The 144,179-nt window shown below is 38.1% G+C and overlaps 7 protein-coding genes and 1 long non-coding RNA gene across 8 annotated transcripts in view; 2 read left to right on the forward strand and 6 right to left on the reverse strand.

Annotated features, from left to right (window-relative positions):
- Positions 1–3,206: 3,206 nt before the first annotated feature.
- cdk5r2b (cyclin dependent kinase 5, regulatory subunit 2b (p39)) lies at positions 3,207–5,522 on the forward strand. The gene has a single exon (XM_065248919.2). The coding sequence runs from the start codon at positions 3,555–3,557 to the stop codon at positions 4,446–4,448; it is 894 nt and encodes a 297-aa protein (XP_065104991.1). The 5' UTR covers positions 3,207–3,554; the 3' UTR covers positions 4,449–5,522.
- A 5,321-nt stretch (positions 5,523–10,843) lies between these two features.
- Positions 10,844–14,185, reverse strand: fev (FEV transcription factor, ETS family member). The gene is made up of 3 exons (XM_065249052.2): positions 12,958–14,185; positions 12,405–12,476; positions 10,844–12,145 (listed from the first exon to the last, which is right to left on the reverse strand). Exons 1-3 carry the CDS (start codon positions 13,037–13,039, stop codon positions 11,598–11,600), a joined length of 702 nt encoding a protein of 233 aa, XP_065105124.1. The 5' UTR covers positions 13,040–14,185; the 3' UTR covers positions 10,844–11,597.
- Positions 14,186–16,484: 2,299 nt separating this feature from the next.
- cryba2b (crystallin, beta A2b) lies at positions 16,485–20,205 on the reverse strand. Its single transcript, XM_065248920.1, has 5 exons — positions 20,087–20,205; positions 19,700–19,884; positions 18,449–18,590; positions 16,971–17,113; positions 16,485–16,671 (listed from the first exon to the last, which is right to left on the reverse strand). The coding sequence occupies exons 2-5, from the start codon at positions 19,858–19,860 to the stop codon at positions 16,524–16,526; spliced, it is 594 nt and encodes a 197-aa protein (XP_065104992.1). The 5' UTR covers positions 19,861–19,884; positions 20,087–20,205; the 3' UTR covers positions 16,485–16,523.
- Positions 20,206–25,108: 4,903 nt separating this feature from the next.
- On the reverse strand, positions 25,109–32,204 carry umps (uridine monophosphate synthetase). Its single transcript, XM_065292811.2, has 6 exons — positions 31,957–32,204; positions 31,722–31,875; positions 30,388–31,032; positions 30,108–30,283; positions 26,757–26,871; positions 25,109–26,633 (listed from the first exon to the last, which is right to left on the reverse strand). The coding sequence occupies exons 1-6, from the start codon at positions 32,104–32,106 to the stop codon at positions 26,458–26,460; spliced, it is 1,416 nt and encodes a 471-aa protein (XP_065148883.1). The 5' UTR covers positions 32,107–32,204; the 3' UTR covers positions 25,109–26,457.
- Positions 32,205–33,376: 1,172 nt separating this feature from the next.
- Positions 33,377–36,632, forward strand: LOC135782495 (alpha-aspartyl dipeptidase). Its single transcript, XM_065292816.2, has 8 exons — positions 33,377–33,761; positions 33,975–34,063; positions 34,146–34,220; positions 34,703–34,782; positions 34,870–35,043; positions 35,249–35,308; positions 35,392–35,474; positions 35,570–36,632. The coding sequence occupies exons 1-8, from the start codon at positions 33,667–33,669 to the stop codon at positions 35,634–35,636; spliced, it is 723 nt and encodes a 240-aa protein (XP_065148888.2). The 5' UTR covers positions 33,377–33,666; the 3' UTR covers positions 35,637–36,632.
- On the reverse strand, positions 35,922–71,529 carry itgav (integrin, alpha V). Its single transcript, XM_065249054.2, has 30 exons — positions 71,081–71,529; positions 70,090–70,229; positions 64,638–64,729; positions 64,282–64,396; positions 63,888–63,952; positions 62,423–62,468; positions 61,211–61,336; positions 61,015–61,059; positions 60,544–60,587; positions 60,381–60,437; positions 57,819–57,871; positions 57,117–57,322; positions 56,707–56,898; positions 56,510–56,555; positions 55,122–55,229; positions 54,781–54,836; positions 53,681–53,835; positions 50,837–50,974; positions 49,790–49,857; positions 49,540–49,687; positions 49,190–49,282; positions 48,785–48,864; positions 47,655–47,735; positions 47,061–47,166; positions 46,823–46,981; positions 46,245–46,367; positions 45,433–45,546; positions 45,236–45,343; positions 44,882–45,004; positions 35,922–37,774 (listed from the first exon to the last, which is right to left on the reverse strand). Exons 1-30 carry the CDS (start codon positions 71,245–71,247, stop codon positions 37,676–37,678), a joined length of 3,153 nt encoding a protein of 1,050 aa, XP_065105126.1. The 5' UTR covers positions 71,248–71,529; the 3' UTR covers positions 35,922–37,675.
- Positions 71,530–73,986: 2,457 nt separating this feature from the next.
- Positions 73,987–84,257, reverse strand: zc3h15 (zinc finger CCCH-type containing 15). Its single transcript, XM_065292814.2, has 10 exons — positions 84,071–84,257; positions 83,220–83,321; positions 83,008–83,119; positions 82,268–82,420; positions 81,550–81,641; positions 81,208–81,393; positions 80,979–81,125; positions 80,628–80,747; positions 80,342–80,468; positions 73,987–75,044 (listed from the first exon to the last, which is right to left on the reverse strand). The coding sequence occupies exons 1-10, from the start codon at positions 84,143–84,145 to the stop codon at positions 74,863–74,865; spliced, it is 1,296 nt and encodes a 431-aa protein (XP_065148886.2). The 5' UTR covers positions 84,146–84,257; the 3' UTR covers positions 73,987–74,862.
- Positions 84,258–143,346: 59,089 nt separating this feature from the next.
- Positions 143,347–144,179, reverse strand: part of LOC135730993 (uncharacterized) — a 2,209-nt gene continuing 1,376 nt past the window's right edge. The window contains exons 4-5 of the long non-coding RNA XR_010526160.2: positions 144,046–144,168; positions 143,347–143,908 (exon numbers count right to left, since the gene is read on the reverse strand). This is a non-coding gene — a long non-coding RNA (uncharacterized lncRNA). The remainder of the gene's footprint in view (positions 143,909–144,045; positions 144,169–144,179) is intronic.

Consider the following 144,179-nt stretch of genomic DNA (forward strand, 5'->3'; position numbering starts at 1 on the left):
ACACATGTCTGTTACTATCTCATGTTAGTTTTACATCCTTCATAAATCCAAAACGTCTTTAGTTTGTCAGATTTATAAAAGACAAATCAGCTTTTCCGATTCTTTCCGAATAAACCCAACCCCCCTCGAGGCAGAGCTAGTCAGGAGTCAATAACAAAAAGGGTTCCTATCTCTGGATAACTTGATTCACCACATGTTCGTTTTGTTAAATTATGCACCAATTGCCAACATAACATACACAACACAATTATTTGGTGACGTTGATTTCGTGACAGCTCTTGGTTGGTGTGTGCCTGTGCTATTCCTGTTAAAATGCCCATATAAGGACTTCCACGTACTTCCTGCACTGAAAAGAAATAGAGCAAGATTGTTAGGTATGAATGAATCTTTAATGTTCGGAAAAAAAAAATTCTGAAAAATGCGAACCCTGGCGAAGTCTACAAACGTCCTACTGCTTTTTTGACACTTTGCCTATGCTTAGCATGAGGAATCCAAAAGTCTTAAACAGTGGTAATAAGGCAGAATGTATGAAATAGCTGAAAGCACACACACACACACACCCCGCCAGTTTTGGATGACTTAATTAATTTAGAATTCAAATTAAGGTACATCCTCTCTCTCACAGATATGGAGAAGATTTTTCATGCCTTTTGATCTTGATATTATTATTTTATTGTTGAAAATATAGACAACATATTTATTCTTTCATTAGAAACTAGGGCTGGGTATCGATCCAGATGTTCCAGATCGATTCAATTTCGATTCACCAGCTATCAAATCGATTCGATTCCGATTCTCGATTCAATTTTCGATTCCGGTTCTCGGGATGCTTCCATACCTCTTACTTTTTAAGTTTAGGTGGCATCAAAGTTGATGAAGCACCTAAAACCGCCATTTTAAGCACTGAATGAAAGAATGACAGGCTCCTTGGTAACATCGCGCAAGGCAAAAAAGAGGGTGACATCTAGTGAAGAAGACTAGTAATTTGATTAATGTTAATCTTACGTTCATTTTTTGCAGGAAAAAAATTGATTCTGCTCTTTGAGAATCGATTCTGAATCGACCACGTATAAAAAAAACGATTAATCGAAAAATCGATTTTTTTGCCCAGCCCTATTAGAAACCAATATATTTATTTGAAAAAAAAACTAGAAATGCAAGACATGCACTCAATAATAAAGAAAGAACAGCCAATAAGAACCTGTAATAGATGAATAAATAAAATCTATGTCAAAAATGTTTACTTTTTTGTTATAATTTAGTTTACATGAGTTTTCTTATAAATGGGTTTATAAAACACTCTTAGAATTAAAGGTACATGAAGATACAAAAGTTGTCAATATCTTTTTAAAAAGTACACTTTGTACCTAAAATGTGCATATTGGTACCTCACTGGTACCTTAGAGGTACATACTGGTAACTCATACAAAAAAAACTGGTACATATCAGGGCCTTTTTTAAAAGGTACCGTCCAAGTGATGAAAAAAACATTTTTCTGGGAATATACTATTAAACACTTAAATTTTTATACTCTATATATTCAACGTTGCTTTATTTTGCAGATTGCATTTCCTCTAACTGACCACAAGGTGAAGAAAGAGATTGATACTGTAGACATGAGCTTATGAAGTACAATCAATAAAACTCATAAATTTGGACAGCAGTACTATACAGCCTTAACTAAACTGCTCTAGTCATTTGGCTTCATAAAAAAGAGGGGAAAATGTGTGAAAGAGTTCAGCTGTAAATCTAAAGTAGTAAGGTCTTTGGCCTTGACTGTCAGTGAATGCTTCCTCCACAATAGTTGCCTCCCAACCGTTCCCATGCAACGTCACTGATTTACTTCTCTCATTAACTGCTTTAATATTTACAAACTCTGCAATGGCCTTATCTGACTGAGGGAAACTTCTTAGTACTGGGAAGTACTAAAAACCAAAGCACACTCTGCAGATCAATCCAGACATCATCCTTAGATTGCAGAAAAGAAACAGAAAGGACCTCCTCTTCAGACACTGCATTGTTTAACAATAACAAGAGGAAGATATTTATAATCCTCTACCTGGATATTTATGAGAGGTTCTGCTCTGACTGCTGTATTGCAAGCACTGTCAGTTTTATCAGTATGTTGCTGCGTGTGTGTTCTTCCTCTGACTGTTACAGATTCTCTGTGCCCTGTTTCCTAAAATATATTTTATTACTGTTTTATTTGACCCCAGAATGATTTTATAAAATATGTTGTGTAATATTTTGTTTATCATACTTTTTGTACTGGGTGTATGCCTATTATTGCCCATGACTAAACTACATGATAGCGCCCTGATTTTGTCACTCAAAATAGGTTACTCTGAATAGGCCTTCCTGGTTTTCATATTTTTATTTTATTTTATATAGGTACTTTTGGAGATCAGAAGCAAAAAGCTCATTTAAATATTTTCAATAAAGTTTTATTTTATAGCAAAATACATTGGAAATGTCTGATTTTGTCAGTCAAGAAAATCAACAATGTTTAAATTAGATGACTGACTATTTGCAATCTGCTTTAATCCAGATCTAATAATAAAATGGAACAGTTTAATCCTGGAATAAATTTTGGTTTTCTAATAACATGAAGACTGTAAGGATCACTCACTTAATATTTGTTTCTCTCAAAATACAGAGCAATTAATTTGATTTTATAGGAAAGATAAATAAATACCAAAGGCAATATGCTTATTGCCAGCACCTTAAAATGTTTAATCCCCTTTGTAAATTGCATGGGATAAAGAAAAGGCATCTGCTAAATGAATAAATTTAAATAAATATAAATAAATAAATAAATAAATAAATAAATAAATAAATAAATATATATATATATATATATATATATATATATATATATATATATATATATATATATATATATATATATATATATATATATATATATATATATATATATATATATATACTGTAAATATAAGTTATTTTATGTGAATTTATTGTTTTAAGGAATGGGTATTTAGACGCTTGACTCAATTTATAAATTACAAAAACACTATTGATTTATTAGTCTGATTTTAAAGAAAGGATATTTTGTACATATTCATTCATTTCTTGCAGGATTTTTTCATTTGGGCACGGATGAGCTATTTCAGTACCAAATGGGTTGAAAATAGCAAAGTTGTCCTTGGCTTGTGCAGTTTAAAAATTGAACCTTCTGGAAGATAACGTGGGCATACAGACATTTATTTCCATTGGTGCTTTAGTCTGTCAGTCTTATTGTGTAGCTCTGAGGTTGGTTAACTAAAGCAACATGGGATAATCGGCTTTAACAGAGGCTAATGTCATGTTGCTTTGGCTCACCACAAACCCCCTTAGTTCAGGCAAAGCAAAGAAGTGAAGGGCTGCTCGGGAATTTACTCTGAACCTTTTCAATGGAATGTTGGTCCGATTGCGTACATGGGTGTTTATCAAAGCAAATCCTGTGGATCTGATGGATCTGGACTTGTGACCCGATACGATCGAACTCAACTGGGACATTTCTAGACTGAATGAATAACATTTCAGTGTGAGAAATGGGGACTGTGCTTTCTATATCTCCTGTATCAAATAAGGTGACGATTCTGGATGATGGAGGTTTATCGGCGTGCGAAGCCAATGGGAAAATAGAGAAGAGTTTAAGGAAGCCGTCGATGATCGTGTCCACTCTTGCATTTAAACGGTTTGTGACCGCATCCGCTAAAACGATAAGTGGCAAGAAAGTTAATCCGAATCTACCTGTTACCGGTGACATTCAAGCGCTCGAGCGTTTGAACAACGAAAACTTAAAGAGATCGACCAACACCGATCTGAAAACTAAAAATGGACCTAATGGACTTAAAGATCATCTCGATCAGGAACCGTTATCTCCAAAGCCGAGGCAACTGGTGTCGGTTCAAAAACAGCCCAGTAGTCCGTCGCTCATCTCTCCGAGGCGCGTGATCGTCCAGGCCTCCACCGGCGAGCTGCTCCGATGCCTTGGTGAGTTCACGTGCAAACGATGCTTCAGACTGAAGGAACTCCGTCCAAACGAGGTCATTGGCTGGTTCCGAAACGTAGACAGGACTCTGCTGTTGCAGGGCTGGCAAGATCAAGGGTTCATCACACCAGCCACTCTCGTGTTCGTTTATCTGCTGTGTAGAGAAACTCTGACGGATGATATTGACAATCAACGTGAGCTCCAACGGACCTTTCTGACCTGCTTGTATCTCGCATATTCCTACATAGGAAGCGAGATATCTTATCCTATCAAGCCCTTCATGGTAGAGACCGATATTGACGTGTTCTTTGAGCGATCTTTGGATGTCATCAATAAACTGAGTGGCAAAATGTTGCAGATTAATGTCGATGCGCAATTTTTCACAGAGGTTTTTCAAGATTTGAAAAACGAAGGGGATTACAAGACAGATGCATGTGAAGTGGAGCGGTAGAGAGCATGCGCAGTAATCAATGACACTGATTTATTGAATTCGATTGCGATCAATTTATTTTGACTGGAACTTGCACAAAAAAAAAAATGCTACGCTGTTTTTAACTCATATAGTTGTGAAAATATGGACAATTCAAATTGCTGGGTTCAAATTCACTTATGGATTGTTTTATACCATGTATATGGGTCAAATGTGGACATTTTCAGGGTCAATTTAAACCAAGCTTGGGTTAAAAGCCGTGTGCAATGGATGGGGATTTAGTTTTTCAATATTTATGTCACTGTTGTGGTGGTTGTTTAGACAGTACAAATATTACATAACATGGCTTGTGCCTGTGTAGGTGCAGTCAAATGCATCTCGTAAAGATCAGTCGCAAAAGTCAAAAAGAGGGAATGTACAAACACAATTTTATTTTACACTTGTCAGCTTCATCTTTCACTGTTTACTTTCCCTAAAATCAGAAAAAAATAATTTTAGATCAAAAGATATATATTTTTGTTTTGTTTGTAATATGATCATGCGCATTGTAGCGTGACCACATTGTCGGTTACAAATATACCCATGTATTTCTTGTGGTAGCAACCCTTCATTACCTTATAATGGACAAAAATACACTTATAAAACAGATATGAATGGAACTATCCATGGTGCTGATCTGTTTGTGTTGCTTTATTGACAGATGTCGATCTTAAAGGGATAGTCCACCCAAAAAATGATTTCTTTATTTTCTTATATTCTTATATTTTAAGGAATGTTTGTAACCAAAATGTTTGTAAGCCCCATTCACATCCATAGTAGGAAAAGAGAATAATATAGAAGTAAATGGGGCTTACAAACGGTTTGATTCAAACATTTCTCAAAATATCTTCCTTCCCGTTCTTCAGGGAAAAAAAGAAATTTATACAGGTTTGAAACAACATGAGATTAAGTAAATGATGACAGAATTTTCATTTTTTGGGGGGGGGCTATCCCTTTAATGTAAAACTTGATAACGTTGTCTCTTCACTGAGAACTCTTATGTGCCAATTCATGCATTATGTAAGGTTATTTTGAGTCATAAAGGTTTGAAAAATATGAGATGATCATGAGAGTTTATTTTATTTGCCATGGTTTCTTGATGCTCTTCTTAAATGAAATAAATGCCAGTCTGACTGCTTCTGATTATTCATAATGCATGTATCGGTTTATTGATAGCATTGACCATCTTTGGGACATTCTCCATAATGCCTTGCATCTCATACCAGTGTTGCTGTGAAGCAATTCCTAATGAAAGTTTTACAAATGATATTGTGAAATTAAAATGTATATATTCAGATAAACAAATGTAATGCTAATTTAAGAATCAGTCATGTTTACAGTCTGTAATGGCCAATTCACAATTCAATATGTCCTTATTTTTATATGCAGCCGATTCCATTCATTTAAAAGTAGGAATGAGAGTCTCGGGAGATTTGTGAATGAAAACACTTGACATGAATGATCGTAGAGTTCATTGGCTGGAATTTGCTGCAGTTTGTGAGAAAGGTTTCTCTGGGTCAGCTTCATCTCTTCGGTCTGTTGCTATAGCAAGCACAGCATCTCTCTGTTTTTCATTCACTGGAGAACCTCACATGCTTCGTCTTCAAGCAGCTTGTGAATGAATAGACACACACATATATACATTATACATCAATAATGCTATTCTGTGTCTTTGAGTGGTTTTCACAAATGTACTTTGACTATAAGGAACCATTAGCTGACTCTAAAGCCAAATTTAGTCTTCACAACTTAATTTGGTTCCATGGTGTAGTCATCTCATATGTTAAAAAGTCATGTATAGCAATAGGCTACACTGTCAGAGGTTATGGGTACTATTAAGGTATGGGAATGGGTACCGTCCCAGTGACAGCTTGGGTACGTATCTTAATATTTTTTATAGTGTACATAAAAATCAAGCCAAAATGTTGTTACGGTAGCATTTTATTTTACAGTACGTGTAGATACCTTGTACATATATGGTAAAGACAAATGTGTGGTACTTAAGTTTAAGTATTTACTTGGTAATTAAATTATATCATTACTGTACTTACCAGTGATACATACTTGGTATTTATGATGTAACTCTAGATAGCTACTGGATAAGATACATATAGTTAGGTATACTGTAACTAACAAGAAAGACTACTGCACTTACAAATGAATGTTCAATATAAGAATTTAGTACTTACAAGCAAATGTGGGTTAATAACAGGTACTTGTACATATATGATAACTAATAACAAGCACTAATTTACTTACAAACTGTATGGTAAGTGTGTACATACATGCCAGTGTAAGTTAATGACCGGCACATACAGTGTATGTATATGTTGTAACTAATGAGAAACATTACTCTACTTACAAATTGTATATACACGTAAAGTATGGTGGTACATGCAGGCAAGTGTAAGTTAATAAAAAGCACTTATAGTGTACCTATATGATAACTAATAACACACATTACTGATGTGCCATCTTTGTACTCTTTTATTATACCCTTAAAATCCAACCACTGAATATTGTACGCATTAACTACTGTGTACATTCACCAGTACGTCCAGTCCACATGACTGTAAAATATAGTGTTGAATATTACATAGTTAATACACAGGACCTACACCTAAGATATAGCATAGGATACATTTTCCACTGTGAGTTATATTAACTAGTAAGACCATAAAATAAGATGCATTGTTGTGGAGAACTGGTAAGAATTAAGAGTGCAGCAAAACATTTACTTCTTTATTTCTTGAAGATGTTGTCCTCTTTGTTGCATTAGTACTAAGACAACATTATATGACACTAAGTCCACGTTATGAAGTGTAGCAAGCGTATGAAGCTGAAAATAGACTGAAAAAAGTGCTGCGTAATGATACAATTTAATTACCTAATTATCCTTACTCAAAAGTAAGTACCACACATTTGTCTGTAAGTGCAACATATTTACGATATAAGTATAAGGTAATACTGTAAAATAAAGTGTGCTTCATTCAACTGTTGTTTTGGTGATTCATAAAACAGAACGAACATTGTTTGGCAGTAGTGTGTCTAAGTTTGTAGAGAGCTGTCACATAATATTAGTTTCAAATTACTTTCACAACAGTTTACATAACCACAAATCCCCATCTATAAAGTCTACAATATTGGTACTGGCACTAAAATGTGTCCTTTCTGTTGTATGAATTATTTCTATTGGACTTTTGAGTCTGTTGTAAACAATGGATGTTTTGGACATTTTGTTTGTTTCAATCCAGATTACCCAGAAAGATTAGTTCTTTGTGTGCTATTTTAAATTGTTCCTTAATCTGTCAGCAGGCTTTCTTTAGTGACTGTTGTCCTGACCTTTTCACAGTCTGCTTTGGATATATGATAAAAGGCCTTACCTAATGCTTTCCACTTACTGATCACAAGTAAGTGGTAACAGGTAATCTTAGGTTGGTAATCAAAATGTAATTACTCTTGTATTAAAAGGATATAGTGTATTGATTCCCAACCTTTGTACATTGTCTGAAAAAAATGTCATACCTCTTACTGGGGCAAAACTGTTTAAAAAGACCAAATATGTATCATTTAGTTACTAATTGCACTATTTGTGTAACTCTGCGGTGAACTCTTTAGGTACAAAGCATTGTTTTATTTTTAAACACACTGGCCCAGTGACAACTATGGATCATGTATAGTTTATAGTAAATGAACGGATTGACAACATACAGTATACAGGATTTTACTGAGAATAAAAATAAATAACACATATTGTTCCGCTTTCTCTGGTTGAGAAAGACATATGGTTGTTTCATGACTGATTTAAATGGATGACGCATTCAGTACCACCCACTGTCTGGAAGTTAGTCAGTGAATGACACAGAAAGAGTCAAAACAGCTTATTAAGGCAACACTTCTCAAATGTTATGTTTACTAGAAAGCTTGCTTCACAATGATTTCAGCTGCTTTTGGGGGGCATTTAACTCGTAACAGTGCTTAGTTAGACTAAAACTCCCTTTATTGTCATGATTTGTCCCTGACTCACTTTAATAGTAATGATTATTCACAAGTAATATGATATTGCACTGGGTATAATATTTTTAAGTCTCTCAAAATATTCACACAAGGGTGAATTAGTTAGGAAAATATATGAAGAAAATTATATGATATTTTTATTATGTAAGATAAAATTGAGTAAAATGTTTTTCACCTCACAGTGTAATTCAAAAGCTAAGCACAGATAATTTCCAGATTAACTGTTATGTTCCTCACCTACACAGTGACACACTACAGCTCAGGTGAGCTTATTATAGGAATGATTTAGCTCAGGGTATACTTAGAAGGCCTACGGAGGGCAGGGCTTATATATAGATTAGGATCTCTACTTACCTGTCACATCATTTTCAACAGACCTTATTTCCGTGGGATAGTCACAGAATTTTTTGCTCATTTTTCCGTGGCATTCTCACGGATCTCCGCATTTTTCAGTGGCACTGCTACAGACTGTCTTTTTCCATGGCATTCTCACGGATTGGTTACTCAAATGTTTTGTCCTATTTTCTTACCATTTTCGCTTCGGTTTAGGGTTAGATTTACATGGAATGACATCCCCCCCAAACCCAACTCTAACCCCAACGCCAGGCGACAATTGTTTAAAGTTTAAAAAATATAAAAGAAAGAATCATAAAAAATAGTATAAACCAATAGTTAAAGTGACATACTAAGGCAAACACCAAATCTAACCCTAAACTGAAGCAAAATGGTTTAAAAGTAGGAAAAAGCAGAAAAATCAAGTGTCTGATCAGGATTATATTAGTAATTTTAGTGCCGTAATTTTTGGGCTTTCTTTTAGGGTACAAAATCAGTGCTTATATGTCGATAGTGTTTAGCCTTATGGAAAGACATATAAAGTCAAATCTATTTAAATAATGATTAAAAACTTTTAGCATGTTGTCCTTTTAAATTATTGATAAATATGTAACATTTAAGGCATATAAACAAAAACAACAGAGGTAGTTTGTTGTGAAGGCCTATTCAGTCATTTAGTTTTGAAGCTGGCTATCATGTCATTTAAATATCTAGTCTTTATTTACTCTGAGGAGGATCTTAGAAATGACTTTGTTTGCAAAACACCTTGGCTAAATGGAAACACACAGAGTCTTTCTTTCCGAGAAGACTTTCTTTAAGCTGAAGTTTGTTTGCCAAGCCAGATTTGGATCTGAAATACGTCCAGCGTGTCAGTGAAAACAAATCGTGCTTAAAATAGAGGACCCCAATGGAGTTGCTATTGGCATGCAAGTCACACTGCCGGGACTTATCAGTCTACTCACAATCCAAAGCAATGTTGAAGAAATTCCTTACCTATTCAATAAACAACTAGCCAAATTAACAAAGAAACATGGACTTTTGGTTTTATTTGTAATGCATTAGTATCCGTATGTACTATTGTGTGACTATTTAGTCTCTGTTACAGAAAAGCTGTAATTTCTTTCTCAATTTCCCTAGTTTGTTTTTAGTATTTTTGTTTTATTTCACTTTCTTATGATAATAATCTGATGGTATGTTGTAGCTATGGTCGAGTACAGTTAGATTGCGCTCTCTTGTGCCATGACTGCAAAATTGTATACTATAAATTTACATTAACATAAATCATTTTGCTTTATTTACTTTATTTATTTTGTGTTTTTACTAATAAGGACAAACAAAATTCATTAAGGAAAAATGCTGTCCCTCAGTTCAGATGAAAGATTTGTAGTAATCCTTACACTGTCAGAAAAAAGGTACAAAGTTGTTCCTTTTTCTGTCGCTGGGGTGGTATCCTAAAAGGTACCTTTTTGTACCTTTATGAGTATACAACACATTGAAATATTGTACCTTATTATACCCTGAGGACCAATTGTTTACCTTAAGGAACAATTTTGTACCAGGTAAATTTTAGGGGTACAAAACAGTTAACTGTACCTTTAAAGGTACACAATAGGTCCTTGGAACAGTAATTTGTTTTGTAATACAACATTGTATTATGTTTTTATATACCTGTAAAGTTACAAAACCTTTGTACCTTTTTTTCTGAAAGTGTGTATACAAGTCCACAAGCTCGTGCATTGACCCTTTTTACATTTTGCATATTTAAAAATTGCGTACTTATTTGATATATCGTTTTGCTTTAAGTTTATTAAGTGTTCCTTGTAAAGACCGTTGTCTAGTCTCACATGATTAGCTACACGTGCTTGACAAATTTTACTCCAGTCCTTGTGCTACCAAATTTGCTACCAAACACACAAACACACACACACACACACACACACGCACATACACACACACACACAAAGCTAAAAATAATAATAGACGTTATAGCCTACTAATTTACATGAATTTGTTTAATGTATGTTTCAAGCAAAAATACATGTTAGGAATAACCAAGAAGAATCCTCATAAATTAATACACATAAGAGTCCTCATAAATTAACACATAAAAATAAAACACATTCATAGTTATTGTTTGCAATTTATTCGATTTCAATTGTAATTGTTAGCCTTTTGTTTAGACTTAAACCGCCCGTAGTCGTTAAATAAAATACAATTAATTCATTTAAAACGTAGTGCACAGTAGGATATTTAAATAGAGTATTCAAATGCACGTGTTACAATTTGCTTGGTTACAAAAGGGTAGTAATTTAATACATATAATTTTTCAAGCTTTATTTTGGCTTACCTTTTGTTCTTGATCACGAAGGCATAATAATTTTAAGCCTAGATTTAATACATTTTATTAATTAATAATATTATTTTTACACAGCCTGCATCAGTCCAATATTGGAATTTGAGCACGTAGCCTATTCAAGCTAAATTTATTTAAACTGTCGAAAAATCATAATGATCAACACAATAAATTTGTTGAATAGCCTATGCTATTTTTGTTTAATTTCCATTAGATGGCGCTAAATTACATAAGGTGACCGATGTTGATCCATCGACTAAATTTTTTGCTCAAACATTGACAACTCGAAATAACTATTTTTAGACATATGAATTTATTGCAGATACATTTGCTGGGTTATTCCAGTACCGTATAGTGTATGTCAATTAGTGTCAATATGCTATTGAATATTGGTCTCGTGTATGGATGCGCATTTTTAATGCATAAAATCAGTTATAGTGATTATTGATATTATTCAAGTTATTTAAACTATTGATATTGTTAACGCAACTTAAATGCGACGCAGAAACGGCACCGAATGGCCCTGGTGGTTGTAGGTTGTGGCTGTGGTAGAGAGTCGGGTGAGATCCGGGCCAGTAAGAGAACCCTGATGGTCCGACCCCTGGAGCAACCAGATTGAGTTTGGAAATGCCTGAAAACTGAATGGGAGCGAAGTTGCTCTGAAATTTATAAATAGCTTGTTCGGTGGAAGATGGTTGGCAGACTTGTGCCAGGCCGTTAAAGTCAAATTTGTAGGCGTAGCGCTTTCCGTGCACCTTGGTCATGATGTTTTTGTCGTAGTAATAGCGCAGAGCTCGGCTCAGTTTGTCATAGTTCATGTTCGGTTTACTCTTGCGTTCCCCCCATCGTCTGGCGACCTCGTCCGGGTCTATCAGTTTAAACTCTCCATTGGTCCCCTCCCAGGCGATGCATGACATATTTGTGCTGTCTGACAGAAGCTCCAGAAGAAATTGCCACAGTTGTATTTGTCCACTTCCTGAAATGAAACATACAATTTTAGAATTGTTAATGTGTGAAACAAAAACAAAATTAATAATATAAAAATATAGGCTATTAAAAAAATTATATATTTTAAAATTATAAAACAGAATAAAATTATATTAAAAAATAACATTTTCGCATATTATTAATACAATTTCGCAAGGACATTTCTTTGCTAAATAGAGAATGTTCGACATTTTTTGCTTTATAATAATTATCAGTTAAGAAATAAATCAATGCATGGCAAAATGCACCTTTTTGCACGCCGGTGTTGATGGGAGTCCAGGTAGAGCTTTTGCTTTCCTTCAGTAGATTTTCCGTATGGTCTGAAACGTTTAAATAGACTACTTATAATTAGTATCCTGCTACCCAGGCCATTTTGTAAATTTTGACATTAAAAATATCTTAAAAATATTAAAACATGAGTAAAAACTCCATAGATGCACTAATGCATTAAACATATTTCCCCACATTTGTAATTTCAGATAAACAAACTTATTAGAGAAACTAAATTGCGCATATGTAAAAATGTGCTATAAATCTTCCCTTCTCATGAATTGCTAGTATTCTTGTGTTGCTGCTCAAAGTATCTGTCCAGATTTTCTGCCTAACTTCAGCGTTGAGGTCAGGAAACGCGTCCAGGAAAAAGGATATCCGATTTCCGACAAAAGAGGACACGCGTTCCAGATGGAAAAGTCACCCGGCAATAGAGCGCAGCGTGCGCAGCGTGCCGAGCCCTAGCATCCCCTTTTCTCTTTCATTCATTTCAGCACTATTTCTCGTTTTATGCACAAAAAGACTGCGTACCTGAGAGATACATGTTAAACATAAGGCTTCCTCCGCAGTTCTGACGCATTGTGGTGGTGGACGTGAAAGCGTTGGCTTTCATTGGCGCAAAGATTTTTATTAAACTTTATCTCAAAACTGTGATCTGGAATAAATGTGAGACAGATTGAAGTTTCCAGGCAACTGTCGCAAGCCCCATCTCTGAGACAATATTCAGACAGCAATTTCCTTCGGTGCATTGGTTTAATTAAAAGAGCAATTTACCTCTGTCATCCCTCCCCGTCTCCACAATAAAAAGGAACCGATAGAAATTCGCCCTTATCAATCCACCATCAAGGTTTAATAAAGTTTCTGCGTTAAGATCACAGTTTCTATGGAGAATTGAAGTGTTTGACATGGAAACCGGTTCAGATCCTCTTTCTTTTCCGCCTTTTACCCCTTAGCAAACAAAAAGGCATGTTCAATGTTGGAAGAGAATATTTGCCTTTAAACTACGCCTCACTGCATAACGGTAAACAGGAACATTTTATCCAAACTTATGTTGCTTTAATACGCAATAGATGTGAAATGGTACTGTAAACCCTGAGCCCTGCATTATGATCAGGTGGCCTGTTGGACCTCTGTTAAACACCTTTAAAATGAATATTTTTTAAAAATGGAATTTCAGCTAAACTCTCCTAAAATATAAGAATATTTCACCCAAATGATAATTTTAAACTGGACTCGTTGTTTGTTTTAAGTAGGGAGGAAAACATATCATAACAGTGGTCGCATTTGATGGGTTTAGGCCATTTATCACTGGCTTGTCAACATATTAAAGAGAAGAAGCTGCTATTTTTGTCTTATATGAGCTAATGCAAACATTTTATAATGTCTGTCTATTTATTGATTTTTCATAATTGTATATTTATTCATAATGTCTATTTAGTAATTAAATTGACGACAGGGGTCCAAATATTTGTTTTTAAGTCTCAACGCTGCTCCATGAAATAAGTCATTGTTGGAGTAGTCGGTGTAACTGTTTAATTCCCATTACAAACGATAGTAATTTAAAATGAATTATCCTGAAACTTTGGAAATAAGTCTGAAGGTCACTGTTGTTTTACATACCACACCACTGGAAAATGTCCTTTAGGAAACACAACAGTTTAAATTTTTATATTAATTTAAAGCAGCACCAAAATGACTCAATAATTGTAACGTAATTCCCCATCAAAACCTCACATTACTTTAAGCGATTACATCTCATATGATGAACACAGATAGGCTACATTTTTAGAATTTAGAGAGTTTTATTAAAAACATAGAAAACAAAGAGTGTGTTTAAGAGGCCCCTTTAATACACATATTATATATAAGCAATATTTTAACATTATACAAAATTATATCTTTAACACGTACACTGTATAACACATTGCAGCCTTACATTTTTTTTGTATAATAAAACGTATGTTGCCATGATGATTCAATGGTCGAATATTTTTTACAGTGTAGCATAAATCAATTTATAAAATAGTCAGTTTAGAAGTATGTATGTTTCAAAACTGTTCATAACACAAATAGTGCTACAATCCCCCACTGTAGTTAGGCCTAATTACCAATGGGTTAAATTGATGGGTTTAGCCTAAAACTCACGGTCTACCTTTCTGAATACATTGAATCTGTTTATCTATATGATTCTGTTTTATTTATATTAAAATTATGGCATCATGCAGTAGATTTAGGCTGTATGAACTCAAACAGCTGTAACAATTCCATCTCGTCCACGTGTCCCTCTCCGGTGCGCGCAATGTCGTGTTGTCTCGAGCCTCCCAGACTTGCTTTAGCTGCCTGAGTCATAAAAGAAATCGCAGGCAACATAAAACAAGCCTAGAATGCAAGGCAATGTATAAAAGTCCACGCATCACACCCAAACGACGTTTATCTTAGTAGGTAAACAGATCTCATGGAGCACACCTAAAGCACTTGTTAAATAGTAAAAAAAAAAAGTATTAGGGGAAAGCAAAATCCCAAAAAAAGTAAAGGAAATAAACATTGTATTAATCTATTATCTAATGCATGTGAAAAAATGTACAGATGTTTATTGTGGTATAGTTGCAGATAAGTAATGGCCAGTATTAGCTAGATTTGTTTGATTTGCCACTAACTGTATAACCTGTCAGTCATTTGTACTAAATTGGCTACTAATAATTATGTTAAAGCTATGATTTTCTCCCTTTAAAAATTGACTTACCCCGTCCTGATATAGCCTATCATACGGCACCCTGTCTCAGATCCAGCTGCATTCATCACTCGTGCCTTTTAACCACTGCACTGGAACCAGTGTTGCACTTTTAATCTACTGGACTTGAAATGTGTATTTGATAAAGGTGTGTACAGTTGAACATTTATTAGGAGATCCTGGACTGGGTGTGGAAGCGAGTTTTCAAACACAAACTTTGTCGTATTCCAGATCTCATGCTGTAAGTGGGTGTGTGCAGCTAAATACTGCTCGAGTCCTGAGCGGTTATACAACAAACAAATAAGAGGCGGAATCACACCCGGATCCTATTGTCACAAAATAAACTCTCTTCCACTATCACCGTCATCATGTAAAGGATCCATCCATACCATTAGTCTTTCTTTGCTGATTTGAACAACAGCAAATCATATGATGAAACATTAATATGTGCGGGATGTAGCCAGTAAATGAGGTCAGGACCTCGGACAGCTCCAGACAAAGCTTGGTGAGAGCACGTGAGCACCCACTCAAACACGCATAGTGTTTCTTTAATAATATGATGATAATAACATTAGTTATCATCATTAATCTTTCATCTTTTTTAACATTTAAGAGCGTTATCCCTCTTAAAAATACGAAATGTAGAGGCGACAGGAAACTATAGGCAGAAGAGGGAGCAAATGCAGGAAATAACGTTTAATGTAGCGCACGCGCCATGCACTGCGACATATTAACATATTTTTAAAATTATTTACTCATAGTTTATAATGATCAGAGCTTAGTTTTGGTGTACAAGCAAAAACGTTAATTGAAAAAAGTTAAAAAAATATATAAATATAATTATAAGAAATTCAGTTTATGGACAAAAATACAACTGTCCACTCCACATATTAATTTCTTTTATAAGTAAAACTAAAACATATTTGACAAAAATGTTTTTGAAATGCAAGACTTTGACGAAAATCCAAAAAGGAAATCCTTTTAAAAAACTAAAAATTGTACATGGAATTTATTTATAAAAAGAAAATATTCCTTAGTCATATTTTGAACAGTTATTAAACATTTCTGTTATTCCATAGTTTTAATGATTTTTAGATGGCGTTAAACAACCACTTTATTAAACAAATTTGTCAAACCTTTCTGCATTTTGACAAGTAATGAATCCAACTCTAACACATAGAAATGTTTGAATCAGATAGTTCTGCCATTTTTAAGTATTACAACAAAATACCATGTTGCAGAAAAATGATTTGAGCAGAGTAGTCATACTAATAAAAGAAAGCAGTCTAGCGTAGTTTAAATAATGTTTTTATTGCCTATTGTTATGACACGTCATGACATGAAGGGTACATAAAGGAGACTTGTCTTATTGCTGAATTCTGCGCATAGACTGGATCTGATTGGTGTGTGCCTGGGTGCCGTACTCATTGTAGCATCTGTACTCTCCTTGCCGTCTGTCTCTCTCAAAGATGTACTGATATCCACGGTAACCGGGAAACTGATAGCCAACCCAGCTGCCAGAGTAAAAGGGCAAATCTAATTTATTGAACAGCACACAAATAAGACAGCGTGCAGGGGGCTGCTACATTATGCAAGTGATTCATTATTCGTCACAAAGAAATAGAGTAGGCTACCACGAAAGAAAACACCTGGCAAATCACACATGGAAATCAAGTTTAATGTTTCTTATATAGCATTTGATTTATAATAATTAGGTGACAATTGAAAATATATGTGACTGTTTGCATGTGTGTGTGTTTAACTAATATTCAGATGTTGTTGATGATGAATTGTGTGAGGATGATGGACTTACGCTCCAGAGTTGACTTTGACTGAGGGAACTTCTTTGTTACACCAGCCCATGGCTTGGAGTGAAGGATAGTCATCACACATCTCAAATTTACGTCCCATGAAGTCTTCACATTCATAAAGGGTTATCTTACTGTCACTGTGGTTCTGTCAGGAAAATTATGAAATAAATTCTTGGGAATGATAATTTAACATTAAGATTAACAGCGATGAAAAAGTATTTTACAATGGTTTGGACTTCAAGTCTGCTTAAACCAAACAGCTTGTCTCAGCTGTTGGTGTGACCCTTTGGTGTCTCTAAAACATTAACCTCCTAAGACCTGGATGTCCACATGTGAACATCATTTTTTTATGTTTGCACCATAATACTTAATTCTGTGTAACTGGAACCTGTTGTACACAAACATGGACAAATACACTGCTTCATGTTTTTAGAAAAATATTTGGTTATTATATTTATTGATTCTTCCTAACCCCAAAATAGCTGGAAGAAATATGAAAAAAAGACAAACCAAAGCTCGGGTCTTGGGAGGTTAAGGTGCTTCATAGTGCCATAGAAGAAACATTTTTGGCTAACCGGTTCCATAAAAGCCTTTAACATCCAAGGAAACATTCTGTTTTAAAGTATTTTAAATTATAAAAAGGCATGAAAGAAATTGTTCCTCTAAGAACCTTTGACTGATTGGTTCTTTTATGGTTCTTCTATGGTATTGCTTCCCAATCCTGATCCTTGAGTCTCCTTATTTAAAACAACTTCAACTTATCAGCCTCCTTCCAGAATGGTTAACATAACTCCCTAACAAGCTGATGAGTTAAATCAAGTGTGTTAAATAAGGACACATCTAAAACATTCTGGGAGGAGGTACTCAAGGACCAGGATTGGGAAACCCTTTTCTATGACATCGCTGTGAAGAATCTTTTAACCACCTTTATACCACGGGTCTGTTGAATACTGTATTGTGATTGGCTGAGAAATGTTCCGTGGGTACACATTAATTTCTTGTCAAAAGTCTTAAAAATAGGCACCAGAGCAATGTTTGTGGTAACCGTGGTATAAGAGGAATAATTGTCTCCGGCCCTTTTAATTATTTGAAAATAATGCACACCCGCAGTGTAACGGCACGACGCAAAGCACCATGGGTGTGCATTATTTTCTTATAATTCAATGGCCCATTGTCAATTATTTCTTACTTCATTTAAAGAGTGTACCTAAAGCATTTAATGCATTGTACTTTGGATGTGAAAGGCTTTATGGAACAATTAAGCCATAAATGGCACACGTTGTTCAAAGCAGGTTTATGGTTAAGGGTGGGGTTTAGGATTAGGGGTGGGGTCAAGAGTGTAATTGCATACAGATACTTTAAATGTAGGTACAGTGTAACAATGCATATGTACACAATAGTCACACTGTATACACTCCTTCTTATAAATAGTAGACACCTAATATAAAATGCTCTTTGGGTTCCTTTTAAATAAACTTACTGCACATTTAATTGGTCTGAAAGAAAGCATATGTTCCGTTCTGTAACTGCTATTCCCACTCCAGGCCTGGTAACAGGGATAGTCGCCTTTCTCCAGAATAAACTGCTGGCCCTGGAACTCAGGATATTCATACCCCACCCAGCTAAGAGAAAGAGAGAGTTATAGTCAACACAAACCAGGAAGTAACACCATTTTACACGGCAATGATCTCTGCTGATCAGGATACAAAAGCCAAAGCAAACATAATAGTGTGTGTGCTGAATGGAGCTGCTGTTGTTCTTTTATCAGTTGATCTGTCACCACATCAACTACAACACAGCAGGCAGCTGCCAGCCATAGCTTTGCTATCTGTCTGCCTCTCAATCTCTTTTTGCCTACATTCTGTGCGAATATGTCATTTTAACCTCCCGGTCTGGAATTGAAATGAAGATAGAAATTTGTTTGTCATTTTGTCTTAACTTCAAACATGGTATATTGTCACGTAATTGTGTTCTAACATTAGCATATTTGTTTTGATGATAATAATATACTTGTATTCATAAAACAAACAGGCAATGCCTACTAAGTTTGTATGTATATAATAAAGTATAATTGTAGCACAATAGATATTAAAGACCACAATTAGGAATTGAAATGAAATACACATGCTCTTCTTCTGTAAATTTATACATACATCTGTTTATATATATATATAATACATCATATATTATAATATTTTAAAGGGGTCATAGCGTGAAAATCAGACTTTTTCCATGCTATAATTGGGTCTCCAGTGCATCAACCAAGAAAATGTGAAAAAGATCAACCCAGTAACTTTGTTTGGGTAAGCCATTCTTTGCAAGCATGTGAAAAATTAGGTAGTCCAAATTTCACCTGTTTTGTGAGATAGGTATTAAGGTGAATTACAATAATACCGCCCCCCTAATCTGCACCATCCAACCAAGGCACTGCCATTTAGTTCAGAGAGAAAGAGCAAATAATTGACAGCACAACTGAGTTTCAATTACAATAAACCACCATCATTGTGACCAGTGTTTGCATTTCATCAGCTCATTTGCATTTTAAAGGACACACCCAAAATTGACACACTTTTGCTCAGGCCTACAAAGTGGCAATTTTCACATGCTATAATAAATTATCTGTGTTATTTTACATTTTAAAAAAATTCACAATATGACCCCTTTAAATATTATCATCAGTCAACTCTTTTCTTTATATTTTACACATAAGAAATCCAATCATTACACTTACGGTCCATTTTCCACTTTAATGGAGCGAATCTTCTGGAAGTTTCTCTCCAGAATATTCTGACATTCAAACGTGAACTCACAGCTCTTGCCCTGGAAGTACTCCTCCTCGAAAACAGTCATCCTAAACTTCCCCCTTTGCTCCAACTCCTGCTGTGGGTTCATGATTGCTTCCGATCACCACACGTTCTATGAGAAAAGTGAAGAGCTTGTGAATTCATCTAGCCATGCACCAAATTCCAATGTAGAAATAAACAAATCTATTCTTCTGCAAAGTGTTGACAACACATTGAAGTATTTGTTTCTGTCTTTAAATTGATTTTTAGGATCAATGTACAAATTTACTGTATCTACTGGTGTTTCTCCTTAAGAGCAAGTGTGGCATACTTACGCACTGAGGTAAACAAATTCAGTATAATGGTGGCCAAGCTCTTGTCCAGTGTTTTTATAGCACATGGTCCCTCATTCAGCGCAGAATGAACACCAGGCCTGCTCACTCAGCAGCGGCCTACAGAAAAACGCATTAGCCTTCGCTATTGTTGAGCCTGGTGCACCCCATTGTAGAGAGACCCACTGACTCATCAAAACTCCACATTTTGTCCCCATCCTGGACCCTTGGCTGTTTACAACATGCTTTGACATGAGACTTGAACGGATAGAGCAGAATTTTTGGATATTATATTATTCAGTGGTGGTTCCTCTCTGGTGACTGGTTGAGGGTGCTCTTTCTGACCAGAACTGTGTGGTGGTGGCCTACAGAATGACTATAGTGGGATCAGTCGTTTGCAAAACACAGAAAATATTTTGTGATCTTTTATTTGTGTTTTATCTGTATTTTATCTTATCTGCTTTTTTCATTTTGGTCAGTATTTGATAAACTAATGCATTGTAAGCAGGCTGTGATCCAGACCAGAGTTCATATGTATATTATAAAACAAAATGACTTAAATGCTTTACTAGTACTGTACAGAGATACATGAAGCCAGGTATTGAAAGCTATAATTGGTGCTAAATACAGCACAGAAGTTGTATAGACGTATTTATTTAAATTAAAAGTCACATAAGTTGCAATAAGGCATTGGATTTTTTTTCATTGCAGTATATTTATTAATCTGTCTCTATTTGTTTGTCCCTTATTCTGGGTCTCCAACCCGATTTAATTATCTCCCTTAGTTTGTGGGTTTGTGTACATTCCGTTTAGCAAGGGGTGTCCTTTTAACTTATGCCAATAACTGCTGTTATTTACAGAGTTTATATAAAATCATATAGTATACAATGTAAATAGATTTCTTTGCAATGAATAACTTTAAAAATCAAGGACAACATAATAATGAGACAAAATTATAATAATTATATTTATAACACAAGTGTTATTTAATGCAGTACATGATCACTTATATATATATATATATATATATATATATATATTAAATTATTGATGAAAAATTAAATGTTAAAAATCATCATCAGCCTTTCTGATGACATCTAGTGGTGTAATACTTTATTGCAGTTTCCATTTGCTTCCTTTGTGGTCTTTGTCCTTGCAGCATTATTTCCTTTATTCATGTTTGTTACACCTCTACTAAAAACAAATCCCTAATCAATATTATAATAAGATAAGGCAGGGACATGCATGTATTTGTGCATGCACATGTAAATATTCTCACCTGTTGTGTGTTGTTTGCATAAGAACAGGTGCTGTATAGAGCCACAGAACACACAGCTGTTGTCTTGTACTCATTTGACAGGTCTGACTTCATCCAAATTTTCCTATAGGAAATCTAGTTTATTTACATATCACACACCGCAGCTAAAAACCCTGCATCATAACCCTGATGAAACAAGAAATTACTATTGCTTATTACCCAAATTTCATAATGGCAGCAGCAGCAAAGGGTACTTGCATTGCATATTACATATTTAGATAACTAAATGTATATACATGGCTGTTTTTCTGTGTACACAAAATATATTCACAATGTAATATATTTAAGATTTAGTATGGGAGTAATTCTGTAAGTTCTTAAATGTGCTGTATATGAATTTTCAAATGGTCAGATGGCAGTAGCTCATCAGTTAAAGCCCTGGGCTGGTACAAACCTAGATAGGCTATACAGGCAACCGGTGGATAAATTTTTTTAATTGTACCCTTGAGCAAAAACCGTAAATGCAGTTATCACTGTAGGGAATCTCTATGTTATTGAATGGAAAGTCATACTGGTTCCACAATGCATCTAGTCAACCTTCACTTTCGAATAAAGCAGGTGGAGTAAATGTTTTAAGTTCTGAAAATGAAATAAAACGTATACATATTACTTTAAAACTTGCATACTATCATTCTAAAATTCCCTCATTGCATCATTGTTTGTATAACTGTCATAGTTATTTGAAATGCAAATGAAGCATTTGCATATGAGAAAATGTGATGCTTCTGTATTACTTCAAGAGTATAGCCTACTGTATATTGTTGTTAAATATCACACATTTGAAGTTGAAAATGTTTAATAGTTGGTAACCCTATCGCAACAAATTTGTGTTTTTCTAATTGCAATGAATTTACAGTTTACAAACAGGTGTGAAAGTGCCCTGAAACTGGCCAGTGTTATCTGAATACTTATTAAACAGACCTTACTGGTTGACATTTTCTTGAGGGCACCATGGAAACTAATCCTTCTAAGGGCAGATGTGAACAGGTCCAGACAGCTAGTGCAGGTGACATCTGCTCAGATAATGTCCTTTATGTGTATGAACACACAAGCCGAGCTGTTCTGCAGACCACAGTCATAGTACTCAGATAGAGACATTTCCATCTAATCTACTGCCAAAGGCAAGGAAGAAATGTTATTTGCATTTTCAACAGTTACCCTTTTTAACTGCCACATAGCCAGTGTAGCAGGTTGCTGTTTGCCAAGCACTTAATGTATTAATGGAACAATGTTTCTAGACATATTCATTCAAACACAATGTGCCTACAGAGGAATTGTTGTGTAAGATCCTATTTAGATCAAAAATTTATCCACAAACAAAAACACAAATACATATTTTGTTTTGTATGTTGGATTTTATTTTATAGTATGTTTTATGAAAATATACATAGAAAAAAAATGCTGGGTTATTTTCAACCCAGGGCTGGGTCAAAAATAGATGGCAGTTGGGTTACATTAACCCAGAAAATGTTTATATTTGGCCCAAATATGGGTTAAAACAACCCGGGATTTTGGGGTGAAACAATACTTAAATTCGTTCCTTTTTGACCCAACACCGTGTTGAAAATAATCTAGCATTTTTTAGAGTGTATTAATATTTTGTACAATTAAACAATTACATGAACCAACAAATGTAGCTCCATTATCAGAAGAATACAGTTTTTAAATGAAATTGTATACAAAGAAACAAAATAAAAGAATGCACAACGCCAGTTTTAATTCAAATGGTCAGCTTTGACAATAAGTCAAGCTTTTTAGTGAAGCTTTTGATAAATACTTTAATAAAACACTCCACTGAATGCTTTGTATAAATCCTAAAACTCGTCCTAAAAATCTTAAAACATACTATTGCATTTGTAAAAATCAGGCTAATTTATTACAGAGAATAAACAAATTACACGTTTTTATATTTGTTTAAACTTTGTCAAAATGGTTAAGCTTTGTCAACAGTATAATCTTTAAACCCTGCCAGGAATGAAAGTGCAGTCGTACACGTCGATGTGTCCTGTTGCTCCTGTGTGTCGTGTTCTGCTGAAGCATATCTGCATCTGCGTAACGCGAGCCGAACGAACAAAACCGTATCATCTGCAGGTATTGTGCGCGTGGCTCAACGTAAGACAAGTACAGAAAACACACACAAGATCCATCCTTGGTGTTGATTCATCCATTGCACCAGAGTCGCTTTCCTTTAAAAAACGCCAAATTAATAAAAAGAGAACATAATTTCATATAAACAACAATAGCAGCCAGATTCAAATTATTGTACAAGCACATACACTTTTAGCGTAACTTTAATTTACGCAAGATAATTCTGATCAGCATGCTACTGATCATTCGTGCACATTTAAACATGAAAATCTATTTCAATCTATTTCAGTGTAGCCTAACTAATAAATAGATATGAAAACAACGGAAGTTTATGAAGCGTTACTAAAACATGTTACACTAAGCAGATAAATAAAACTTACCTCTTCTCATCACGATGCTCGTTAGAGGCCTTGCTAGACAGATATATGTGAGTCGCGCGCGGATAAATGCATTGATCTGTGCTCTGTCTTCAGCGCGTAAAACTGCTTTGGACACCTGTCACGCGGCGCTTTCCTCTCATCCAATATTGACATAGGGAGTCAAATGGGAGGGCCAGAGTAGATTACTTCTCTGTTATGTCAATCATGTTGCTCTGTGCAAACTGACCTAGCGTTTCACCGAATATTTAAAAAAAAATGAGTTGAGACATCTGGAGCAGAATGAGCGCGTGCACAAGGTCGGGGCAAGTGGACATACACAGTACAGTAGTGACCAAAAGCCATGTCCATCAATGGAAAGATCATGTCTTTGCCTTTGATTTAAACATATTAATGTGAATTAAACATTTTATATGGATGCTGTGTTTAGAGTTTATTAACATCGGCGTGGAGAAGAATTAAGGGTGGGTTGCAAAAAATAACATGCAATACATGCAGAAGGTTTATGAGTCAAGCCCAGGAGAATGACTGCTGCAATCAAAAACAGGAGGATCGACAAAATAATAACCGATACAGTTAAAGACAAAGTATGCTTATTCGTGCGCTTAATGTTTTTCTATATATTTTTTGGGGTTAACCACAAATAAGGAATTGTAGCCTACAAAACATCCTCCAAGAGCAACTTCTCCCAACCATCCAAGAACAGTTTGTGACTAACGAAGGCTTTTCCATCAAAGGGTTCAAACAAATGCTTGATTTTTTAAATGGAAGATTTTAAGACGAAATATGTGTGCCAATATAAATAATAAAAATAACACATTTTAAGCACTTTGTCACAATACCATTAATTTAGGTTTTAATAAAATGTTTAATTGATCACAATCCCTGTAATGACTTAACGTGACAGTGAATGATGACATCATTGACCGTTAAATTTTTATCGTAAGGTAAACAATGCAGCATCAACACTCAACAGATGTGTCTTTACAGACCCTATTTAAGAAACAAAGTCGGGCAATTTCAATGACAAATGAAGGTAAACTGACTTTAATTTAGAATGACCTAAATTGATGTTATGGACAGCTATTAGGAAACTACTTGACCGCAGACAGCTTGTCATTACATTGTAACTTTTTTAATGCAACACTGTTACCTTGCGGAGATGTTGCCCCCCTTAAAACAGCCGTGTGTCTGCCCTCTGCTGGTTCAATAGTATATTTCAACAACAGTGACGCCTTCAACGTGTATTAAGAGGTATTTATTGAACAAAAGAAAAATTGAAATTACTTCAGTGCTTACATCATTTTGTTAAAGTCTATCCCTCATAACATAGTTAATTTGTTTGCCTAGAACGTTAATTAATGTGACAATGACAGTTTAGATTGCTAACTAACACAAATCTAGACTAATTAAAAAACACTAATTAAAAGACTAATTAAACACTGTTAACCAGAGATCCCCAATCCTGCTCCTTGAGGGCCAGTGTCCCAGTAGAGTATAGCTCCAACTCTTATCAAACACACCAGAAGCAGCTAACTAAGGCCCTGTCCCAAATGGCACACTCCGGACTTCTGGACCTCCTCAGAGTCCACACTTAGATGACATCATGTAGTGCAGACCCTAGGGACCCTTGACTTGAGTGCAAGAGGGTGCACCAAAGTTGTATTTTGGCACAGACTCGAGCGTCACGCCGGAAATAGGAAGTTGCCCATATTTGTGAACTCCTCCCTTCCGTCATCTGATTGCTCTTTCGCAAGGACATCTGGGTTGGTAGAGTGCGCAAAGCCTGCTGCAGTGCGGGCTTCGCCAAAGACCGCATCAAGGGTTCGAAGGGGGCGCTGATGAGCAAGCGCAATTTAAGGCCACGAGACCGAATGTTCACATGAAGTGCGCCATTTGGGACGGGGCCTAAGCCAGGTGTCTCCAACCCTGCTCCTGGCGAGTTACCACCCTGCTTCCAACCCTGCTACAACCCACCTGTCTGTAATTATCAAGCAACCATGAACACCTTGATTAGCTTGCTTCAGTTGTGTTTAATTAAGGGTTGGAGCTTAAATCTGCAGGAGAGTAGCACACCAGGAGCAGGGTTGGAGACCCCTGTAACATACTAGTTGGTATGAGTTGGAGCTAAACTCTACAGGACATGTCCCTTTAAGAATACGTTTGGGTAACCCTGCTGTAAACAAACATTAACACTGCTTGAAATTTGTGCAATTGGAATTGAACTTTAAACTGACTGAGAGAAACACTGTGCCTTCACCAAGTGTTATGAATTGTCATGGTCTCCCACTATACATTCTGTAAAAGTAATAAACAAAAATCATATCGTATTTTATATAATGTCTCTATGGTCTAGAGAGGCATTTGAGATTAAAGTACAATATTAGAAATGTTATTAAAAGGACTGATCTTTGATTGAAACGTAACAAACATTTCTGCGTACCAAACATAGGAAAGTATTTAAATTAGTTTTTTTTATTGCTAACATTACCAATATAGAGATGAATATACCCAGTAATGAATTGCAAGGAATGATCAGGGTGTAATTTTAACAGGCAAAGCGTCATTATCCCTTTCCTAAGGTAGTTTGATTAGCTGGCCTGTGAGAGTCTTTTCAAATACGCTTCCCAGCCCGCCTTTCTGTACTCCTCTGCAGCTTTAAGACGATCTGGACTACCAATAATACCTCTTCCCACAATTATAATGTCAGAGCCTTTACAGCAAATCACATCTTCTGGACTTGAATACTGCTGGCCAAGCTCATCCCCTATAGGGCAAAATAAACAATGAGAAAACAGTGTACATACAAACAAATGACTGAATATTTTGTTGGATAGTATAATCATGTTCCTCTAACCAGACTTCATATTTTATATTAATTAAAGATTACCTCCTATGTGCATTTGCACTCCTGGCGTCATATGTACAAAACCAGGCTTTTCACTGATCTTTGATCCACTTATAAACCCGAAGACAAAGTCAGAATGCTCTTCGGCCATCTTCACCTAAAAAGCATTTCAAATACAAGGCTTAATCAAACCATAAATAAGCAAAGTGTTTATACAGGGCTAGAGCTAAAACTTTAAAGGGGTCATATGATGTGCTTTCATGTTTTCCTTTATGTCTTTTTAGTATTAAAAGCCGTTTGTGCATATAGAAGATCCTTCAATTCGGAAAGATTAAAAGTCTCAAACCCAAAGAGATATTCTTTCTAAAAGTGCACAACACCGGCCAAATTTATACGCAAAGAAGGAAGATGTAAATTTTATACTCGCTGTAGTATTGTTGCCGCCACCGGCATAAAGTGGAGACGCTGTGTTTTGGTAAGTGGCATAAACAAAACTTTTGCCTTAAAGAGTCACACAGATCCAAAATCGAAACTGACCTGTATTGCAGTGTGTCATGTAGCTGTCCATCAATGTAAACAATGTGCAAAGTAGTTGAACCAAAAAGTGCACGATTAATTAAGTTATTGGCTTCTAAAGTAGAGAGTCGACTCTGAATCGCTGAAACGAGTCGTCATATGGATTGAATCTCCTGCCTGACATAATAAAAACACTTTGCATAATAATATCGGCCTACAGCCTTGCCCGTAGGAGAAACAAAAACTATGACCTGCCCACAGCTAGTTAGTGTGTAAACATCATATCACTCTGTGTTTTCAGTTTGTGTTGTTTTCACTACCAAAGGATGAAAATATATGAAGAATCTGTGGTTAAAATTACTTTTCACGGAGGGATTTACTAGACGTTTGGCAATGAAAGATGGTTCAGTACCCACTTTATTTGGAACAACATGCGTCTCCCAACCACAACCTGTAAGTATGATTATAGCTACATACTTGCTTAATGAATGTAAAAATTTTTATGTCTGTCATCGTTTTTATAACCTGGACTAATGATGAATGATGTGTATTGATGTTGGTTTTTAAACTCTTAATATACTGTCACAGAGTCACATTAGCAAGCGGCAAACACATGCTCACTTATGGTTTTGCTATGACCCGGTTAGCTTACATCGGGGTGTCCAATACCTCGATCGCAAGGGCAATGCCGGTAGATCACACATAAGTTAACTGCTGCTCCATGTGCGAAATTGGCATTATGGTCTTAAAATACTTGCGTGTTACTAGAGAGAGAGAGAGAGAGCGAGAGCGAGAGAGAGAGCGAGAGCACGAGAGAGCGCGAGAGAGAGAGAGCGAGGCGCTAATTTATATGCTTCAAATACTGTTGTCATTTTTTTGTTTGTTTCACTAAACCGCATCTCCGCTATTTTAAAGAGGCCCTTCCACATAAAACCGTTTTTACTTGTATTTTTTGATATGTGTTAGGTCCATATGTGTTTGTGTTGTGTCGTGAATGTGAAATTAACTTCCACCTCCTCTGTCAGCTGTAGCCACTGAAAAGAAATAAGCGGAAAAATCAGGTCAGTTTGAAAAGCTTATCAGTGTGACGTGGAACTGATCGAGGTCATTACTATTCATGAGCTCTTCAACTTGAGACCGCGCCCACATATTACGTGTAGTTGAGTTAGTTTTCATAACAAGTTACAGCAAGGATGGCTAAGCGTCAACTGTACCGTATTCGGGTCATTGTTTTTGTTGAGAGACATCATTCCTATTAAACGAGGAAATCATAACAGTTGCTACATGTTTGGATGTTCAGAAGAACGCTGGATTTGAAGAGAGACTGCGATTAAAAAGCAATGCTCCTCCATCAATATTGGATCCGGACAGAATGGCGCAGCTTATGTGAGTAAAACACATTAGTACTACGTGTCACTGTGGCGGCCGGTGTTTTCTCTTCCGAGGGACGCGAATTCATGCTGCACACACGTTAAAAGGGTTTACGATAAAAGACACGCGTGTGTGTGTGTGAGTAAACACTTTAGTACTATGTGTCACTGTGGCGGCAGGTGTTTTCTCTTTCGAGGGACGCGAATTCATGCTGCACACGCTTTGAAATGGTTTATGATAAAAGACACGCGTGTTTGTGTGAGTAAACACTTTAGTACTATGTGTCACTATCAGTTGCGGCCGGGATTTCTCTTCAGAGGGACGCGATTCACGCGAATTGATGATGCACACGCATCAAATGTGATAAAAGACACGTGTGTTTGTGTGTTTGTGCATTCGTAACACGCGCATCGAAGGGTTTATGTAAAAGACGTGTGTATGTGTGTGCTGCTACACGCGCATCGAAAGGGTTTACGATAAAAGACACGTGTGTGTGTGTGTGTGTTTGTGTGTGTGTTTTTGTGCGTGGGTTTATGATAAAAGACACGTGTGTGTGTGTCAAAAGGGTTTATGATAAAATATGCGTGTGTAAGAAAGACACTGTGTCTTAAGACACTCACTTAACATTAAACTGATTACACATGAGATTAAATTGAAAGTTAGTTTGAACGAAAAACTGTTATCCAATCATAGCAGTGGGCGTTTACTTCCAAGTCGTCAATGCAGCCCACCCATTAAAACGGATCATTTCTCTAACCAGCTTCAAAATCAGGGTACAAAATGGCCAATTACTTATTGCTTTTGATGTTTTTGGATGTAAAAACCATGCAAACGTCATGAGTAGACCTCAGACAACAGTATAAAACAATAAAACGACAGAGGAAGGGCACCTTTAAGGAATACTCGACATGTGCTCAATGATTTTTTTTTACTTCTCAAAAAGAATAGAGTAATGGTAACAGCCCTAAATTCAATTTAGAGGTATAGTCCTAACAAGCATTTTAAGTGTTATAAAAAATAATTAACTGTGTTTTTAGCAGGTAGATCTTGTTGGCTCTATCATTTTAAAAGTAGATCGCCACACAAAAAAGTCTGAGACTCTGTCAGTTGACCTTTAAGAGCTACTGAAAGGTGCCGTTTAGGAAGACCGAGTCGTTGAACGGCTTCACACGAATCGTTTGGGGATCTCTGAGAAATGGGGTAATTTTAAATGTATATTTTGAGAAAATTACAGTGTTTTTTGACCTTGCATGCATTTTTTAACCTTTTGTCCGGGACTAAAAAAACAGTGATAGGATGCTTAAAATTGGCATCTTACTGGCTCTTTAAACAACATAAGCACATTGCATTACATCAATACATAAAATAATTTTCCTTGTAGCAACGTCATATGACCCCTTTAAGAATAAAAAACTAGTAAAATGGACAATACTTTAGTTCACATTAAAAGGTATTACTGGAGGTGAGATCAATATAACAAAGTAATTATTTAGAAAAGAAGTGTACCACTGCTTGTGTGTAATCCCCTGTTGCTAGACAACCCCGAGAGCTCATCTGAGCAATGAGCAAACAGCCGTGACCCAATGGCTTGCCAACAGCACTAAGACCCTGCAACACACCCGGACCTGGCAATGCATGAGCATTGATGATGTGAGCCCATGATGAGATCCGATAGATGCCGCCTGTAAAACACAAAGAAAAAAACTTTGATTAGATTATTTACATGAAACTTTTAACAGATAAGAATGGGATAGACCCCCAATTATCCAGTGAAACAAACACTCACCCTCATACTGATGCTTAACCGTGTTTCCAATATCTGCAAACTTGCGATCCTCAAAAATAAGAAAGTTGTGCTTCATAGCCAACTCTGTAAGTTTACTGGTGACATCTTCACTAAAATCTTGCAAGATGTCTACGTGAGTCTTCAACACACAAATCAGTGGACCCAACATCAAAGCGATCTCCAACAGCTCTTTAGAACTAGTCACATCTGCAGACACACACAGATTGGTCTTCTTTTCCTCCATGATCTTCAGCAGCTGAGCAGCGAGTGGATGTGTGTCAGGCAACCCAGCACGAGCGCCATAGCTGAGCATCTCATTAGAAATTGAGGATTTGTAGGTGTTATGTTCTTGAGTAAACCTCTTTACATCCTCAGAAGTAGCCAGGTCAATTTTTCCAGCTTTAACTAACACTTCCAAGAGTTTGGAGACAGAAACGACTGAATGTAGAGTAATGCCTTTATCAGCTAGCATTGAACTGCCTCCCTGTTCTCTGTCTATAAACACGACGGCATCTGTGATCTTCAGGCCTTCTTTCTCAAGCACCTCTGCAGTTTCTAGAACACTGCCTCCACTGGTCACTACATCTTCCACTATTAAACATCTCTGTCCAGGAAGGATGATCCCCTCAACAATACGTTTTGTTCCTGGAAAATATCACAAGACAAATAAATGTGTTGCAAATGGCAAAAGTGTGACCCTGTATGTGAAATCCAGGCTAAAGTCACATTGATTTTAATATTTGACATGACCTTATTCAGTCAAGATATCAAGTTATATTTTGTATTTATATTATGTTGCATGCTATTATATAAAAACATTGAATTCTATAATGTAGTACTGTTGTTGGTAGTCGCCTTATTTTTCTGAAGTTTAATTACCTAGAATTTATTTTAAAAAGTATGCATTTCAGAAAATGTAATTAAAACTAGTGGACCCCAGGCACCATCTCGCAACCCCCAGTTTGAGGACCACTGCATTAAAATCAGCATGAAATCAAAATTGTACTCTTTACTTTTTTTTACAAATAGTTCTTGATCTTATTCTGCACGTTGTTTCAAAAACTGACATAATCAGACCACAAACTAATCAATCCACTCAATTCCTGATTGGCAAGTACTGACCTATATTTTCGTTCTCAATGATTATCTTGTCTTCCTCATAAATTCAATGGGTGTTAACATTTCAGATTACAAGTTTGACAAATGAATAGGTTTATCATGGAGTTCATATATTGTAACTTAAGTTTTAAACTTTTTTACGGTCATTGTATACACCAATAAATAATTTGCGAGACACACCACGATATATTAATGTATATATATGGTTGACATACCGTAGTCTTTGGCCTCTTTTCGTCGAATAAGCATGGGATATTCATTGGTAGTGCAGATAATTGTGCTCAGAGGAAGCGCTGTGTAAGGAACACCACACACATTATCAAACTGTACTCCTGCATCCTTAGCACGCTTATGAAGAAACTTTGCCACCTAAACATAAAAAAACAAACAATGCGGTTTACAAAAACAAAAAACAGCCATAAAGCATACACAAACTGAACACGTGCTTACCTGGTCCATCAACGATGGATAAGATATGATTACTCTAAGATCAAAGTATATCGGCGAGAATTGTCCACTTTTAAGTTTAAATTTCCCAAATTTTACAGCATGTTTTTTGTGAAGTTCCACTATTAAACTATCAAGACTCGCGTCACCCATTTTAATAGAACTCACGAACTTTGATTCAGCTCAAACACTGCTACTGCACTCGTAATGCTAAGTCTAAAAGTGAAACTCCTCTTCTTCTTCTTCTTCTTCTTCTTTCTTCTTTCTTCTACGTTCTTGTTGAATGTTTGCAATCTTAGGTAAGTTAGATCATTACCGCCATCTACTGTGGTTAATGGATCAGACGCTTGAATCGCCCCATATAGCTTGAATCCCCAATTCCTTCTTTCCTACTTTGTCTTTGCCCAATTCTTTCTCAGCCAAGACAAGTGGGAATAAATCATCATAATGATAATAGCATATTTATGTTTTAATTGTGTAAGTTAGTATTAGAAATTGTATTAAAACTACATCATCATATGGGTTCAAAAGCTTCTTGTTATTTGTTGAACACATTTCTTCTGCATTTCTCCAATTACTTATTTTTTTCTGCATATTCATTACAATAATTAATTAAATGTTATTGTTTCTTTGTCTCTATCACACAAACCAGTAGGATGGATTTTTTTTTTCGTTTAATTTGCAGGTAGCACCAATGTTAAAGTTAAAGAGTAACTAAACCCTAAACCAACTTTTTTTAGTTAATGATCTGTAAGAATGATGCTTTATTAGTGCTGTTCATTGATTTTAGTACGTTTTTTGACATTTGGATATAAAGTGTTTCAATAATAAAATATATGGTGTAAAAACGTCTGAGTGCTGCCCTCTTCAGGTTGAACGGTGGCTACTGCAGTTGAATTTTCCTATTGGATGTTGGTTCCAAAAAATGACTCGTGACATAAGCAGGTTCAAGCTCACCACGCCCTTGATACGATCTCACCACACACTTAGTTCGTCCCCTCTATCTCCGTTGGGGTCTGCCCACTTTTCTTGCATTTTTCAAATATTGCCAGTGGGCGGAGTCAGACTCTGACAAGGGGTTTAGTTACTCTTTAAAGTGGATTATCGCGGAACCTCTCTCTTCGGTGGAGCGGCCCAAACTGACCGTGTTACCGCGATATCGATTTGAAAGCACAGCGTTTGGAATCTTCGTGAAAAATTCACACTAATAATGTTTAGTGTGAGGCTAAAATGATTTAAGTTGCGCCTTTTATGTAATTCCTTTTATGTGCGCCAAATTAGTTCATATTAATAATTTATAAACAACGGTTATGATTTTTTCAACAACATGAAAATATTAATTTATAAATAATATAAATATATAAAGAGTAGGCAAATACGCTAACATACTTTTATTTTGATAAGATTGCGACACAAGTCACGTGGTTTAAGAGGCCGGAAGCTCATAAACAACACTTTTTAAATCTAGTCTTCTGCTGTCTTATTTCTCTTTAATTAAGGACAAAGTACTATTATAACTTTCTCTATCACTGCTTAAAAAGTTTTTTTTTAATCTATAATGCAATAATCACGGTCTGGCCAAAGTGCGATGTATTGATAGTAACGACCACACTGATTTGTCATCATCTGTTGTCAGCAAACAGAAGTGTTGGTCATGTGCTGCTGATCTCAGCGCTTCACGTCTACATTTTTTAATCAGCCAAAGAAAGCATCATGAAAATAAGACTTCTGCTGGTATCAAATTCCACACTTCATGGAGGAGGATATCTGCAACACTGTCAACAACAAATCCAAGACTTCTTTGGAAAGTAAGTTCTCTATAAATATTTTTAAATGCTGATCTTGCAATCCTGAAATAATGATTTTATATATATTTTAATAAAAACTTTTAATAAAGATATCCTTATACCTTTTGACTGTATAGTGTCAACTGGAGAATTACAACATATCCATTAATTACACCTAAATTGTCTAATTTAACCATGCATAGGCTTAAGTATGACATGCATTTTTAACAACAGGGAAGTAAGGAGGATCCTCTTTGTCCCGTACGCACTCCATGATCGAGATGCCTACACTAAGACTGCCAGAGACAAGTTCAAAACATTAGGTTCGTTGCTTGGTTCATTGTAACTCATTTGAGTGGAGTCACTTTAGGTTTCTCTTCATCCCTCTTCTAAATGTTCTTCCAGGCTACGAGGTGGACAGCGTCCACGAGACATCAGACCCTGTGGAGGCTGTCAGGAAAGCTGAAGGAATATTCATAGGTATAAAGAGATATTCATTTGCTGAGAATAAATCAACAGCATTGAAATGTTTTTTTTTTCCCAATATACAGAGGGTCCAAACATTTGAAAGTTCATCTAAAGCAGTTGTTCTTGTACGCACTTCTTATACTGGGGGCCACGAGATTGTGTCAGGGGCCCCCCAGTTTTATGACATTTTGTAAAATACCTTAATAATCATAAATTCTGTGTAATTAAACCTCAGAAAAAATAATCCTACTAACTAACAGCATTACATAATTAATGCAAAATATGTTTTGTTAAATTTACATTTTAAAAAGTTTTACAATGTCATACATTTCCTTTGGGGGGGCACAAAAGGAAGCACCATACACAACGGGGGGCCACATGCCAAAAACATTTGAGAACCACGGGTCTAAAGTAACATGGTGTTTAAAAAAGATGGACTGTAGGCATAATGTAGGCGACAGCATTTAGCTAATTCTTGTTTTTGTGTCTTTTAGGTGGTGGTAACACATTTCGTCTGCTGAAAGCTCTCTATGACAACAACCTTGTAACTGAGATTAGAAATAGAGTTTTACAGGTTAGTGTACAAGCTTTTCATCAAAATGAAACAAAGCTGCAATATAATTATTAACTGTACCATATATGGATAAACATATTCTTATAGGATGGAATACCGTATATGGGATCCAGTGCCGGTACCAATGTTTCCACCATCAGCATCAGCACTACAAATGACATGCCTATCGTCTATCCACCAACATTTGCTGCTATTGGTTTAGTGCCCTTCAACATCAACCCTCACTATCTGGATACTGACGTCAACAGTAAACATATGGGGGTGAGTAGAGCTAAGCACAACCCAACTTTAGACAAAAATCCATAGATGTTTAATAGGGATTTATCTATTGTTGGTGTGTTTATTGAAGTACATTTTCCAATGAATAAAGGTCAAGTGTCTAGTTGCATTAATGCTCAATAAGCAGATGCTACAAAAAGACATTTACATGCAAATTCCTGAAGGTTTGATTTTTTGCATTTTACAGGAAACGCGTGAGCAGAGAATCATCCAATACCACGAGGAGCCGGATACACCATGTGTGCTGGTATGTCACATTAATGGTATCCAGTTTACTTGTTTTTTACTAATGTGGTTGATGTGTAATAATACAGTATACTGTAATGACAGGGTCTGAGGGAGGGATCTATGCTCTTAGTGGAGGGAAACAAAGCCACATTGCTTGGGAGCACCAAAGCACGACTTTTCCAGAGGTATTTTTGAAACCCTTCCTCATGCAGGCATGAAAAACACAGATATTATTAGAAAAATATTGAAGTAACAGTGTTGTTTTTGATTTCTTTCTTAGAGGGAAGCAAACCACCGAGTATGAACCTGGCAGTGATCTCAGCTTCCTACTCACTGATGCACAATAAGCTTATGCATAATAGACACAAACTGTAATTTTAACAATAAAAAAAATATCATGTGGGTTAAAGCAAACAAGTTTTGCTTTTAGCACAAGCTTGCATTTAGTTATTCATCAACCAGATAAGTGTTAACAGTTTCGCAAATCCTGCAAGGGCCTGGTCATTAATCTAGATAACATAAGTGTGTTATCAGGAACTTTAGACACAGATAAGGTAATGTAGGTAGTACAGTCATGCAGTTTTACAAATAAATCCAATGTATGAGCCATAATGAATAAGAAAAAATACAAATTACACCAGTACATTTGTTTATTGAATTATGGAAGCATTAACAACATATTGCTGAACAAACTCAAGAAAATGTTACTAGGAAAAATAAGTCCAGGCAGTGAATTGTGTTTTTTAAACAAGGGTTGATTCTCTAAAATACATATTTTTGTTACAATGATTAAGTTCTATTGATTTTTACAGACATTTTTACAAACAACCTTTGTAAAAAAAAAAAAAAACTCAAGACATATATCTTATAATATCTGTATTAAAAGCATACTTGATTGAATTACTACTGTTAACAAATTTTCATTTAGACAACATACTTTCGGCAACCCAATATGGGCATTAGTATAATACAGCAAAATGGGAAATCAAGATTAGGTTTGTAATTTGATGGGTGTCATATTGCAGTATATTTTATATGTGCAGTCAAAATAAAAAACAAATTGCTATGAAAAGCCTTTAACTAAGACAATCAATAAACATAAGTCAAATAAAAATCCATTCAAATTTGTAAAATTATGGTTTATACAATGGCAGCATCTTTATAAGAACACGGTAGTGCCTAACCTGTAAAAAATTACTGGTTGCTTGACTGAGATGAATCCTAAATGTAACCATGAACATCAAAAACAAGTCATAAGGGTCAATTTATATGCCATCTGAAAGATGAATAAATAGGCTTTCCATTAATGTATGGTTTGTTAGGATAGGATGATATACAACTATTTGAAAAAAAGAAAAGAAAATCGCCTTTAAAGTTTTCCAAATGAAGTATTTAGCAACACATATTACTAATGATAAATATTTTTTGATATTTACGGTAGGAAATTTACAAAATATCTTCATGGAACATGATCTTTACTTAATATCCAGATGATTTTTGGCATAAATCAATAATTTTGACCAATACAATGTATTGTTGGCTAATGCTACAAATATACCCATGTGACTTTTGACTAGTTTGTGGTCCAGGGTCACAAATGTGTTCTGTTTGTAATGTGTGGTTCAAAATATAAACATGCTACAATTTCACTGTTCTTTTGTGCAAACAGATTTTCTCTTGTTCTTTATAGAAATTTATCCGAATAAAATCCCTGAACTAATATATTTTTACAGTAGACAAACATAAGAATTGTTTTTTTTTCCAAAATAAAAAAAGCCCAAATAGTAAATAAGAGTCAAAATCCCCAAATTCTGAAACAACTGCCAAAAAATAAAAAAAAAGAATACCAAAACTGCTGCCAAGAGTCCAAAATAGTAGAAATTTGGCTACACTTAACAAAACAACACAAAAGTTTCTCCCACAGAAGAACGAAAACCAGAAATTTGTACCAAAGCATACGAACTGTTCCACAACATTAAATCTATTACAGGTTAAGACATAAAAAAAATCACTTTAAATGTATTAATATCTACACCCAATTGAAATCAAACCTCATCAAGTCTCAGTGCAGGTAAACAGAAAAGGCGCACAGTGGAAGAGGAAGGGACGCAGGGCTTTATTCTTTCAAACATCACTGCATGTTATGCTTATGTGTACCATTCAAAACAACAACAACAGGCACCATTAGGGATGTCCACAGATTATAAGTAAGCATGATCACGCTCGGATGCCTGCATTGAAATGCTGACCTGCTAATAAAGAGAAAATATTCTAAGGCATGTATTTCACTCTCACCAGTAGTGCCAATAGCCTGCAATTCTGGCATTCTCCTGCAGGTGTGCTATTATTGTATTGTTGCTGTAATGAACTGCTAAAGATGAAGACTTTAAGCTTCTGTGTTTTTCTCTCCATTCTCCTGAGGCTGGAGCTGTTCTTTTTCTATGTTGTCATCCTGTGGTGGCCGGACACGTTTAAAGAAGCCCAGCTGTGGAAGAAAAATAAGAATATAAGACTAGAAGAGTAGTCACTAATTCAGGGGTGCCCAACCCTGTTCCTGGAGGGCTACCGTCCTGCAGATTTTAGCTCCAACCACAATCAAACACAGCTGAAGCAGCTAATCAAGGTGTTCAGGGTTGTTTGATAATTACAGACAGGTGTGTTGGAGCTGGGTTGGAACTGAAGTCTGCAGGACGGTAGCCCTCCAGGGGCAGGGTTGGGCACCCCTGCACTAATTTATACGGTACATGTATGATTCCAAAAAACTACCCAAGGCTGGTAGAGTTACAGATCTGCAAAAGGACCAGTCAGTGATGAGGTTTTAAGTGCACAATTTAAAGGGGACATATTATGCAAATTCCACAACAACCCTTCACTAAAAAAAATCCACCCCCTTTTCTTTTTTAATTCCCTTTAAACCAAAGCAGTCTCATTAGACATGCTGTTCCCCTTCGAGGGAACTCGAGCTGCGTCGCCGAAGCTACGCTATGGGAACGCCCTCTGCGTGATTGCGTCTGAAGCACGTATGTCAAATCAGTCCAATGGTCAAGTGACACGTCATAGGCGGGTGACGTGGGAACCAGGAAGCTATAAAAAGAGCACCCAGCAAGCCAACTTCAGCTCTTTGTGCCTCAGCAAGCGAGTGTGTGTCATTATCATGTCTAAGTCCAAACAAAGTTTTAAGGAGTGTGCTTCCCCGTGTCCTCGTTTCATTACGAGCGAGGACTCGCATCATCTCTGTGTTATGTGCCTCGGGGCACAACACGCACGATCATCTCTTGAGAGGGGTGGTTGTGCACATTGTGATAGGATGCCGCTCCGTACGTTGCGCTCGCGGCTCGCACTCTTCGAGGAGGGTGGGGAGCCGCGTGTTCCCCACGGTTCTGGCCCCGCTGCTGCCGAGGCAGAGCGGAAGCTGCGATCGTGGGGATCACAACTAGATCTCGCGGACGAGCTTGAGACGGGTCTCCCCCTTTCTCAGCCTTCACCCGCGGGATCTAGTGCCCCGTCTCTGGATTCGGAAGCACGCGCTGCGGTTTCTTCCGCCCAGGGTGGGAGCCCAGATTTGCATTTATCGTCGTCCGAGGAAGTCGATATTATGTCTGTCGACGTGGTGGACGCTGAGGAGCCTTCTCATTCGTCCCCCGCGTTCGATGATTTGATGGAGGTTGTTACTAATGCCGTGGCTCGCTTAAAATTAGACTGGCCGGCGGAGACTCAGAGCGCGCGTCCTCAGAGTATGTTAGATGAGCGCTTTTTAAAACAGAAACCTCAACCTTCGCGGCGCAACATGCCTTTCTTTCCTGATCTCCACAGCGAGCTGTCGAGATCATGGAAAGCTCCGTATTCAGCCCGTGTTCATACCCCTCACGCCACCATGTATTCCAACATTGTGGGGATGGGTGAGCACGGATATTTAACGATGCCCCGGGTGGAGCAGACGCTTGCGAGCTATCTCTCCCCCGCTGCGGCGTCATCATTAAAATCGCCTTCGCTTCCCACGAAACCGGTTAGGTTAACCTCATCTTTAGTGGGTAAAGCTTATAAGTCTGCAGGGCAGGCTGGGGCTTCACTGCATACCTTAGCTGTCTTACAGGCGTACCAAGCAGAACTGCTTAAAGATTTAGATGCCGAGGCGGGGGGTACGTCTGATTTATTTAAAGAGCTTCGTCGAGTCACTGATGTGTCACTCAGGGCGATTAAAGAAACTGCGAAAGCCGTGGGTAGATCGATGGGAGCTCTCGTAGCCACGGAACGCCATTTATGGCTTAATCTGTCTGAGCTTAAATCCTCAGATAGGGCTTTCCTCTTAGACGCGCCCGTTGCGCCCTCCGGTCTTTTCGGCGATGCCGTTAATACTGTCGTCGAGAGATTTACGGAGGCTCGTAAGCAGTCGGCGGCGTTCGAACGCTATCTCCCCCGCCGTGCTCTTGATTCTAGGGCTGCTGGGCGGGAGCAGCCATCGTATAGAGCATCGCAGAAGCGTAGTGTTGCCACTCGTGGTCCCCCTCAAAAGAACTGGGGTTCGGGCGGTCGTACTCAGACATCTTCTAAACAGAAAACAGACCTGAGGGCTGTTATTATGGCGAGGAAGGCGTCGGCTAAAAAGAAGTCCTGAGGGACGTAGTGTCATGTTTCCGAGGGCAGCCCCCAATCGGGGAGAGCCGGCAGTCACCTCACAACACGGTGCCCGTCTCTCCTCGATGCCCTCGGGATGCCAGTGTGTTAACCCCGCCGCGGTGTGTGTTTCGGGGCACAGCGGCTTCATATTCTTGTGTGACTCGTGCGCGGGGCACGCAACACCTCTCTCCGAGGAGGGAGGCATTAATATCACCCAGGTTGAACCCTGCCAGTTTGGTTCAGGGCACCGGGAAAAGTTTAAGCAGTACACAAAAAGCCAGTCTCGAGAGGCTGGTCCCCCTTATAGAAAATTTGGCAGCGTGGAAACTCCTGCCAAACGTGTCTCAGTGGGTTCTGCAAATAATAGAAAAGGGCTACAAAATTCAGTTTTGTAACCAGCCACCCCAATTCAACGGCGTGTTATCTACCATAGTGGGTGCTGGGCAGGCTCTAATAATGGAACAAGAAGTAGAAACTCTCTTGTGCAAGGAAGCCATAGAATGTGTTCCTCCTCACAACAGGGAGTCAGGGTTTTACAGCCGCTATTTCATAGTTCCAAAGAAAGACGGGGGGTTACGTCCGATTTTAGATCTACGTCATCTGAACCGGTCTGTTGCAAAACTAAAGTTCAAGATGTTAACTATAAAGCAGATCGTCACACAAATCAGATCCGAGGACTGGTTTGTGACGATAGATCTAAAAGACGCGTATTTTCACATATCTATCCTCCCGCAACACAGGAGATTCCTGAGGTTCGCCTTCGGGGGCGTGGCTTACCAATATCGGGTTCTCCCTTTCGGTCTATCTCTGTCACCCCGTACATTTACAAAGTGCATGGATGCAGCGCTGGCTCCATTACGACTCCGGGGCATCCGTGTCTTAAACTACATAGACGATTGGCTAATTTTAGCCCAATCAGAGAGTATGGCAGCGCAGCATCGAGATGCTGTGCTGACCCACATGAGAGAACTGGGGTTAAGGCTAAATGCAAAGAAAAGCATGCTCTCTCCAGTACAGAGGACAGCTTTTCTTGGCGTTATATGGGATTCAACGACAATGCAGGCACATCTGTCCCCTGCTCGTGTGGAATCCATTCTTTTGGCTGTAGGCAGAGTGAAGTTAGGCCAGTCACACACTGTAAAACAATTTCAGAGGTTGTTGGGGCTCATGGCAGCAGCGTCCAATGTGATACCCCTTGGGCTGCTTCACATGAGACCGCTACAGTGGTGGCTCAAAACCAAAGGGTTTTCCCCGAGGGGCAACCCGTTCCGTCTGATCAAGGTCACGCGCAGATGTCTTCGTGCCTTAGATCTTTGGAAGAGACCATGGTTTCTCTCCCAAGGACTGATGTTGGGGGCTCAGTTCCGTCGAGTTACGCTGACAACGGATGCTTCCCTCACAGGCTGGGGAGCAACTATGGGGAGCCATCTGGCTCATGGATTATGGGGGGCCAGACAGCTCAGCTGGCACATAAATTGCCTAGAGATGATGGCAGTGTTCTACGCCCTGAGATGTTTCATCCCTCACCTGCGGGGCCATCACGTGTTAGTCCGGACAGACAACACGTCGGTAGTCGCGTACATCAACCACCAGGGGGGTTTGCGTTCACGCCCTTTGTACAAATTGGCGCGGCATATCCTTCTGTGGACACAGGGGAAGTTGCTGTCCCTCAGAGCAGTGTACATTCCCGGGTGTCTGAATCAGGGAGCAGACGTCCTGTCGAGACAGGGGCTGAGGCCCGGGGAGTGGAGGCTCCACCCTCAGGTGGTGGAGTCCATCTGGACGAGATTTTACCAGGCGGAAGTGGATCTGTTTGCGTCCAGAGAGACGACACACTGTCCGCTATGGTTTTCTCTCACACATCCAGCACCGCTGGGTCTGGATGCCATGGTTCAGCCATGGCCGAGGCTACGGCTGTACGCTTTTCCCCCGATCGCTCTGCTCCCGGGAGTTCTGGAAAGGGTTCGTCGCAACAACGTCCGCTTGTTGTTGGTTGCCCCACTCTGGCCGAACCGAATATGGTTCTCGGACCTGGTGTCCCTCCTCGACGGCTCACCTTGGGAAATACCCGTCAGGAGGGATCTCCTCTCTCTGGCGGGCGGCTCGATTCTTCACCCCCGCCCAGAGTTATGGAAACTGTGGGTCTGGCCACTGAGGGGGCCAGACTCATAGAATCTGGTCTCTCAGCTGAGGCTGCTGAGACCATTCTTCACTCCAGAGCTCCCTCCACGAGGAAGCTTTATGCCTTTAAATGGAGAGTCTTTACTTCCTGGTGCAGCAAACACCTGCATGACCCTGTGAACTGCCCAATTGGTACAGTCTTGGAGTTTCTGCAGGAAAAGTTCACCGCAGGGTTATCTCCTTCTACACTGAAGGTGTATGTGGCGGCCATCTCGGCTTACCATGTTCCTTTGGTCGGGCAATCCCTTGGGAGAGACCCGCTGGTGGTTCGCTTCCTTCGTGGCACTCGGAGGCTGAGGCCTGTAGTCCGACCCAGGGTCCCAGCTTGGGACCTGGCCGTTGTGCTGGAAGGTCTGTCCATGGCTCCGTTTGAGCCCATTGAGACCGTTCCAGTCAAGTTTGTGGCACTTAAGACAGTACTTCTGTTGGCAGTCACTTCTCTGAGGAGAGTGGGTGACCTTCAGGCCCTGTCGGTTTCCCCTACGTGCCTTGAATTCGCACCGGGGATGGTTAAGGCTTTCTTGTACCCAAGGCCCAGCTATGTGCCTAAGGTACCGACTAATGTGCCACGACCTGTCGTACTTCAGGCCCTCTGTCCTCCCCCATTTAGGGATAGGAATCAGGAAAAGCTTAACTTGGTGTGTCCAGTGCGAGCACTGGATGCCTATGTTCACAGATCTTCTTTGTGGAGGAGGTCTGAGCAACTGTTTGTGTGCTTTGGCTCGCCCAAGAAAGGCCTGCCGGCGACCAAGCAGACACTCAGTAAGTGGATAGTTGAGACTATCTCTCTGGCTTATGAGACCACTGGACGGCCTTCACCTATCGCCGTCAGGGCTCATTCTACCCGGGGTATGGCAGCCTCTAAGGCCTTGTGGCTAGGGGCTTCAATGCAGGATGTCTGTGATGCGGCAGGCTGGTCCTCTCCGCTCACATTCGTTCGGTTTTACGAGTTAGATGTTGGTGCTACGCCTGGAGCCCAGGTGCTCATGTCTTAAGCTGTGCGCGTTTTTACACACAGACAGGCATTTGGTAGTATGGTGTTTTGGTACATCGTTCCCATAGCGTAGCTTCGGCGACGCAGCTCGAGTTCCCTCGAAGGGGAACGTCTCGGGTTACGAATGTAACCATTGTTCCCCGAGAAGGGAACGAGACGCTGCGTCTCCCTGCCATACTCCCTGCATCCCTGTCTCGCCTTGCTTCGGCACAATTTAGCTGAAGTTGGCTTGCTGGGTGCTCTTTTTATAGCTTCCTGGTTCCCACGTCACCCGCCTATGACGTGTCACTTGACCATTGGACTGATTTGACATACGTGCTTCAGACGCAATCACGCAGAGGGCGTTCCCATAGCGTAGCTTCGGCGACGCAGCGTCTCGTTCCCTTCTCGGGGAACAATGGTTACATTCGTAACCCGAGACGTTTTGTTTCTTTTGTTAATGTGATGTTACACTGATAAAGCCACGCCCACAGCCAATGACTGACTGGTTAGATTTTACCCAAAAGCATTTCTAAAAGTGTTTGTTGTCATGTTGTAGCGCTACTATACTATTGTCTTAGAATGTATTGACAGGAATCAGATTTTTAAACTAAAGCAGTAGCTCATTTGCATTTAAAGGTACAAACATGAAAACAGAGCTTTTTTGTCTCCACCCAAATAGGGGCATTTTGGACATGCTATAATAAATTATCTGTGGGGTATCTTTAGCTGAACCTTCACAGACACATTCTAGGCACACCTACGACTTATATTACATCCTGATAATTTGTGCCCTTTAATGTAATTAAAAAGGCTATTAATAATCATGTTACATGTGTTACGAGAATGTATTTTGGTTGTGTTGTCTCTTGTTTTTGCTCTCTCTCTCTCTTACACTCGCAGATTGAGACTGACGGGTGAGTTGCTGTCCCATCATCAAGTGTAGCTCCACCCCGTGACTTTGATTGGTGACTGCTAATATGTTTCTTTTCAAAAGAGACGGGCTACGGTGAAATGGCAGCTTTCCACGACTACAGGCCGGTCGTGGTGCTCAAAGCTCCGTCAACCACCAGACCGAATATTTAATAGACTATTGTAATGGATTCACACTTGTAAAATATCTCTTTGTAGAGGTGACCTGCCCTGTATTTATTTCCCTTCCTTTGTCCAATCTACAAAGGTTAGTTAGTTTTCCCGTTTTCTTTTCAGAGTTGTTTTGTTTGTTATTTTGGGCGGATGGTTCACTCTTAAGTTGTATTCATTACTTTACTAAACAATGACTGAAATTGCTTGTTCTTATTATATAGTAAATTAAACCATATATCTATTACTTTAGTCTGACGGCTGGGCGAGCTTTAACTCCAATTTATTTGTTGCAACTTTTCCCCTAAAGGTTGAAACAGAATGGGGGCTCGTCCAACGGTTTTTATTAGCACTTTCGTTTTGTTAGTATACCTTGCTGGTGAGTAGCCCATTTTTTTTGTTTGTGTGTTCTCAAAATTGGCAGTTTTATTTTATATGTAGGGAGAGTGTGTACGGTTTGACTATGGATTTAGTATGGAGGTTTATAAACAATGACCTACGTTGAGGACGCTGCAGAAATGCCACAAATCTGATTTAGTTATGATTGCTGAATATTATGACATCGCTATTCCCAAAACTAAACAAGTTCTTAGAGATCTGTTGCAGGAGAATCTTTTGAGTGCTATTACAAGACATCTCTAGTGCTAATAAAAATGAAAGGAAACTTGTTGTGAAAAGGTGCTACTGTACTTTGTCATTCTCTTGTCATAAAAATACTGAGATCATCTATTTGTTTACCTTATACATGACAAAGATGAGCAGAGCCAGGAGCAGAAGTCCAGCGAGTACAGCCAGAGACACCACCCATCCAGGAACAGGCTGAATAAGCTCTGAATTCACCCAAATCACCTTCAGAGAGGCCTGGAGAGTACAGACAAATTGTAATGACAATGATGTTAAACTCAGGGACCAGCTGCTGTCTAAGCAGTATATATATATATAAGATATCTTAATGTTTCACACTGGTGTTATAATAAACCACAATATATCATCATATCACATTCAACATACTGAGCCTTTATTAAAGGGAATTTCAGTTTTTTTAAAAAAAAAACATCTCTTTATGATATTCTATCAGGATTTAATACTTACTGATGTCATGCTGGTTGGAAGCTCAGACTTTAAATTTTTATAAGGCATTTCTACCACGCTGAAGGAGGCGGATGATCGAACAGTGTATGACTTGTTTTGACTTTCAGCCTGAAAGAAAACATTTTGTTTTACTTTAGTAGCAGTTGTAAGGCAAAAGCTGTATTTTACTGGATTTATCAGTCAAATTATGTTTTTACCTTGAGGAATGTGCTGACAGCTAGTCTGGAGTAAATAAATAAAATGGCACTCTGTCCTTTCTCCAGACGCCCAATCCAACACTTTATCTCCTGACACTCTGCAGTCCCACAATCCTGTTCAGGTACACACAACCAATTGAGTTTGCACATTAATGCACACTGGCCTAAAGGACAGTTTACCGATGTTTACACAATGTCTACTAATGTTTTAATAATAGATGTACAACAACATATATCTCAATAAACTGTGACCTTCAATAAGTCTCATAATGCAATTATGAGTTTTTGAGTATTTTAATCATTGATTTTTAATCTTTGACATGACCTTACTCAGTTAAAATGAAAGATATCACGGAAATATTTTCACAGAATGATCTTCACGTCATTTAGGATGATTTTATGTAGAAAACAGTACATTTAAAAAAGAGAGACTTAAAGGAACAGTATGTAGGATTGTGGCCAAAACTGGTATTGCAATCACAAAACTTGTGGCTAAAACTGGTACTGCAATCACACAACTGCTGGCCAATACACAAAATGACAACATAAACATCAGTTGAGGGCTGCAACTCCACTTTTTAAATGACAATATCCTGGCCAGACCACTGTTGTCAGTGATATAAGTATTTGAAATGAAAATGATTTCTTAATGACTAGTGACCTATCAGGGCCATTTATGATTAATTCATATAAATTTCTTGCATACTGTTCCTTTAAGCTGAGTTTTCACAGATTGGGTCACAATTTATTAGAAACACAATTCAATAGAAAGCACAAAAAGTTGCGGTCAATTTTTTAAGGTGTGACTATACCAGAATCTCTAAGTTTTCCTCTCCTTGTTTATCCTCCAGGTCTCTGCGGTGCAGTCTGCGGTTCCTTCCCTCTGCCCTTTCCTCTCTGCCAGAAGTCTCATTTTTGTCAACCAATCTGGGATTCTAGGTAAATGCAAAATCATTTTTTTACATGAGATCCTTACATTTTCACAGGAAACGTATTAGAATAACATTCATGTTTTCATGAATTGTGAACAAGAAAAAGTGAAATGTTTGACCCATGTGTTAACCAACCAAAGGCAAAGCAGAGATGTTTACTGAAGTGTGTTCGATTTTCAAACAGGATGGTTATATTTGTTTCAAGTTGCATGTAACAGGCAAAGTTAAAAGAACCCTTGTTTAAGTGTGCAATGGATGACTAACGCTAGTGTTTGTGGCTGCCCTAAATATTTGTTAATACCAGACATAAACAAGGTCTTAGACAAATGAGATTGTCTGTGGGTGGGGCTACATATTGCAACAAGAAAGAAACCAAGTGATTAATAAATGCCCTGACGTTAGCTGCTTGGTTATGACACAGCTACAATCTTTTAAAACCTTTAAAGCAGGATACATACGGTTACATTCAAAGGGTTGATCTCTCTGTTTGAGCTGCAATTCATGTTCCCATCCACTTCTAATTTGGTGATGTAAAGCAGAGAACCATTGTTGAATCTGTAGGGCAACTGCACATCCAAAATGGCCTTGCTGAAGGTACTGGGTCCTCTGTTTCGCAACTATAACAAATAATATTTTAATACAAATCACAAGTGATGAAGACAATGTAATAAATAATGATCTTTACTGTGCACCTACCTCATAAATGTGCTGAACTAGAGGTCCAATGTCGTCCTCTAGAACAGGGTTTTCTTTCGGTTGCCAGTTAGCTATGGGTAGGAAAACCTGCTCCGGTGCAGACACCCTACAGGGGTACAGAGAATATATATATTACTGTTACAAATTGTATTTCATGAATCCAATGTTTTGACCTCTTTTGTCTTTGTGAAATCAAAACTCTGACTGTATTTACTCTCTTAAATGGACAATATTGGTCCTATAATGCAGAGTTTATCAGTGCATGTCATTGTTTTATCAAAATGTAACTTGTTGCACCTCACAAAGTTTTCTATCTAACATTACAAGGCCCTTATATACAACAAGGCCATCTTAAACCATCTGGCTCAGTTCTGGTATGTTACGCCTTTTTTTACAATCCTATACCTTCCAATTGCCTGCAAAGTCCTGCACTACATTTTTAATTGAATATGCACTCAAATATGACACAATACTAAAGAATTACAGATTGTACACAGCATTTCTTGTTAGTTTTAAAGTTTAGAAAATTGAAAAGTTCATAAATACATGTGATATGAGTTTGAATAATTGAAAGCAAGATATTAATAATCATACCCCCTTAGTTCCACTTTGGCCAGCACAGCGAGCTCTGTCACCACAGACACCAGATTACTGGTTTTATTGAACTGGTTTGAGCTGAAAGCAAAATGCAATGATTAATTTTCACACTGAGCAGAAGGTGGCGATGTTGCACCAAAAACTAGTTAGCATTTCTTCAATTTTGACACACCATTCTCTACACCAGTGGTTATCAAACTGGAGGCTGTGGCCCCCTGGGGGCCCTAAGATGGTGCCAAGGGGCCTCCAGTTTAATTACATTTTATAAAATACATTAATCTATCGTAAATTATATGTATTTAACCTCAGAAAAATAAGGCTACAAACCAACAGCACTACATTGTATAATTAAATATGTTTTGTTTAATTAAAACTTTAAGTTTTGTAATGTTTCATGTCATAAATTTTCTTAGGGGGGCCACAAAAGGATGCACCATACACAAGGGGGGCTGCATGCCGAAAAAGCTTGAGAACCACTGCTCTACACAACCAGATGGATCACGCTTTGGTGTGGTTTCCCGGACAGGGCATTAGGTAAATCCAGGACTAGGCTTAGTTATATTAGGACATTTAAGTAGTTTTTACAAACATACCTTAAAAAAAATAAAAATACTGGTGTGCATCTTGAAACAAAACAATAGCACTGATATAAGTTAAGATGTCAGTGCAAGATGTTTTAAAATAATGGCAGCTCAAAAATGCATTTTAGTCTGAGACTAGGATGAAACCTGTCCAGGAAACCACCCCTTTATATTTTAAAACTCACCATTATTACACATAATTTAGTTGATGATGGACATAGATATGAGGGTGTGAAGAAGAGATGTGGAAAGTAACGCAAACAGAATGTTGTCAAATAGAGACAACCACAACAGTTTACTATAATTACAGTGCTAAAAACAACTGCTAGAAGTCAGCAGGGAACTGTGGGATTAAAAACTAACACTGTCTGAAGTTTTTACTGAATTAAATACAAAAACGACAAAAACAGGAAATGGTTTTATCTGTTAAGAACTTATTAGTGGCTCTAATTTTAAGCCTTCCTTTTGTCCGAAACATGTATTTACTTCAGAGCAATACTGCAGTCTGAATTTTGTAAATGAAAGCAGTGTTAAAGAGCTTAATACCTTTGTATCTGCAAGTCAAACTTGACTTGTGTGTCCTGTTCAGACAGCTGATGCACACTGAAGCGTAATCCTGCTGCGATCTACAGAAAAAAACACCATTTAAAGAAAAATAATTTGTTACTATAATGGACACAGTAACTTTGTCTACAAACATATGTGAACATAATCTATGCTGAAGTCGCACAATCTAATACTGAGATTAGGAGTATCAAAGTTTGATTTCAATTATCAATTTTACTTTAATTTTCAATCTTTGGCATGACCTTACTCTGTCAATATTAAATATATCAAGGTTATATTTTAACAGAATGTTCTTTACATTATGTAGGATGTTTTTATGTAGAAAATATACTCTGACTGGGTCACAAATGTGCAGATATTTAAGAAGGGATATATGATGGTTACCTTGGTGCCTCCTTTCATTGGGTTTCCAAGATCACACACCACCAGTCTGGTCTGATTTTCATTTTTGATGGCACAGGACAGCCTGGATAATGTCTAAGATACATAAATTACATCTCAATTCAATAACAAAATCACTTTAATGCCTATTTAAAACACAAAAAGAATGTTTAAATCGTCAGCATCGGTGGACCTTTCTTGTACAATAGTTTAAATGAAACAAAAACTACATTAATGCATATACAATGAGTTATAATGAGTTTTATAACCTTACATGGTCATCTTACTATTAACATTCCTATAAATAAACCTTTAGATGTCTCACACGGTTACCTGGGCCATGCAGTGCTTACCTCACTGTTCCGTACTACCCCAATTAAATCTGCCTGAGGTGGTAAAGTGATAATAAGGTCAGCTTCATACGCCCCTTCCCCTTCATTTTCTGCTGTCACCTCTAGGGTCAGTGGGTTATCGTCACCTATGTAGATCTGTTTCTGGTTACTGGAGCACAAAGCAGCATCACAAACACACACACGTTAATCCCCTGCTCCACACCGCAGATAATTCGATGAAATCCAGGGCTCAGATGAACCAATGACTCACCTCACAACAGTCAGTTTCAAGTCTGGTTTGCAAATATTGTCTTCACCGCAGTCCAGGAGTATGTGGGCCTAAAAAATTGTAGTGAATTATGGGGTATTAAATTTAGTTTCTATTTTAAACGACACTGATGTTGAACATTTAAAAACAACTAGAGAACTGAGAATGTAAATGAAAATGTACATTTTTGTTTATATCAGGTTTTTACTTTTAAGTGACTGGTTTATCATATTGCAATTCTTAGTTCTCAGTTTTTTTAAACATTCACATTCATATACATTCGATAATTAACAACCTGGTGAATAAAAAAAATGTATTCAATATAGATCATATAATTTACTTATATTTCAATAATTGACATGATTCTTTCAGTCAATATAACAAGACTATAAAAATGTCCTTATATTTTTACATTTTCCATAACCTTGGGATAATTTAAAAACAAAATATTCTCGACACTGATAAAAGCCATATCTCATTAAAGATAAAATGACTTTCAATGCAGTATGGCACTGGTAAACAGTGTGTAAAACCAGATTTCACCGCACTGCAAGAGGTGGTCTATATAAGACTGTGTGATGCAGAGCATTGCAATGTGTGGTAAAGGAGGAGGTTTTTCTGTGAAAAAAAGTTTAGTTTTTCCTTTAGTTCAACTGGTACAGCCTGGCACAAAAATGTATACCTTAAATACGGCTTTGGGTAAAAGCCTCTGCCTAATGCATAAAAGTTATTCTACAGTCCATATTATTAGATGCTTTTCATTTTTTAAATGTATTTGTTCAGCTTTGTGGCGATTACAGGTACATGTAATGTTTCTTTTCTGTTTCATGTGTGTTTTTTCATCTGTATCACATCTTATCATTTTTGCATTATTATGTGTGCTGTAAAAGGAGTATTTTGAGATTGTGTGCTTTGAAATATAATTTATTGCTAGACTTTTTCTTTGGAAAGACAAAAAGCTTTGCATTGCCACATTCTGTTTAGAAATAAAAAGAAATACACCCAGACACATGCACAACTTTAAACAAGTATTTTGGGAAACGGCTGTACCTGTTTGGTGATGTTTGTAGGAGTAGACTGGTCAAGAATAGGCAACAGGCCGGTTTTATCTGCTGCTGTTTTGTAATCCAAGCTGTACTCCATAAAGACGGCAATGGGTGTGATTTTATCCCTGAATTCTGAGTCATCCTGTAAAAGACAGAGAGAGCCAAAAGAGGAGAGAGAAAGAGAGAAACAAGGCCTTTATGTCAAATGAGCTCAGGGCTGGGAAATTTCACAGCAAATCCTTCTTTAGCCCTGTAACACATTGTTCTTTTAGAAAACAAAATAATGCCATGTCTCAGTGCCAAACATCTGGGCTATCTGCCAACACGGCTTAAAACCACAGTGCAAACGTGCGTTTCATGACATAGAAGCATTCACACTTCTTTAACTGGCCAAATACAGCAGAACCATACAAAATTTGAGAATAGCTACTATTTTTTACAAAGCAATAGTGCCATAAACAATCTGTGACAGCCGGACCATAGCTAAAGTTAAGCTTAAAGGAAAACACCACCGTTTTTTAAATTTTACTATGTTCTTACCTCAACTTAGACAAATTAATACATACTTATCTTTTTTCAATGCGTGCACTTAATCTTTGTACAGCGCGTCATAAATGTGTTAGCATTTAGCCTAGCCCCATTCATTTCTTAGGATCCAAACAGGGATGAATTTAGAAGCCACTAAACACTTCCATGTTTTCCCTATTTAAAGACAGTTACATGAGCAGTTACACGAGTAAGTGTGGTGGCACAAAATAAAACGTGGCGATTTTTTAAGCGGATAAAAAATGAAAAATATATTGTATGGCTGAAGAGCACTTAGTATGCAGCACTTTCAATTCAGCACGCAGTAACATCATCACTCCCGAATACTCCCCCTCTCGCTCAAACTTTCGTCAATATTACTGTGCCTGAGGTTAAACTACTCATGTAACAGTCTTTTAGAGCTGCAACTATCAACTATTTTTTCAACCGATTAATCTATCGATTATTTTTTCGATTAATCGAATAGTCTAATGATTTTTTTATACATATAATTCCCCAACAAATAATAAATGTAACATCTGCCATTAACGCTAACATTTTATTTAAGCATTTTCTTAATTAAACAAACACACAAACCAAAATTTTCAACATGAAAAATAAAGTGGCAGTGCCACTTTAAAAGAGGCATTATTCACCTTAAACAATAAAATAGGCATATATTAATATTTTAAACATTAGTTTATGATTAGTACATGCATTAACTCAGCATTAGTTCAGACTGAAGTAAAACTAAGTTCATTGTGATTCATGAACCCTTATATAAGATGTAATGGTTATATTATTACTGTTAATATTATTACTATTAGTAGTACTGCATTCTCATTTAACTTTAACATTTAACTTTTCTTAAGTTCCGGGTAAAAAACAAGTTCAGTTAGTATGATCTTCTAATATTTTATAAACAGCGTTTACGCCGCTGTTACTTTAAATAAACGCATGTCAGGAATACCTTACAAGACGAGCTTCTGTAATATCTGCGCACATATTCGCAAAAAAGACGTTCATTGGGAACTCCAGACTGCCAGCTGGCTTTCAGTGCACGCGGGCACATGCCTATCAGTTCTCAATGTGACAGTAACTTATATTTCATAACTTCTTAATATAAAAACATGTCCTGCTCTTTATTTACTGTTTCAACATACTGCCCAGAAGCGATGCAATGTCACGTCTGTCAGGCGTCTCGCAGCTCGTATTAAACGAAGATGTAAACGCAGCTGTATTGAGCACAATATGTATTGATTCTATTGTTTATAGAGTAAGTATAAAAACTTACTGTAATAGTTCAAATTCTTACGCTGACGTCTCGTCATTTTGAGGTCGGAGAGCTCCAGGTTTTCTTCTTTTAAGATGATCATACACAGGTGTTGCGCTGCTGTGGTATGCCATTTCAGTTTTACACAGTATGTGTTTTATTTGGTCTCTGCTTAAAGTATTCCCACACTTTTGATCGCGTTCTGTCTGTTTGGTATAACACTTGTATCACTCGGTCGGAGCTGAAGCCGCCTTCATTTCAAAATGTAAACAGTGCGACGCATCGACGCATTTCCGGCAAATCGACGTAATTACGTAATCGACGTAATCGACTACGTCGACGCGTCGTTCCAGCCCTACAGTCTTTACAGTCCCTGTTTGGATCCTAAGGAATGAATGGGGCTAGGCTAAATGCTAACACATTCACGACGCGCTGTACAAAGATTAAGTGCACGCACAGAAAAAATATAGGTATGTATTAATTAATCTAAGTTGAGGTAAGAACATAGTAAAATATTGAAAAATGGTGGTGATTTCCTTTAAAGGTACATTATGTAACTCTCAAGGAAATACAATATAATATACATAACTATATTATCAGTGGTGTATAAAGACTTTACATAATGAACTGTATTGTTTTTATTACCTTAGATTGTGCCGTTTTTATCTACATAGACAGCTGGTCCCCTTACATGGAAGTCGCCATCAGTATCCCTAAATGGTCAAACCGTTCTTTTGCGCATTTTGTAATTATGTTGTTTCAGACAATGACATGTTTGTCCTCCTGTGGGGGCTACCGTAGCTTCTCTACGCATTTCGAAAGGGAGGGCTGAGCTGTGGACTGAGCCGTTGGTTGCAATTCACGTCTCACCGCTAGATGCTGCTAAATTCTACACAGTGGACCTTTAACTAGCGGATCCTATCTTTGATCCTATCTCAAAGTCACAGGTTCGATTCACAGGGAATACGTACTGTATCTTGAAGGCACTGAAAATCATGCAAAAAATTGTCTGGCCAATGTATAAATGTAAACATAAATTGATGTTCTCACTATTAAGTATGCCTGAAGCTCCTCGCAGCTCAGTCCCTCGTTGTTGGAGACAGTCATATTTTTTGAATAGTGAGACATCTTGTTGTGTAGGAACAGCACACGTTTGATGGCTCCTTTGTGTTTGAGGCGGTCCAGGGTCAGATCTAACTGAAAGTCTGTAAATGAAAGGTTTTCTCATTTAAAAATATTTAAATTAGAGAAAGCACAAGTAAACACAAAAGCACAATTAGGGCTGTCACAGTTAAGTTATAGTTATGTGACCTAACTGCAGTTATTTCAGATAACCACAATTATTGCTCAACTTCAGAAAAACAAAGGGGGGTGTAGTAACAGCAGTAGCCCTGCATCCACCACTTTTGTTTTGCACTTACTGTTGTGTTCAAATGACATCTCTCTCGTTCGAGTCAAATAAGCTTTGTATTTAATTGTTGATCAATTTAATTAAAGTAATAGCATCATCATATAAAATGGTTTCTTTGGGTGCTGTTATGATCACTTTATAGGTTCTTGTTATTAACAGAGTTGTCACATTTATTTTCATATATTCTACTCTAAATAAATGAATATTTAAAGGTGTTAAGTATTTTATTCTTATATGACGATGACAATTTACAAAGGATTAAATTAAATAATGAATTAAAATGCATAATATGATTAATTTAACAATTGTTACCAATGAATTACAATTACTGTCGCATACTAGCTGTGTACTTTTTAATTTGTAAGTATCTGATCAGATTGAGACACACATCCAGATCCTAAGCTTTACAAAACGGTAGCTATTAGCCTAACTAGACCATAGACTAGAGGAACTTCAAAGCAGTGAAGTATATGATCTGTGGGTCTGGTAGCCATTACACCTCAAACTGTGAGATCTCTCTGAAGACTTAGTTAATGTCGGACGCAGTTTTTTTTTAACGGCTTTGCGTCGTATGTCCGGCTCCAAACACACTGTGGCCAACACGTCGAGCTCTGGTTTCACCTACAGCGATACTCATAACACACACCCCGCAACAGCAGGGCTCCATTTACAGCCTCTTTTGCCACAAATGTAATACATTTCACAATTTGCCTATTTATATGTAAAAGGGAATACTTACTAAGAGTGGATGGAGCTCCCTTGCCACTTGCCTTCAAACAGTATTTCACAGTGAAGCTAAGAGAAAAAAATGTGGTACACTTGTGTAAATGAATAGTACTGTCAATACACAACATTATTGACAACAACCAAATGTATTCTCATTTAAAGAAAACTATTTAAAGTACAGCAGAGCTGGATGATATTTCAAGCACTTACATTTTCAATGGTTTTGCTGATGATCAAAGTTATGCAAAAAATGTTCATAAACTACATTTTAACCATTAATATAACTGGCTAGTAGCTAAAACAGCAATGGTTTGGTTAAAACTGACTGATAAACTATTAACAAGTCTTACTCACCAGGACACTTTGTTGGTTGATCCCGGCAGAGTACAGCTCTTGTCCTCAGGGTTCAGGATCTGTGGACTAATATCCAGTGTGCTGTTCACACTGATGACTGGACGAGCCCTAGAGGCACAAAAAAAGCAGACATCACCCCTCTGTGATTTTAAACAGGATGAGGAACAGATGATAGTAAAATCTCACAGACAGGGTAACAGAATTTAGAGTAATTTCTGAACTTTTAAACCAGATGCTTCTATTTTTCCCTTAAAGGATTAGTCAATTTTCTTAAAAAAAAATCCAGATAAATTACTCACCACCATGTCATTCACGTTGATGTCATTCTTTGTTCAGTCAAGAAGAAATTATGTTTTTTGAGGAAAACATTCCAGGTTTTTTCTCATTTTGATGGACTTTAATGGACCCCAACACTTAACAGGTTTAATGCAGTTTAACATTGCAGTTTCAAAGGACTCTAAACGATCCCAAATGAGGCATAAGGGTCTTATCTAGTGAAATGATTGTCATTTTTGGCAGGAAACATAAAAAATATGTACTTTTAAACTACGACTTTTCTTCTTCCTCCGGCTGTGTGACGAGCCAGCGAGACCTCACGTAATTGCGTAATGACGTTGAAAGGTCACCTGTTACATATATGAAACGCACATTTGTGGACCATTTCAAACAATAAACTGACACAAAGACATTAATTAGTATCATTCGGCATACAACAATGTCAGAACATTCCTCTTTCTCCACACTTGTAAACACTGGGGCGTAGTTTCGCAAACATAATCCGTAACCTCTTGACGTGATGCCGTATTATGCGAGGTCATATAACGAGAAGTTATGGTTTAAAAGTGCATATTTTGTATTTTTCTTGCCAAAAAAGGCAATTGTTTAGCTAGATAAGACCCTTATGCCTCATTTGGGATCGTTTAGAGTCATTTGAAACTGCAATTTTAAACTGCATTAAAACTGTTAAGTGTTGGGGTCCATTAAAATGAGGTTTAAAATCCTGGAATGTTTCCCTCAAAAAACATAATTTCCTCTTGACTGAACAAAAAAAGACATCAACATTTTGGATGACATGGTGGTGAGTAAATTATCTGGATTTTTTTTAAGAAAATGGACTAATCCTTTAATGTGCAAATGTAAATCGATCACCTAAAATCAATCAATGCCTGGTGGTCACATACTGTATAAAGGCAAGCAGGAGATGTTCCAGCATGTTTTTATTTATTTTAATACAGCCTATAACTGCTTGCACTACTTGCACATACAGCAAATTAAATCCTGCTGAATTAAATTAAAGAACTTTTAATGGCTTATCCGGCCTTGACCATAAAAGTCTATCAAATGCATGTGTGGCTTCAAAGCAAGACAGGGGCATAGGCATACTATACCTGTACAGAACAGCTCTGTCAGCCCCAAACACGCCAACAATCAGGTCTAAAATTACAAGGAGGAGAAAGAAGTAGAGAATGAGAGAGGGAAAAGACATAGAGGCAACTGAAGACACTTTGTATTGATGTGTCAGAATCTAATTAGTTTTAAAGAGAATAGCAGAGGACATGTATGTAAAACAGGGTTGAACTCTAACCAGGGTATCCGTTTTGATCTACATCAGTGCCTCCATGCATGGCATAACCAAAGCTTGAAGGCATGGAAGTCGACGCCCACGTCCCTTCTAAAATTTGAGAGGCCACAGGACTGGGCCCTGTGGGACGCCCGTTATGGATGTAAACCAGGCCGCGGTGGAACGGCCCTCCATATGGAGCAGCAATGGCCACATCTAAGAAGAACAGTGGGATGAAATATAAACAATCCAAGTCATGGTGATTTAGAAATAGCATGGGAAGTATTGTAGATATTTCTGTGGCTTATGAGTCATCATTACTTCTTTACGCCTGTTTGTCTTGTGTCGGTAGTCACATATTGCCTTCCTGTTATATTTTTTACGCAAGCACACAAATACAACCTAGAATAAAGTGAGGCGAGTCAAAATAGTACCATTATATCCATCCATGTTGAGGTCTCCCAGGCTGCAGATGGAGCTTCCATATCGGGCATAGATCTCAGAGCCAGTAAGTTTAACGGCACCGCTGAAAGTGAAGCCACCTTTGCCAAGGTAAACATATACCTGACCCACTTCCCTAAGTTTTCCATCTGAGCCACGGTCCATGAACAGAGGAGCCCCTACCAATAAATCCGTCTTCCTGTGGGAGATAAGTAATGTGTCATTTTTGTTGAATATCCATCAAGCCTTCTTTTATCAACAAATGCTAGAAATTTACACTGGTTTAAACTGATCTATTGTTGAATGTACTAGTTTCTAAACTGATTGTAAAAACACAATAATGCCGATCAAATCTAACTTGTCAGCTCATGATAAAGAGGAGCCTTTCTGAACACAAAAATGGTCAACAAGTTCAGGCAGCGTACAACTTGTGGCGAAAATTTAGAGAACCTTATCTTCGCTGTTACGCAACACCCAGCCTCATTTTTCAATTTTTTGAAATGCTGCCAGAGAGACCTCTCAAAACCATGCAGTGCATATATTTAGGATTTGATTACTTGTCACAAATGAAAAATGAATTTCCTTAAATAAACTTTGTTTGTATCAGGAACCAGATAGCAAAACGTCTGTGCACCAACCATTAATCTCCATTTAGTAAATATAAGGATGTAACAGAAGAGTGCTGTGTTACTTACCTATCATTATTAATGTCAACGGCTGCTACAGAATGACCAAAGTAAGCAGCCATCTTAATGGAAAGAGAAAGAGATTTTAGATATGACTAGACTAGCTTGTGCTTTCTTAGTCATGTTCCTAATGTGTGAATTGTATAAATAATTAATTATTTTACATCTATAAAATAATTATTAACTATGCATTTTACATTGTGCATTGTTGCAAATCAGCTTTACAGTGAGCAAACAATTGAGCAAACAAACAAACACAACCATACATACCTATGTATCATGTAAAATACGCACTATATACAGTATCAATCAAAAATTTGGAAACTTGACTAATTACCAGTTATCATACGATTAAATTTTTTTAGCTATAAGAAATAATTTTGGTAAAGTCTTAATGTAACATCCTTGCGATTTTCACAATACCATATTAAAAATGTTTTAGAGAGATTTTTTAAAAAAGCAGCCTGCTATAAATGTAATATTAAGACCCTACTGGAACCGACCACTGTCATGTGAGCATCTTACTGATGGCTTCTTAAATATACCAACTGAGGTTTGGTATAAAAAGACAAGTGGATAAATTTAACTGAATGTCGTTGCCATATGCTGAGTTGTGATCCAAATGTGCACCAGTTAAAACCTGAATTGACTGTCATGTTTTAAAGCTAGTTCTTTCTTCTTCAATAAACATCATGGCCAATAGAGATATAATGGCTTATATCTAAAATCTATATATGACCCGTGCTGGCAAATTGAGTCGGAATGAGCAAATTATATTGAGTTATATTGAATAATGAGTTATTTATATTTCATTCTCTATTATAAAAACGTAAAAATTATGTATGAATGATTTGTTGGAATCTGACAAAAAAATGACAGAGCTACACCTGTTTTTTGAGAAAAATCGAGTTGGGGGTTCAACGGTATTTCATGCATTGTGACAGTTTAAGAGTTGGCTACCTCATGCTAAACATATAGGCAAAATGTCAAAAAAGCAGTTGGACATGTTACTGCGTATTTCTGTCCCAAAATGCACTTTGCCAGGGTTCGTACAAGTTTCGGAACATTTTTTTTCGAATACTGATCCAGCTTACTCAGGCTGTTTCTCAATTCCAAGAACGCAAAGAACGGACTTGCGTTCTCATGGAGACTGGTCTTGCCAGGTGACCTTGGAAGAACGAACTCAGAAGGTCATGAGAACACAGAATGCACTTTTGAGATGTGTGCGATCTTGGTCACCTGACCTCCCGAGATTTCAGCGTGCAAGTCTGCACTCGATGCATCCTCGATATCAAGAACTTATCCGGGTATTTTCATGTGTCCTCTGTACTTGCGCTCTTGAGAATTGGAATTGAACTTCGACTGTTAATGATGACGTAGAGCGAGGACACAAGAACGCTGAAGAACGCATATTGAGAAACAGCCTTATCAGGAGCAAGCCATACGTATGAATTTTTTATGGACACTTCCCCCGGAAAACCATGCCTACACATCAATCAGCGGGAGAGCGAAAAGTCACAGACATCACTTCACGTGACAGCTTTGTTTCATATCAAGACTCAACAATGGCACTTAAGAAGAAAGAATTGTGTTTTTGGATGTAAGGAGAAGAAAGCCAGCATTATGGAAACAATGGATATAGGTTATTTATCCGGGGTAGCAGCAGAGTTTTGTGTGTGTTTGTTTAACGCTGGATTTGGTTGAAAAATCCCATCCGGTGCTTGGCTTGAGACTCGCTCCTCCCGCAGCTCGTAACTCCTCCTTCGGAATTCTTTCTGTACGTTATCAGAAAGAATTACTAGAGCTGATCTGTCTTTGATTAATTTGATATAACTAAAGACTCTATGGAGATATGAAGGATGTAATTCTACTCTATAGGTACTCCAGATTAACATCAGATATCCAGAAACAGCGTGTTATGGGAGCTTTTAAAGAATTTTCAAGGTTCAAAAACAAAATCAGTAGAAAAACTAATAGTCAAAAACAATATCTATAGAAAATAATTAATGTTCAACTTTTTTCTTTCTTTTGTTTGATTGACATTTAGACAGACAGCTTTAAGATCTACTGTAATGCAAGGATCTAATAAAAAGTTACACATCAGATATGTTTAAAACTGTAATTCTGTGTAAACTGTATGTGTATATATCGGGGTCACGCGCTTAAGAGAGATGAATCTTAATGTTAGAGTAACAAATAACATGAGAGTTTTGTCTTATTTTTTTGTTTTGTTTTGCTACGTAACACCATATGACACAATTATGGTTTATTTGTCAGTTACCCCTATACCAAGCACCTCTCTTCTCTCTCTCCCTCTCTTTCACCATTCTCACCCTTTTGTGACATTGCTGTCAATGTAAATATTTTCTAGATGCTGCAATGGATTTAGGACATAAACTTTATGCTTGTAAACAAATGTTGAACAGAACTGGACCATGACCACAAGCATCATTACACCATATAGCATGGGCAGATCATGTGACCTGTGGGCTGCCCATAGACAACCCAACTCATGTGTGCTATCATTAGCTAACGTCTAAGGATTTAACTGAAGAGTTTTGTAATGCCTACCTGTGTGCCTGTGAAATTATATATAGACTCCATGTTCTTCCCGTTGAAAATGTTGACCTAACAAGACAAAGCCAGACATGGATTGGATTCATGGTGGCAGTTTCCAGCAGGACTGTAATGATTTACATGTTCACATCATGACCAAAAATAGCCTTAAACTCACATAGCCGAGAGCCTTCTCGCCCCTAGGAACTCCAGTGACGTAATCTAGAAAGGCAGAAAGAATTAGAAATGAGATGGAAACAACAATGCCTTCACTTAGCAGTGAATCCATCTATCCATTCATTGTATCTATCAATCTAGAGCAGTGGTTCTCAAACTTTTTCAGCGTGAGGCCCCCCTTAGGGTGCATTCCTTCGCAGACCCCCCAAAGAAAATGTATGACAAATTTGTTCTAAAACGTAACATTTTAATTAAACAAAACATATTAAAGTATACAAAGTAGTGCTGTTGGTTAGTAACCTTATTTCTTTTTAGGTTTAATTACTCAGAATTAATGATAAATTAATGAATTTTATACATAAAACTGGGGCCCCCCTGGCACCATCTCGCAACCCGCCTGGTGAACCACTGATCTAACGTATCCATCCATCTGCTGCCAAAATCTGCAAACGATGAAAGATGCAAATCTTACCGTCTTCACCATCCTCATTAAAATCACCAACAGTCACAGAGTAACCTAAGACATTATGACAATAGTAACATTTAGCATTGTACTGTTGTATGAATGTTGTATAATGAATAAAACAGTGTGGTGGACACATCTGTTTACTGTAAAACATAATTGCATCTTTCAGGAGGCCTCATAATCAAAACAAAAACAGACTCACCCAAATAACTATCATCATACTGAGCCCCGGCTGACTTAGTTGATAACTGTTTACTGTATGGAGTGACGAGTGAATTCTTATCGTATCTGCTGATGACCTCACTGATGTCATCTGAGATCAGCTGGCCTGGAAAGGACAAAACAGTAAATGCACAAATATCAGTAACCTTCTCTATGTCAAATACACAAAGATGACCTCACGAGGATACAGAGATGTCTTCTTAATTCTCTATTTTCACATCGCCAAATTCATTGCCTGTTTGTAGCTCAACTGGTAGAGCACTTTGAACCCAGGGACACACATAATGATAAAAATATATATTGAATGGATTGCTTAGAATTAAAACATGTCAAATGCAGACATAAGCACATATTGGACATTTTGTTTTCTGATTATTTTAAAATTCAGACACATTATAAATATGGCTGCACATGATGCATGTTACATTCTCTTAGTATCAATGTTAAGGAGTAACTGCTTAGTAAAGCCATAATGTTACTATTTTTTCAGTGTAGCATTTCCAGTAACAAGCAATTTACTTATGTTAAAAATATGCAACGACAAAACTTTAAACCATGGTTAATTTAACAGATAAAACAGTTATCATCACAAACCCTCAAAACATAGTAAGCCAGGAGTAAAACCGTTGCATGTTCAACACTAGAGTTTCTACCCATATCACACCATCACAAGCTGGCATTACCATTTCTGAAAGTGTTTTACCCTCACAGCAGGGTGTGTAATCTTTATTACCCTCAAGAAAAAGGGACTCAGCAGAAAAACAAAACACAGTAAAAAGAAACAGCTACTAAACATGCTTATAAAATAAACTGTTTAAAACAGGCACTGCAGGTCATGAAATCAAGAAAAATGTGTAATGAATGAAAGGCTTTTTCTGGGCACAGTTTCTAACGTGACCCCACCCTATATGAAGTCATCATAACATAACTGCCAGTCAGTAAATAACTATTATTTCAACAGCACAGAGTATAATTTCAGTGAAACACAGACTCATCTCTGCTGCAGGAGACAGTACAAACACACAGTATCTGAGAAACATTGATCTAAAAGATGGACAGAAGATTTTTTATTTAAAGAGTCATTGCCAATGCTAATGTTGTTAAACTCTGCGTCACACACATTGTTCCTTCCTTGTTTGCCATAATGCTTTTTAATGTTGAATCCAGGGGATAATAAAATAAAATGGTTTACCCTGCCAGTAAAAACTTCCTGGTCCTCCAAGAACAACCCGATTCTTCTGGAAAAGACAAGAAAACATGTTTTAGAAATCTGTATTATCTAAATGTATCTCTTTATCCATATATCTGTATCTTTCTATTTATCTATCTGCATCTTTCTATTTATCTATCTCTATCTTTCTGTATCTATCTTTCTATTTCTGTATCTATCTTTCTATCTTCTCTATCTATCTTTCTGTATTTATCTTTCTATCTTTCTGTATCTAACAATCTTTCTGTATTTATCTTTCAATCTTTCTGTATCTAACAATCTTTCTGTATCTAACAATCTTTCTGTATCTAACAATTTTTCTGTATCTATCAATCTTTCTATTTGTATATATCTGTATCTATCTGTATCTATCTATCTATCTATCTATCTGTAACTATCTGTATCTTTCTATTTATCTATCTGCATCTTTCTATATATCTATCTCTATCTTTCTGTATCTATCTTTCTATTTCTGTATCTATCTTTCTATCTTCTCTATCTATCTTTCTGTATTTATCTTTCTATCTTTCTGTATCTAACAATCTTTCTGTATCTAACAATCTTTCTGTATCTAACAATTTTTCTGTATCTATCAATCTTTCTATTTGTATATATCTGTATCTATCTGTATCTATCTGTATCTATCTGTATCTATCTGTATCTATCTATCTATCTATCTATCTATCTATCTATCTATCTATCTATCTATCTGCATCTTTCTATTTATCTATCTGCATCTTTCTGTATCTATCTTTCTATTTCTGTATCTATCTTTCTATCTTCTCTATCTATCTTTCTGTATCTATCTTTCTGTATCTATCTTTCTATCTCTATCTTTCTATTTCTGTATCTATCTTTCTATCTTCTCTATCAATCTTTCTGTATCTATCTTTCTTTCTGTATCTATCTTATTTGAAAAATTAACCTAAATTGCAGAACATAGTTTTTGGTTTGCCTCCATTATGACAACATGCATTCCAGCTGGCATGGACTCGACAAGTTTGTGCAAAACCTAATGATCCATTTATCCTAGCAACAAGAATTCTGTTTAAAAAGACTTGTAAAAAAGTTAACAAGCCCAAAATCACAAATTTGCTCATTTTATAAGTGACTTAGATAAATTGAAGAATCTTGAAAATGTATTTTTAAGATGGACTCCTTCATATATTTATGACCCAGTCCGTGAAAACCCATCTGTTTATGTGACTTACTGTTTACTTCATAAAATCATCTTATGTAATATAAAATGATAATAACATTCTGTGAAAATAGCCTTAATATCTATACTTTAGACCGAGTAAGGTCATGTCAAAGATTGAAATCAAACTGTGATGCTCCTAATTGCTCCTTTTAATCTCATAATTAGATTATAAGACTTCAGTCTGGATTGCACAGACAGGGTTACATATTTATACGAAGGGAACAATTTTATGCAATGAAAAGATACCTTCACAAAGTCTGCACTAAAACCCGCTTGACAAAACCCTTGTCCCTCTGGTGTGCTTGATGTTTCTGACAGACAAAAAAATTTAAAGTCATTCACATGTTCAAAACAAGATAAGCAAAAATAGCTTTAAAGAAATCTGAATGGGAAAGATAATAGAAACAGGAAGGCCACATTCAGACAGAGGAACTGTCACCACCATATGACGTCTGGCACATCGCCTACTATTAACTCAGACGTGTCTTAAAGTCATGTTTGCTTAAGACAAAGACAGACAGAAAGAAAATGACTATTGCATCCCATAAATCACAGCTAAGACATTTCTGAAAGTGGATTTTGACCCAATAAGGGCATGAGCAAGCCTGAGAGGAAGAAAATCATGTAATCGTGTACATACTGGAGCGACAGGGTGAATACTCCACAATGCTGTTGCCCTTCTTCAGGAAACATGTCCCAACAGGCTCTCTATCTGATAATCCATAGGTACTCCACTGATAGAGAGGAGCACATGCCTAAAATATGGGAAACATAGATGTTACATTGTTACACTGCTTCTTACATTTCAGGTGCAAACATAAACTTTTTTGCTGTATATATGTTATTGGGGAAGCATTGTTTATCCTACATGGAAACATCAATTAAAATGGGGTGAAAACAAAAATAAACACAAATCAATTGGTGTGTTTATAAATTCATAGCTGACATAAGTTATATAGTTATATACAGATGTGCTTCCTGCATATTAAGACTGACCAGTATATGGTCCCCAGAGGAACGCACTGTCGCTCCAAACCATTGATTCGATTTAAACTCCATTTGTTGTCCATTGGAACTTTTCTTGTTATCTGTGATAGAAGAGATAGAGGAAAAGGGAGGAGTAGAGGAAGAGAGAAGACGGAAGTGACATTCATCAAACCCTTCACGCCTATACTCATCACACTCTGCTTTGCTTCATCACTAAAACCACACATGAAACAATCATGAATCAAAAAGTCCATGATTTAAACTCTTCCATTTACTGCAGCATAAAAAATAACAAACATTGAGTTATATGCTAATAGGCATCACATCTTATCTTCTCCAAAGCCAAACCATCTGAATTTCAATCCAAGGTCAAATACAACAGCTGAGTCTATTCATGGCATGTCAGTAATCACACAATATAGTTATCTAGTCCAAGCACAACTTTTAGACTAATAAAATAAGTGATAGAAATGCTTGTTTAGAGACAAGGGTTAGTTAGTTGTAAACTCTTATTTCCGTATAGTTACATAGAATCTCTGGAATGTTGATCAATTTGTGTTTCGGCTTAGCCTAAATTGAACATGACTTGAATGCTCCAGCTAAGAAAAATTTACATTTGTGAATGATAAAGGCCGAAACATGGTACATTTTACGCGTAATTGAGGGTTTGCATACAATATAATAATGATCATTATCAGAAGTGTGTGTGCGTAACTGCGTCCTGTACACATACCGCCAGAATTTTGAAACTCTTCATATATTGTACGCTTAGGTCGCGCATGCGTGTACATGAGTTTGTAGTTTCTCCAAACATCTGCATACACGTCGTACAAGTCAAATAAACTATGCTTTGGAAGGCTGTGCGTTCGAATGTGTGCATATGCGTAAAAAACTGACTGTACTCCAGGCTTAAAGGGACAGTAAGTAGGATTTTCTCCCTTTGTCGGTCTTTGCTTTTATAGTTTTTCAATATGGCGGAACGATACGGAAGCCTCCTTGGACTTACCTGTTAAATGTAAAAAAAAAAAGAAATTCAAAGCTTACAAAGAAAAGTCAGATCATTGGCAGAGGTCATTTGACACCAATGAGGACAAATTTATGAATAAAGACATTGATTTTGACTAATAAAATACTTAAAAAGCTACACATTGTCCTTTTAAGGTTAAATTAAAATTCCGGGGCAAATTACACAATAACAGTTTTTTTTTTATCAAAACTGGGGAGGTTTTGTGTGGTTTAACTGTGTTTTAGGATCCTTTGAAGATGGGTTTCGTAAACATGAATTATCTGTAAAAATGGTCAATCTGTGGAAATGACATTCATCAGCGTCTTCACTACTGAAAAATCCAGCCAAGACCAGCATAAGATGGCAGCTGGTTTTAGGTGGCAGTAGCTGGTTTAAGCTGGTCACTCCCCACATTATATACGTAGACACCTCATGACGTGCTGGAACACATCAAGCGTCGGCGCCATATTGGATGGGTCTCCTCACTGTACGCTAGCATCAGAGTCAATGGGAGTTAACGGAAAGAAAGCCATACTATGGCCGCATTTTGTGCAGCTTACGGTTGCAATAACCGGCGCAGTATTGATTCCAGATCACATGGGATTACATTTCACAAGTAAGATTGAACAATCATTTTGGTTATTTTACGTTATTATTTATAATATTATGTCAATGTTCAGCAGGAACTGGTACTCTCTCTCATGATCTCTCGCTGTTTTTTCTTCACATTTGAAGGTTTCCCAGTGATACAGGCATGAGGAGGCAATGGGAAGTTGCTATAAAACGGGAGGGTTTTGTTGTGACAGAGTCGTCAAAGCTCTGTAGCAAAGAGTATAGAAGAACAAGAGGGGAACTCTGATTCGTTTTTAGCAACAGCCACTAGATGGCGCTTCAGTAGCACGGCCGCTATTTGGAATGAAAATTCTCACAGCCAATTCATTCTCAATTCATTCATATTAAAATTAATTTAATACCTAATTACATAAAATACCTAATTACGTAAAAATTACATAAAAATTGTGTACTAAAGTACTTTTTAAGTAGAAGTAAAAAAAGTAGATGTTTAATGTACTTAAATTTAAACCAAAAACTTAAAATTATGAAATGTAGTGGAGTAAAAATTATGATAATATGCTTTGGAACATAAGTTTTCCAAAGAAAAACACTGATAAAATACAGATACTTGAAAATTTACTTTTATGTAGAAAGTAAAATACTTAAGTAGTGTCTGCCTCTGTCAATTTGCCATACTTAAAGAGCATAATACAAAGTATTTTAGCATGAAAGCAGTATTTTTCGATGTGTGACAGCGTCCTGTATCATAACTTAATCTCTGCCGCTTATAACCACTCAAACCGTGTGAAAATCCGGTAAAAATAGGGGAGTTATGATTATTCCTCATTAGAAATGAATGCAAGGGAGCGCACTGGAGACCCATCCAAGATGGCGGCCGCGCGATACGTCAGCTCCAATAGGCAGCTCAGTCTACGAGGTGTCTACGTATATAATGTCTATGGTCCTCCCAGCCTGGCAATGCTGGTCAATGGTGGGTCAACCCTGAGCTAAGTCTAGATAGACCAGCTTAAAAAGTATACAGGGCTGTGCCGATTCATCGTGTTCCCCATTGAAAAGACCTGCCTGAAATCGATTCTGAATCGCAAGGCTCCAATTCTGTGTTTCATTCACAGCTTGTGCGTGCAGCTCTGTGATCAGTAGGAAGTCCTTATCAATCTAAAATCACTATGAGTTTGAGTCGTTTATACATGCATTTAAAAAAGCAACACTCGTCAAACAGAATCATTCAAAAATAATTTTATTATCAAGAAAATACCTGAAACAATCTGAAGAACAGCGATATAAATATCCCTGTAAATAAAAAAATAAAAAAGCGTTTATAATGCTACTTCTTCTGTGGCACAAATGGAGTTTCTGCACGAAAGCGCCCTCTGGCTTTTGGATGTGGCGGCATTTCAACGTAATTCATTCAAATTCATTTATTGAGAAAACGCACATTTGCACGATTAATCGGCACAGTCCTATTAAAAAGTGACTAAAACACAGCTAGACAGACCAGCTTAAAAAGTGACCAAAACACAGCTAGACCAGCTTAAAAAGTGACCAAAACCCAACTAGACCAGCTTAAAAAGTGACCAAAACACAGCTAGACCAGCTTGCTACACCAGCAAAACCAGCTAAAACCAAGCCGGGAAAACCAGCTCACCAGTTGATGCTGCTCTAAGCTGAATTATTCAATAGGGTTGAATGCATTTGTGTATCACTATCTACTGGCATGGCACACATAACACAGCATTTTTAGTTGTGTACGTGGATCCATGTAAACTCAATTTTTTTGACAACATTGTTGTGTACGTGAAATTTTTCAAATGCAAAGGAAATTTTCCATTCTGCGTTGTTAATGTTAACGTTGTAAATGTAGCCACAGACAGAACTGAATTTAAAATGTGGACGATTTGTGACTGAGTTTTACCAGTACTGATGCAACTGGTGTATTTGTACATGTCCACACATAGCTGAGCTGTGTGCGAACCTGTTTAATGCTTCATCCACACATTAGCACACTTAGTAAAACAGATCTGTATTCTTTCCCTCCGGCACTGGTTTATCTAAGCCATGGTTTTATCCCTAGGAAGCACCAGCTGTTCATCTGTCTGTGCTACTGAGCTGGGAAACTCCCTGTGTGTTTCATGGTCAACAGTCATACAGATGGTCAACAACACCCAGGCTTTTGTAGAATTAAGCACTTACTTATTGCCAAACAACCCATAAGAGGGGCTTAAAACACAGGCATCCGAAACATTGTTGTGTAACACCATGTTGTAACAGCTCAGCACTCCATACACAGTGTTTTTCATCCCATACTTTAAAACATTGTGATTTAATCTAGGTCAAGTACTCCTCCAACAGTCAGTGGGTCAGCCAACACAGTCCATTATTATATCCAGCCATGTGTTTTACAGTAAATATGTCAGGATACAGTTAGGTAACAGCTTGATCGATAATGTTAAATGTTTCTTTTATCAAATAATAAATGCACAAAATAAAAAAAAACATATAAATAATATTTTGTAAGTGCAAAAAGTATTTAGGCACAGGCAGAAATACACACATATGCCAAAATAAAGTGATTTTCACTGCCAAGATGAAAATGGATGGGTTACTACAAAAGCAGCTCATATGCTTTGTGAACTATAAATTAATGCATGACAGGGAAATAAGCAATACAACAGCTGTTCCTCTTACTCAACTGATAATGCATGGTGCTAACAATAAGACCACCATTCGTTCGATTCCTAGGCAACATATACAATATATTTATTAATTTATATTTATACATTTATTTATTTATTTATATGAATAAAAGTGTCTGGTAAATGCTCAGTGCATACAAATTAAGGTGTTGCAATGCAAGTAACAATGAAACGAACCTCTACATTGCATTATTATTGTAAGTAACAAAAAAATATTTCTTATACAAAGCACTTCATCAGAGGAATAACTCTTATGCAGTATTCATATATGATTGTGCTTCTTTTCCTATATTTTTTCCTTATTGGAGCTAGTTACAGCTATTTCTTTCTTTATAGACAAGAGTCCAACATCAATTGCTTGCAAATTCCTGATATTTTCTGATTCCTGATAATATGTTTCCCAACACAATTACATTCATATGTTATGTCTAAATACTTCGAGGCCACTGCATGTTTTTTTTTTTATGAATTTCCTAAATCATGTAAAAAGAAACTAGAGAATTAGTTCAGCTGTTAGTGAGATCTCTTAAGAACGGCAGGATAATCCAAACAAAAACATTGTATTGTTTTATCAGCAGCGCTCTTGTAGTAATCCAGCTAGGCTTGCAGGGTGAATTAGGCCAGACCAGCCTAAAACAACTAGTGAATGCCAATGAGATCTGGCACAAAAAAGCTGGCACATACATTTAATTCAACTCAAGGGATAGCTAAATGTTGTCCTGTTACTGTTTGTGCTACTCAAGCCTTCATTTGAAAGTTTTAATAAAGCCAAAACTGCTTTTATTCCTCTGTAAAATAATTCCAAAAGAAACATTGAGCAAAAAATCTAGTCGTAGCAGTCAAACACAAGAATTTGTTTATAATGAAGAGACAACTCGTCTATTCACACGCCATTGCAGGCTATTGGCAAGCATGTGAATTCAGAAAAACGACCGTAACAATCGCGTAGCCCTAGATGAGTCTTGACATGATCCCAAACTCCCTCCCCTGTTTTTTCCTCCACCTATATATATAAATATTTGGTGCAAAGCTAATACATGACCAAACAAACTGCATTGCAGATGGTCTCATAATAGGACTAATAACCCTGACACTCTTTCAACTAGCAAGTAGTATGAATTTATACACTAAAAAAGCTTGGCACACAGTACACTATTATTGCTGAAAACACAGTGTCACAGCTTACCAGTGCTGTCAAACTCAATCTGTGTGCATGTCTTGCCACTTTTATTCCAGGGACAACTGAAGACAGCTCCCCTCTCAGTGACCGCTGAGGGGGTTTGATCTGAAGTGTTTGCCCTGGGAGCACCCACCAGTATGTTTAATCTGTAATAAGAGAGGAAAATTAAAGATGCATCATTGCACTGGCTGATTTTTCTGAAGGAGCAAAAATATCTGAAGCATTTTTATTTACATTTACGCGTTTGGGCAGATGCTTTTATCCAAAGTTACTTACAATGCATTACAAGGTATACATTTTATCACTGTGTGTGTTCCCTGGGACTTGAACCCACAACTTTATGATGTACTACCGCAATGCATTACCACTGAGCAACAGGATCATGCAATCCATTGCTAATGAGTTAATTAAAGAAATGTGTAGGTTCAATAATAATAATCCATGAGATAATATTGTTAGAAAATATTTGAAAGCAAAAATAACCACTTAAATTGTCATGTTGTTTTATGTTATTTAACTTCTCTTTTACTGTTGGCCTATTAAATGTTACATTAATACAATCCTTGTTTAATTAAAAGGATTTGGCAACAATAAAGTAGCGAATATACGCTAATGCATCTGTAAACAAAAAGTTCAAATAAGTGAGCAAGTAATAAATATAGTAGTAGTATTATATATCTGTATGTTAAAATCGGCCCTATATGGAAAATATTAAAGTTATTTTTTATTATTTGATGCAGGGATGAAAAATGTATGACAATAAAATAATAACATTTAATTTTAAAAGAAACAATTAATTAACTATTAAAATAATATATAGGTCGATCTCTTTCCACGTTGCACATTTGTGTGTCTTTGTTGTGTATCTTTAGGAGTTCAATGATCTGGATATAAATCAAAATATAGCAATCACATTTTTTGTTTGGGAATCAACACCCCTTGATTTAAAGCAGACGTCTATAATGGTCGTCCTTTTAACGAACGTTAGTCCACTTACTGTTTGTTATCGGGATTGAAAAAAGCCACAGAAAATCCAAAATAACTTCCTGGAGGTCCTAAAAACACAGAGGGTTTGCTTATGTCCAAATTAAAAGACAAGACGTGTTCGAGGGAGAAAAGAGCCACGAGAGCCCAAAGTCGACAGCAGATGAGATGTTTGCCCATGTTTTGTCTCTCAGAAGTCTACAGTAAAACACTAGTAGCAGAAGATCGCGCTGTGTGTGTGTGTCTGGATCAGCAGCAGAGATGTTCAGCACTGACTTCACACTCCATAACACGCGAGATGACTTTAATCACACGCAGAGGTCCGTTACATTATTGCAGCAGACGACTAAAATAAAGCTGTCGGTTTCCAGTCCAGTCCTGTCCGAGAAAATGTAAGCAAGCGTCTGAAGTAGGACTCAGGACTGATGGAGTGCGTTGGGATCGGGATGTCCCACTGTACAGGAAGTAAAAGGGCGTGTTCGACTTCATCCGGTGATGCGCACAATGATCGTCTTTTGACATCAATGTGCCGCGAGAGCGATGCGAGAGTAGACTGATCCGCATTATTTATAATCGCTCTCGCGGTACTTTGATGTCATTGGATGCGCAGCGTTGCATGCAGTGGATTACCACTATCATAAACCTGCCTACGGAAACGTCACGGACGGTACGTCATGGGGAACTTCCGCAACTTTCATCGGTGGTGGGCATCGTCTGCATATTAATTAACTGGTCAAGAGCAGATGCTTAATCTTTTATCATCCCATAAAAGTTTGGGATCTTTGTGATCCCAACGAACGAACTGCCTTACACGTTTAAGTAGAGTGAAACAGCGCCATGTGTTGAGCTTTATCTTCGGTTGGTTTACAACAAAATAATGAGTTTATTTTGGGATATTGTACATCCAACAGGTTGCTTTCGCTAAATAAACCCCCATGCGTCTTTATTTTGCGAAAAAAAAAAAAAACTGATATGAATGAAACATTTCAAAAGTTAACATGTAACCCATTTAAACCTGACACGAGAAAATACATTTTTACATTATTAAACTTAAGTATTGAATGACTCTGATGGATAGTCTACTTTTGATCAATAAGATGTGTTTAAACTTTATCTGTAAGTTCTAGATAGCTGTGGCAAACAAACACAAAACAACATTTCAGAGACTGTGGATATTTTATTCATATATGGACTTGTCGGTGAATCATTGCTTTCACAGTGAAGTATGCCTACAAGAATGCGCTGCTCTGTAAATCCCCCAGGGTCCCTCAGTGAGGTGTTACAGACGCTGCACTTTAGGAGGAAACATTGGCTGGATTTTAAGGTTGAATATTTTTGGGAAAAACTCAAATTGAGATTAATATTATAATAATAATATTGATACAGCGACAGTGACACATTGCAGTGTCTAAAAATGCAATTAAAGACACTAGTTGTAAATTGGTACAGAGGCAACATAGGCTACTCACTCTCAGAGGAACAAAGTAACGTTTGTCTGGTTGTGCGTGTGGTCAAAGGGGATTTTGGTACCATGTGACATTAGAGTGGCAGAACAATTTGTTTTGTAGACAAAAAAAAAACTTGTCTTTTTGGCAAGGTTACAGTGATTTATTTGTAGGCCAAATGGTGTATTAACTTTTTAGCATGAAACAGTGCTGAACCAGTTTTTCCAAAAAGCCCTGTTTACATTTATTTCTTTACTTTCGGAATTTATTCTGTGTTTGTGGACTTTAAAATGTATGTTGTGTCTGTCTGTCATCAATTAAACAGGAAGAGGTGTGCATCTTAAGACAAAACAATAGCACTGATATGTTAAAATATTTCAGTACAATGTGTTTGAAATGAAAGTAGCTAAAACATGCATTTTGGTCTGGGAATAGGATAAGCCCTATCTGGGCAACCGCCCCTAAATGATTTTTTTTAACAGGGGAGGAATAGAAACATGAGGAATAGAAACTACATGCACAATTTCCTACTAAGTTTTAAGTGGTTTTAAAAGTTAAAGGCTGGTTTTACAGACAAGGCTACCTAAAGCCAGGACTAGGCCTTAGTTAAATAAGGATGTTTAAGCATCTTTAATAACCATGCCTTAAAAAAAAGACATGGCACTGGCTTATTGTAAGATCTGTCAGGGTAAGTTATTTTTTGTGGAGACAACTCAAAGTCTGGGACTAGGCTTAAGCCTTGTCTGTGAAACCAAGCCAAAAATATCTTAAGAGCCATGTTATATATTAAATTGTATTAAATAACTGCATTTACAATTTTTTATTACAACATTTTAAATATAAAATACACGATTAAAGCATTTAGTACTGTTTCAATTCAAGATAAATGATTTCGGATTCTTTTGTGAGAACCGAACGGTTTTCCAAACATAACTCCTTTTTGACCTCTATTAAAGTGAAGGAGGCAGGGAAAGGGTGTGAGGTCATGTCTTCTCGTGCAGATCATAGGAAATACCAGTCCTATGACCGTTTCTGCATGTCATCCCTCTCTCAACATCCCAGGCCAAGTTATTAGCAGAGTCGTGCTTTTAAAAATCTTTATGACCTGTTGCAAATTATCTGCATGGATTTGTCTGATGGTCCTTGCATTATTAAAGATATGAGATTAAACAGATGCCCGCTCCAAGATAAGCTCAGGAAGACATGTTTACAAGAACAAGGTTTTACAACAGAACATAGAAATTCCACTGCAATAAATACAAGTCTAAAAATGAAGAAACACTGTTGCCATTTACTAAGCCTAAACCTGCTTTTTGGGAAAACATATGCTTTTATACCCAACATATGCTTTTATGCTTCTTATGACAGTAAAAGAAAAAAAATGTTTTTAGCAAACTATCATTTTAAAATATCACTTAAGTCTCAAACTAATTCTCAATACCAAATGCAACAAATGAATCATCTCAACTCAAAATCCGTATCTGATATCCTTTTATTTACAATTTCTTGTGGCGTGTTGGTGGAAGGGAATTTTAAAACAATTGAATACAAAAAAAGACAAATTACTAGCTCATCTTTCACTCTCGCTTTCCAAAAGCACTTCAAACATCAGATCAGACTAGCAATGGTGCCTCTTTCCACATCTCTTATTGTAAGGCCAGATGCCACGTCTGCATCCGAGAGATTTCACATTCAACGCCTCAATCTCATCAGCTGATTATTGAGCACATGAAGGTCAGCGTTACATTTATTCACCACTTACATTCTGATCCTGATACAGGCATGCAGTTGGTTACATTTTAAAACTGAAATGATACAACTCAACTGATCTCTTCATATTCATTGAAGTAACATTTCACATCAGCACAGGAGGAAACGGATTCCAATAGTACTTAACATTACATCTCTAAAAGGAGGTCACTGTAGTTTATGCTGGGTTTTCAGCAGCATGGCCTTACAAAGACGATCATCAAATCAAATCTTATTTCAAAGAATCAAATCAAAAGCCTAATAAATATTTTTAGCATGTTCCCATTGTAGAACCGCATGGGATCAGATGGATCTAAATGTAAGATCTTCACCTGCAAAACTGTGCTTTTGGGGGTAGATTGAGATTTAGACAAATATTGAAAAATAAAGGAAACAAATCATCAAATCGGATAAAGAACAAGAGCCACAATTACTCCATTTTATCCTGTAGTTTCCCGGGATGAAGTCCTGGGTGATGAAGGTGTGTATTGCAGGCAGAGAGGTTTTGGTCATGGCAATTTTGGTGGTAGTTATTAGTGAAAACACTGTCATTCACTTTAAGCCATGTGTAGTTCATGATTGATGCAATAGTCCCAAGTCTTTACATATCCAGGTCCAGTGTGTTTAGCTCCTCCTCCAGTTCATCTAGATCCTCACCAGTAAAAAGGTTTTCATCCACAGGCACGTCCTCCGACTCATTATCCTCACCGTCCTCCAGTGTCTGGTCCTGGCTGTGTTCTCCGTTCTCCATGGCTCCACCTGAGGCCTCGCTAAGTTTATTGTCTATAGGGTGATCAAAACCACAAAATTAATTATTGATAAATAATATCTGAAGGCTTGCAATAAACATTTATTCTATTTCATCACAGAATAGAATTTCTGGACGACAACCAATACCTGATTTGAAATAATTTCATTGGTTCAGAAAGAACATTTTTTTAACGTACAGTATTGTTCAAAATAATAGAAGTACAATGTGACTAACCAGAATAATCAAGGTTTTTAGTATATTTTTTATTGCTACGTGGCAAACAAGTTACCAGTAGGTTCAGTAGATTCTCAGAAAACAAACGAGACCCAGCATTCATGATATGCACGCTCTTAAGGCTGTGCAATTGGGGTATTAGTTGAAAGGGGTGTGTTCAAAAAAATAGCAGTGTCTACCTTTGACTGTACAAACTCAAAACTATTTTGTACAAACATTTTTTTTTTCTGGGATTTAGCAATCCTGTGAATCACTAAACTAATATTTAGTTGTAGGACCACAGTTTTTTAAAACTGCTTGACATCTGTGTGGCATGGAGTCAACCAACTTGTGTCATCTCTCAGCGGTTATTCCACTCCATGATTCTTTAACAATTCATTCACATTTCTTGGTTTTGCTTCAGAAACAGCATTATTGATATCACCCCACAAGTTCTCAATTGGATTAAGGTCTGGAGATTGGGCTGGCCACTCCATAACATTAATTTTGTTGGTTTGGAACCAAGACTTTGCCCGTTTACTAGTGTGTTTTGGGTCATTGTCTTGTTGAAACAACCATTTCAAGGGCATGTCCTCTTAAGCATAGGGCAACATGACCTCTTCAAGTATTTTAACATATGCAAACTGATCCATGATCCCTGGTATGCGATAAATAGGCCCAACACCATAGTAGGAGAAACATGCCCATATCATGATGCTTGCACCTCCATGCTTCACTGCGTACTGTGGCTTGAATTCAGAGTTTGGGGGTCGTCTCACAAACTGCCTGTGGCCCTTGGACCCAAAAAGAACAATTTTACTCTCATCAGTCTACAAAATGTTCCTCTATTTCTCTTTAGGCCAGTTGATGTGTTCTTTGGCAAATTGTAACCTCTTCTGCACATGGCTTTTTTTTAACAGAGGGACTTTGCGGGGGATTCTTGAAAATAGATTAGCTTCACACAGACGTCTTCTAACTGTCACCGTACTTACAGGTAACTCCAGACTGTCTTTGATCATCCTGGAGGTGATCATTGGCTGAGCCTTTGCCATTCTGGTTATTCTTCTATCCATTTTGATGGTTGTCTTCCGTTTTCTTCCACGTCTCTCTGGTTTTGCTCTCCATTTTAAGGCATTGGAGATCATTTTAGCTGAACAGCCTATCATTTTTTGCACCTCTTTATAGGCTTTCCCCTCTCCAATCAACTTTTTAATCAAAGTACACTGTTCTTCTGAACAATGTCTTGAACGACCCATTTTCCTCAGCTTTCAAATGCATGTTCAACAAGTGTTGGCTTCATCCTTAAATAGGGACCACCTGATTCACACCTGTTTCTTCACAAAATTGATGACCTCAGTGATTGAATGCCACACTGCTATTTTTTGAACACACCCCTTTCAACTAATTCAACTAATTGCCCAATTGCACAGCCTTAAGAGCGTGCATATCATGAATGCTGGGTCTCATTTGTTTTCTGAGAATCTACTGAACCTACTGGTAACTTGTTTGCCACGTAGCAATAAAAAATTATACTAAAAACCTTGATTATTCTGGTTAGTCACATTGTACTGCTATTATTTTGAACAATACTGTATTTAAGGGAAAAGTAAGTATTTGACACATCAGCATTTTTATCAGTAAGGGGATTTCTAAGTGGGCTACTGACACAAAATTTCAACCAGATGTAGCCATCAAGCCAAATATTGAATTCATACAAAGAAATCAGAACATTTAAGTATACAAATTGAGTCATAATAAATAAAGTGAAATGACACGGGGAATAAGTATTGAAAACATGAAGAGAACAAAGTGCAAAATGGCATAGAAAGCCTAGCCTGACTACGTCAGACTTTGTACTTCCGCTAAATTTCATTACGCTTCTGTACTCAGTCTGAGATACCTCCCATTCAAACCGTTTTCCTCAGGTCTCAAAACAACCGTCGAATCAACAAACAGAGGGCGGGCTGAGAGCCGTGACGTAGACGCTAAGCGCCGAATGTATGGTTGTAGTTTGTAGTGGACATGGAGGCACAGAAAGCTGTTTGCTCTGTTGTGGAGAACCGGCACTTGCCAACTTAATCCCGAACAAGAAAAGTGTTTGTTAAACATTTTGAATGGAGATTATGTTGTTGCCCTACTCCCGACAGGTTATGGGAAAAGTTTAATTTATCAACTATTACCGATCGTCAGCGAGAAACTGTGTGCAGCACAGCTTGACGTGCACAACAATCGAGATATCATGGAAGGAAATTTCTTTGTTCACAGTTAATGGTGGAGGACGCGTGGGCAAACATTCTTTGGTGACGTTCCTGATTAACCAGAAAAAAAGGTAGGAAGATTTAATTTACATATGGTTATGGCTGTCTGGTGGAAGAGTTTGAGAGGAGAGAGGGGCGTTCCTCCACTTAGACGTGAGTGGAAAGACACCGTAAGGATAGTGTTCAACTAGCTCTGGCCCGATTTACTTTACATAATCTGCAGAAGTCGTTCATAGCCATGTTAACTCCGGTATTTCGCTCGATGGGTTTTTTTTCACATCATACGCGTGTTTTACAGCAGAAATTTGATGCGGCTGAGCTGGCGCATAACGCACATCATATCCAAACGTTATGTGATTGGTCTAAACGTAAGCCAATAATTTTAAACTTCAGACAAGCCCCTCCCATGAGAAGGAAAACGATTGTCAATTATGCCCAGCCAGACTCGGTCTATGAAGCGAAGCAAAATAGCAGAGGATGGTTCTACCAGGCTATAGAAAGCCAGGAGATCACCTAAATTCTGTCAATATTGAGAGAAACCCTGCCCGCTATCAGTACTTATTAATATCAGCTGCTTAAGTCCTAGTTGATGGCCTATAAAGGCTTCTTATTACTCAGGAGGCACACTACAAAGCTGATTCATGATGGGTAAAAGCAAATAACTCAATCAAGATCTTCGTAATCTTATCGTTGAAAAGCTTTTTGATGGGAATGGTTATAGGCACATTTCCAGAATGCTGAATGTTCTTATGAGCACTGTGGGGGCCATTATCCGAAAATAGAAAGAGCATCACTTCACCATAAACCGGCCACGATCAGGTGCTCCACGTAAGATCCCTGTCCGAGGAGTCCAAATAATATTTAGGAGAGTTCTCCAAGAGCCAAGAACCACTCGGGCAGAACTTTAGGAAAACCTTGCATCGGCAGGTACTGTTGTTTCAAAGAAAACTATAAGCAATGCACTGAATCGCCATGGCATCCATGCACGCTCAGCACGCAAGACTCCATTGCGGAACAAAAAGCATGTTGAGGCTCGGTTAAAGTTTGCGAAAGAGCATTTGTAGAAGCCTGTGAATTATTGGGAGACTATAGTATTGTCAGATGAAAGCAAAATTGAACTTTTTGGCAGTCATTCTACACAATGTTTGGAGAAATATTGCACTGCCCACCACCCCAAGAACACCATACCAACAGTTAAGTTTCGGGGTGGAAGCATCATGGTTTGGGGCTGCTTTTTAGCAAGGGGTTCTGGCAGACTTCATATTATTGAATGCATGATAAATGGAGAAATGTACCGGGAAATTCTACCAGAAAGCTGAAAATAAAAAGAGGGTGGACATTTCAGCAAGACAATGATCCCAAACACAAGGCCAAGGAAACAATGAACTGGTTTCAAAGAAAGAAAAATCAAATCATTGAAGAAAATCTATGGAGAGAACTGAAGATCAAAGTTCATAAAAGAGGCCCAAGGAACCTTCAAGATTTAAAGACCATTTGTGTGGAAGAATGGGCCAGAATCACTCCTGAGCAATGCAGACGACTGGTCTCTCCATACAAGAGGCGTCTAGAAGCTGTAATCACTAACAAAAGCTTTTCTACAAAGTATTAAATAAAGTGTGTTCAATACTTATTCTTCGTGTCATTTCACTTTATTTATTATGACTCAAATTGTATACTTAAATGTTCTGATTTCTTTGTATGAATTCAATATTTGGCTTGATGGCTACATCTGGTGGACATTTTGTGTCAATAGCCCACTTAGAAATCCCCTTACTGATAAATATGCTGATGTGTCAAATACTTATTTTACTTTTTTCGGCTGATTCATCATGTCAAATCATTGGCAGCATCTGTCTGAGAGTCGGATCACTCTGATCGGCACAGCTAACCAGTGCACAAGAAGAAAAACGAAATTGACGAAGCAAACAAACAACGTAGTTGAAAGGGAACAAACAAAATGCCCATCCCATTTTTTTATCTCTTACTCAAATGTCGTGAATATTTTCAATAAATCACAAACGAGCGAGCACTGTTTTGCTTATTTTTTATCACAGCTGTCATAGCTCTTTCAGTTTCCCATTTTGAGTAATGAACAACTATCGCCACCCGTTGGTAGGGAAAGTTATCTTATCTCATGCAGACGCAGAACGAATGTGCAACTTGACCGTCGTCTGTGTGCCAGGGCTAGAGTTCTCAACGGGTCGGGCCAGCCCGACAAACCCGACGGGACCCGCGGATTCGGGCCGGGTTCGGGTAAAAAATATAAGCAAATGAGTCGGGTCGGGTCAGACCTCGGGCTTAATTTTTTACGCTTTGTGAAAAAAATACTAATCATTCCTGCTGTTCACCGTAAAGAAAGTCTGATCTGGCTGCTGCGTGCATCACAGAGAGGGGCGGGGGATAGCAATAAGCTCCGGCGCGGATCAGCAACGGATCGGTGCATCCCTACCTACGTGTATGAGAAAAAAGGCAGGGGGGGGTCGGCGGGGTCGGGTTCGGACAGATAATTCGCGTTGATGTGTCGGGTTACATCGGGTCCGGGCTTTAAAAGCCACGGGCCGGGTCGGGTCGTAATTTTCAGGCCCGTTGAGAACTCTAGCCAGGGCAACTTTAGACCAAGACGCAGCCAGCACTTGGGCAATGTGAGCCAACCTCACAGTCCGCACTACTTTGTTGGCATCGGTTTTGGTGTGTCCCTACCCTAACAGGTTTAAAAACTGTTAAACACATCACATATAACTGGTAACCAATGAATGACCAGTGACACTCTCATACTCGCCCTTTAATCCCACTAACTTCATACACAAACATATACATAAACTAAATTAAAACATTAAGATTTTTAAGAAACCACTTACCATCCGTGTCATTCGTGGGTCTGGTAGAAAATCTGTCAGCCGATGCAACTGTTATATTGGCGTTATCAACCTCTTTAGGTACAAATCTAGCAAGGTCGAGATCCTGAATGTCATCAATGTCGTTCACCTAAGGGAAACAATCATTTCAATGATGCTGAAACATTAAAAATGGCTGTCTGTTTTGCACAAAAACTTTTGGAATTTTAAAACACCAATTCTATATTGTACAGTTTTGACTATAACAAAAGGTGCAGTGTTGCATTCAGGGTTAATATCAGATTCTCACCTCATTGGAGCCATCCTCACTGTAGTCATCATCGTCTTTTGTGTATTTAGTATCATCAGCCTCCTCATCATCATCATCAACAAGCTCAGGCCGGAACTCAAACACTTCTCTGCCACTGACCTGCAAGACAAGCCCCCAAACAATTCAAAGTTAAAGACAATATAGACAGGTTTGTATGAGAGGCAAAATAACAGCATCAGCAATCCATAATATCAAAGCTTTGCTGCCACCCCCTGGTAAAATGATAGCATTACACTCCGAATGGCTATTTACATCAGGGAAAACAACAAAATAATACATTCCTGTGGTGAATGTGAATAAAATAAAATCATTGACATCATCTTTGCTTACCCCCAGTGCTCTGCCAGCTTTAAAGTCGGCTTTCTTCTTTTCCATGTCCTGCTCTATTCTAGCCAGTTTATCCTGCCTTTTCCTTTTCTTCCAGGCCAAGAATGTTTCCAGAGTTATTCGAGTGACGTTTACTCCAAGGGCAGCTCGCTGCAATAAGAAGCAATCATTATGACAACATATTTTAAATAATATACACATTTTGAGATATCCTATTTTTGTTTACCCTTACCTCAGTCTCTATCAAATCCTCCAGTGAAATCTCCTCCTCAATCTTTTCTTCTTTCTTTTTATCCTTTTTCAGAACAAAGCCTGCAGGAAGTGCGTGGCGGTACATACAGTTATCACCGCCTCCGGGACAAACCCAAAACCAGCCGTATTTGTTGTTTTCAATAGCATCAAGGAAATATTTGCAGACCTTAAAAAACAGACAGATGAGATTTAACAAAACAAAAAATCATAATAGGAAATGTAAATCATTTAGTAACATGTCAAACATTAATACTAATGACTATTTAAATCATTTGTTACATTTGTTTCAGTGTTTTTTATTAAAAACTCTTTTAAAACCTACAATTTGCGTTTTTGCTTTCTTCTTTTCATTTTCGCCATGTTTCTTGTTTATAACTTCCTCAAGCTTCTTTTCATCCCAATTTTCCATGGTGTCTGTAAATTTTAAACCAAGATACAAATTATAAAAGATAAATTTACAGAAATAACACACACAAATACTGTACTGACATAACAATATTCACCCAACACCACACCCCGGCGTGCGGAAACAAAATGCACACAATAACATACACAAAAAATACATTATAATTATTTATTTCTGACGGACAATTTTGATTATAAATGTAAAATGTAAATTTTTTCTAGTAGCCTAGTAAGTTATTAACTGTGTTGACTTGACACATTTGCAAAGCTGTAACAAGTGGCATCCTCTTACTATTTTACATCTGCGATAATTTTATTTTGCCATAATCTGTCCATCAGTGGCAAGGCCATACATTTTTAACTGAGTGGACCTTGAAATAGTGTGGACCTGAAGGCCTACATGTAATTTAAAATTACTTAATTTTACAATATGGTACTTTCATTTTATAAATTAAATATAATTAATTATAGTAGCACAAGAGCAATTCGCAAGTGTTACTTTGATGTCACCAGCCTGTCTGTTTTTACATCGCCTCATGAAAAAACAAACCTAACGTCTGGAATACATGTTGGATGTTGCATCTACAACCAATGCGCCTTATAATGCCATTATAAGAGTAACTCAGTGCACTCACCTTTCTCGAGGTCTTCATCTCTTCCATCAACATACAGACTTCTCTTCTCACATTTTCTCTCCAAGGTGAGGTCATGGGAGAATTTACACTTATCACCTTTGGTGCACTGGCCTTGTTTAAAGAAAGCACAAAGTACTGACTTTGGATCCACACCTGAAAAAAGAAGAAGAATATTATCAAATAATCACTACTAAAACACATTTGTTATTCAGAAAGCATAACTAAAATCTGTAACTATTTTTAGTAGTGATGTCCCGATGCCTCCGATCTTGAAATATGAATAGGCTGTGTGTTTTTGACAATGAGATGGACAGCATAGGCTAACTGCTATTAAATCCAGATAGACTGCAGGCTATATGGTACGCCCTATTATAAAAAGCATTGAAGAACGTGGGGAACCAAACTGTTCCCCTTTGACTTAAAGAAAATCCTTTAATTTGAAAATACTAAGACAAACGTTGGTCTTCAAAAAGCATTTTTCCAGAAAAGTAAGTTTACACTTTGAAAGGGGGGTTGTCTTATAATTAGGGTTGAGTTATATTCAAGACAATACGGTACTTCAACAAAGCTGTTTATTCAGGTTTGTTTGCAGAGTTATGGCTGTAAAATTGGTCAGCTGAACCATTCCTTGATGCCCTTACTTAGTGTGTGGTCATTTTTTACATTTGTTATGAAAGTAAATTATGAAAAGGTTTAAATTTGCTTCGCTCATCAAATGGTGCAAGTCAATCATTATTTACCTTTGCTGACTTTTTGAGCTGCTACGACTGGTTTAAAGAGCTCATTCAGCTCAGAGAGCTCCTTCTTCTTGTCATCCTTCTTTTTACCCTTTTCACCTTCAGCAGCAGCAATCTACAAACAAACAAAAATGATTACAATTCTGGATCACTGGTTGAGGAATTTATAATAGAAATCTGACTAATAAAATTAGTGCTATTATTCGTTTTCTTACCTGTCTTGCATTCTGCTGTCCAAACTTGACTTGCTGTGTGACTGCTTTGATAAACTTCTGTTGTTTTGCTCCCTTTTTGTTTTTCAGACCAAAGGTTTTGTCCTGCAATAAAGATCATAGTTACAATATAATCATGGGATTATTTTCCTACATTAAGAAATTGTTTAACAATGGTTTGAATGGTTAGAGATGACATATTTAGTCTGTAAAAAGCCAGCTAAAGTAATTTACTCTTTTATACCAAAATTATATTACATATTAACGCATAATGTAAAAAAAACATTGTGAAATTATAACCTTGTTATCCTTATTGAAATGTTGTCAAATATTGAAATCGGTGTGAAATCAATGAATGAAATCATACTTGTATGCCTGGATTTCACAGACAGGGTCATAAATAGTTTATGTATATATCTATATCTATTCACAAAAGTATATTAATTCAACAAATTATAAAAAATATATTTTTGGTAAGGGTCTCTCAAAACCTAACAAGCTACAGACCACTAAGTTACAACTTGTCTATTATAGGTCAAACAATCATACGACCCAAAAATGATGTCTATGTTGTAGTAGGCTCACTAAGTTTTGACTTTTTGGGAGATACTAAATGTTAGCAGCAGTGCTCATCTCTTTACTTATTTCCCCTTTAAACAAAATCATGCTGACAGGAACGGACAGACAGTTAAACTGTCTGTTTAACAACTACTATATACTCATCGTCGTGCCATTCCATTCATTTTAGACATTAGACGTAAATAAAACTTGCTGAAATGTGTCAGTAAGTAAATCAGAGCACAAGGCCCGGTGTTCGGCATGCTGCATGTGTGCGAAAATGTCCCAGATCTCACCTCAATAATCTTCTCTTTCTTCTTCTCCTGGGTTTTCTTATTGCCGGTAGCTGGAGCTGGCTTTTTTGGAGGCATCTCGTGTAAGATAGACCACTATAAAAATAGAGAAATCCTGATACCGTATGCTGTGTGTGATCACAGGTAAGCTACGGCTAACCGCACTAGCAGCCGCACTGCATTCTGGGAGTATTGGAGCGCGGCGCCCGGCCACGATGTGACCGCACATATTGTGAAACAGCGACCTCTAGCGTGAGTTTCCGGAAATGCTTCCTAGTTTTAATTTTGAAGTGAAATAAACTATAGACCTGCTGACCAATTTTACAGCCATAACCCTGCAAACAAACCTGAATAAACAGCTGTGTTGAAGTACCATGTTGTCTTGAATATAACACAACCCTAATTATAAGACAACTCCCCTTTCAAAGAGTAAACTTACCTTTCTGGAAAAATGCTTTTTGAACTAGCAGCCGCACTGCATTCTGGGAGTATTGGAGCGCGGCGCCCGGCCACGATGTGACCGCACATATTGTGAAACAGCGACATCTAGCGTGAGCTTCCGGAAATGCTTCCTAGTTATAATTTTGAAGTGAAATAAACCATAGACCTGCAGATATCAGTAGTCTTTTCATATCAAATTCTTGATATTAAATTTTTTTTAAATAAAACTTATTTAATAATAATGAATCACATTTACTTAAACAATACACATCTCCTTTTCTATATTTCTGTATTTATGTGCACTACTTTGCACTCTGAAAAATGAAGATGCTTAAAGGAATTGTTTACTCACAAATAAAATTTTGTCATTATTAACCACAATGACTGTTTGTTTGCTTGTTTGTTTGTTTTTACGTAGGAGTGGATGGTGACCTGACTGCCTTGTTAAGTTTCAAAAGTACACAAACACATCATTAAATACCTTGTATGAATATATTTATACAATTAAATATATTAAATATAATGATTGTTTGATGATGCTTCTATAACATGTGTTTCTCTGCCTGAACTAGGCATACGTCTTTCATGCAGTTTTAAGAGATTACTTGATTACTTAAAACAATGCACCCGTAACAACGTGTTTAACAATCTTTGTAACAACCAAAACAGCAGTGATATCCACAACCAGTGTTCGAATTGAGAGTGGCTGGGGCCGGACCTCCTAAGCATTGAGGGTCCCCAAATAAACCACAAAAATGTAAATTAAAAAATATGTTTTATTAATTTTTTTCCGTGCTGCTCTGCCACAAAGCGATAATGTCCATTATTTGTCACAATTTCGCAATAAACTAACGCTGCGTCCCAAACCGCATACTTCCATACTATATAGTAGGCGAAAAGCACTACTTCTCGTACTCCTTGCCTACTATATAGTATGGAAGTAGGCGGTTTGGGACGCAGCTTAAAAGATTTCTGTCTGAAATGTAAACTCTCAAGTGCGCCTCACGCTGTTTTCTTGAGGAATTGACACAGCCGAGTCATTGCGGAGGTCGCATATGCAGGCTGCATACGTCATCAAGCTTGGTTTATTTAAGTTACGGTAACTGAGCATTACATTCGCAAGTCATGAACATATTACAACAATTTACGATAAACCAAGAATAATAGTCAACTTAATAATTGTTAATATTCTAAAATAAAACGTCTTGATGACGTATGCAGCCTACGAATGCGACCTCAGGAGGATGCAGCCTTCAGATTTAGACGACCAATGTCTTGTGGATTTTTATCACCTAGTTGACAGTATAAATGTTTAGTTACTATCTTTAGTAATCTTTAGGGTTAGGGGCTTTAAAAAATATTCTGAGTTATTTTTTTATACTAATTTGATGGGGGGGGGAAGGGAAAGGAGTAGTCTACTTTAAAGATGGGGTCCATTTGACTTTTCATAGTAGGAAAAAAATTCTATGGTAAGTCAATGAGCCACATCTTTAAAGTGGACTACTCCTTTAAGGGGTAATTTGGGGTTTCTTTGATTAAAACATTGATGCAGAACCAACAAAAATGTTAATCCAGGATCACATCTTACTTTGTGTGTATGGGGGGATATTTGGGTGGGTGGGCCTTAGCTGGGGCCCCTATAATCTTTGACATAATTCGAACACTGTCCACAACATTCAAGATAAGTTTTTATTTAATGATGCTTTGTTGTCATTTTAAAGCATGAGAAGAGGCAGTGACCATACAAACTAATGACAATAAAAACACCTTTTCAAATATCATTACGCAGAACAATTAAAGCCACCAGGGATCTAAACAACACGAGGGACAGTAAATAATGACCAAATATTCCTTTTTTTTTACAGTGATGTCATACAAGAGCCATTTTGGTTTCCCTAAGAACCTTTTAAGAACCTTTAATTGTAAGAGTGTATTACCTTACCACAGTGCAGCATGATGCTTGCTGACAACATGTATGATTAAAAGTAATGTCATTTAAGGGATGGCGAGAGGTTTCAGTGAGATTAACTAGAAGCTAAGCACATCTATAAATGAAGAGGAAGGCCCCTTGAACGATATCATTAAGAGCTGATTTGATTTATCAACATCACACCAAATGTGTTCCCCTTGTCGATGTGACTGATAGTGTCTAATCACAAATGGACACCCTGCTGTAAGTAGCCATCATTAACTCTGGCAGTTTTTACAAGCGACTGCTTTTTCTCTTCCTGCTGCATATCAGATTCTCCCATCCACAGCAAATGGGGAAGAGAGTTGTTGATGAGTCTTTTGTTAGTTAACGTTCCCTGAGGAGGTTTTTGAAACACAGACAGTTTAAAAGAGTTGCTTGGTAAGAAAAACATTCATTTTAAAACATTTACTGTTGAACTGAATCTTTATTTAAAAACCTGGTCTACACACAGTTGTTTTTAAGGAAAATTGCTGTTTAATCAAAGAAAGGAGCTTGTGCTGAGCAGCCCATATTGTATAGACAGTCTCACCTTTTACATTGCACTACCATTCTGCTGATTCATCAGACGGATGCTATCTGTTGCAACACTCATGCCTGTGAAAAACCCAGCAGAGAGAAAGCGAGATAAACAGACACTCTGGGGTAACAATAAAAATCACAGCTACAGAAATAAATCTGCTCATTCATTATGCACTTCATAAATTTGTCTATATGAGATTTTGAGTTCAGTGGGTGAAGCTGTTGCCTGGTCGCCTTCTAATTCAAGCCTCGGGTGGGTCGGGGGTCTTTCTGTGTAGTTTGCATGGTCTCCCTGTGTCAGTGTGGGGTACTTTGATTTCCTCAAGTTTCTCTTTTTAAAAGGTCCTAATATGTACCATTTTCGTACGGATATGTACATTTGAGGTACCAATATGCACCTTTAAAAGTGTACTGTTAGGTACTGCCCCAGTACAACTTTATAGTTTCTTGTACTTTTTTCTGAGAGTGCATGTTACTATAGGTGAATTAGAGATGCAAAATTGTCCTTCCCTAACTTGTGTATGTATCAACAAACTGAAAGTTTAATATCCACTAGGGGGCAGTCAGTCACTTGAATTAATAAGTCATGCCTGTTTAAAAAATTAAATGCTCGTCTTGGGTCTCAGTAGATTTAATGTTATTGTATTAGTTTTTTTGCACAGTACCGGCATGTCCAGCGATGCCTTAAATTACTTAGACAAAGTGCTCGGCTGACTATATAAACTTATTTAGTCCAAACTAACTTTACCTTGTGATGTGGTGATCCTACAGCCAGTGGCAGGTCTTGCTAAATCAACTGAAACAAATGTGTCCACTATGCCCATATGAATAACAGTTATGTTAAATCAAATCAGGGCTCTTTTTACTCTGGCCCTTAAAAGGTCAGGATCATATTTCTGTCATGTTGTATCATTGTTAATGTATTGTTGTTTCTGTTATTGTACAAATGTTTACAGTATTCCCTAATGCCTAGACAGACCCTTTTTATAACGTGGACCCAATTGCTTATGTGAAAACTATGTTTGCGATGTAAGGCTATGCCTAATTATGGTTTTCTTAAGTTTGTTACTGTAAATAGACAGTAGCAATTATTTATATTGTTTAGTACTACAGTCTCGGCCAACCCCCAGGCTATAGTATTAGGTTATTTGTGCTATATGGGTAGCTTTTCATTTATTATTCATTGATGCCACCATGGTTAGGCAGAGGGTAAATGCCCTTTCTGCTTTACTAGAAAAGCAAACAGATGCATCACAGGTCAGTACGGCTGAAAAGCTGCTCCCCAAACAAACTGAAAGTTGATAATGGCAACAACTGTTACAGCGTTTGGCCAGTCACTGCTTTGTTTGGGTCTCGTATTACGTATTTACACATGTAGGTGATGACCAGTGAGTGGCCGGTGAGTTCTTTTTTTAGGGTGCACGTAGTTCGTCACAACATGTATGTAGCCCCTCATGTGTGTGGGTCGTCATTTCTGCGCGTCGAGTGATCCTATGTGCCATTTCAAATTAATTGCTGGTGCAGATGCGTCTAAAGGGTTTATGATAAAAGAGACGCTCACGTTTGCCAGATACTCACATAATTTAATGCAAAATCTGTTTTTTTTATTAGTGAGTGTCTTGCAAGTATTTTGTGAACGTGAGCGTCTCTTTTATCATAAACCTTTTCGACGCGTGTGCGGCAGGCACTTCTTATGACAAGACACGTGATGCACATGGTTCACATGACGCCCCAAATACATATTTTGAAAACACAAGCAACACACATGACACTCCAAACACATATTTTGAGTTCTCACCCATGGGAAGAGCAGTCATGAGCCGCCACTGGTGAGGACAATAAAAGAGAATGAGAAGAATTTGCAGATTAATTCATGATGTAACATCAATGATGATGACGTATTGTATTTGTAAGATTTGTTCTGACAACTTCAGCAAACTCTCACATATCTCATAGAGTAAAAGTGACCAACTTGATGGCTTTCTTTTTAACTCCTTGACGAAAAGCAACAATTCATAAGTATTTTAAGAGGTGGCTAAATCACATGGATTCATTTTTTTTAAATAATCGTACGATTCTGTATGTGTACAAATGTCGTTGACAAGGTAGGTGGCCCATGTGCATGTAACATAGAGCACAACTCTAAAGCCCTGTTCACATAAAGTATATGAGCTATATTTAAGTAACAAAGTTAAGTAATTTCAGTGGTGGAACAAGTGGTTTTTGAGTTCTTGTCGACTTTAATAATAAAATGTTATTAATGTGTAGTAATAATAATAATAAACACATGCAAACTTTTTAAACTGCTCCCAGAGTTTAATTTTTGGACTTCCTTATATTAAGTATTCAACTGTCAAATGCTACTATTAGTTATCCATCATATAACAATTTTTCTGATAAAAAGTGTCAACTATATAGCAAAGTAAACTCAAAATCAAATAAATAAACAAACAAACTCAACTTAATTTCATTTGTGCCCATTAGCATAAAGCTATAAACTGAATGAAATGGTTTGGCAATTCATTGGGTGGGGGTAATAAATACTAGAGAAAATCACTCATGCTGCCTTTATGGCACAGTAAATTATCCAAAGCCTTCTGCAATGTCCTCATGGCTCAGCGCAGTGCGCAATAACCCACAAAACCCTCTGCAATATTTATCAGCACACACACTGCCAATGTGGCCAAGTAAAGTGCAAAGAAGCAGAACACAAAAGAACGCTGTCATTCACTGTGTGATTTGGGTTAAACGGTCATTTAAATGTTTGCTATTCAAGTCTGTTTTTAGCAGGAGACAAGAATTACCAGGAGACTATGAATTATCATAAATTAAAAAGCTAATTTTAGCCTTTTATCATGGAATAATATATTTCGTTTTGGTTTAACATTCAAATTGGTTTTATTTTCATAATGTGGCACAGTCATTTTCCATGATATGTTTAATTATAGTAGATTATATTGAGTATAATGAGTCACCTGTTGATGCTACTGTTGAACGAGACGTTAGCATGATGCATTAAAGCCTTTTTATCTAAAACATTCTTGATAATGTGTAACTCATATGATGCTTTTATAACCAGGAATAAAAAAAAAACATTTAATTATGCTGAAAAAACACAAATTTAATTGTTTTGAGCTTTAGGAAGATTTAATTCTATTCTATTCTTGTTTTGGTTTTGAGGATATCAATATAGGGGGAAATATAATTCTGTTGATACATATATAATCAAATAAAATCTGGATGGGTGGAATTTTATTGCACAAACGGACAAACCTATAAATGTAATTTACACATAAAGCAGCACAAAAAGACACTAATACACATACTATGTACCGCAGCCACCACTGGGACAGTACCCTTGAAAAGATACTAAAATATATGTAAATATATACTTATATATCTTTGAGGTGCCAATAGGCTCTCTTTGGTACCAATACCTCTGAGGTATGAACTCTTTATAAAGGAAAGGGTGAAAGCTACATATTTTTGACAATTTTATTCTGACAGTGCAGATTTGTTTCACTATTGAAGACATGCCTTTGTTGCATTTGTTTTATTACCCCTAAACCTACTCCTTACACAAACCTATTGACTTGTTAGATTTAAATTAAAACATTATTTAAAAATTTTAAGGACCATACAAGATTCACAATTTGTAAGGACATTTAAAAACTTGGCCATACATGCATGGCCAAACATGTACATACAGTACACATTACTGCATTTTGATTTATTTACATTTCACACAGTGTTCCAACTTTTCTGAAAACCTTTTTTATTTTTAGAAATGTCCCCTAGTTGCAGTAGCTTCACTCCTGAAATTGAAGCTAATTTACAACAGTCCATTTAAGTTTTTATTGAACATCCTTCACAGATATTTTCTCTTGTCACTCCCCCCAGAAACATTAAAGAAGGTCTTTACAGATGTTATCATTATTCTGTCAGCTTGTCATGAAACGGAGGCTATGACTCATCTTTCTGCACTTTCATGTACTGTGTTGGCATTTAAATGATTTCTTAATAGAGGGTCTTGAGCACAAAAAACAAGCTTTGTACTCATAATGAGTCACCAGTCTTTGACAGACAGGTGCAAGAAAATAGTTTAATCAAAGAAACTAGATAACAATGTTACCTTGAAGAAAAAACAGGAGTGGCCACTGATCTGGGACACAATTTTACTTTGGTTATTATATGGGTTAAGTTTATTCACAAGGAAAAGAGCTTAGTGTTTATTTTTAGTAGAAGCATAGGGTCCATCAGAGTTAAAAGCACAAAACATGTTACAAGGGAAATACATACTTGTATAGTGCAGAGCAAAAAAGTAAATTTATTTTATTTTTATAACAAATGATAATTTCAGCAAAAGAGAGGGTTTGACCATTCAGTGCCTTTGTAAAGGTAAAAAAAATGTTCTGTTTATAACCAGTTTTGGCACCTTTTAACTATTTTTTAAGAAGTTCTGCATTTAAGTGTCTTATAAGAAGTTCTGCATTATTCTGCTTGTAGTAAGTCAACCATGTACATCTTTGAGCTATAATGCTTGTACAGGAACATTTCACAAATTAAGCTCCATTGTGATTGAAAAAAGTCACTGTGCATATCTTTCTTAAAGGAGAATTTCACCCGTAGAAACATTAATCTTTATTGAAAGTGAGTCATATTTGTAGGTGAAATGTAATATACATTTAGAATTTGGTGTCTATTTAACCGAGAAAAATGGTGTTCACCCCCTCAACAAAGATATTGGACTTCCTGTTTTTAATGATGCAAAATGATGATTTTTACATCATTGAAAGAAGGAAGCGCAACACTGAAATCTGTGTTTCTCCTGTCTCAGCGGCAACTCAGGAAATGATGCACGACCATTCAAAAACATGACTGGGGTTCTAACTATACAAAGCTTTATGCAAATGGGTGAAGTGTCCCTTTAACAAATCCATTAAAACCCTTATATATATATATAAAAAAATTTTTTTGCAGTGGAGGTATTGTTCCCCCAACTAACTTATCTGTTCTTTAAAGAACATATTTAACCACATGAGATATAAAAGGGGATTGGTACCCAAATACTATACATTTTCTATAATTTTTTTATTAATCTTCTACCTGAAAATTGTAAATCAGAAAACTGTTCAAACCAATTATTTTTTACTAACATCATACTAGTTGAGCTACAGGAACACTTTTTGGCGTGGTTGGTCTGTAGCCCTGTTGCACGTTTTAAACATTGTAAAATAACAACAAAAAATAAATACCATAAATTTTGTGTTGTTCATTAGCTTTGCATATTGCTGTCACTAAGCATCCACATTGTATTACATCTGCATGACAGCACTTAAAGAATTTTCCAAGAATAAGAAGTATGCACTTAATCTCAGCGTCCCCTCCATAAGAGCGTGTTCAGAGTCACCACCTCCTCTAAGTCTTTGAGAGCTCTTTTTGGCTAAGGCAGTAATTAGGACTCCCTGCTGTGTATCTCTATGTGTAGGAGGATAGATGTATCGTGGTCCCTAATAACTGAATCACACAGGTCCCTCTATATTCCATCAGATGAGTTTTAAATCTGTAAGAGTCTTTCCAATGAAAATTTGTCAACCTTTGTTTTCATAGAGAAACACTGCATTTGTGATATAATGATAGATCTGAATTACTGTATGGATGGTAACAGTACCAAATCTTATTGCTTTTTGCAATCTAGTGTGAAATACAGCCCTGGGTGATCTGCTGAGAGAATGTCTGCATGCCTATTGGAATCAAAGATACAATAAACACCAATTTACACATATATGTATATGTTTTTAAGTGTATAAATTGTGTAAAGTTCACCTAGCAACATCTTTAGTAAACATTGAGAAAGAAGGGCCTGTTAGTTTGCCCAAACCATTGTGTGTTAATTAAACAATATTTTAAGGGGTCCTATTGTTTTTTAACTTTAGTAAGTGTGTAATGTTGCTGCTTGAGCATAAAAAAAATATCTGCAAGTTCAACGCTCAAAGTTGAGTGCAAACATTTTTCTTTTTAGGAATTACAACAAATGGCCAGCCCCAAGGAATATGCAAAAAAGGGGAGCATGTTGGGCTACTAGAGAAGAAGAAGATTCATTGTACACTCTTAGAGAAAAGATACAAAAGCTGTCACTAGGTCAACACCCTCTCAAAAAGTCCTTTTTACCTAAATGGTGCATATAGTAGTATCTCAAAGCTACATACTGGGACCCCAAAGGTACCTAAATAGTACACATTAGAACCTTTCTTTAGGATGCTGTTATTTTCACCTCAGTTGCAGATCCGCTTAAGGCTGATTTATACTTCTATGTTATGTCAGTTTTCATTTACACTTCTGCAATTGTTGGTGTACACATGCAATTACACATGCAGACTGCTAGTAGGCAGTGTCAACGGGCATGTTACTGGTTTAACGTACAGTATCAAGGCAAAGCAGAAGAAACATCTTAAGTTGTTAAATATCACTCCTCAACTTGGTCCAGTTTTCCATTTTTACCATTGGAAATGGAAATGTATGAGGAGATGTGACACAGATTTTTTGCCCTGGGGAAGGGGTTCTAGCAGACCAATCAAAGCTCTGCAGTACACACGTTGTTTTTGAGAGGTGTGCATTAGGCTGAAGCAAAAGGATAAATCAAGCTTTAGGGAACAATGGTTAACTCATTCCCTGCCAGCCTTTTTTGAAAAGTTCCCGCCAGCATTTTTTGTGATTTTTACAAAAGTTTTACTAAATGCCGTCCAGGAAATGTTCTTCTAAAAATATATAAGCATACAAATATATCAAATGAAAAAAGAGACTCCCTGCTTTCAAATAAACAATTAACAAACAATCAAAATGGGGAAAAAAAAAACGTTTCATTATATCTTTATTTTTTTTCTCTGTTTATAAACCATTAAACATGGATATTTTTCATCAAAAATACAAAATTTTGAGCAAAAAGCTGAAATAATTGCATTTTTGTGAAGGAATTTTCCTAGAGATCAGATTCAGAACGATTATCAAAACCTACATGGAGTGTAAAATTAACATAATTTTTGCTTCAGTTTTTTTTATAAATTGGGCAAGAGCGCCATCTAGTATTACAGATTACTAAAAAACTCATCAGGAACACATTTTTTCAGGCAAATGTTTTTCTTAAACTTGGTAAACTCTATTAAACTATGTAAACTTTATTTTTAAACTAATTCCCCAAACATTATAACCACAACATATGGCTAGTCATATAGAGTTTTTGCATGGAGGTTTGTCCTAAAAAATGGTATAGTTCCCACTTTATCAAGATGACCTGTTGATTATGGACCACAACCTCTAAGTATGTTATGTTATAGCAATGACGTAAAGACGTTAGTCAGTTAACTAAAGGCTTATTTATGCTGATTTGACAAATGCAGACACCCCCCCAAGCTTGTTTATAAATCCAACAGGCAACTTTGAATGTTTGCTGTCGTTTGTGTGATCAATCTAAATGAATCTTTTGTTTACTTGATTACATCTTTTGAAGTTGTAGTCTTGTTTAGTTACACACTAAACATGGTTCTGTGTTTGATTTGGCCACTGTAGTAAAACCATGGTTAATCTTCATACAGTAAGAAGCTTGCAGTTCTGGAGACAGTTTTTCAGCTAAATGGGTGATGTAGGGCGTAGTGGTCAACTGGTGTTTTGTACTGATCAGTCAGTCGGAGCAGTTGCAACTACTTGTAATGGTAAGGAGCGTGACAGACAATGCGCACTAGGCAGATAGCCAATTGCAACACACTGTGCCAACTAACCAATCTGTTCCCACTGCGTATTTCTGAAAGTGGGACTTCACAGAGCTATAGGCACTCAATATCACATGCATCTTTAGGAGAATGGAAACGGCAGCAATGCATTTTTGAAAAACAAATCATGAACACCAATTGTGGTGCACCCCAAAACCACAATCAATACAATTCAGACTTTTTTATGATTATTCATTCATTAAATATTAATTATTAAATTAATTGTCAGGCAACACAAATTATTCTGATCACGTCCAAAGAAAAATTAGTAGGCCTATGTTTTTTTTTTATTGGCAAGCCTTGGTTACAACCAGGTCCAGGGGGCATTGAAATTGCTTTCTCCCACTTCCGAAATGAACAAAATTGCATTTGATCCCGCTCCCTGTTCCTCATACTTAAAACGTTTACTCAAACAGATTCAGAATTGTAACTCAGAGGGCAGCGATTGGAGTGTTCATGCACCCCTGTGATCCACACGCTATTACTCTATCTCCGAACGTAATGGGATATTTAATAACAACCGATCCCCCCACAGGCCGCCAATCACCCTCGTCATTTGATTTTAAAATGTTTGCAATAACCTGTGGCCCAGAGGAGTAAACATGGGAGTGAGGATGCAGAGCCGCGATGTCATTATCTTAATGGAATTCCTCAGAGGGGCAAAGGGGGAAGCCTACGAAAATAAATAGCCGCTAGTCATATATCAGTCAGAGAGACTATAAAAGGATATAATCCAAATACCTGTAAAAACCCAATAAGTGTTTGACAACGGGTGACAGAAAACATGGGCGAACAAACATCACTGCATATAGTTTACCTAGAGCCGCATAGTGTAGTGTTTGCTGGACCGGAAGCGCAGAGAGATGCGAGAGGCTGTCGTTCTGCTTTATCAGACACAAATCTGTTATTTCCCACAAAAACGCTTAATGGAGTTTACAAGAGTCCTCTGGGTATGACAGATGTGTAGAACGTACCACCCGCTCCTGACTGAATCACTAACCAAATCCTGTAATGCTAATATTTAGCAGCCACATGGCTCTCAGCTTGAACATGCCTAGATGGAAAGACCATCAGTCACTTTGATACTGAAAGACTGTGTTTCTCAGAATGTGTCCAAATATGTTATTATAGCCCATTATTAAGTTTATGCGTGCACATTTGTGTAATCAGCCTACAGACAGCGTGCTTTCATTATGAGCTCCCATGATATCAGAGTCTTCTGCTGGGACATTGATATCCTTCTGCTGTAGTTCTGAACTGGAATCTTCCTTCGCCATTCCCGGCTTCTACAGTTAAAGGGAAAGTTATCCTAAAAACAAAATGGCTTTTTATCCTCATGCAAATCTAAAAACAAATGGCTTTTACCTTTATCCACAGAACATGGAATGTGAGTTTCTAATGATATTCTAGATACACTTTTCCAGCCATAAAGTTCCCCCATACAGTTATTCCCTTCCCTTTCATTGCTGTGACTGAATTCAGTGAATTGGATCAATCAATCACATCAGTTAAGTGAAGTCGATCAAGCATTCCCCGGTTTAAATATACATTCATGCATTTGGCAGATGCTTTTACCCAAAGTGACTTATAGTGCATTGAATCTATCATTTAGGTTATCAGAAAGTGTGATCTGGGATCGAACCCATAACCTTTGCTGACACAGTGCTTGCAGTTGACATTCTATGGTATAGAATCTATGGTATATAACATTTTGTATTATATAGAGAGAAGAAAGTCAGGTTTCAAGCAATGTGAAATTGAATTGATCTTATTTTATTTTTGATGGTGTCATTTCTTTAATGATACAAACATCCACACATCCAGCTCCTTCTAGGGATTTACATACGCCAGAGGAGAGACTCACACACGTAGAGCCATTAGTGTATTACTGCTGGGTGTTCATGCATAGCAGTTGGCAATTACTTTCAGAGAGAACCGAATCCTTTTTTTATGTGTCTGTGTGTCTTTTTCAGGAACATCAGACAATCAGAGATAAAGGCAGAAGAAACAGGGTGAAATACCACTGCAGCTGCTGAAACAACCACATGGATCTACCACAAAAACTATTTTTGTTTGACTAATTCTTTTAAATGCAAATCGATAAGTGAACATTAAAGAAAATATGAAGAGTTTGGTTCCAAATCGCAATAAATCCATTTAGACAAATTTCGGTAAAAACATGTTTTCTAAACCAAGAAAGTGACAAGATGAAAACCAGTATTTTCTGTTACAAACTTTCACATAGCATCCTTAGGTTATAAAAACATAAATAATTCAAATCCATAACTTGATTTTAAAAGATTTATTATAAAATTGAATAATTTTTTCCACAAAATGCAATAAATCCCTGACAAGTTTTTTGTCAAAATTCTATAAATCTATTCAATCAATGTATAAATGTGCATTCATTTTTGCCATTTTATATTCATTTAGTTGAACAGTTGTACACACTGATATATAAACAATAAACATTAATGGCATTTATCAACACTTTGTCATATTAGGAACACTGTCATTGCTGCGGTAATACTTGACGTCGTCGCTTAACATTTTTCACAGCGATCAGCTGTGATTCTCGTTGACTTTGAGTAAAATAATGAAAAGTTTTTCATAAGATCCCCTGGGGTCAATGTGTTAGCATGATAGAAGCTTGATGCTGTCGGGAGAACAAGCGATCGTCTCCCGAGTGCCTCTTGCATAAATTATTAGATGTTGATGGCTTACGTTTCTTCTCCGTCACAAAAAAAACACCACAGGTTTATCAATGCCATCAAAAGTATTATTTTGTTTTTGTTTGTTTGTTGATCACGAAGTACAAAGTAGATGAGGAAAACTAGCACTCTGTGTACTCAACGCGCCGCCATTGTTTGTTTACAGTGCGTGGAATGGTGCGCTGTGATTGGTTGAGCAGATTTATTGCTTTCTGGAGAAAAGGAGGAGTGGCGTTTATTGCATTTTGCATATTGCAAAAAAACAAGAAAACATAACAGAATAACATGGCAGATATTGGATTTTGTGTAAAATTAAGAATTTACTATTAAATACTGACCTGATATAATACAGATTTTGGCAGTAACTAATTTTTTTCAAAAATGGCGTTTATTGCGTTTTGGAACCAAACTCTTCATATTTTGAATTGATCTACAACATATATGACATACGGTTAATAACCAGACAGACTTCGTCTTAAATAATCATTGGTTTTAAAAATAAAAAGGTGTGTACTATAATGCTCTTGAAAACTAAAATACACAGTCTTTGAAAGTATGATAAACTATAAACATTAGTTTTTACAACAGGTTTACCACAGATTGTTAATAGCCACATATACATATACAATCCAACAGTAAAGATAATTGTTACCTCCCTTAAAGACAATCCATAGGAACGTTTTACTGCAGCAGGCCACATCACCAAAACGTTTTTTTTAATGAATTGTGGGGTTTAAAGAGCACCTATTTTATTGCTAAAACAATGTTATTTTGTGTATTTGGTATAATACAATGTTTTTGTGTAGTTTATGGTTCAAAAAACACATTATTTTCCACATAGCGTACATTTTTGTAGCTCCAGATTTCACTCTCGTCCGGAAACACACGGATTTAAAAAGCTCTGTGTCCCTGATTGGCCAGCTAACCTGTACATTGTGATTGGTCTGAATACCTTTGACGTCAGTTCACACATTACATTTAGATAAATGTGCATTGTGACTCGACACACACACACATTACACTGTGTTTTTACGCCAGCTAGAGGGCACTTGACTTTAAAACGTAACTATAGGATTTAAAAAGCTGTATCTCTAAATCTCTAAAATGCTGCCTTCGGAAGCAGCATTTCAAGCCAGGAAAGCATCAAGCCATGACCGAATCCAATGTTTGGTTTACTTTCTGACTCCTGAGATACCTTCATCATCTTGTCCCACAATTCTATGCTTGTGTGTGCAATTTTTAAAATTTTCAATAGCATTTTTTTTTTTTTTTTTGAGAAATTTGTATTGCAGTTTTCAAATATGGTATGAGTTATCTGAAATTTCAAACAGAACTCAATTACCCTGCCTTTGAAGGCTGTCTGAATTTGTTTCCCGAGCTGCTTTGATGCAGCCTATAAGACTCACTGAAGTACCTTTAAATGCATATCTTTGTTCGATGCCGTAGGGTAATTTTCAATTAAGGATGAAGTTAGGGTGTGACATATTAATCAGCTCCTCCTCTTTTTAAAACACCCAGTACCATTTATGTTTACATCACAGCCTGGAATCTAATGTGAACCTGAATGTAATGCAGAATGATGTCATAAAAATCGTTAATAAGAATGAAAGTTTTGAACACTTATATCTTCTAAATGTGAATTTTGTCAACGTTTTGTAGCACAATAGTTTATAGATATCCTCAAGGCTAACATATTCATACTAAAAGCCAAATTCAATTTCATAGTGAATATAAGAGGCAGCGATTTACAGCTAATGCATAGCTCTCTGACGTGATAAATACGCACAGTGGTTACATTACCGTACCCATGTGCGTATAGCTGTCTTATTATGAATGATTGCACACGGATGTGCCTGGCAGCTCTTTGGCTGCGACTATCTGATGGAGCTCTGCCAAGGCAAGGTAGTCACTCGCACCCGCATGCTACACCATCCCCAGCCCACGTGCCGTGATCCCACGCCGTGGGTTCACGAGGGCAGGAGATGAGGAACGTTGCCACAACGTCTCCCTTTCTGCTCGCTGAGCATATTCAGCTAGACAGGCGTTCCCAGAGTGGGCCAAGAAGCAGATGGTTGGGGACTCGGTCTCCCATCAGCGTGAAAACTGAAGCGCTTCTGCCCGTCCTCCAGAGCTTCATCAGCCGCCATGTCACACATACACAGGAACACCTCTCCTCCTCCACACCTTTAAATTTGTTGTTTTAAAGATGTGCCTGAGGATATTCAGAGGTTTAGTGATGTTCCTCCTCCCTGAGGCGATACAGCAGAGCTGTTAACAGGTGTTTTAGAGACATCCCTCAGCTTAGCTGATCGGATGTGGAAACACGGATTTCTGTATAGTAGTACAGGTCTAAAAAAATTGCCCAACATTGTACTGTAAGAATGAATGAAACGTCATTTTTTAAAATAACTTTTACTATAAGTTTTTATGACTTATTCTATTCTGACAGCATGCATTAAGTGTTAAAATGTTCATTGGTAAACCATATGCACCACCACAGACTAATCCTGGCACTGGATCTTGTATGGATTAATATAATTGTGACAACCATGCCCTTCAACCACAATAAACCTGCCACAGTGGGAAAATAGCACAGCAGCACATGCTTCAGATTAATGGAAATATGGTTTCATAATTCACCTGAGAGGGCTGATGGAAGATATGTTCATTTTATTTATTTACTTGCACAAAATGTTAGCTGCAGGCCATGGTTTGGAAAGGATCTCGGTAAAACATAAACCGGAGAAAAGCAGAACGTCAATAAAACATAAGGAAATGGAGAGAGCCCTTACAACAAAGTTTACCATGAAAACAGCGTTTCTGGTGCACAAATAGCAAAGTTACACAAGCTTCTTTAAAATTGTGACAACTGTAGGTGTTTATTAATTGTGTAATACATTTTAATAGCACTTATAATACTGTAATAGCAGCCAGTTTAGGTCAATATGTTGACAGATCTGGCAGCTATCTTCTACGCTTCTGAACACAAAACAGTAACTACAAATATTCTTGAATGACAATGTGATGTTGCTCAACATATTGGCAGACAACACCAGATAAATGTGATTTGTCTGTGTAGTTGTGACATATCAAGGTTGTGTTGTTAAACACTCATAAGTGGACCAGAATGCAGCCTCTTTATCCCTTCATAATATCAGTGTGCCAAACTGATTCATAATGCATTTGTTTTGTTCTAGATGCAAAAATAAACCTTGCCTTCATCTGGCTGAGCTGTTATCATATCTGAGGAAATGAGGATACAAGTGCCAAGTTATGTTTCATTCACGCAGCTTTGAAAACAAAACCATCCTTGTTTCATCCATGACTTCCAAAATAACCATAAATATACAAATGTCACAATGCAATGCATGCTAACAGCCGAGTAGCGGACACGTTGCTTTCTTACCAAAATCATAATTTCAATAAAAATATTTTTCATTATTCGTGCATATACTCATTCAAATGGTTGGCAAGTGTTCTACAATGACAAGAAGATTCAACCATGTATCTTTATGGTCCATCCATGCTGAAACACTCTGTCAGTTGTAGCAAATGTCTTGATCACTCAGTCACAATGTTATTTATTTGTACGGTTTCCAGCAGTCCTTCCCAGAGCTCCTCTAAACAAGCCTGGCTTGTCCTAGTTCAGTCAAACATCATCTTTCAGTAGGGAACACATTTAAATATCAAACTGAAACCGTGTGACGTGCTTTCTCTGCTGGTGGATTAAACTTGGCACTAGAAGTTTTCATCATTTAACGTCATCAGGGTTACAGAAATGCTGATGAAGATGAGTCCGGCTGAGCAAATTACCATTAGCTGCTGGTGTGAGATTTGGGGAAGATGTGCAATTACATCACCAGAGATGTTTAGGGACAACACTTACCAACCACTACACTCTTAAGAATAAAGGCGCTTAAAAGGTTCTTTTCTTGGCAATGCCATAGTTTTTAAGTCCTGGAACAATTGTTGGTCACATTAGATGTTGTTCCATTGACTTCATTTTATACCCATGTAAACAGGGCCTGAAGTTAACTTTTTTGACCACCAGCCACTGTGGCAGGTGGATTTAGAAATCCACCTGCAACAGAGACTTTTTACCAGCCAGTTTTTTTTTTTTTTTGCCTGAATAGTGAATTATAACACAATTTATTGTATGAATTAAATATATATTTTTTCAGAGTTACAAAAGTGAATTTCTCGTTGTCTTAGGTTGTTTGATTAACATTAATGACACAGACTTAAGTAGGTTAATTGAGGTTACTGTCTCTTTAAGACCAGCACAGACTGGTTTTTGACATACACTTAAGACATAAAGAAATGTTTTATTAGAAAATGAATACTGTTGTGACCATTTTGTTTATATGTGCCCTGTCAAGAGCAGAAAGATTTTATGTCTGCATGCTTTTAGGAACGCGTCTCTCCGATGTGCCCTATTGAGCCCCCTTAAACCCGCGCACGCACACCAAGACAGAGGGGGCACAAACTGCACACATAAACGCCGCACATACGTTGTTTTTCATTACTATATTCGCAAAATGTATGTTAATGTACTACAGTATAAGGCATAGTAGCGCAACTCTCTCTAAAGTTTACACATCAAGAGTTTTGATCCGTCACAGCACTACACATCTGTGCAACTGCGATTGTACTGTAGTCTATGTCAGCATTGCATTCTTTTCCCATCTCACCAACAGTTCAATACTTACTCGCACATCCAAACGTAGTCGGAGAAGTGCCTCATCTTCTTTCCAATCGCATGAACGTTGCGAAACAGCAGTCGCATCCTCTCAATTAATCACTCAATTTGCATCGGTGATATGCGCAGGTTGATAAGAAATCCGCGGGTGCCGGTTACGAGTCATCCAAAAATATTTTAATGATATTCAGGCCGCGGTCAGTCGGTCGAGTTTAAAAACTATTTTGAACAATTGCGGGCGGGTTAGTTGAAAATGTCGGTCGGGAGTGGGTTGTTTATACAGTGACCCGCGCATCACTGATTCGCATTGGCTACCCGCCAATATGGCTGGTAGATTGACAGTGTTACCCGCCAATTGCAAAATCCACCCGCATTTGGCGCGTGGTCGGGTGTTAATTTCATGCCCTGCATGTAAATAAGTCAGACGATATTTCACATTCGTATACAGTAACTTGTATCACATGGAGTGTTGTGACCAGTACAAAACCTGTATCGCAGCAATGTCCGACAAATACTTGCATGTTCAAAGTCTAGTATGTAGGTTGATGAGATCATACCTGTTCCTCATTATCATCTTTTATTTTTAGTGTCGCCCTGGGTTTTGCATCTTTGCCAGCGATTGTTGATCGCTACAGACTAGTCGTATATTAGATATAGTTGTATTGACCCTCTCTCCTATGCTAAAAGACCACAGTAGAGGCGAGTATGTAGACTATAAAAAAAGATGGACGATGCCCGTTCGCTCTCTTCCATTGGTGAAAAGTGAAGCCGCCAGTGTCCCGATATGGCGCTGACATCTTGGGTCTTGAGTCTGCGCAGTAGCGATTTCGGGACCAGTCCTGCGCAGTGGTGAGCAGGAAGTAAAGCCGCGAAATCAAGACCCCGCCCTCGCTCTCACAGAATGCGCATATCACACGATATCACAGCTGTCAATCATGACGTGACACCACCGTTTTTATATCATTTAATAACTAACTAAACACAAATTTATTTTAAAAACAAACATTTGAATTTACATCAGCGTGATAAGAACTACAGTAAATGGCAGAAACCAGCTTCGGAAAAAAGATAATTGAATTGTAATTAAATTTTTTAGTTGGTCTCAAGTCCCATTGAATAACATGGGGAGGTGGGGTTTATAACTTATACTGGGACCAGTCACTGGGGGGCTGTCGACACACTGTACAAAAAATGTAAAGTAGGTTACCTGGGTACCTTAAAAGTTTTAGTTAATATAACTTATAATTCAAAATATTCAAGAAAAATTTAAAAAACGTTGTGAAAAAACATTTTGTCAACTAATATTAACTCTTTCCCCGCCAATGATGAGTTAACTTTTCAATTAAGAGAAAACGCTCCCCTGCCAATGACGAGTTTTTTCAGCAACCAGTATTTCGGCTAATATCCACCAGGTTAACCAGCTTATAAAACCCGGAAGTATCCCCTTATAAGGCAAACAGTTCAAACTCTGTGTATGTTTTGATCATCGCTTTGAATCTAATCTCTATCAAAAGTCCTTCACAAAAATTAAATTATCTCAGCTTTTTGCTTAAAATTTGTTATTTTTGAAGAAACCTACCCATATTTGAGAGGTGATAACAAGAGAACATATGAAAGTTGGATGAAAGTTTTTTATTTTTTGAAAATCACAAAAAAAGGCTGCCATTGATCTGGCTGTGTTCACACGGTACATAATATGGTTGTCAAACATGTATTTAAGTCCTTAAGATGGTTGCGTTCACATGCAGTTTGGGTATTTAGGGGTTTGACAAACGCATTCTATAACCGATCTCACATCCATAAGTTTTCGGGTTTCTCAAATGCATTTACAACTAGCTGTCTATCACGTCATCCGTTGCTCTCTGTTCATAAAAATTATTTTACAGTGCACGTTCATTCTCTGGACGGTGTCCATGGTGCCGAGTGCTCAGATTGGGGCTGCACGCTCGCCTCTGCCTGCTTACTGCATGTGCTATTCCCACTGAGAACTGAGGTCCATTATGAGCCTTCCTTATTGTTTTCCTTCCAGTGTTGGCCATCCAGTTCTGCACTGTCTACCCTTTTTTCCCCAGTGCACGGCAGGCTGCCTTGTGACTAATAAATCTCATTTCTTTTGTGACTTATAAATCTCATTATCTGCTCCTTTGTGTTTGGATTCCCTTTCTTTCACTTGACAATTTTAGGGTAAACAATTGTAGTGGTAGCCAATATATTATTATACCAACAGGCAGAACACACATGACGTCGAGCACACACACTTTGAAGAATTCTGCAATATTATTATCACAGTTTTTGTGTCGCAATGATGCTTTATAGACTAATCCTTATACATTTACAGTTTGAACCATGTGATCCCAATTAGAATTTGCTCATTATCACAATTGAAAGGTAAGGTAAGGCGTGTGATGATAATCTCCAGTGAGCTTGCAAAATATTTTTAATTTTGCAAACATTTACATTAATTAACATGTAAGTCATAAAACTAAATTAAGTCTTTAAGTCAAGTGAGATTTCATATGGTCAACTGCACAAAGGCATGGACATTTCTTTAGCCCAACTGGGAGCTAATGTTGCCAAGGTCTTTGATTCCCAGACAGTGTATAAACTAAATGCACAATCTATGTAGGCTAAACATTGTTTGAATAAATAGTCCAGCCAATGCATAACAGTAAATGTATTGATTGACTAGTCAAATGAAGTAGTTGTATAAAGAATCAGGTAAATGTACTTCATTGCACAGACAACCTGAAACATGGCATATGCGTTCTGGCAGAGCATGTACTTGTCAATAAAAATATCACACCTTATAAACTGACATCTGTTCGCTGATCATAAGAATCAGAGTATTTGATGGCACAAATCTCATCCTGAGATGACAGTGATCAAGCATAGGAATAGTTTGACAGCATGGGGACCGGGGAACCCAGCAGGAGATCCTTGTGTTCTCCTAATTAAAGTTTGTTCCTTTCAGTGCTGTAATCAAACCCTTTAATCTCTGGTTGAATCGCCTCTGACAGTGGCTGGCGGGCAAACGTCAGCAGCGTTGGTTTAGGCCCTCTGATTTATCAAACAGACCACTAGTGGCACCTCCGCAATTTCCCCCGAGGCAATCCCTCAGAGAGGTTGTCAGACGCAATAACGCAGCTCGCTACTGATACCTTGCCGGTTTTAGTTTTCCTTGGATTTTTTAAACGCTGCTGTACATATGGAACGGTTCTCTCCCACCCCAAAGTCTTTGGCTACAGTTATCAAATGCTTCCCCAACCGTAACATTGACACCGTGTATAAGTTTGGACCAAAGCCACTGTATTCACGCCGGCGAAGTCGTAAGCTCCACAAATGTCAGGGGTTTATTAACGTTTTTACACACTACTTGTTGCAGCTATTTTTGTGGTTCCTGCAGGTAGCCTAGCAACAAGAGTAACTAAAGACGTACAAAAGTCAAGAGGATTAAACTGTTTACGATCAGCTGCAGTCTATGTGTGCTGCCGTTTTTCTCGCTATCCTCCGTATGAGTGAATCTTATTTCATTACACTTGGGTTGAGATTAAAATGAAAAGCGAATTACTGCTTAAGAAAGTGGAACTGTCTCGTAAGCTTCAAACACAATCTTCTTTAATACATGGAGGGAAGAACCGAAACAGATAGTGGAGGGAAGTCCGAATTTGAAGACAACTACTCGATTAATATTGAGCTGAAGCCTTGCAAAGTACACATTCAATATTTTGCTCTTGAACACTTTGTTTAATGACAAATATGATATATATTTTAAATGGACTTTCTTTCTTATGTGGAACAGCAAAGGAGATGTTTAGACTTAAGTGTCTGTGTGTAACAGAGGTCAGATAGTCTTCCATGCTGGACCGGACTGGTTTGAGTCCCGCTCAGGGTGGTTGCGAGTAGGACAGGTTTCATCTGATAAATTATAACCTAACGGGTTGGGTTCATCCCTTTTGACCCAATGGTGGGCTAAAAAAATTATTTATTGCATATAGTGTCAGTAAATGTGGATAAAGAGTTAATCTCTAAAAATGAAAAAAAAAAACATCATTAAAAGAGTCCACATGACTTTATCACTAAAAATGTTGTGTAGAAAATCTTGCTTGCTAGGTGTGGTCACCATTCCCTTTCATTACATAAAAAAGCAGGTTGGAGTGTGAGCTGTCTGCGAAAAAAAAGGGAAATAAAATGTGAATCTCTCAATTGCATAGCTGCATGATGTTAAATGATTTATAAGGAATGGGAGGATAGACGTTTCTGAGGTTAAAATAAAGATTTTCTCCAGACTAAATCCCAATGAAAACTCTTAGCTGTGATAGAGCTTAAAGCCTAATTTAAAAGAAAGATTCCAGTTCAGCAGGAAAGACTACACTGTAAAAAATAAAAAGTTGACATAACTTACATTTTCAAGGCAACTTGCTGCACAGCTTTTTTGAGTTTACTCAACTTTTGGATGATGTAGTTCAGCTAACTCAATTTACTGAGTAATAACAACTTACACCAAAAGTTGAACCAACTTAAACTGATTAGGCTATTAGCAAATTTCTAAGTTTACTCAACTAGTGACTTAAGTCCTCTCAACTATAACAACTGTATTCCAGCATCTATCCATAAAGTTGGGTAAAGGACAGTTCTTGTGTTCCTGTGTAGCTCAGTGGTAGAACATTGTGTTTGCAACGCAAAAAGTCATGGGTTCAAACCCAGGGAAAACAAGTATTGATAAAAATGTCTAGCTTTTAATGCAGTGTAAGTCGCTTTGGATAAAAGCATCTGCATGTTTTGGACTGTGGGAGTGAACCCACAATGTCACAGAGAGAACATGCATACTCCACAAAGAAAGGTCTCCTTAACAAAGTCTTTGTCTGACTTAGTCCTTTTTTGAAACAAACAGAGACCTTTTTTTGCTGTGAGGCAACAATGATGCGCGCTAACTCATTGTGCTGCCCTCTACACTGAACACACACTTCTCAATCATGGTAACAATGAACAAACATAATTCTTTAAAAAATACTCTAAATACAACATATAACTAACATTAACAACATAACAACATAAATAAATCCAGCAAACATTAAAACAGTCATCTTTTTTAGTAAATATTAACCAAAGAAGTGAACATGTCGCAATGCATGCTGGGAACCATTCCGACCATTGTTTTTTTTTAAATTGCTTGTTCAGATTACTCAGGCTGGCAAGTTGGGTGAACGAATTGGACAAAAACTTTTTCATCTAAGTCCAGTCAACAAAATAATATTTGTTAGCTGAATGATTGTTAGCTCTTTTCATTCAGTGAACACAAAATAATCAACTGACGCCCTTCATCAAAGAAATCTTTGTTCAAGTTACTTAATGTTCTTTGTTGAATGAACATTTTAAAGTTGGATTTTTTACAGTGTATTCACATAAATGTTTTTGTTGATTTGGGACAGTTTGGGGTGGAGAAAAGAGGCCTGCATAATAAAGACTATGCTAGATGTCACTAGAGATGTCTGACATGGTTCATTTAAGAGTCTGTGTGATTTCAAATGGCATGTGTCTTTATAAAAGTCAGAACAGATTAAACTGGTTCTATATGAGTGATTTACTACACTTTTAAAATGAATGTTTTAAAACAACACATTTTGTGTCTGGTTAAGGACACATTTAGTTATTGGAACAACACACTTTGGGCCCTATTTTAACGATCTGAAAAGCGAGTGTGAAGCGCAAAACGCAAGTGACTTTGTGGGCGGATCTTGGGCGCTGTTGCTATTTTCCCAATGGGAGAAATAACTCTTGCGCCAGGCGCAAATCAATAAGGGGTTTGTCTGAAGTAGGTTCATTATTCATAGGTGTGGTTTGGGCGTAACCTCAAATAAACGCCTCCTTTTTTGAGCTGAACCTCCCAGGGAGCGCAAGTTCATTCCCTAGATTGTCGACGTGCGTCTGTGGAAGGAAAAACCCGCTGTGCGCCGGTGCAAAATACAAATGATACATGCGTCACTGACAAAGTCAATTGCGCTGGGTGCAAGATAGGGCCCCTAGTGTTGTTTTAAGACATCTTGTGTTAACCCTTTCATTTATTTGACACAAAATCAACACGACATAACACATCATGTTAACACAAAAGGATAGGATAACACAAAACAATGTGTAAAAAATTAACACATGCTTTCTTAGAGTGGAGTTACATAGTAATTCTACAATATTTTATTTTTATAAACTGGCATAAAAGTAGATGATGTTGGTGTTTGAGATAGAGATACTGGATTATCAATAAAGGGTAGTAGCGAACCGTGACTCTTAAACATAGGCCCTCATTCGCTACAGACAAAGGACCACCATTAACTAAACACTGGGTGACCAATGCCCATGGCTCTCTTTTTCATTAAAAAACATTTATCTTATGACTACATACTGAATAAAAAGTTAAAATAATTATTTACATTTTTTTGGCATGGCACTTTCTTGACACTTTTGGTGGGTGGGGGGGGTGTATTTGTTGTTTTAGACCAAACTATTTATTGAAAAGACTAGTGAACTATTGGGCAATGTCAAATCTTGTCCTTTTATTCTTGATATTTGAGGACATTTTAAAAACTAACAAACAAACACACATTAGTGCAAAACACAAATATTTTCAAAACATAAGTTCTGGCATGTTGTGTGAAAAGTTGTCACACACTCTCAGTAAAAAATACCTTTTCAAAAAGTATACTTTTGTAGCTAACATTTGCATATTGGTTCCTCAAAAGTACACATTGTTACCTTAGCAGTACATACTGGTACCTCAAAAGTATACATCTGTACCAAAATGGTATTAGGACCTTTTGGTATAAAGTTCCTCTCCCAGTGACAACTTTGGTAGCTTATATTCCTGTGTAAGATGTTTCGTTATCCATGTACATTTGTAGTCACCATAACTTTAGCACTAAAATGTGTAAGTTTTAGTCTAATATCGCTCAATTTATAAATCCCATATCAGTCCTACATAAGTCAATAAAGTGACAGGATTTTTATATAAAACACTTTATGTGCAGCCGAAGAAATGATATGAGGGTAAGTATGAAAGAATTTTCATATTTAGGCGAACTATTCTATTAAGATGACTTTTTGTGTGACCCCAGAGCTGTAAATGGGTAGTTGCTATGAAACTGATGCTTTTATTAAAGAAAAATCATATTATTATTCAATCTACAATACTAAAACTGGAATGCTCAAGCTGAGCAAGTATCAAAAATTGTGCAGCTTAGCTGCTGCCTATAGACTGAATAAATGATGTCTGAAATAGATTAATATTTGATTATTCCTGTAAGTGAATTAGAAGATTTATGTTACAATAAACAAGTTAACAATCAGTTAGCCTTATAAAACCCTGACGTGGAAGAATAAAATGTGGCATTTTATAACAGCTAGATAAATAGATATGAGATTTTTCCCCATTAGAAGCAATCTAGGAGCCATAGAGCACATATACCAGTGTTATTATTATATATATATTTATTTGAGCTTGAAAAACCTCCACTATAATATTAATAATGGGTAAGCATGTTTTACTCCTTCATTAAAAATATGCATTCCAAACCAATAAAGAGGTTCTGTTCAGAATACTTACAATAAAACTCAATCTATTCATTCAAATGGAAATAAACATCGGATTGCTTTTGATTGCCGTTGGGTGTGCTGCAGTTGGACAAATCTTATCATTAGACTTTGCAGCTGACAATTTAGACTTCAAACACAACCATTAGGAGATGTATTTTTTTACACAAATTGAGGTTGACTGAAGCAGCAAGTTTCTGCTTTTTCAGTTTAATGTGAAGATAACTGGCAGCGTTGGAAAAGAACAGCTCTTGGTAATGGGCCTTCCATCACGCCCGATTCCTCCACTCTGATCTCCGTCTGGCGTGGTGTGTGATGATAAAGTGCATTCATGCGCAGCTCACAATATTGGATTCAAAGACTACAAAAATTCTGTCAAAATATCTGCCATGTACAAACCGCTCACCTATCGGCTGGCCGAGCTTTCAGTGCGCTTTCCTGTGTTGTCATTCCATTTGACTTTCTGTTGAAATCTCTAAATTGCTTTAAACGTGGGGCTGAGACAACTTCACCCATACGAAATCTCAGGTACGCTCGGACAGAATTGCCAAAAAAGCGAAGCAGAGTCGTCTTCAATTTACGAGACACGGATGTGTTATGAATCCATAACACCGGGAAAGATAGGACAGCTATAAAATGTAAAATACGATACATGCCTCGGTAGGGATTCAAAAGGAGATAACACCCATATTAAATCTACAATCTCCCTCCCAGGCCCCGTTTAACAACACGGGCAGTTTATTGATGAAGAACTGATGTTGCAAACCAAAGGCCTGTCTGACTATGATAATTTAACTGGTTTCATTTTTATCACCCACCTCCCAGCAATTACCGAGGCCTCTTTAAAAGCTCCCAGTACTATGGGCTAACTGCTTTTGGGGGAAAGAGGGAACACTTAAAAATGAACCAGATCTTTTCATTCCACATCAGTTTAATAAAGCCATGAGATCTCACTTTAGGTGTATGACGAATGAAGGGAACAGTCAAGCACCATATAAACACACAAGCATACAAGACATACTCATATTACACCATCTGTGTTTGTCTGTCACTCTCAAAATAGCAAAAATCATGATTTACACTCTTAGGGTAACATTTGAGCCAAATTTAACCATTGTACACAAACAACCATGGAGACACTGAATGTTTTACCAAAGATAACAAGATTGAGCACTGCTTTTACTATGAATAGGGGGCAATGCAATAATCAATATGGCTGCTTTGACGACACAAATCCCGCCTTGAAGTAAAAATAACCAATCATCAATCAATAAAGACTGACAATTCTCTGGGCCAGTGCTTCTCAATCCTGGTCCTCGAGGTCCCCTTGCCAGAAAGTTTTAGATGTCTCCTTATTTAAAACACTGGAATCAACTTAACAGACTCCTTAAAAAATGGTAAAGATGTCTCCCTAACAAGCTAATGAGTTAAATCGGGTGTGGGACTTTCTGGGAGGGGGGTTTGGGAAGCACTACTCTGGGCCATAGCACATTTTGAGCTTAAGAAACAAAAGTTATGGTGCATTTGATGTCAGATTGAATTGTTAGTTGTAAATATGTTTTTTAATTGTGATTTTAGCATTTGATTTTGGAGATCTGTCTCTCCCCATTCCAGTAGATAGGACTTTAGTCTTGCATGACGGAAATAACTCCCAACTGCATTGCAAGCATGGCTGACTGTTGGTGCAACTTCCATGAAGAGATGTTTAAAGTCTTTTAGCCGATTTTGAGAATGCTACTTTAACATCTTCCTTTGTATGCTCTTTGGTTATGTTGCTCTTCTGGATAGTTGTTAGTACAGTAGGCATTTCTAGTTCTGGTTGCCCTGCCCTGGTAATGGTTATACATAACGAAGATTCCAGTTTAACATTAAGTAGTTTTTTTTGTCCAGCTAAAAGGGTGGTAGGGTTGGGCGGGTGGTTTGTGGCCAGGGGCGTGGCAATCAAAGGGGCGTACACGTCATGATAAAAATTTAAATATTTTTATTTAAACACTCAAATAAAACTTAATTTTGAAGAAACGATGACAGAAAATGAACACATACTATTAATGAATTAAATGTTTTTAACAGATACAATTTAACGGGAATAGCTGCGTGATGAAGTGAAACTAAAGGGTTAATAAACAGAAACTAAAGCAGATGTTGTACAATGTCTAGAGAATGATGATAGATAGCGTGAAGATTGTAAAAACTGATTATTTCCCACTATTAATTACATTATCTTAAAGGAGTGTAACTACTGTAGCATGTAAATAATGCACATAAATAACATGAGCAAGAGCGCTCAACAATTATATCTAATGTTAATCAACAAGCACGTGCAACCTAGCTAGCAGTTTGCTGAAACAACAAAATCACCAGCTAACTTACTTTAAATTTACAAGAAATATAGACTAATACAATAACAGGCTTAAAGGACAAGTTCGGTATTTTACACTTAAAGCCATGTTTATGATGAAGGCCAGATTGTTTATGATGAAATAGAACAGTTTTGACTGAAATTTCGACATATGCGGCTGCCCCGAGAATTTTCGGGCATTTGTTCTATCACCTCCCACCTCTATAATGGCTATATAGGTGCACAGGAACAATCCTTCCTAAAATGCATTAAACTTTCGACATGAAACTCACCGAGTGGTCAGGGGTGTTCACTGATAAACGATGCTTTCCAACAGGTGTTTTACCATTCGTTGTAAACTTGTGGACCTATTTTTTTCAAAGCCTTTTTTCAAAGTATATTCTTCCGTTGAGAGCTTGAATAATAGACACTCCAGGCCAGTTGGTGGCGATAATCCATCTTTGCCAATTGCAAGAATAGAAACAAAGTTCCCGGCGGCGGAGTTATACCGTACATCTAATACAAGTCAATGGAGTTGGAAAAAACTACGATAAAACAGCTGTTGGAAAGCATCTTTTGCAGCGATTGTTGTGTGAGCATATCAGTGAACACCCCTGACCACTCGGTGAATTTCACGTCTTTGTAAACGAAAGTTTAATGCATTTTAGGAAGGATTGTTCCAGTGCACCTATAGACCCATTGTAAGTGTAAGGTAACACCCACAGGTAAGTGTTTATTCCTTCAAACGTAGCTTCTTCAAACCTGTTTCGATGGCTCATCCCCAAAAACTTTGTCCAATTCAGCGAATCCTCTCTGTCGTTTCCGCCCGTTTGCCTTGTCTCTGTAACATACACACAGCTTCGCCCGCAGCGCCTCTTTCCACCCATCCACAAGCACACTTCCTAGACAACGACGCGTTCGCCGGATCAACGGGGCCTGCGGACTCTTCAGAAGGATAGCGTTGCTTACTTTGCCCTTGGCGAAGAGGGAACTCGCCCGAAACCGACCGCTCTTCCTGTGGTTTTGGATGTCCTATTTATGTGTCTCTTTCTTACTGCATTGCCCAATCGCGAATCGCCACGCTAAATGATATCACCTGTGTCTAATAAAGCCCCGTTTTGGTTGTCATGGAAGTCCAGGAAGTAGTTGCGTTTGAAAATCACGGTCCGGGCGGAACCTCTCTTCACCATCTTTGGTTCCGCCCTCAAAGTCACTCCGTGATAAATGCACTTGATGGCCTTTTGTGCAGTGAATTATTTTATTTTGTTTGGACAACCTAGTTAAGGCGGCAATGTTCTGTGGGAAACTCCGAGCTAATATTAAAAATCCTGCACAGGAAAGATTCCTTGTTGCACTGAAATTTTTAAGTTTAATCAATTTGAAATTACACCTTGTTTCAACTTTCTTGTCTGAGGAGTTTTATAATTTAAAAAAATTAAAGTTGAAATAAGTTAATTCAACTTATTTATATAATTTATAGCAACTTCTCACTAGTCAAGAAAGTTGAAATTAATTGTAATTTTACATTGAATAATCTTCAAATTTTAAGTGCAGCAATGAATTGTTTACAGTGTGGTGGATATCTGGACCCATATAGGCCAATTGACTGTTAATATGCTTAGAGGGCATATGTGCTGCTCAAAGCTTCTCAGTTAAACCACAAAAATCATTTATTTATTACCCCTTTATTAAATTGACAGGTGTTTATTCATATTGTTGGAACAAATTAAAAACCTTTTCTGCAGATATTTTGTATGAAAGTGTAACTATATGCGCTGTATTTATTTTGTGCTTTTCCTCTGCAAATGAGCATGAAACATTCTCAGTTACATAACTGTAATTACACATTGTGTGCAAATGATAGTGCTCAGGCAATTAAGTGCAAACAGGGACATATTCACAAAACCATGTTATGTGTCAAATAGAAATGTTTTATTGCAATATTTTTGCTGAATGCTATAATACAAGGGTTAAATCTTTTGCTGCAAATAGAGGGTGACTGTAGCAAGAGGAACCCATGTTACAATTATTAATTCTCCGCTGGTCAGAGGCTTACAGCATCAGAATCTGCTGAGAGAGGCATTCTGGGATGCGGCACTTGGTTTTCAATTATGTAGTGCTGTGTTGCGCACATCACGAATGACAGCAGGGGAGAAGAAAATTGAAATGTAACGAAACTCGCATCTTACTAGGAGAGGCCATAAAACCAACTCGGTTAAATTTCATTAATTAGATTTCTGATGGCCCACAGGGGGATTGTCCTTGATTCCTTCTGGATAGATAAAGTTTTTTAGCACATGTTTGCAAAGCAATACATGTTCAAAAAGTGCTTGACATTCATGCAGTGAAAACGAGCAGGCTGCCACTTAACCGCATGCCGGTATGGAAGTTCATCATTCCTGAGCATATAAGAAAGCCAATAAGTCATATTTCCTTTTAATCATACCTGAGTGCTTGAGCTGAATGACAAAGAAAAAACCTGCAGTGAAATATTCCAGGGTAATGGATCATGAGAAAAGACTAGCAGGTCAATGCTTTCATATGCGATAAAAAGAAATACACTTATTCAGACAAAATACAAATTTGGTTCCTATTTTGAATGCTTTACTTTTATGTCCTTGACATCAGATTGCACAGACCTGTATGACTCTTAAAGAGTAAATAAATGCACATGACTTCCAGTGCACACAACTGTGCAAGTTCAAGGTATCCCACAAATCATTATAGATGGTGGAGGAGAAATTATGCATTCTTTACTGGAACAAGCTGGAATTGCTTTGGAGCTGCCCACTGTCTCTCCCTCATAAATGACTCATAACTTGACTTAATTATAAGGAGAGTACCAGAAACACTATTATTAATGTGATAGCTAAAACAGACCAAGCACTCTACAATGACATAATGTGGTCATGTGCCATAAACAGAAATCTGTTACCCTTCCATCTGCGAAAATGAGGTTTGCAATTAAGGGGCCGGCCAACAGGAGGCACTAGAATCTGTTGTACACAGGAACTGAGTTGCACATCTTTTCTTCCAACTGCATCATCTCTTTGAGAATTGGAATGTGGCATGATTGCATGAACAATTAGGCTTCAGATGGGAAAATTGAGCAGGCGATGAAAATCGATAGAAGCAGAATGAGTTGAATAGGAGCTCACTCTTATTTGATTCCTCCATGCTCTGGATAAATACGACCCAAAAAGTATCTCTGACTATAAGAAAAATGTGAATTTTAAATTTTATGGTGACAATGTATTGCTTGACATGTCTGCCCAAGACAACCCTGATACTGTGTTGAATGGGTTTGACACTCACCTTCGAATAATGATGCAATAGATTTGGCATTAACCAAAATGTGACCCTGTCTGTAAAATCCATGTTAAAATCTAATTATGAGTTTGATTTCACTCATTGATTTCACATTGATTTCAATATTTGACATGGCCTTACTTAGTCAATATTAAAGACATCAAGATATATATTTTACATTACGTTCTATACATTATGTAGGGTGATTTCATGCAGAAAACAGTACATCGCAATAATGAATTTGCTGGATTTTCAAAGACATCGGGCCTCAATTATTAAATGCTATGATCTTATATTCATTTTTCAAAGCTGTGCACATGTGATTTTATAAAACGAATGTACGCATAGAAAACGTGTGTACGCCAGACGTGAAATCTATGAATCGCAAATGAGCTTGAAATTGTGTGCAGCTGAACAGATGCAGGTTTCTGCCTTTAATGTCATTGACATATAAAAGAGCACCTGTCAATGTTTAAATATTTTTTAAGCAGCAAGAATGGCTTATATTTCCAAAAACCTGCAGCAATCAGACAAGCAAAAGTGTGTATGTTGCTTAGATCCTGACGTGGGACGCTAAGCACTTGTCTTTTTTTTATAAATACGGATTTTGTTGTGGATTATTGCGTATGCACACTTTACGATCAAATCTGTGTGTATGCACGCCTTATAAATGTGGCCCTACACTGTAAAAAATACTTTGCTGCCTTAAAAATTTTTGTTGAATCAACTCGGATTTACAAGTCATTTCAACTTACTATTATTTATCTTGACTAGAGATGAGTTGTTATAACTACAGGTGAGTTGTTATAACTTATAAAATTAAGTTGACTTTTCTCAACTATATTTTATAAGTTGTGACAACTCATCTCTGTTGACATAACTTGTAAATCTGAGTTGATTTAACAAAAAATTTTAAGGCAGCAAAGTATTTTTTACAGTGTAGGTAATAATAAAAAATATGTATATAAGGGAAAATTAGTCCACAACTAGCAAAATACCTAATACAAAATGTATTAAGCTTAGCTGATCCTGACAAGTTTCTAATACACCAGTTAAACTTTTATTGTATTTTTATTCTGCTAGATCTGTTATAAATAACCTTGAACATACTGTAGGCTCCAGCTAAAAAAAAAACAAAAACAAATTCGCAGCATTAAATACTTCCATATAAAATTATAATTTTAATAATAATAAAAAACAATATTGGATTTATCGTACCAAATCTACATTAACTCATTCCCCGCCAGCCTTTTTTTGTAAAAAGATGCCCGCCAGCATTTTTTTGTGATTTTCACAAATGTTTCACAAAATGCCTTCAAGGAAAACATATAAACATAAAAATATATCAAATGAAAAAATAGACCCTCTGCTTTCAAACAAACAAACAAACAAAACTGAAAAAAACGACGTTTCATCCTATCTATATTTTTTTCACTGCTTATAAACTCTTAACTATGGATATTTTTTCAAATAATTTTTTTTACCAAAAAGCTGAAACAATTGCATTTTTGTGAAGGAATTTTGTTAAAGATCATATTCAGAATAGTTGTCAAAACATACACAGAGTTTAAAATTAGTAAAAAAAAATTGCTTCAGTTTTTTATAAATTGGGTAATCTGGTGTATAATCGTGGTATCACATAAAAACTCATCAGGGACAAGTTCCCTTTCAGTCGGTCACTACGACGTCACGTCGTGACCGACGAATTGGGAACTCGCTTAGAGAGACCAATCTGCTTCGTATACTACTAAAACGCCAATGAACTTGGCATTGAGATATTTGCATAATGCTGGCGCCGCCCCGCCAGGTGCCTTTATAAGCAGCAGGTGCAAATAGGGAAAATAGCTTTTTTTCGCTTCGAAAGCCGGCTTTATCTGCTACTGAGAAGCTACTTTACTCTGTTGGGATTTGATTGCTGAAGTTGGTTGAACTAGCAGTATCACAGCGGACGCTTCGCTTATTCCACGGCTCTACATCTGTTTATTGTTTTGAGTTTAGTGTGTGCGTTGCCTTCCTGTGCGCTCATCAACTAAGCATCTGAGTGAATTTCCCTAAAAGAGTGATACGAGAGAGCTTTGTGCCTTGTTAAAGGCAGCCACTCTCTCGTATATGCGGAGATCAGCGTCCTTTTCAGGATAGCTTTTCGCCGTGCGATCTTGGATGCGAGAAGTATAAGGGTTCCAGTGACGGTCACGAGCGCTGTCTTCGTGCTCAGGCATCGAGCTCTCCGGGGCTGCGTTCGTGGAGAGTTTCTGTTCTCTCTGTGAGAGCATAACCCTCTTGGATTGCGGAGACGACTGTCGTTTCTACGGGAACGCTGTCCGCGCCTTTGCAGTGCTGACGCCGCCATGGTGCGGCTGTCAAGCGCTCGCAGGGCGCCCTTCGCGTCACTACGCTGAGTAGGACGGAGGATGCGTCCTCCACCTACCGGCCTTCTCATCCTCAGCCGGTTGAGGCTCCGGTGGAGACTGCAGAGTCGTGTTCTACGATGTCTGCCGAATCCATTGGACCTCCTTCTGGTCCCGTCACTTCTGCAGCATCAGAGGGGTGTCCATTTTTCCTCCGAGGCAGAGTCGTTCCGGAGATGGCGGCCGTGCCCGCGAGCGGCGGAGACGGTAGAGTTGGAAAGGTTAACCCCTCTCCGCCCGAACCGTCCCGCCCACATGATTGGTACTTCGGAGCTGCTCGGGCCTCTCGGTCCTCTCCTCCTGTGCCTTTCTTGCCCGACGGCACGAAGAGCTGACGTGATTTGCGGCCGTCCGGCCGTTCAGCTTCACCCCTCACCTCCCTCACCAACGGAGCCGCTAAGGGCGGGGACCCCTTCAGTGGAGCGGGATGCGTTCCTGGAGGGACCACCCAACCCTTCCCTCCCGTGTTTGTAGACAGTCGTCCGGTCACGGACGCTGCCCATCAGGCATGCCGGAGAGGCGGCTTCGGCCCTGCACGCAATAACGTTGCTGCAGGCTCACAAGGATTTACGAGGGAGCCCGCGACCTTCAGTCGTGCGATGTCCACCACAGTGGTTCAAGATCGCCACCTTTGGCTGTGTCTGGCTGACATGACGGACGCAGACGAGAACAACTTGAATGCTCCTGTCTCACAGACCGGCCTCTTCGGCGAGCCAGGGGAGTCGTACAGCTCCGCTGCGCAGACTGAGGCGATCTCCTAGGTCATGCCCCGGCGGAAGAGAGCTGCCCTTGGTCCACCACGCCGGTTCCTCAGTCTGCCTCTCGCCGTCGGCGTCCTGCGGCGACCACCTCCGTTCCCCTCCTCGGACCCCATCTCGGCAGCGCAGGGGAACCGGTCGTCAGCAGCTCGCCCCGCCCGCTTAGCCGCTTCCCGTGAAATTCGGGAGTTTAAGTGGCCAGTGAAGGGCGACCCGGATTGGCAGAGGATCACTCTTCAGGAGATGGAGCTCCTTCCCCCGATAGAGGGTCGGGTGGAAAATCCTTGGTTTACATATGTTCCACCGGCTGTTTCGCCGGTACCCACTTAACCACACATAAGAGTGCATTCCTCTTCCCTCTCTAGGTCTCCGGAGGATCGAGAGAGCCGTGAGCGGGTACACACCAGCTCCCCTACCTCTCCTCTATCGCCAGCGGGTGACCTGAGGAGTCCGAGCTCTCCGCTGAGGAGACCGGACCACCAGCACCCTCATCGGAGTCTGCGCTCTCCGTAGAGGAGACCAGATGACCGTTACCCTCAGCGGGCTCAGGTCAGTGTCACACACACATACTGTAGATGTTTATGCTGTCACAGCAGACGCACCGGCAGTCCCACCTGTCTCGCTTCGCTGCCCCACCGCGGGTACTTCGGTAGTGTCGTTATTTCTCCTCGTACGGTGCCTGGGTGCTTGGCTTCAGTTCCCAGCCCGTTTCGTTGGGTTTTACGCACGATCCGCCTCGGTTACGAATCCGGCACACCCCCAAAATTCGGGCTTTCGTTTCACTGTAGTGAAAGCGTCCGATGCACATGTACTGCGTGCAAAAATCGATATCCTGTTGGCGAAGGATGTTCGAGCCGGTCCCTCTTACCGAGATGATGATGATGATAGGGTTTTTCCAGCCTTTATCTCATAGTACCCAAAATACGCGGCGGGTTACGATCGATTTGATTTACGCACCGGCTCTACGAAGGTGTTCTTTTTGGATGATAACGCCGAGGCTCGTATTTCAATATTCAGATCGGTTTGCAGCCTTAGACCTGTAAGACATGTACTTATGTGTCCATCTCCCCTCGCTTTAGACCGTTTTTTCGCTCTGCGTCGTGGGGTGGGCATATTAATACTAAGTACACCATTCGAGCTGTCTCTCTCTCTCTCCGTGTCTCCATGTGTAGTCACGGCATTAAGATATCAGAGAGAGAGCGTTGTTCGCATTCTGCTTTTTTCTACGTCGACTTATAATAGCCCGTTCTTGGCAGACGTGCGCGAACACAGAGAGTTAATGCTTCGGCTTCTCGCTCGTTTAAGTCTTCAGGTCGTCTGGGAAAGAGCAACTTTGCCCCGTGCAGAGGATCCTTTTTCTCAGTATGGAAATAAGACTCGATCGACTAATTGGCGTGTTTAGCAAGAGCGCGCAACCAGTCAGTTCTGACTTGCCTCGGTTTAATTCGAGGGAAGTACGCGGTCCCTCTGAAACAATTTCAGAAGCTCCTGGACATATGACAGCATGCTGCGGCTGTGACGCCGCCCGAGCTGCTTCATATGAGACCGCTTCAGCATTGGCTTACGATCGAGTCTCGAGGAGAGCGTGGCACACCGACATACACCGTGTAAACATTGCACCTGCGTGTCATTTAAATTTTTCCCTGTGGTAGACCCGGCATTTCCGATAGAAGATATGCCCCTGAGGGGTCTCCTGGCATTCTGTATATTGCAATGCCCTCAGCACGGGATGATCAGCCACGTATGACGGGCTTGCAGTCTCAGGGGTGTGCATAGCACCCCAACTGCCGCGAGCGGTGCGCTGTATATCTGGGACTTGTACGCTCCGCTATGGAGATGCGAGGGAAGGATGTATTAGCCGACACCAATAACATTGCGACTGTTGCGTTATTTACCGTTAAGGCGGTTTTGCGCTCTCGTCACCTGTCGCATCTCGCTCGTCATCTCCTCCTTTGGAGTCAGAAGCATCTGAGGTCCCTTCGTGCCATTTACATCCCGGGTTCGCTCAATACAGCGGACGCGCTTCCCGAGCTGCGCCCCCGGCGAATGGCGACTCCACCTCCAGACGGTCCAGCTAATTTGGAAGAAGTTCGGTTGTGCGTAGATAGATCTGTTTGCGTCGCCGGACGATACCCACTGTCGCCTATTTTATTCACTAACCGAGGGCAGCCTCGGCGTGGATGCGTTGGCACACAGCTGGCCGCGGGGGGTGCGTAAATACGCATTCCTTCCAGTGAGCTTTATTGCGCAGACACTGTGCAAAGTCAGGCAGGACGAGGAGAGCCTTTTATTAGTCGCCCCGTACTGGATCGGGTTTCAGAGTTAATGCTCCTCGCGACAGCCCCTCCCTGACGATTTCCCCTGAGGAAAGACTTTGTTTCTCAAGGAAGGGGCACATTATGGCACCCGCGCCCCGACCTGTGGGATTTCCATGTATGGTCGTTGAGCGCGCGCAAGGTTTAGGTGATTTATCGCAAACGGTATCTAACACCATCGACGCGGTTCGAGCACCGTCCACAAGACGGGCTTACGCGCTTAAAGAAACCTTTCTCGTCACCCGGTGCTCTTCGCAACGCGAGGACCCCAGAGAATGCCCATTAACATTGTGCTTTTATATCTTTAACATAGGTTAGATGGTAGGCTGTCCCTCCGCCATTAAAGTTGATATCGCCGCTATTTCTGCTCATCACTCTCTTATCAACGGCAGATCAGTTGGCCAGCACGATTTAATTATTACATTTAAGAGGCGCTCGCAGGCTAAACCCCTCGCGCCCTCCTTCTATTCCTCCCTGGGACCTGTCCATGGTGCTGAAAGCCCTGCAGGCCCCCCCGTTCGAGCCTTTGCAGTCTGTGAGTCTGAAGCTTTTATCAATGAAAGCTCTGACCCTGCTAGCATTGGCCTCAGTGAAGAGAGTAGGGGATTTACATGCATTCTCTGTTGACGACTCGTGCCTTCAGTTTGGTCCTGCTGCCTCAAGTGTAACGTTGAGGCCCAGACCAGGTTACGTGCCCAAAGTTCCCACCACTCCCTTCAGAGATAAGGTGGTGAGCTTGCAAGCGCTGCCCCCCGGAGGACGCAGACCCAACCATGGCTTTGTTGTGCCCCGTACGCGCACTGCGACTCTACGTGGTTCGCACGCAAAGCCTCAGGACCTCAGACCAGCTCTTTGTTTGTTATGGTGGCCAGCAGAAAGGGAAAGCTGTCACTAAGCAGAGGATGTCTCATTGGATAATTGATACTATCGCCCTGGCTTATAATCTTCAGGGTATTCCTTGCCCCTTTAATTTGAGAGCGCACTCCACACGGAGCGTTGCCTCATCTTGGGCTCTAGCTCGTGGTTCCTCGCTAACAGACATCTGTAGAGCTGCTGGTTGGGCGACACCTAATACGTTCATTAGATTTTACAGTGTTCGTATTGAGCCTGTATCCTCTCGTGTTCTTTCCTCACCAGGGGGAGCACGGAGAACAGTCTCACAGGTCGGCTTGCAGCCTCCATCTGATGCTTCATAACTGTGTCAGTATGGAAGGCCTTCAGAACAAAAATGCGTAATGGTTTGAATTGTTCTTCCTCCGCTGCCTTGGCAGCCTTTGTTGCGGAGCATTGGCTGTCAGCCTTCACTAGCTGCATCCTCGCGAACCTACGTGTTGGCTCGGGCTCCACATTGTGTCCCACCGGGTTCCTTTGTGAGTATTTTTCCGTGGGGTTAATCCTACTAGCCCACGTTTCCCTTAGCAGAGCACTGCTTTGCTTACACAGCCACGGCTGTCATTTTACCTCAACTACGGTTGACTTTCGCCTACCATTAACCCTTAAGACGGGTGGTGGCTTCCGCAGCGTTCCTATCCCGCTCAGGTAGGGCGCTTCCCAGTTGCTGGCACTTCTGTGGGGTTAAAGGAACATCTAGTGCCCGGCCTTCTGCCTTAAAACCTAATTCTCCTCCTCCTTAAGTGGAACCGGAGGGCTTTACGCAGACACTGGAAGAGGTCAGCCCCTAGTGGCGTTTTGATAGGGATTCCCAATTCGTCGGTCACGACGTGACGTCGTAGTGACCGACTGAAAGGGAACGTCTCGGTTACGGATGTAACCCTCGTTCCCTGAAGGAGGGAACGGAGACGTCACGTCCCGTCGCCACAGGTGCTGCCACCTGCTGTTAAGGCCGGTCACACTTCCGGCTTTCTCAGCGAAAAGAAGCTATTTTCCCTATTTGCACCTGCTGCTTATAAAGGCACCTGGCGGGGCGGCGCCAGCATTATGCAAATATCTCAATGCCAAGTTCATTGGCGTTTTAGTAGTATACGAAGCAGATTGGTCTCTCTAAGCGAGTTCCCAATTCGTCGGTCACGACGTGACGTCTCCGTTCCCTCCTTCAGGGAACGAGGGTTACATCCGTAACCGAGACGTTTTTTTCATGCAAATGTTTTCTCTTGACGGGGAAAGAGTTAATATATAATATTAAAGGAAATTATATGACAAACAAAATAAATCATCAAGAAATTTCAAACCAGTCCAGCTAAGTGACAAATATGGATTATTTGCAGCACAAGGCTTGAGTTGGGAAAATGAACTCTCTGTTTATCTGCCATTAGAGACAGAGCTTTGGTTTGTGCGTGTGTGTCTGTGTGTGGGGAGAGATTTGAGAGACTGGGGAGAAATAGTTGTTGTTGACCAGTAATCTCTCAGTGCCTGATCAATTTAGGGAAACCTCAACTGATGTCCCCTGACAGCTGTGGCACCAAAGCGGCTTGGAAAGTCTCTGAACGCAAAGCCTGTTACACTGGAGCTGCATATCATACACTGCAGACGGGAAAAAGCCTTATCTTTAGTGAAGGCTCAGGTCTGCACCTTCAACAACACAACAAGTTTTCTCAGAGTCTCTGTCTGCTGGTAAAAACACCCACTGAGTGAAATACGTTGAGAGGTTTATTCATTGCAAATAGGCTACATGAATCTTTAAACAACATGACCAACATCAAAGAAGAAAATCAATCATGCATTCATCCGCTGAGTAGATGTTGGAAATAGCCATGAATTTAAAGGTGCCAAATAATGCATTAATCGGCAGTGCAATAATCCAGTACCAATATGCACATATAAACTAAATATGTGAGAGTAGTGTCCCCATGGCTAAAGCTTTGACAAAGGAAAGCTGGTACTTTTAAGATGTCCTTGAACCAACTGTGCCGTGCCCTGTCATATTCCCATGAGTTAGAATTCAAATATTAAACTCCTAGGCTGTATGACAGTTTGACATTAGTACAAGACGCCTGTCACCGCCAACAATCCCAAACATGCTAATGAAGGCTGCGAAGCAGAGAGGAGCCAATGTGTGTTAAGAGAAAAAAGAGAGCATATGCTTCTCTCGTAGGCTGAAACGTGGGGAGGCACCAACGCCTCTCTAGTAACCTTTGTGCTTCCAGCCTTCGCTTTGCCACAAGCACAGAGTGGGTGGGGTGTGAACAGCATGTGTCACTTCCTGTGAAACCCAACCCTCCTCACAGCGGACACTTTAATTCCTGTGTCGAGTCCAGACGGTCATGCCATGACACCACGACATACACGACATAGTGCAGAATGAGCCAAAAGGCGCGAGCACGCACCTCACACTTCCTACCATTTGGCCGTCTATCTATTTTACATAACACTATACTCAGGTAAGGTATTTGCATGCATCACAATTTTTAAGATTAAACAGTTTAATAAGCCATAAGTGTTGTTAGGGAGCAAAGCATTTTTTTATCAATAATGTATTTTCGTTGCAAAGAGCTATACTATCGCAAATTGGTTTCCATTTCTGTAGTCTCGTTGTTGGTGGTTTTCCTACGATGACATTTTGTTTGTCATAAATCCAACGTCACAAAATTATATATTAAACATCACACATGTTCTGAGCTTTAAACAATATATTTCTGTTGAAAGAAATTACAGGTCAACACACACCAAGGTGCTGCATACGCATGTGTTCGCGAGGAAGTGTGTATTGAGAGTTTTGCAACCATGCACCCGTGTTATAATTTCTAATGACATGCTTGGTGCCTCGCACCCCTGTGGCTTGCGGCCGGGGCGCAGGGTACAGCAATGGCGGTCGCATTATTTTGAGGCATGACGAAGTGGTTCTGCCACGCTCACTAATGTGGCTGCGTTTCCCTGTGAAGTGCTGATGACAGGGGCAGCTCCCATTCCTCTGTCGCCGGCCAAAATCCTGCCGGTCAGTCATGCTTTTCTCTCTCGCTCTTTCTGCAGCTCTTGCATTAATAAAGCAACCAGTGAAGGTTTTCAAAAGCGTCCACTTCTGCTTGTGAATGCATGATTTCATAAGCATTTCTTGCCACTGGCCTGAGAGGGAAGTTCAGGTCAATCTTTAAATACCGCAGCCCACAGATGCAGAAAAAGCAGAGATTACGAGGAGGCCAATATGGGCAGAGATATGATATAACAACTAAATAAAAAATTGAAGTGCGGAGGTGTTACATTGACCCCGATGCCATAACAAAGAAAATGTTTAATTTACTTTAAAAGTAATTACTTATCTCTTTAAAAGCTACAAGATTAAAAGGACGGCAAATGAAGACTTTTGCTGCTGCATCTTAACATTTCCATATTAGTTTCGAGTGTCACCTCTTGTTAATCTCTGCATTTTTATGTTGTCCCAACAATTGTCTCATTTGTGTCTAAATGTAGACTATTTTCTTAAAGCCCCCCCAACCCAGAAAACATTTTTAAATGCATTTATAGCAGAAAATGAGTTGCCAGTGTGTGTGCAAAAACATCTTGTAATTATAGAAATCCATCTATTCTTCTTTGTGTAATCTCCTTTAAACCGCAACAGTCACACAAAACAGGCTGTTGGGGATTCCCTAGCAATGTGATGTCACATTAATGAGACCCAAACCATAACGCTCACAGACTCCACCTTATGAGCGTTTAGTTCAACCTTCTGCCAGAGACTCATGTTTTGATGTAGTCCAAAGCACATGTGTAAGCGCTCTACCACCTACTTTGCATAAAGGGAGGGGAACCTAATATTTTTTTGCATTTATAGAAACACACACAAAAAGTTTTTCATTGCAGCCAAAAATGGCCATGTTCAACATTGTATAATGAAAAATATGTGGTGTATTTCGAGCTGAAACTTTACAGACACATCCTGGGACCAGAGTCTATTTTTATATTGCTGAAAACACCTAGGTTAGTGTCCCTTTACAGTCTTTCTGTAGTCAAGGATTTTATCAGTTAAAACTCATCTTTAAGCATCAGTATAGCAGTATAGTCCCTGCCACCATTCTTTTGCACAACCTCAGACCATAGATATATATGATAAATCAGCCCAGTCTCACGAAATTTCGTTATATAGTCACGTATTTTTTTTATTCTTTTTTCGTGCTATTATCACAAAATTTCGTGTTTTTTCGTGATCGTATAACAAATTCCTGTTTTCGTGTGATTATCACGTATTGGTTACTCAACTGTTTTGTCCTATTTTCTTACCATTGTCGCTTCGGTTTAGGGTTAGATTTACATAAAATGGCATCCCTACCAAACCCAACTCTAACCCTAACGCCAGGCGACATATAAAAAAATAAATCAGAAAAAATAGTATAAACCAATATATAAAGTGACATTCTAATGCAAGCACCAAATCTAACCCTAAACCGAAGCGACAATGGTTTAAAAATAGGAAAAAGCAGTTGAGTAACCAATACGTGATAATCACACGAAAACAGGAATTCGTTATACGATCACGAAAAAACACGAAATTTCGTGATAATAGCACGAAAAAAGAATAAAAAAAATACGTGAGTATATCACGAAACTTTGTGAGACTGGGTAGGATAAATAGATGCTAAATTTATCAGTTTCAGACACATAACTGCTAAGTTCGGTTTCACACAATGCATATGTTAACTGCGTGTTTGCAGCACTAATCTTTAAGCACTGATGTAAACAGGTTAAAGCATGGGTTCTCAAACTTTTTCAGCGTCCGGCCCCCCTTGTGTACGGTGCATTCCTTTGTGCCCCCCCCAAAGAAAATCTATGACAAAAACAATTATAAAAATTTAACATTTTAATTAAACAAAACATATTAAATTATACAAAGTAGTGATGTTGGTTAGTAGGCTTATTTTTTGGTTTAATTACACAGAATTAATGATAAATTAATGTATTTTATAAAATGTCATAAAACTGGGGCCCCCCTGGCACCATCTCGCGGCCCCCCTGGGGCCCCGGACCCCAGTTTGAGAACCACTGGGTTAAAGCATTCACCCTGGACGTGTAAGCAGAACATGTGAGCAGCACAGAAGCAGAGCTGAACCAACAGTGCCGCAATCATATCAGGGCCGAATCTATGCAGCACCCATACATAATATCTTTTACTCAAATGACTGATCCACGCATTCAACTGTGTTGAGATGATTGGTTACATATTTTTGATGTTGGAAACCAAGCCCATTTTAAACCACAGGAATGAGACTGTCTCAAATTTTATGGAGAAAATACGCAGCAATGGTGTTGAATGATGAATTTGCACATGGTTTGTCTTAAAACATTAAAAACATCCATAGACATATAAACAACAATAAAAACCTGTGTTTCTTGCATAGATGATTTTTATCTGTGATTGTAAACAAAGACTGAGCACAATTGAAAAGGGTCAGTCGTTATGATCAAATTACATTAATAATCTGTGCGAAAATAATTAGGTATGTCCCCAGATTTAGAAGAAACACGGGAGACTAAGTTAAAATATTATTCCCGAGAATTCCACTAAACCTCCTGAGCCGTAAGAACAACTTCTGAGTAATAACATTTCCCTCTGAGCTTAAAGAGCAATAGATGTTTTTCAATCTTATTTTTTTTCCAAAATCTGGGACAGTAAGCTTTTCACCATCTGGGACAAAAAAGTCACTAAGGCTGTGACTGAATGACCGGTTTATGATTATAACACTGTAGTAATTAAACAGCACTTCGTGTGGATTATTAAGTGGTACTTAGTGGAGGTTAATTAATTGCACTGTTGTAATTACAATGTAAATTAAAACGGCAAAAACAATGAGTATTTTCCTGAGAGCACAATCAGTAAAATCCACACTCAGCAAAATAAAAGTAGTTATCCGCATTAGATTAAGGAACTGGTTCACTTTGACCACGATGTACTAAGATTTACTAAGAGAGAGTTTACTTGTGCAATCTAACAAATAGCTTTTGCAATCTGTGGGTGTACTGCAGGTTACTTTAAATAATTACCCAAATGAACACCCCAGAAAGGTTGGAAACAGGCGTATTAAAAGGAGGCTTTTGTGAGCGGTAATGGTGCCAAATGTGAGCAATGCAGATCACCTGCGGCACTCGCTAAATACCAAAGGTTTTGAATGTGATTTCTATCAAATATCCATTATAATTAATCATGAAACAAACAATGTTGAATTGCTTTCAAAACGGCTACAGAGCTTTGTGATTATGCCACTTCTAACAAAAAGCCATACTATTAACTCATTAAAGCCTATTGTACTACACATTTATACAGGGAAAATCTGAATTTCGAGAAACAAGCTATTTAGCACACATTGAAATGTATGTTATTTTCAGTGGCAGCCGGTGACTTCTCTTTCGAGGAGCACAAATTCAAAATATGTTTTACACGAGTAATACTGAAATACTGCTATACTACAGAATTCGCAAAAAAGCTACAAACAAACAAATGTGAATTAGGTGCGTTTCCATCAAGTTGTTCAATGGAAATGATAGTGATATTGGTGACCTATTAACCAATAGTAAACAAAACAAGGCACGCTTTTTTAAAATGGAGACAGGCCTGCATGCAGTCTCGATGGGACAAGTTATTAATTTATTAGCAGTGCAGCTTGTAATTGCCAAACTGAATGCTATGCACAGAAGAAGAAATGCAGCTTTTTTGAGACAGGCATTAGCAGCAAGGGCATTAAGACTACGTTAAGCCCCATATATGAGAAAGTCAGTAGAAACAGCTAGATGGTCAGTCCCGTGGGTTTGATGTTCGCAACATCAGAATTTATCCGGTAAATGCGCTTCCATCTCGCATTATTTGCAAAACTCGCTCAGCGAACGTAAAAACTTTATCACAAATTAAGGGATTTTTATTTGAAATTTGGCATTTCCATCACTTGTTTTTGATGCGATGAAAATGCACACAAAATCTTGGAAACATGGCTATTCATGAAAATCTTTTACGTCATTCCAGTTGCCTGCCGCCATCTTGAGTACCTACCGAGTACCAGTAGGCTACTGACAATCATTGGCTAGCTTGCTATGATTTACAGATTTCTTATCTTTTACTTTCTATGATTCTTACGGATACAGTAAATGGCTATGAAAGACAACATGTTGCACCTCGACTGTCATGAAAAGAAATGCTACTTAAAAAAAATATCTTGGTTACGGTGTGATGCTTACTCGATCCCTGATGCGTTCTTCCCGCCGCGGTCCGCTGCTACTGAACTACCACTATTTTAACAACACTATTGCGCGACACAACATGAAACTTTGCTCGAAGTATCACCTGGATCTCTACACATGAACGCGAGCATTGAGAACATTATTTGTGTACACAGAGTTTACTAAAAAGAAAGGTTTTGAAAAACTGACTTGGGCTGTTATGGTGTCCGCTCGCCGTCTTTGCCAGACATAAAGAATGTGAATGAATGAATCTCATACGAGGCTCCTTTTTCAACTAGAAGGTCAATATTGTTTTTCACTTGCAACAAAACAAAGAATTATCCGTGCATTTATAGGGAAATATGCTTTAGGAGCTATCCATCTGTACTCTCCTCCCTCCTTACGTCGCATTCAGAGATAGATAAATCTTGACTGGCAAGATGGCGAGCGGACGCCAAAACAACCAAAGTCAGTTGTTCAAAACCTTCTTTTTAGTAAACTCTGTGTACACAAACAATGTTCTCAATGCTCGAGTCCTGTAGAGACACAGGAGATACTTCAAGCAAAGAATCATGTTGCGTCGAGCCTCCTTAGTGTTGTAAAAACAACGATTTTGATGCTCACAACATATTGAAGGCATAGCTTCTAGTTCTTTTGCAACCACTTCAGGTACTCAAAATGGCGGAAGACAAGTTTGAGATGTGAGTGACGTCAGCTGATATTCATGAATAGTTTTGACATTGCACTTATCTCATGTGACTTGCTTAATATAAATAAATATGTTAAATTCAACATAGGTTATCATTATTAAAAGACTTTCAGTCTCTTCAGTCGTTGGTCCTTGTTGCAGTCTGTGAGTGAGGTAAATCCTTTGTCATCCCAGAGTATCTCTCCAGATCACTGAGTTACGGTCACTTCCTGTTTACTGTTCCCTTGCGGGCAGCTTATGGACTTGCTGGAGCTTTAACTATTTACAACATAAAAGACACAGCAAGATATGATGGAGCTTTATACCTCATCTTTTCAGATCCCGTGCTTCAGATGGGTTCATCCATCATCTTCCCAGGCTCTGGTTGTTCCCTGTAATAAAGAGAGCAGAAGATCAGTGTGGAAGAGGTTAACCGAAGAAGCGAAGCCAGGCGCCACCTGTGATTTCCATGCTGTACTTCACTGTGCATGGAATTTTCGGGGCCTGTCATCAGTGCTATTCATGAAAGCTGGCTTGCCATGGAAAAGAGCCTTTTATGGGGGCCTGATCAAGGCTTGGCACAGGCAGTGGGTACATACTCAGCCCCCTTCTGTGTCTCTATCTGTCTATCGTTCTGTTTTTCAGTCACACCATTTCTCTCAGTCTTTACTTTTAGGCTTTATGAGGACCATTACAGTAGTATAGGGAAGTTGGAAATGAAACTTTTGAAATAAAACTATTTCAATTCTTTCTCCTATACAGCAGAAAGATTAAAAAAAGACACTTCAAATGTTTATCATAAAACAGGCAGAATTAAATGCCTTTATTTTCAACAACTGAGACAAACAAGAAGTCCATTAAGTTTCTTGAGCCATGAAGGAGCCACCTTTGAGCAGTAACATATTTTCTGGTAAATAGGTTAAACAGTGAACAAAATCTTAAAGAAGCAGCTGGTGGGTTAAATCAATGGCGGCCGGTGACTTTTTTTCGAGGGCGCCCAATGCAAAGTTCGCCACAACATGTATGTAGCCAGTCGTGTGTGGTTCGTAATTTCTAAATATGTGTTCTGCGCATCAAGTGATCCTATGTGCATCACATGTCTTGTCAAAATAAGTGCCTGCTGCAGACGCGTCTAAAGGGTTTATGATAAAAGAGACGCTCGCGTTTGCCAGATACTCACATAATCTCATGCGTAATCAGAGTTAAGGGAGTACTGTTAAGGGAGTCTTGTGAGTATTTTTATTTTGTGAACGTGAGCGTTTTTTTTATCATAAACGGTTTTGACACGTGTGCAGCAGGCACTTATTCTGACAAAACACGTGATACATGGTTCACATGACGCAACAAACACATTTTTTGAATTTGCGTCCCTCGGATGAGCAGTCACGACCACCACTGGGTTTAAAACAAGTTAAGCTTAATTAACAACATTTTCATGTTTAAAGGTGCAGTGTGTAATTTTTAGAAGGATCTCTTGACAGAAATGCTAAATTATTTTCAGAACTATATTATCAGGGGTGGGTTAAGACCTTTTCATAATGAACCGTTATGTTTTTCTTACCTTAGAATGAGACGTTTTTTATCTACATACACCGAGGGTCCCCTTACGTGGAAATCGCCATTTGTGCCGCCATGTTTCTACAGAAGCCCTTAACGTACATTTTTTTTTTTACTTAGTTGTCTCCAAAGATGACGTGTTTTCCGGCGGTGACTACCGTAGCTTCTCTATGTGTTTCAAAAATGAGGGGTGAGCAGTGGACTGAGCCGTTGGTTGCAATTCGCAACCTCACCATTAGATGCCGCTAAAAATTACACACTGCACCTTTAATGTCGATTACACACTCAGAACAATGTTGGGTTGTTTAACCAATGGTTGGACTGAACCTACCAGTGTGCTATAAATAAACCTATTCGTTACCCAGCATGGCTAAAAGCAACCCACACTTCTGAGAGTGCATCAGAAAATAATTCTGACCTCATATTCTTGTAACCAAAAACATTACAGTAAGGCATTTTCACTGAGCATTTCATCAGCATCAGCGACATTATATAGACAACCCTACTTCAACAGTGATCTTTTTGCTTCAAAAAGCGAAGGGACAACTGTCGAGTTGAAATTATTTTCTGTGATAATATGATAAAACATTATGCCACAAAGGCCGTAAATTGAACCCAATTTGTTTCAAACCTGAAGCATTTCTTCAGACATTGTGGCTTTTCTGTTGGCTCCTCTGATTCAATTACTCAGCGTGCTTTGCTTCCCAATGAATCTGGTGCTGCGTTCAGGTTAGGGCGCAGGGAGGATGTGGACATGATGGACAGCCATCCATCATCATGAATCTGTGCAAATATCCCATTAGCAATAAATGAGTTGGGTTTTATTAGACTCATTACAGCCATTTAGCAACCAGCAAATAAATAACGGCTTATAAACAAACCCTGTAGTTAAATGACATATCATTTTCAAAATATTATTTCGCAGACAATGCCCAGTTGTCTCCACCATTATGCTGTTTCGACCAATCTGTTAAAATCCCAAAAGGATGTGCATTACGCCTGGAATCCGTGAGTTCGGCTTGGATTTTGCTCTTAAACTGCCTGATTCTGAGGTAATACAGCAATATCATTACAATACACCTCCGGTCACACATATAATCAAGCTTCTGACCTATAGTTAAATGACATATAATTTCCATAATATTATTTTGCAGACACTGCCCAGTTATGCTTTTTCGACCAATCTGTTAAAATCCCAAAAGGAAATTCATTACGCTTGGATTTTGCTCTTTAACTGCCTGATTCTGAGGTAACACAGCGACATCATTACAATGCACCTCCGGTCGCACATATAATCAAGCTTCTGACCGGTTCATTTTATTCTAATTTGCTTGGCCCCCAACTCTCTCTCTCTCTCTGTCCCCTCCAATCTTCAACAAGACCGCAGATGTCACACCGTTGACCGTCACGTCTGACCTCTGCGGGGATGTTTCAGGAGTGTCTCTTCTCGCCTGTCCTCTCCGCCTTTTGTCTTTGGGTGCATGCGTCCACCGAGGCCCGTTGTCAGGGGAGAGCTGTCTTTGTCCACTAGATGTGCCCACCTGGCAGGACCGTGGCCTTAGCGCTGACATTGCTTTTTAATATTTCACCACATGCAGCGAGCACCATATGTCCCTGCCCCATCTCAGACCTCATGAATAATGAATCTGTAATGCACTTCTAATATTTGGCGGGGAACAAAATATCCCTATAGCGCTGCTCTTGGACTTTGTATTTTTAGAAGCTATGACATTTCTTTTTTCCAGTTCAGACTCGATCACATGGCAATACCTCAGCAGGGGACAAAAACGAAAGTAGGAGTCTCTTTTTCTCTCTCTTTCTCAGAGAATAGGAGCTCAGTGGGAGTAGGATAAGAAACAGCGATCACCACGGCCAATTTTTAAGTAACAGGAAACTACACATAGACTTTCCACATCTGACCGATCACAAGACTAATGCTAACCTCTGCCACTATGCAAATAAATTCACGAATTTCAGTGGCAGCAAAGCCGTTTTTTGCTAGCTGTGTCAGATTTTCTTGTCACTTTGATAGAAAATCCATTTCTCACAAGTCTTCGGGAATACATCTGTTTCTGCACCCAAAAATACCTAGCTGCTTATGCAGTCCTTCGCATTCTGTGCCCTCTTTCAGGGTTCCCACTATTGGTTTGGCATATATTTAGTACAAAACAGGGTGATGAATTTACTTGTGTTAAAGGATGCAGTATTTGTGCTAGTGTTACCCTCGCCTAGTTGAGAATTCACCCTTAAGCCACTCAGACGGACTGTGAGATTAGAAGCTCGCCTATTGAATTGCAGTTAATAATTCATGACATAATTTTGCTTTATCTCAGGGACTTGATACACGAGTCAGGGGCTCCCATTTATCAGCCTGCCATAACCTTTTATAAGCATAATGAATTGAATGCGATTGATTTGTTGATGCTGAAAGGGCGAACCGGGCCACGCTGTTTGAGACAGAAGTGCCTGCGCAAATAACTCTTCTTTGCTTTTAATGGGCAAATTAACATAGGGGCTTTGTGTTAATGTTGGCATTTACTGCCGATGCCTTTGGAGCATCACCTGTCACAATGCGTGTGTATGTGCGCATGCAACGGGGTGGCAATGTGTTTCTGTGACTCAGAGGGACTTGCTATGCAAAAGGTGGTCTCAGATTTGGCCCTGTTTAGTGAATAGTGGAGGGTTGCGCTCTTTACCAGAGCTGATGGTGAATTGGTGGTATGTTGGGGGAGTCCAACACAGCCCTTACAAAAAATTAACCATAGTTTTACTAAATAAAAAAAACATGGTTACTGTAGTAAAACCATGGTTTTGCTAATAGTAATCAATACACCTATATACAATGGTTACTACACTTTTACCACAAAAAAAAACATGGTTAATTTTCATAAGGGAGTCTTATGGCACTATATAAATATTGCATCTGTATGAATTTCATACAAAAAATTGTAGTAATTTGTGTAAATTTGTACAATCTGCTTTTTCACACATGTGATGTTGGGGTTAAGGGTGGGCTTTCGTTTGTGCTTTTATTGGATAATTGTAAAAATTTTTAACGATTCACATCATAAGAATTCATATAAAATTACAACCATTAAAATAGGTACGTTTTCTTGTGAGAAAACAATGAAATGTTATGATGAACATTTAATCTGACAGTTTATGGTAAAATGCTTGAAATTACTTTTGTAGGCAAAAATATACATAAGAAAATTAGTTTTATTGAAACTTTAGGAAGATTCATGTTAAATGACAAGAACGGTTTTGCAATTTGTAGGCAAAGGGTGACTGCTAGTGTTGTAGTTCTCGAGACCGGTCTCGGTCTCAAGACCACTTTTTAAAGGTCTTGGTCTCGTCTTGGAATCGACCGCATTTTTACTCGGTCTCATCTCGGTCTCAGACGAAGAGGACTCGCAATTTTATTTCAAGACCGGTCAAGACCACAACTGATGGCACATCACAAATTTATTTTTTATCATTAATTTTATGCAGTTTATTTTGGTTTGGCATATGATGTTAGCATTGTTTAAGCATTGTTTAAATTTCTCTCAATGACAGTTTTTCTAAGTTTATTACTAAAAACACCTGCATTGTGTTAAGTGGATGGCAAGCCATGGAAAGACAGTTCAGATTCAATGGACTGTTGATTCAGTTGATTTCAGCTCTTTAGTGTTTGGTCACTTTTATTTGCTTATAGACAAAGATAAATTCCCACATATCTGCAATGCCTTTATTTATTTTATCAACTTTTCTGATGGCATACACGCGCGCACACACACACACACACACACGCACGCACGCACGCACGCACGCACGCGCACACACACACACACACACACACACACACACACACACACACACACACATGCACACACACAGACAAGAAGTGCCTAATCATATGCATATTCCACATTTTATCGTTTTAATGCAGTGACTTGCAATGGTCTTGGTCTTGACTTGGTCTCGACCCTTTAAAGTCTTGGTCTTGTCTCGGTCTCAGCCTGTCTTGGTCTTGGTCATGACTTGGTCTCGGTTTAGGTGGTCTTGAATACAACACTAGTGACTGCAATTTAGATGATAAAATATAATTTATTTTGGATGCTTTTAGTTACCAACATAATTTCCAGTTACATTTGTGTTATGCCATGGTATGGACAAGTTTATTAATATTCTGTAACGTTGAAAAAATATATAAATAAAGAAAGTGTTCCAAAACTTTTGACTGGTGTTACCAATTTTACCCAAAATGTTACTTATTTTCCAAACTATAAGTCACAGTTTTTTCATAGTTTGGTGGGTCCTGGAACTTATAGTCTGGTGTGACTTATTTCTCAAAATTATTTCATATGAACCAAGAGAAACCATTACCGCGAGAGCCCGCTATATGCTGTTCCTGTATTTATGCAATTCAATGAATTCAGTGATGCAGAATGACTTCGGGACCTTTTTGAACTTGATTTGGCTTGTTGTGTTAATTTAGCCTATTCAGCCTCTCAGGTATGTTCTGTATGGTATTGTGTATCGTGTAAATAACTGTTTATGTTACTTTAACATGTACACCTATTCAACCTGCTGTTCTGTACTATTTTGTAGTTGAATAACTTGCCTTTCCAGATTAAATTTCTGTTCTTCGGCTTGGATTTTGTGAAATCATTTTCTATTTAAATGCGATGTATAGTGTATCTTATATATGTTTTATCCTCTTCAAAATGCATTTTTGACTGAGGCGACTTATACTCCGGAGTGACTTATAGTCCGGAAAATACAGTACGCTTCTGGTTCTCATCCCTCATATTGTTCTACACACATGACATTTAATTTTTTTATCAAAAAGTTAGAACTAGTATAATGTTTTACTGTGAGCTCTTTTTTGTTGTTTGCATGTTTGGAACAACTGGTATTTGTAACTTCTAACAGTTGCTTGGATGTTAGTCATGTTTTTGGAACATTTGGACACACCACAGGTATGGTCACAGGCAGTAATATATGAATCCAAACCCAGCAAGCAATTTTGCATTTAAAAGATGTATAATAGCCATCCAAACATAGCCCAGATGTCTAGGCTAAAGAACGACAAAATTTGGTCAGTGAACTTTTAATAGACATCTTACCATACCCCCCCCTCCAAAAAACCTTATAACCACTGTTAACGTTGCTTACATGATGGAATATCATACATCTCACCAATTAGTTCGTTAAAAAACTAAAGATGTTTTTTTTTGTATAGCTCAATGGTGGAGCATTGCGTTGCAGCAAAAAAGGTCATGGATTCAAACCCAGGGAACGCAAATACCGATAAAAAATGTATAGCTTGTAACGTAAGTTGCTTTGGATAAAAATGTCTGCCAAATGCATAAATGTAAAAACAACAACTAACCAAATTCAAGTTTATCTTAACTAGAAGTGGGTTACTCATAGCCTTTACTGTACTATACTGTATCTAAACAGTAAAATGACGGAATGGCCACCAAAACAATTTCACAGACAGATAATCATTTCACGTCAGAAATTTTATTTGAACGTGACCAAAACAGGTGATTTCTGAGTGGATGAGATGTTTGCTTTGTTGTAGTTTGTCTTTTCCAACCAATTTAGCATTTTACACTTATTTCAGTTAGAATGATAGATGGCCATTATTATATTGACATAGTAATCAACCAATCATAGCTCATAACCTTTTGTCTGAATTTTGCCCTCACATTCTCCCCATGCTTCAGAATCTCATTACTATTACTAATACATTTCTCACTATATTTTTGTTTTGCAAATTATATTCTAATTTAGTTTCTAGAAGATGCTCTCGTCTTCTGAGAAGACATCCTTGGACTTGACTCTTAGCAACTGTATGACATACTCTGCTGGCTGGGGAGTAAATGAAAGCTGGTAGATTGTGTGTGTCATGTGGAGTTGCGTCCTGATGCATTCCCTCATCCTGCTGCTTTAGCACTGTGCTGAGAAATGAACCAGGCCTGTGTGTATACGTGTGTGTTGGTAAAGTGGCCTGTTATCTTCCATGATTCAAAGCTTTGTGTTATATTCACAAGTCTGCTTACCAGGAACACAGTGTAGCCTGCTGAGATGCCCCGAGTCTGTCCAGACTATAGATAACACACACATACACACGCAAACAAACACGCACACACTCACAAACATGGCGAACACAGTCATGTACACCGAACATTTGGCAGCAGGGCAACATGACAGCCAGGGAGTGAATGTGTCAAACACAAGCTCTCGTTAATATTTCACCATCTTGAAACCAATCCCTTTGGCAAGCGGTGGCAGGCCACGGCGGTGCATTTCACTCCATCTGAAATGTTGATTACGTTATGTTTGAAATCAGTTCTGAGAGTTTTAATGAGGACATCAGAGATGGGAAATTAAGGTTGAAATTAACCAAAAGAATAGAGGTGTGTTGGTGTGATTGTTTACTTGTTTAATACAATCTGACCCTGTGCTATTGATTTTGTTGTCTTAAAAAAATAGCCACAAATAAATGTGATATTTATATAGTAAGTATCATTTATATAGTAAGTATCATTGTTCAATATCTAAACAATACACTAATGATGGTTTAAAACTCAATTGCACACCTAAAATGTTATTTTGTTTAAAACCTTTTTTGATAAACACGAAGGAATATATTTTGAGAAATCTCTAACCAATCATGAGCCCCATGTTATTCCTTAGTAGAAAAAATAATACTATGGAAGTGAATTGGGCTCGTGGACGTTTGTTTACAAACATTTCTCTGAATATCTTCCTTTTCATCAGAACAAAGAAATTTATAGAGGTTTGTATAAAAAGTGAGAAAATGATGAATTAATTTTTATTTTTGGGTGAACTATCCATTTAAATGTTTAAATGTTGCAAAAATCATTATTAGATATTCATTATTAGATATGAAGAGTTTGATTCCAAAACGTAATAAATGGCATAAAAATAAATAAAAAATGAGTTACAGCCAAAATCAGTATTGTATCACGTCAGTATTAAAAAGTAAATTCTTAATTTTATGCAAAATCCAATATCTGCCATGTTATTCTGTCATCTTTTCTCCCTTTTTTCCCAAAACGCGATAAACCCCAGTCCTCCTTTTCTACAGAATGCAATAAATCCGCTCCACAAATTACAGTGCACCATTCCACGCATTGTAAACAACAATGGCGGCGTGTTGAATACACACACAAGATGCAAGTTTTCCTCATCTACTTTGTACTTTGTGATCATTAAACAAACAAAAACAAAATAATACTTTTGATGGCATTGATACATCTGTTGTGGTTTTCTGTGACGGGGAAGAAACGTAAGCAACTCGGGTGACGGAAAAATGACGGCTGTTGCTTGTTCTCACACGACAGCATCAAGCTTCTGTCATGTTAACACATTGACCCCAGGGGATCTTATGAGAAACGTTCCATTATTTTACTCAAAGCCAACGAAAATCGAGCAGGACCAAAACATTTTACAGCTGATCGCTGTCAAAAAAGCTATGACGCCCCAATGATGACTGTAGCAATGACAATGTTCCTAATATGACAAACTAAGTGTTTTGATTAATGCTATTACTGTTTAATAAGTTTATCCCACTAGTCAACTTAATGAATATAACATGGCAAAGATGAATGCACATTTATATATTGATTCAACAGATTTATATAATAATAAAAAAAAAAAAACTTATAATAATTGTTTGAAAATCAAATTATGGATTTGATTTTTTATGTTACAATAACCTAAAGATGCTATGTGAAAGTTTGTAACAGAAAATAGCGGTTTTCATCTCATCATTTTCTTGGAATAGAAAACACATTTTAGCCAAATTATGGTTTGGAATCAAACTCTTTATATATACATATGTCTTAAATGGTCCGAAATGTATATCTAACACCTAGTTACACCCACTGGACTTAGATGTTTTGACTCAATTCGGTTGTGAGGTTTTGTCTTACTTATTCTGTTAGTTCAGCTTACTTTACAATTTTTATAATTTATTTTATAATAGTTGGGTGAATACAAATATAAGTTGCTTAAGTACTTAATAAAATCGACTTATTTTTTTGTAAGGGCTGCCATTGATTAAACAAAAGTAGCTGCTTTCCGCCTTTTTCCTTTCTGTTTCATTTTGCGAGTAAAAGTTTTTCATCAATTGCTCTGAAATATCTGAGAAAGCCCTTACATATGTATAAGACGTTGTGCGGCATGTTTAATAGTAATACAAGCAGCAACTCTGACATAATATTAGTGTGTGTCAATTTAAACCTGTGATTTCTCCCGCTCGTGTTTCAATAATGACTCATAGATCACCCCCTCGCAGTAATCAGGCCAGAAGTGGTCGAAAGTGGACAAAAGAGATGGATTAAAACACCAGGGGTGAACGGACAAGAGCCTCTCTCGTTTACTTGTGATCTGATCGACCAAAACATATCTTAATAGCAGGTGTAAATGTGCTCCGAGAAACCCAGAATAAACGTTTGTTTCTTGTCGGCAGAAATAATGATGATGTCTGGAATCACACAAGCGTTTCTTCTCTGCGTTTAATAACTTGCCCGGGGTGCAATTGATTTACTCTACAGATGTATGGGCCCTTTCGGAAATAAATCCAAAAGTTGTAGCGGACCTGCTGAAAGTGTTGACTTAGTAAACTGCACGCTCATATTTTGAAGCATTACAGTCGAGTTTACTTTGACACCAGCTCAAATCAATATTGATTCCTCTAAGAGAACAAAGTGCAGGCCCTTGACTTCCACTAACACCAGAATGTCAGGGCGAGCTGAATTTGGTAGGCTTTGCATTTCGTAGGCCTTGCTAGAAATTGCTTTTGGATGAAAGTGCAAAGGCTTTGGCTTTATACAGGTCAGAAAGGTGATTGTGTTTGCTCATGAAAAAGTATTGATCTTTTTTAGAGTATCATTTACATTCATAGAATGATATTATAACCTTTATAAACACATGTAAAGACTAGCTTGATGTAGCATTGAAGTAGTAAAACCATGAAATACTTTTTATTTGGTATAAAGATATTTTATGTATATGCATGTATGGTCCTTGAGCCACTTGAAAGCACGTTGGGTCCTTGAGCTACTTGAAAGCATGTTGGTCAGCCTGCTGGCTGTGTAATGTGCTATATAAATAAAATGAACTTGAACTTCAAGACATGCATACTGTATTGATTGTAATGAAATGGCAATAAACAAATACATTTCTAGAATTTGTTTGTAGCTTATCTGTCAGAGCATGATACAAGCAATGGCAGAGTCATTGGTTCTGTTCTCCAGAGTATGCATGGACTGATAAAAAAATGATATTTTAAATACAAAGCGAGTTGCTGAGGATAAAACCATCTGCCAAATGTGTAAATGTAGATAAAAAAAAACCAAGTGACTGAATAATTGGCTCCGAAAAGAAAACAGCTGAGAGCAACAACAGAGCACTGTCGGTGTGTAGCATCTCAAATGTTGCTCTGGTTATTCTGAAATGCCAGAGACAAAGCCTGTCATCAAAATGATTGGCTACTATTACCTCCAAGACCGTCTGACATGCTGTCACTCCCAAACATATGGCATCTGTCGCTGATTGCTACAAAAAAGTTTCCAAATAATTTACAATGTTTTGTACTATGTACAGTAGCTTCACATTAGCTTCTCCAGTGACTACATGCTATTATATAAATACTAAGTAAGATTTTTTATTTAATTTTGTATTTTCTTCAGTTCATGTTTGGGTGACTGTCACGGGGTGAAAGCCTCAATGCCTTATGGAAGGCTTGTTTGAAGCGTAGCCAACAGAACCGCCCCTCGATATTTTTAAAAAAATGCTCCCGAGAGGGAACGCCTGTTAAACGCGTGCACGAGACAGAGAGAGAGCGTGCAGGAGCTCAGTTCTTCTCTTCGCTTTGTTTACAAGTTTCTGTCGGCATGTTTACCGTGTCTGTGCGGTTCGTGACTTGTGCCAGGGCTAGCATCGCAAATCATAGCTTACATCAACTTTTACCAGCAGTGATTTTAAATGGATTTCTCCAAATAGCATGACAAAATGTACCTTTCCAGTAGAAACTTCGCGTGGGAAGCCCAACCTGTCCTTTTAGCTCACGCCAGCGTGTAAAATAGTCTCCCATAAACATCTGGTCTTGTTTCTTTATTTATAGTCCTTTCTCTTCTTGTCATACAATTCGTAGACACTTTTTCTCTTGCGACCCTCAGACATTTTGAAAAAAACACAGTGAGAACGCGACCTTCAATGAATGGTTGAAACCGTAGCACAACACACATACACGTGAAAGTGCGCATGTGCAGAAAGCGAACGTAGAGGCGAGGACGTGCGACGATACAGTATACTCATTTTATTTTTGTTAAATCTACTAAGGCACAGAAACACTTTTCACAGTGTGGGAGACTTCAACTAAAGAATAATTTACAACTCTTGACATATTGCTCTCAGATGTTTATTTCCAATCAAGTCCATCAAACTTTACCCTTGTGCTCCACTTCGGTTATGCTTTCAGACAGCCTGATAAATGACTTCTCAGTGGGTTGAAAAGCAACATTTTACACTCCACATCAGGCATAATGTCAGTTTCCTCACCAACACTTGTTCTGCGTGAGGAAGTTCAAAGCTAATGAAAAGTGACCACGCTCTCACCTCAGAGAGTGCAAAAAAGCCAAGAGTCGAAGCAACTCTGCCCAAATGTAATCTTAAAACAATTTCCCTATTTCCCTTGTGCTCCCTCTGCACACTGCATGATGGGACCAGACAGTGGTTAAGAAAAATATTACTTTTGGCCTGAGCATAGATCTACTTGGGGACTTAAGTTGATTGCGACTCTGAACAATGACAGCTTTTTTTTAGTACAGCTACTTTCTCCGTACCTCTGTTTATTCTGAATCGTCTAAAGTTATAATTGCAGACACAATATCAAGCTTAATCAAAATTCTGATTGCGGCATCTAAATTAGGCACTAAACCAATTCTAATTCTGCACAGCAAGGATTCCAAGGCTATAATTTACAATAATCGCAGGCTGCCAAAGTACTGGATCAGTAGCTCTCAAAGACATCTCATCTTCTTGATGACAAGCTCTTTTTGTTTGTTTGTCCTGCATTATGTACGCCCTGATTTATTCGCACGAGGTATCCATCCATTTCAACTCGACACACCTGATAGAGCAAGCCAAATAAAAATGGCAGGTAAATGAATCGTACTAGTGCTCGGGTAATTAATTAGCTCGACTTGAAGTTATTATAGCAATCTGTGAGAAGTGAATTCAACCAAACGTGCGTATTATTGTCACGGATATAATCTAGTCAGCTTGATTGCATTGAAGTATGGCTGGAGGGTATGAGGGTGATAAAGCCCCTGAATAATTAGGTTGATAATTAAACATTAATACAAATGATAATCATTGCGATATTTGTGTCTCTTGGGTTTCCGTCTTCATGCGTTAAAATTAAAAGCGACGGGAAGGAAGGAGACAACAGTGGCAAAACCGTCTGTTCTTTAAAGACTTAAGAAACGTGACGGCAAGCAGGAAATCCATTTCCTCAGAGCACAGGCATTGGGAAACATTCAATTTCTTTCACCATTGATGTATTTAAATCCGGCAAGCTACAAACTCAGATAAGAGAAACTCTCAGCGTTTCTTCTCTTAGCTCTTCAACTTATTTAAAGTTGCTGATCGAACCGCAGAGCTTTTGGAAAATAAATAAATATATGTGCTGTAGATAGAGCACATGCCATATGTTTGTGCCCGTTTGTACACAGCAAAATCACTGGTGTTAAAATAACACCCAGGGTGTCAAATTTAACACTGGAAAAGTGTGTATATGTGTCCACACTACACTGTGTTAATTTAGTCAAAAGTGTAGTGTTAATTTAACAACACTCATTATATGTTAATTTAACACTCAATATTGTTAAATTTTACACTTTGTTCAACACTATTCATTGTTGTTTCCACACTACACTGGTGTTGGCACAGAAATACAGTGTTAAAAATTAACACTCCTAATTTAAAGTCAACACCGGTGTAATGTGAATTCAACAATGTAAAGTGTTAAAATACTGATTAATAGCCACTTTTGTTGCTAATGGGTTGTTTCTATAAAAGACAAATGACAAGAAATATTGCAAAACCTCTTTTTATTAAAGTACATCACATTTAATATTTACATTGATACACACAACACTTTGCATTTAACACTGCTTATTTAAATACCTCAGCTACAATTAGAAACCGAATACAGTATGGAATAATGAAAGTTATCTTATACCACAGCGCAGTGACATGAAAACCACTTATTATAAGGTCTTTAATAAATCAAATGAGAGTTAAAAAAAATTAGCCACCCTACTCAAAACTTGAACATTAAAATACACTGCATTACCTTACTGGCAGGCAGAAATGCTTATCCTTCACAATACTAAAGATTTTTCCATAACAAAACAGACATTTCAATTCAAAAGACGTTTCATTTTTCTTAAATACGTTCCAACCTGGTATTTAGTTCTGTAGTTGTTTTACTCATGATGTAGCGGAAGGCTGCATCAGTGGTCTTCATCATGGAGGGAATGGCTTTTTGGTCCAGAATGATGCAAAAATTCTGGATGCAACTTCTGTTCCCAACACAGTGCAGGCAGGGCTGTGCTGATTCATTCCCCTCAAAGCATGGATTGATGCTCATCACCTAAGTGTTTTAAAAGAGTGTATTTGATGAATGTATTTGATGTGTATTTATGAACTTGTATGCATTTACATGGGGTGAACAATGCAAGCAAACTAACTGCTGAATAAATAACTAGAACAAAATACCAAAAAACTTACACAGCACAATCAGTAGCTTCAGTTGCACATTGACCCTCTTTCTTCTTTCTTCTTTTTTCCTTTCACAAATGAAAGGCAAGAGGTGAATGAGCCAGGGAAGAGCTGCCACATCACTGTCCCGTCCTAGCAAAACA

Source organism: Paramisgurnus dabryanus, chromosome 15 (assembly GCF_030506205.2).
Source record: "Paramisgurnus dabryanus chromosome 15, PD_genome_1.1, whole genome shotgun sequence".
In the NCBI taxonomy this organism is placed as follows: domain Eukaryota; kingdom Metazoa; phylum Chordata; class Actinopteri; order Cypriniformes; family Cobitidae; genus Paramisgurnus; species Paramisgurnus dabryanus.

Coding starts and splice junctions, on each gene's coding strand:
- cryba2b (XM_065248920.1), bottom strand. CDS start 19,860: ATGAACCCACAGCAGGAGTTGGAGCAAAGGGGGAAGTTTAGGATGACT. Junction 18,591..19,699: donor ATTAAAGTGGAAAATGGACC/GTAAGTGTAATG, acceptor TCTTTCTCTTAG/CTGGGTGGGGTATGAATATC. Junction 16,672..16,970: donor GTCAAAGTCAACTCTGGAGC/GTAAGTCCATCA, acceptor TTACTCTGGCAG/CTGGGTTGGCTATCAGTTTC.
- LOC135782495 (XM_065292816.2), top strand. CDS start 33,667: ATGAAAATAAGACTTCTGCTGGTATCAAATTCCACACTTCATGGAGGA. Junction 34,221..34,702: donor AGCTGAAGGAATATTCATAG/GTATAAAGAGAT, acceptor TGTGTCTTTTAG/GTGGTGGTAACACATTTCGT. Junction 35,044..35,248: donor TCAACAGTAAACATATGGGG/GTGAGTAGAGCT, acceptor TGCATTTTACAG/GAAACGCGTGAGCAGAGAAT.
- fev (XM_065249052.2), bottom strand. CDS start 13,039: ATGAAAGCCAACGCTTTCACGTCCACCACCACAATGCGTCAGAACTGC. Junction 12,477..12,957: donor GTTTAACATGTATCTCTCAG/GTACGCAGTCTT, acceptor TAAACGTTTCAG/ACCATACGGAAAATCTACTG. Junction 12,146..12,404: donor CAACACCGGCGTGCAAAAAG/GTGCATTTTGCC, acceptor GTTTCATTTCAG/GAAGTGGACAAATACAACTG.
- umps (XM_065292811.2), bottom strand. CDS start 32,106: ATGGGTGACGCGAGTCTTGATAGTTTAATAGTGGAACTTCACAAAAAA. Junction 30,284..30,387: donor GGTTAAGCATCAGTATGAGG/GTGAGTGTTTGT, acceptor TGTGTTTTACAG/GCGGCATCTATCGGATCTCA. Junction 26,634..26,756: donor AGTGCAAATGCACATAGGAG/GTAATCTTTAAT, acceptor TTTGCCCTATAG/GGGATGAGCTTGGCCAGCAG.
- zc3h15 (XM_065292814.2), bottom strand. CDS start 84,145: ATGCCTCCAAAAAAGCCAGCTCCAGCTACCGGCAATAAGAAAACCCAG. Junction 82,421..83,007: donor AGCTCAAAAAGTCAGCAAAG/GTAAATAATGAT, acceptor TTCTTTTTTCAG/GTGTGGATCCAAAGTCAGTA. Junction 75,045..80,341: donor ACCCACGAATGACACGGATG/GTAAGTGGTTTC, acceptor ATCACCCTATAG/ACAATAAACTTAGCGAGGCC.
- itgav (XM_065249054.2), bottom strand. CDS start 71,247: ATGGGCAAACATCTCATCTGCTGTCGACTTTGGGCTCTCGTGGCTCTT. Junction 57,323..57,818: donor GTTGACATTAATAATGATAG/GTAAGTAACACA, acceptor TATCTCCCACAG/GAAGACGGATTTATTGGTAG. Junction 55,230..56,509: donor GACAGAGCTGTTCTGTACAG/GTATAGTATGCC, acceptor TTGTGCCTCTAG/GGCTCGTCCAGTCATCAGTG.
- cdk5r2b (XM_065248919.2), top strand. CDS start 3,555: ATGGGGACTGTGCTTTCTATATCTCCTGTATCAAATAAGGTGACGATT.